The sequence below is a fragment of the Sminthopsis crassicaudata genome, chromosome 2 (assembly GCF_048593235.1).
Source record: "Sminthopsis crassicaudata isolate SCR6 chromosome 2, ASM4859323v1, whole genome shotgun sequence".
Lineage (NCBI taxonomy): Eukaryota > Metazoa > Chordata > Mammalia > Dasyuromorphia > Dasyuridae > Sminthopsis > Sminthopsis crassicaudata.
In genome coordinates, this window is record NC_133618.1 from 238,885,141 (window position 1) to 239,029,319 (window position 144,179).

The following is a 144,179-nucleotide window of genomic DNA, read 5'->3' on the forward strand; positions in this document are numbered from 1 at the left end:
AAATTTTGTAGAAATTTTACTTTTCTCTCCTTTTCCCTAATTCTGAATCCTGAAATATCCTGACAGTGGAACTTTGGCCTGGAATTAACCTTTTGTCTTAGTTTTTCTCTGTACTAGTTACCATTTCAAGTAAAAGGCACATTGAGCAGAAGCAGCAGACAAAAATTGGTTTATTAGGCTGTTGAGAAAACATTAATTAAGGGCTCTTGTTTATTCCCAGAGAATTAAGTATACGGTGGTGTTTCAGTTTACATTTCTTCCAATGCTGAAAACTTTGAGGTCTGGGGCAGCAAGTGAAGGAAATGCAGTCACAGAAAACCAAATACGTAGTGATTTCCCTCTTCCTGCGGCTCAGAGTTCAGCAAATCTACTTAAATTTGAACTGCTGTGGTCTAAAACAAGTTAAACTCTCTCAGCTGTTTGAGCAAAGATTTACTGAGTCAACGAGAAAACAATCTGCACAGGGTTGTGTCTAACTCGATTTAAGTAACTAAAACAGTTACTGCCTTTGAATCCTAAAAAGGGTGAAATGCTATCAGTGAGTCAGCTGTTATCCCTGCAGTCTAGAAACTGGCCACTATTATGACAAAGAATAGAAGAGGTATTAGGCACACAGGAAATATATAAATAAAACTTTCCCATGTTTTTCTCCTGATTAGCTTGGATAGAACCACCTAATGAATATGTATGTATCAATCTGAAATGAATATGAAATATCTCTTTGTAAGCAATGACTTATAAACATGTTCCAGAGTTAAAGGCTGGATGTGTGTGTGAGAGTGCTCATGGAGTACTCTATCTTTCTGGATCTTCCTGGTGGTTGGAATTCTATCCAATAGAATAAATACCAAGAAATAGGACCCAAATCTCAGGTTAGCTTCTTCTAACTACAAAATAATAGGATCTAAACTTTAATTCAATTCAACAACAAACATTTTTTAAAAGCCTATTAAGCATAGATCATGAAGCTAAAGCTGTGGAAATAAAGAGATAAGAACAAAACAGTCAACTTTAAGGAGCTTAGTTCTACTATACCATACTATTTGACAAACATTTATTAATACTTAGGTATTTGTAGACATTCTAATAGGCAATTGGAGTAGTGGATAGAGAGCTAATCCTAAAGTCAAGAGGTTTGAAGTTAACAAGTATTCCTTTCCATTCCATTGACCTTCATTACAAAAAAAAGAACATATTTTGAACAAATATGTTCAGTCAAGCAAAACAAACCAACCAACCAAAAAAAAAAAAAAAAAAAAAAAAAAGAAAAGAAAAGAAAAATACCACCATCTTCTTCTAATGGTCATCTCCAAAAATACATACCTCTCAATCTATATTCTAAAGTCATTATTTCTCTGTCAAGACATGAGCTTGAGTGCTCTGGTTTGGTCATTTGGTTTTTCTTTAAAACTTATCAAGGTTCTTGTTTTTTGTTTGTTTGTTTTTTTTCATTGATTTTTGCACATGAAACTGCAAATCTATGATGTGGAACTTGCAATTTCTTTAAATATATAATAAATTTATCATGTAAATTTCTTTTAGTTTTTTTTTTTTCTCCTCCCTTCTTCTCCTCCCTTTCTCATTCCATGGGAAATAGCTATCATCTTAAATAGCTCTAGGCAGTATAAAATATCTACGAATACACTTGCTAAAATAAACATAGAAACTATAGAAACAAATTTATTAAAAAAATTATTTTTATATAAATAAAACCAAATTTAAATAATTGGAGAAATATTAAGTGTTCATGGGTAGGCAGGGCTAATATAATAAAAATGACAATATTTCCTAAGTTTTTTATATATTCAATACCATCCTAATTGAATTACTAAAAATTATTTTGCTGAATTAGAAAAAAATAATAACTAAATTCATTGTAAGAATGAAAAGTTGAGAATATCAAAGGAACTAATGAAAAAAATGTAAAGGAAGGAGTTCTTAGTTTTTCAAAATTATTTCTCAGGCAGCTTCTATGACTGAGATGGAAAAAGGTTAAGATCAGCATTAGTAGAGGGAGTTTCCTCAAGGGAAGTTCCCTACACCACTGAAATCAGAGATCTGCACAAAAGTATGCAGAGATGTTAGATCTGGATAAGACTTTAAAAATCATCATTAAACCCTTTATTCTATAGATAAGCTAAATTATGCATTGAGCTGCTACAAGCCTGAACAAGGACCCAGGGCTCCTGATTTCCAGTGCTTTTGCATTTCACCCATAGGTTTGCACAGTCTTTTGCTGAAAACTAAGGGAATAGGTATATATAAAAATTTTGTGTGTATAAGTTTATGTATATATTAGGCACATACATGTATATATATGCATATTTATAGATATAGTATGAATTATACTATTATATTACATGTAAAGAGAAATGCTTGTGTATATATACATGTATCTGTTAGGTGTATATGTTTTAGTGTATTATAAACATGTGTATTTATGTGTTTCTTATATATACTTGTATGGTATATATTATATGTGCATGTATGTGTAGATATATATAAACCCACAGATCTGTGTTATGTATTAAAAATTCAAGAACATAAAATGATCATTGAGCAGGGAATGACATCATTTAGTGGCTCAAGAAGTTAATAATTCTAAGGCCCTTTGACTTCCTTGGAAATAGTATGTGTATACATATGAATATGTACATGTATGTGTGTATGCATGTGGATATGGACATATATGTTTATATGCATGCATGTATGTAAGCTCTTTAACTACAGAAACTCCTAAAAGACCAGGAGTATTTCTTTATATTCTCTTACAATACATAGCACATAGGAGATGCTCAATGAATGAATGAATGAATGAGTGAATGAATTTTCTTTGGGAGGATGTGTTACTTGTGAGGGAACAGCTAAGAGACAGGATGAATAGAGCACCAGGTTGGAGTCAGGAAGACCTGAGTTTAAATCCAGGCTCAGATACATGTTAGTCTTATGAACTGTGTGAGTCAGGCAAGTTATTTAATCCTGTTTGCCTCAGTTCTTCATCAGTAAAATGAACCAGAAAGACAAACAGCTCCAGAATCTTGGCTGAGAAAACTCCAACAGGGGTATGGACCCAAAACTTTACTTGTGAGATCTGGAGGTGGGCTGTTCTGTTCTAAGAGAGGCAGAAAGAAAGACAATGCTGACTCACTGGTCCTTTCCCCTTGAATATTGTTTTCCTTTATTGTCAGGAAGATTCCTAGCCTTATTCAGAGTGGACACTCTGAGCCTTGGAAAATCAGGTTCAGGAGCCCAAGTCATGCAGGAGGTACCATGTTGGGAAGGTTTGAGAGGAGCCTTGAAGGCAGACTTATAGTGAATGCCAGCCTAGTTAAAGAGTGAAGAGACTTATCACCTGGCTCACCACAAGGTTATGCCTTTTCAACTGCAGTCTTCATAAAGTGTCTGCCGAGGCTTGGAAGGGCTGTGATGAGTATCAGAAGAGGAGTGCTCAAAATGACAAACTCACAGATCCTTGGAGTAACAATATCACCAACCGTAAATGTCCTAGTCTCATGTGGGAAAATGAGTTTTAAAAATAATTACTAGCTGTGTGACTCTGGGCAAGTCACAATCCTGTTTGCCTCAGTTTCCTCATCTGTAAAATGATCTGGAGAGAGAAATGGTCAGCTACTTCAGTATCTTTGCCCAAAAAAAAAAAAAAATCCCTAATGGAGGTCATGAAGAGTCAAACTGACAGCAACAAAAAACATTTTTTTTTTTAAATAAATAATTTCAAGGAGGAATGGTAAAGAGACATATTATGGTAAAGTGGAAATGTCTTGTGTTTGGATGAGCTCCTGTGTGGGTGTTCCTGGGAAAATTCTTTCATCATTTTGGGTATCTGTTTTCTCATTTATGAAAATGAGGATGATCATCTCATTACCTTCAGAAGATAATAGGAATGTCATTGGAATTAGAATCTTAGGTCTAGGGTTCAGATTTTGACTCTTCAACTTAACAGTATGGCTTTGGGCAAGTCACTCTATTTCTCTGAGGTGCTGCTTGCTCACTTCTGGCTTTTTGGTGAGGAAAGTGGATTTAAGTGACTTGGCCAGGGTCACACAGCTAGTAAATGGTAAACATCTGAGACTTGAACTCATGAAGATGAATCTTCCTGATTCCAAGCCCCATGTCTATCTGCCCAATTATCAGCTAATAACTGTTGATTGATCGATGGGGAAGTTTCTTTGTAGTTAATTTCTTCAGAGTATATTCGGATTTGAGTTCTCCAAGATAGCAGAGGCCTCCTTCAAGATGGTGTCAGTTGACATAGCCTGATGTTGCTTTAAATACCCATCAAGAATCTATTTACACAGCTCTCTTGCCCCATTTCTTTGACTTTTAAAGTTAATTTTTCTAGAGAGAAGATGATGATTCTCTCTGTCTCTTTCCCTCTCTATCTTATTCTCAGTCTCTTTCCTTCTCTCTCTCTCTCTCTCTCTCTCTCTCTCTCTCTCTCTCTCTCTCTCTCTCTCTCTCTCTTTCTCTCTCTCTTCTCCCTCTCTCTCTCTCCTCCCTCTTTCTTCTCTCTCTTTTCTCTCTCTTGTTCTCTCTTTTTCCCTCCTCCCTTTCTCCTTCTCTCTCCTCTGTCTCTCTCTTTTTCTCTTCCTCTCTTTCTCTCTTCTCTCTTCTCTCCCTTTCTCTCTCTCTCTTTTTTTTTTGATGAGTCAATTGGAGTTAGGTGACATGCCCATGATCATAGAGCTAACAAGTATTAAACATCTGAGGCCAAAATTGAATTCAGATTCTCCTGACTTCCTCTTGCTCTTATCTACCCAGCCATTTAGTTCCCTCCTCCCTCTAAAATAAGAGGGTAAGATTAGATACCATCTAAGATGTTTGGTAGCTCTAATTTTCATGAAGCTCCCCTGTAAGACAAGAGAGGCAGGCTTTTTGAATTCTGGAAATTTAACCACATTTCTTCTTATTCAAGCCTGCATATCCTGTTTCCAGGGTAGTTAAGGGGACCTGGAACTATCCTGAGTCATTGAATGATAAATGCCAACCTCCTCCCTGCTCAGAGTGACAGTTTTGTGTTCTTGAATCTTGAAGACAAAACACAGATCTGTGACAAGTTCACTTCTTTCACTGGTATTAGGAAGAAATTGATGATTCTCTAGATTAACAAACTAACTTCATATGCTGAGAGCTGCATTTGGGATAAAGACTGAGCATAGAAAACCACTTACTTTGACACTTACTCACTCACCCTCCCATTTTAGTAATTCTGGGAATGGAAGTAGCTCAGACATTGCCAAATAGGCAGGACAGATGAAATTAGAGCCAGAAGAACTGGGAGATCCAAATCCCTTCCCCTATTATTTGCTGAATGACTTTGGATAAATCACCTTATTCTGAGTTTCTGTTTCCTTTGTTATAAAATGGTTATAAGAATACTTGAACTTTTTACCCAGGATTGTTGCAAAGACATGTCTATGTAAGGAGTTATTATTAGGGCTACCTCCTATCAATCTCTTTTTCTACCCACATGCTGCTAGGTCTTAGGAATAAGAATGCTTAAATTTGGACAAAAAATGCAGTCTTGGTTTTGAGACAGTTTTCAGAACTTCTGTCTATAGATTTGTTCCTGAAAGCTCTGATTCCAGAGCTATTATGAATAACCTAGATTTGGGGAAGAGAGGCTTTGAATAGTTACCTAGCTTTACATTGCTCTCACTTTTTCATATCTTACCATTAACAGGACTCATTATATAATAACTGTGCATAAATTAATAATTATGATACTAAATAGCATTTTATATGGCACTTTATGTGCTAACTAATTTAATACTCTCAACAGCCTTATAAGAGAGGTGCTATTATTATCCCTACTTTACAGATGTTGAAACTGAGGTTCAGAGAAATTAAGTTTTTGATTTGCCCAGAATTACTAAGTGCCCAAGGCAAGATTCAAACTCAGGTCATCCTGATACCAAGTCCTATATTCTATCTACTGTGCATCTAGTTTTCCAGGTAAATCATAATCTCCTAAGGGCAGAAATTGTGTCTTTTATTTATTTTTCTGTAGTTTGTCTTGTACAGAGTATGCACAGATATTCCCCGTCTACTTCCAGCAGACCATATGTGTGACTTGGCATTTAGTCTCTTTAGGGATGATAAAATTCCTACCTGTGTGCAAACAGTGTAGTGATTTATCCCTAAAAGGACTCAAAATTTTTCTGTGATACAGAAAACCTCCAAATGGCTCCATTTCTCCATGCTTCCTACAGTGATAGAGCCAGAGGAGCTGCTTCCAGCTTCATGTCCTCCTTCAAATTTCCCACATGGCAAGTAAATGTCACTAAATTGCAGGTGTTGTTGGTGGGAGTAGGAGATTAGTGGTGGTTTTTTCTCCCACCCCATGGCAGCTTCCACATGCAGCATGTAGGTTAATCAAACCTTTTCCTTGGCCCCTTGTAACCTTTTCTTATTTGTATTTTCATTCTAGAGCAGAGAAGGGAACATCTGGAGTTGCATATCCTGACTTGGAGGTGACCTCCTAAATTTAAAAGGTCTGGTGGTTCTACGTCCAAGGAGTGGAGATGATTAGCAGCTTGGAAAACATTAAGAAGACAACCTCTGATGAGAGGAAGGCCCAAGCTCTGAGTGGCTTGCCAAAACCATGAGCTTTTTGGGAGGGAAAGTGCAGAATCAAAGCCAAATATAAAATAACTCATCAGCAGGCCTACAAACCACTTCGTTTTCAGGTGAAGTTCAAGTATCGGCCTCCTAGCAGATTGTAGCAATAGTTGTAGGGTAAGTTACTCAATACTGGTTTTAGTCATTCTATCAGTGAACTCATTTTATGAGTAGTCTTATGTTCTTTATCACTTCTTTTGTGTATAGGAAATAGTCATTTGTCATACCTTATTCCTATAGAGAACATTTTTATTCTCTCTTTTTTGTGAGGGTCTATACATGAGTTACAATCTAAACTTAAAATAACTTGACTTCAGGTACCCAGGAGGAAGTCAGTAGCAGTTACCAAAGTTATATTTGTACCCAGGATTGTTCTTTCTATAGGTTTTTACTTGTAGTGGGTACTTAGTTAAACTTAATAACTGATTAACTCAAACTTTCCTTAAGGATCAGAAGCACAAGGGGAGGAACTGGACTTAGAAGAAACCCATCTTTTCCTTAGATATTAGAGCAAAGGAAAGAATGCAGATGATAGAAGGATTCTGAATGGTGGAAGAAAAGACATTGTTCATAACAGATGGCCTCTTTTTTCTCAGTAAAGTAGATCTACCAGTTAGTGCAATTATTGAGTTCTGACTATATTCCAGGCACTGCACTTAATGCTAGGAACACACACACACACACACACAAAGGTCCAAAGTTTCCCCTGTTCTAGGAGCTGATATTCCACTGGCATGTAAATAACTATGTGTATATAAGGTAGATATGGTATAGATAGAAAGTAATCTAAGAGATGTCATTTTGTGTCATGGACCCCTTTGCTAGCCTATGAACCACTTTTCAAAAAAAAAATTGTTATCTAGTCATAAATGAAGGAAATATTAAATTTCATAGTGATTAGTGAAAATGAAGATGTAATTTTGTTTTCCAATACAAATGTACAGATTCCCTAAAATTTACCTGTAAATCTTTTGGGATCCATAGACCCACCATATCAATTCACTTGGAGATCCAAGAACTTGTCTAAGAGGGATGGGATTAGCAAGGGTTTGGTGATGAGAGTCTGTACCAGGTGAGTGGAAAAAAGAGGGATTTTGAAGGGATTAAGAAAGTAGAAATGACAAGACTTGACAGCTTATTGGACAGGTGGGGTGTGTCCAAGTGAGGAATTGAGGATCACTCTAAGATAGGGTACCTAATCATCTGGAAGGATGGGGGTACCCTTGATAGCAAAAGGAAAATTGTGAAGAAGGGAGGATTTGGGAGATAGATAATGAGATCTGTTTTGGACATTTTGAGTCTGAGATACCTATAGGGCATCCAAATGTCCAAAAGACAGTTAGTAGTGTGGCATTGGACCTAAAGAGAGAGATTAAGTTTGGATGTGTGTCTGTGTGTGCATCAGGAAGTCATCTGCAAAGAGATAATAGTTGGGCACTGATGATATCACCAACTGAGATAGCACAGAGGGAGAAGAGAATGAGACCTTGGACATACCCACAGTTAGTGCTTATGACTTGACTGATGATTCAGAAAAAACAGGAGTGGCCAAACTGGTAACCCAACTAGTAGAGAACTGTGTCATGACAACTAAGAGAAAAAAAGATAATTAAGTGATCAACAGTGCCAAAGCAGAGTAGTTAGGAAGAATGAATATTTAAAAAATGCTTAACTGAAAAAAAAAAAAGATGGTAATTAAGAGATCATTGATTAATTTTAGGGACAGCAGTTTCTGCTGAATGGTGAGATAGAAGTCAGATTGATTTGGGTTTAACAGAGGAAAGAAGAAGAGGAAGTAGCACAAAGAGTTTCTCAAGAAATGTAACTGGTTAGAAAATATAGGGTAAGAGCTAGCAGATATTAATTTCGATCAAGTGAAGGCTTTTTTTTTAACTTTTTTTTCTTTTTCTTTTCCTTTTTTTTTTTTTTGAGGCAGATGTCAAGCATGTTTGTAGGAAGCAGGAAAGAAGTCAGTAGATAGAAAATAAATATTGGCGAAAGTGAGGTGGGTTGGGGATAATAGTATGGGAAGTGTGCTAGAAAAGACAGGATGAGATGGGAATAAGGGTGCATATAGAGGAGAAGACCCATCTCATCATGTAAGACCGTGAAGAAGAAGAAAATATGAGGATACTTGTGAGGGGTTCAAATGAGGAGTAAGATATAAAATAAGATGGAATGATAAAAGATTATTATCAGTTAGAAGTAGTCACAGAAGTAGAGTCTTTATGAGTCATGGCAAGATCAAATGATCTATGAACATGTCTGTGTAATTGAGGTACTTTTCTATTATGAGGGAGGGATTGGAGAAGAAAAGAAGTTTAGAAGAGCTTGGGTGGAAAATATGGTAGTCAATCAGGAAAGGAAAAAAGATAACTCTGTAGCTGTAAGATCCTCTCTGAGATTAGATCACATAATTTAGTAGGGGATCCAACCCTGTGATTGCATGACTTTCTCCAGCAATTTGTTGCAATCCTGGAATAAGAGTAAAGAAGGCAGATGGTGACTGGGATTTGGCAATGCAGAACTTGAAATAGTACAAGGGAGTAGGTGACTCAGGGGCTGAATTGTTCAATTATCTGGTCCAGGTTGGCATGAAAAAGCAAGAATAGGTGTCCAAAAATGCCTCTAACTTACAAGTGTTACATTTTTTTTCCATGCATTCAACAAACATTTATTTAGTGTCTTCTGTATGTGTTGTGTGCATGAAGGAGAATCAGAGTTTTTATAAGACAGTGCCTGCTCTCTTGGAACATATAATACTATGAGGTATAAAGCACAAACACACATAAATATATGGAGAAAGGTCATTAAGGAGAGCAGGCTGGATATCAAGGAAAGTTTTGAAAATTTGGCATTTGAATTGGGTTTTAAAGGATAACAACATAAGGTTTGCAAAGTGCTTTATAAATATGAGTTCATTTTATTCTCACAGCATAACCTGGGAGTTAGGTGCTATTATTATTCCCATTTTATAGATGAGGAAACTAAACTCTAAGCACAGAGTAGTTAAATGACTTGCCAGGGCCAAATAGTCAATACATTGATGCTGAATTTGAACTCAGGCCTTCTTGATTCCAAGTCCACTATTCTACCCACTATACTACGTAGAAATCTGGAAGAAGGTACCAAAACATATTTCAGATAAAGGAAATAACCTTATTGATTAATTGAGTGATCATTATACTGTTATTGCATTCATTTTATTGTGTCATCAATTAATCTACAAATATTTATTGAGCATGGAAAATGTATATATACAAGGTAGTAGCTCATTTTTGTAGATGTTAATAAATAAAATGAAATAACAATAGACACACTACAGGACAGCCAATGGCTTTCTGATAAAGTAGAAAGAGCAGTGTATTTGGAGTCAGAAAGCTCTGCTACTAGTTAGCTATGTGACATCATCAAATCACCAAAGTTTTCTGGGCTTCTCTGTCCCGAATAAGAGAAGGGGACTTTTTTTGTGTCATATGAGCCTGTGAGAATTGTTGACCTAACAAAACTAGCTAAGACTGGAAAAGTTGGATGAAGGGGGAGGATGGAGTCAGTGAGTCAGTCGGCACCGAGAGGGCATCGGAAGGCCTGCAGAGGTGAGGACATTATTACCTCAGCAGGATGGAACTAAGCTGGGGAAATCTCTGAGCTGCTCTCGGGACAGCCTCAAGTCTTGTAACTCCGGAGTTACACTCTCTACTTGTGGTAAAAACCTTTGCCTGGCTAAAATAGAAAATGAAAAGTTACTCAATATTTATATTACAAAGAACTCAGTGACCTCTGAACCTCCCTGTGACATGCATTGGATTCTTGATGAAATATATTTTTTTTCAACTCTGTAAACAGGTGTTCATTAAAATGTGCCCATATATAGAAATGTCATTTCTCACTTCTGGTTCTGCTCAGCCAAGCAGCATAGCTGGCATTTTGGAAAGGTGTGGGGGGCATGTGTGTGTGTGTGTGTGAGATGAAGCAATATCAGCTCAATGTGCTGTAGCATATCAGGTATGTGCTATATGTGAGTCATCCTGGAAGTGAAAATATGTTCAATTGGATATGAAACAATTACTCAGACTACTTTCAAGAATGTTTTTGGGAGTGAAATAATTTCCTGTTTTTGTCACTGTTTTAACCCACTTGCCCACTTACTGATTGCACTATTAGTTTCCACTGGAGCAAGGAAAAATAGGATTTATCACCCTTGTTAAGGTCCATATTACCTCTCACCTGGACTGTGGCAATCACTTCCTAATTGATCTCTCCAGCCCAACCTCCAGGAATTGCATTCAGTAAGTATCCTCTAAGGATTCTTTGTAAACAAACTGAAGTGAAACCTCAAAATTAGACCTTGACATTTACCTGCTCAAGAAGCTTTAGTGGGTCCCCAGTGCTTGATTTGTAAAGCCCTCCACAGTTTGGCTCCAGTCTCTTCCCAGATGGAATTCATATCAATCCCCCTTATATATTCTACATTCCAGAAAAACTGGCCTACTTGCCAACCCCCCTAATATGACATTACATCTTCAGCTTCTGTACAGGACATGTCTCCTGTGTCTGGAATGTATTCACTTCTGTCACTTAAATTTTTAGATTTATTCAAAGCTCAGGTTAAATGCCACCTTGAATGAGGCTCCAGCCATATTTACTCCCTTGCCCCCATGAGTATTTGCTTTATACATGTTTTATGTTGATTTACCTATGTGTGTAAAGTCATAGATCTAGACCTAGAAAAGATCAGAGAGGCTGCTGAGTTAGAAGTCATAGGAATATAGATGTAAGGATCTTAAAGGATACGGAGTCCAACATTCTTATATTACAGATGAGGGAACTGGGGAACCGAGAAATTAAGTCACCTGCCCAAAGGCAAACAAATAATATCAGATCTAGAATTCAAATCCAGTTCCTTAGCATCAATGCTCTCTCTACTGTGCTATACTGTCTCATGTTGGTTCCCTATAGTAGAGAATATGTTGCTTAAAAAACAAAGACTATTTCCCTTTCTCTTTTGCTTTTCCTTTCCCTTTCCTTCCCTTCTCTTCTTTCCTTCCTTTCTGTTTTTTCCCTTCCTTTTTCCTTCTTCCCTTCCTTTCTCAATCTTCCTTCCTTTTCCTTTCCTCTCCTTTTCTCTCCTTCCTTTGCCTTCTCCTCCTTTCCTTCCCTTTTACTTCTTCCCTTCCTTCCCTTCCTTTCCCATTCCTTTCTTTTTCTTTTTTCCTTCTTTCTTTCTTTTTCTTTCCTTTTCCTTTTATTGTCTTTGGGTTGCCAAAGGTAATTCAGTCCTTCGTCTCTTTAAATCTTGATCACATAGTAGGGATTTCATAAAAGCTTGTTGAGAGAGTGAATATTAGATTTCTGATCTGGCATTTGGATGACAAAAAACAAAACATGAATAAAAGTCATAGATATTTTATTTTACAGTATTTTGCAATTTACAAAGCACTTTTCTTATAACAATCTTGGGAAGTTGAGATTACAAATATTATTAACTCCATCGTATAGATGAAGAAACTAAGACCAGAGAGACTCAGAAAGGCTAGCTCAGTCACACAGCCAGTAAAGAACTAGACAAACTCAGATGTTCTGATTCCAAGTCCACCAATCTTTCTGCTCTGCAATGCTACTTCCAACATATCTCATAACATACTTCTAACCTTCTGTCAGTCAAGAGTAAATTATTTCATTCCACATATATTCATTGAACGCTTGCTAATTAATTTATTTTTTAATAAAGTAACTGGGGTTAAGTGCATTGTCTAGGGTCACATAGCTAGTAAGTGTTAAGTGTCTGAGGTTACATTTGAATTCAGATTCTCCCTCCTGACTCCAGGGCCAAAGTTCTATGCACTAAACCGTCTAGATGCCCCTTGAACACTTGTTATGTGCTAGGCATCTTAGCCTAGGGATTTATATCCCTTCCCTCAATGATAATGGGGGAACTAAGGTATAGGAGTGTTAAAATGATACTGTGCCAATTATTCAGGCACAATTATTCAGGCATTTATTAATTGCCTGCTATATGTCGGGCACTGTACTGAGTACTGGAGATACAAAAAAGGCAAAAAATAGTTTCTGCTCTCAAAGAGTTTATATGTGGATTCATCTTATTTATTGAGTTTATAGACATTCTGAGGGAAATGGTGGGAAAACAGCTATAAAAATTCCAAGTTAGCTTTTAAATCATCTGATACAGCAAAAAGTCCTGGAACCCAACTGTTCTGTATGAATCACTTCCTTTACTAATGTAATATTTTAAATACATTTCTTAAGAACTTTAAAAAATTGACTCAAAGAAGATTAGAGCTTGAAGAAACTTTAAACCATATTTTCCAGCTCCTTTTTTTTCTTTCTTTTAAAAATTTTATTAACATTTTTTACTTTTAAGAGGCACTCAATATTTAGTTTTATTATTTGTTATTTTTTCTCTTCCATTAATTCCCTCAGAAAAAAGCAAAAGCAAAAAAAAGCTTGTAACATATATATGTATTATACACACAACACATACATATATAGTATATATATTTCATTTGAATATCTCTGTTATATATATGTACATATATACATATATACATTTCTCTTGAAGTTATCTATCTTTCTCTCTCTATCTCTGTGAAACAAATTCCTACATTGGTCATGTCTAAAAATATGTCTCATTGTATATCCTGAGTCTACTACCCTCTGTTAAGGAATCATTATCATATATTAGTCCCCTGGAATTGTAGTCCATCCATCCGTTGATCAGAATTATTAAGTGTTTGTATAGTGTTGTTATTGTTTAAATTTCTTTGGTTCTGTTTACTTTACTCTGCATCAATCCATACAAGTCTTCCCACCAAGTGTACCCTGAAATTGTTTCTTTCATCATTTGTGACAGTACGATAATCTTCCATTATATTTATATATCATGAATTGTTCAACCATTTTCCAACTATTGGACACCTTCTTAGTTTCTAGTTCTTTGCCATAATAAAAAGACCTTCTATAAATATTTTTTTGAAAACATGGATCCTTTTATTTGTTCTTTAATCTTTTGGGGATATAGGCGTAATAGTAGTATTACAGGGTCAAAGTGTATACACAGTTTAGTCCAATTTTTTTTTTTTTTTTATTAAGCAAGGGAACTGAAATCCACAGAGGAGTGACTCCTGAAATAATACATTTCTTTTGTGTCATAAGTATGTGTTCAATTAAGATTAAACTTCAGAGGGCTCTTAGTTATCATTGATTGATAGATTTTTAGGTATCCTGTAAAGAAGAAAAATGACAAGCATAATTTCATAGAAAGAAAATGAACTTGTTAAGACACTTAAATAATTTGATGATCTTATTTTTATTTTGCAACCTTACTTATTACTTAAGTTCCCATCTCATTAATTTTTGTAAAAGTCTTTGCTTGGATCTCTCAATTACCTGTATAATCCTCTACAATCACCCATCGTCATTGTCTGAGGAGGAATTTGAAGTCACGTCTTCCTGACTACAAATAGCATGGATTCAAATCCTTCTTCAAACATTTAGAATGGGTGATACCCCAAGCAAGTCCCTTAACTTCTCTCAACTTCAGTTACTTCACCTATAAAATGTAGATAATAATAGTACCTACCTGCTAAAGTTAGGATAAGTATCAAATATAAAATACATGCTAAATATTTGCATACTTTAAAGTTCTGAATAAATTGTTATTGTTGTTATTCAGCCTGTGAGATATATTTGGGTTGGATGACCCAAACAGCTGCTCCATCAGTAAATATATCTTGGATGGATACTGCAAAAAGATTATGAATTGGTCCTAGAATTTACTAGGAGGAAAAATGAATGTGGAATTGCATTTGGGAAATTTCAGGATATTGTGTTGACTCTGAGATTCTCCCTTAAACAAACATGCATCTTTTTTTTTTTTCCCCCCCCTGAGGCTGGATTAAGTGACTTGCCCAGGGTCACACAGCTAGGAAGTGTTAAGTGTCTGAGACCAGATTTAAACTCGGGTTCTCCTGAATTCAAGGCTGGTGCTCTACAAACATCGCATCTTTTAAAACACCAATATTCTTCTGGTGATGCATTATGGCTGTGAAATCATGGAATGCCATCATCTTTAAGGAATCAACATTGTAGGGCATCCAAAGGGCAATGGAGAGATGCATGATGGGTGTAACAAAGCTGCAGCATATTGCTAATGTTAAATTGTGTGCAAAAAGGCAGCCTAAAAAATTACACTCAAAGAGCTGTATAAATGGAAAGTGAGACAGGCCAGTCATGTGGTAAGAATAAGGATAACAGATGGAGAGTCTAAGTTCTGTCTTGGTATCCATGGAATGTCAAGTGACCTGGAGGAAGGTTTTCCAGCATATTGATGGACACTGTGTGGAAAAATTATAGGAGGATACAGACAAGAAGGCATTAGATGGATTGGAATCTGCACCATTGAATCAAGCATTTACATTAGTGAGAATATAGACTGAAATATTTCAAGTATATGGTTATGTAGGAATAACCCCCCCCACACACACATTATACAACACTACACTAATATTAATAGAGGCAAATATCTAGTGACCTTTGGTTCCACCATTGGTAGAAGTGGAAGGAACAAAGATTTGATAAAATAAAACAAGATAATTTAATCTTGTGTCTGCTACTGTGGAGATCTTGGACAAGTCTTTTAAATTCTCTTTGCCTCAGTTTCTTCATTTGTAAAATGAATAGGATTAACTCAATTATCTTAAAGATATATCTCTTTTGTTTGGACAAAATGGTTTCTTCTGCTCAAAGATATGTCTCGATATATAAATATAACCTTCATGTCATACAAATTAGGCAAGGAAGTCACAAATTAATCCATCAGTGCATAAATTATGGACAGGTAACCACATATAGCTGACACTTATCTAGTGTGCAAAACTTAATATACATAATATCTGTAGGACTCAATTGATTTTGCCCTCACAACAACTCTGTGAGGTTAAGTCATAAAGATATTATTACCATCATTTTACAAATTAGGAAACCAAAAGATATGGTCTGAACCCATATCTTCCTGATACTAGACTAGTATTCAAGCCATTACAGCATACTGCTTCTCCAGATGAACAATGAGCTAAGAACAGAATTTAAATGAAGGGAGAACAATCAAGGCATTTAGAAAATTTTACAACACTTTTCAATGCTCACAAGAGCATCTTTTTTAGTAACACATTTTCATGGTGCTGCATGGCTATAAATTATGGGCAAACATGATTATAGAAGAATTATAATTGTGGGTGACTTAGAAGGCAATAAAAATATACATGTTCATTATTAATAGGCTTCAACAAAATACCATTGATGACTTGTTTGTGATCAGTGACATGAAGGACATTGAAAAACAAGTACAACTGGAAAAGAATGCAGGCAGCCATTGAAAGCAAGGATAGAAATTAGACAGCGGAATGTAAAAGCGTCAGGGAAAGATTTGAAACTCATTGGATAATTTTTTAGTGAAAGGTTTATGGAAGGAATAGAGTCAAGAATCATCCAGGAGGAGAGGACATATGGTACAGGTGGAGGAAATAAACAGTACCCTCATGAGAGAAATCACAGGTTCGGTGACTGTAAAGTGTGGGGATTGCCATGATAGCTACGGCAGCCCTATTTTGGAGGAGTTTGGAGTCTACTAAAATGGGTAGGGGGCTCAAGGGTAAATAATATATCACAATTACTCTGAAAATAAGGAGGACGCATAAAGGGACAAGTAAAAAATCAATGCAGTGGGCTGTGAAAAAATTGAGTGTATATGTGGAGGGAAGTAGAGTAAGATCACTTTTGCCTGGACAGGTTAAGGGGCGTGTGGAGGTGGGCCATTCTTATCTATCAGGTGAAGTCCTGTCAGCAAAGTGCTTAGTACAGAGCTTACCACATAGTAGGCCCATAATAAATAGTTGTTGATGGATTAATTGATTTATAGAATTACAAAAACAGGGCACATAATGTCTAGCATGTTTTAAAAGGAAAGATTTGAAAACCGGGCATGGTCCCTAGATAAGAGAAAATGAAGCATTCCTACCTCCTCTTATCAGAGAAGTAGGTTGTATAGAGCAGTAGGTTGTATAATTTAGGTCTTCTTAAATTTTTTCCACTCATAACCCCTTTTCACCCTAGAAATTTTTACATGACCTTGTGTATATAGGCATAAAAAACAGATATACAAATCAAACTTTAACTGATAACGGATCATAATTTTGCAACCTCCACATTTAGTTACGAGACCCCACATGGGCTAGCAACCCGCAGTTTAAGAGTCTTTGATATGTGTTGTTCACTGGTGGAATGGGCTGCTTTAGAAGGCACTGGGCTTCCCTTCCTTAGAGACTTTTAAGTAGAGTCTGGAGGACCAGCCTCTTGTTAGGAATGTTATATTGAAGATTCCTTCTATGTCTAGTTTGGACAAAATGGTTCCTTCTACTACCTTCAAATTCTTAAATTCTTTAATTCTGGCATAATCACTTTAATGCAGTAGATAGAATGTGGAGCCTGGAATCAGGAAGACCGGAGTGTCTGAGCTTTGGACACGTACTATTTGTGTGACCCTGGGCAAGTCACTTAACCTCCTTTGCCTCATTTTTCTCATCTCTAAAATGATCAGGAAAAGGAATACTGGCAAACCTCTCCAGTATTTGTGCTAAGAAAGCCCCAATGGGATCATGAAAAGTCTTACACAAATGAACAACAAGAAAAAGTTTCCTTGTTTCAAGGTCAAGGGGAGGGGAGAATAGTTATTGATATAAGAAAAGAAATCAATAACACTAATTTTAAGAAGTAATTTGTCAATTTTGATGAGTCAGATAAAGGTACTATTATTATTATTTCACACTCTCATTGAAGTAAAATTCCTGTTACAGTCTTGATTCCAATAACTTAGAAATAGTGAATTATGAAATGCAAAGTCTTTTTTTTAAATGCTTGTGTAGTAGATTTTTATCTAAATGCCATCCTAAGCATGCCAGCAACTCCTTGAAAGCTTACATACACAAGTGCAGCTGTAATATGTTGTTTACCTGCTATATTTTTCTTTGTTTGCCCTTTCTTGTCCTGTCTTTCCTGGCAGGGACTGCCTCTTCTGTTCCTCCCTAATGTTTCTTAGGACATAGGACACCTTATACAGATAAATAATGTTGGCTGACGCATTGAAATACTACTGCCTAGGAAATGTGCCCCGGTCTTTATCTAGTCTGGTGACTAAGGAGACTCTCTCACTCGGGTAGGGAGGGGGGAAGGGGTCTAAATTGGACACAAAAGGTTTTTATTGTGTTTTGGTCACTAGGGGACAACTTCTGTCTGTTGCTGTTTTGCAGATTGAGCTCAGGTACACAGGCCCAGAGCAGGAAGTCAATCTCAATGCAAAACCTGAATCTTGGAAAGTAAGAAATGTGGAAGTGGCTTTAAACAATCCTTACCCCCCACAATCTACCCACCCTGGTGTGAGGCAGTTCTAAGCAGGGGAAAGTCTAGTGAGAGTTTTGTAATTAATCAGTTTTTCAAACAAGGGTTTTTAAAGAATATCTTTTCAAGATTTCACTAATCACTCTAAAAGTATTAATTATCCCAAAATGTTTTATTCAGAAAAATTGGCTGGAGACTTCCTTGCCTCTTGTCTCTTCCTCAGCTCCCATATTTAATCAGTTGCCAAGCCATATCGAGTCTATGTTCACAACCTTCTGGCATCCTTCGTTTCCTTTCTGTTCACAGTTTTTACCTCAGTTTAGCTTTCATCAATTCTCTCTTGGACTATTTCACTCTCCTCCTGACTCATCTCCTTGCTTCTAATCTTTCTCATCTCCATTCCATCCTCCAAACAGCTGCCAGGTTGATATTCTTAAAATGCAAATCTGACCACCATTCCCCTTCTCAAAAACCTTCAATGATTTACTATGGCTTCTAGCCCAGTTTTGAAATCCCTTCCCTGTGTGGCTGTTCTGTATTTTTCAGTTCTTCTTTCATATTATTCCTTTCTTAAACTCTCCTTTCCAGTCAAACTGACCTGCTGTCTGTTTCTAGTATACAGTGTTCCGTCTGTAGCCCTATGCATTTCTCTGTCTGGAATGCATTTCCTCCTTACTTCTGTCTCTTAGGCTCCTTCCACATAGATAAGGTAACACCTCCTACCGGAAGCAATCCCTCAGGTTGTTAGAGGTCTTTCTTTCTTTCAAAAATAATATTTTTTAGAAAAAAAAAAAAAAAGTTGATTTCTACATCTATCCCTAAAATGAATAAAATGCTTTTTCTTCTCTTAAAACTACCTTCAGTTTCTTTGTTCAGTTATTCCTTCTACATTATGACTTTCCCCCATCTTGGTTTCAATATATCTTGCATCAGGATAAAAAATTCAATGGAAATTTTCGTGGAAGCTGAAGATGACACAGAAAAAGTTTAGAAATTTAGTTATGCATAAAATATGTGTATAGTATATATATGTTGATATTATGCAATACTATATATGTATATATTACATATGTAATCTATTACATAAACATAATATGCATATATTACATATGTATATAATATTAAATAATATCAACATATTTTATCTTTTAATACCATAATAGGTCAGACTTCTTCTCTGGCAAGAAGAAAGAGCCAAAATAATTTAGAATGGTTTTCCAGATTGTGGGAGTGCCAAGTCCCTAAAACTTCTTCAATGAGAAAGAAATAATTGCATATTTTGAATTTATTTATTCGGGGACATATTGTCTTTCTCCTTCCTCCCATTCTCCAATTGTATGCCCTCCCCCCTTTTCCAATAATATGGTTGACATCAATCAATGTAGTTCCTGACATTACTGGAAAATGATCAGAAGATCTTGGAATCAGAATTGTAAGGAAACTAGGAGGCCATCTAGTTATTATAGATGAGGAAACTGAAGTCCAAAGGAAGGTGTCATTTCCCCATTCCCACTCCAGAATCTGGCACTTAGCCAACTTAGAAGGCCCCTAACACTTCCCTGAAACATATATTCACCCCACACCAGGTAATCATTAGAAGACTAAAGGCAACAAAATGTTCCTTTGGATCTGTTCGTATCAATGGTAAAGAATGTCCTAGGACTGGTCATTATTCAGACAATGAGCAATTTCCCAGAGCTAGAATCCTGCACTGCTGGGGCACCAGGGATTAAAAGAAAAAAGCATTTGAATTTGTATCCAGAATTTCCTGTCTTGTTTTGCTTTGGCTCCAATGCTCTCAACCACCCCTTTCTGACCTCTTTTCTTAATGGTCAAAAAGGTTATAAGTTTTCAAAGGAAATGATTAAGCAAAAGCAGAGAATTTTGGAGAGTAGACCTGATTCTTCAAGGCCCTGCTTTTTGAAAACTGAAGAAATCTTTATAGTGAAGGATTTGAATATAAGGGCTTTTTTCTTCTTTTTTAATCGTAGTCAGGACTGGTGCATAATTTCCTGTTTTTGTGTTCTTAAAACTGCTAAGCTACTGTGAACAACTGGCAGGCAAAGATGGGGGTGGGGGGTGGAGTTAGCCAACAGAAGAGTAAGTAAGACTGCTTTATTCCTTAATCTTTGCCAGTCACATTGTGAAATGAAGTGAAAGAGGTGGGGGAGGGGGACAGGAATCGGCGACGGAGCAGAGGGGCAGGTGAGGTCTGCAGCGGGGAACCCTCACCGGAGATCCAGAGACCCAGGGGACATCAGCACCCGTGGGGTTCGAACCCCCATTTTTTTTTTTTTTTTTTTTTTAACAAATATTGGAACTGAGATGTAGAGATTTGTCCAAGATATCCAAGGTGGCATTTGATGGGACTTCTTTCAGATTCCAGATCTAGTGCCCTAGCCACTAAATTACACTATGAGACCTTTTTGGAAAATGAATATAGAAACTTTTACTTTTCTTCACTCACAAGTCAGTAGCAGACAGTGGAACTCTGCATTCAGACCTGACGCTTAGATGTCAGGTTTGGTGTTAAGTGGGGGAGAAGGGGAGATATCGATCAAGTTCTTGCTGATTATTATTGACAGGAGTGACAAGCGGGGATTCTAATGCAGGGGCCCGGCTTCACTTCTGACCCTCAGTTCCCTTAAATGCACAGGCAGTATCAGACTATCTCTCCCCAGGCTGATAACACTGGGAGATCCGGATCCCAGAAGGCAGAAAACAAACAGGCTTTTTTCTTGTTCGTTGGACTCTACTCTCTAGCAAGGGCAGGGAGGAGCTTAGTTCTCACTTATCCACAACGTTTTTCTTTTTTCCTAGATAGAGCACTCTAAACTCAAGGAAGCAAAGCAGCCTGGTACCTTGAAGAATCATCTATCTGTCTGAGAGCTGATCACTGTTTATTGATTAGTTAGGTTTATAGCTGGAGACTTAGGGACTCTTAAAGACCATCTAGTCAATTCACTTTTTTTAATGGCTGAAGGAACTGAGACCCAGGGAAGTGAACTGAGTTGCTTAAAGTAATGTGAGTGGTGAGCAACAAAAGTAGGATTTGAATTCGTGTTCTTGGACTCCAAATCCTGCATTCTTTCCATTGTGAATAGTGTAGGGGAGAGAATGCTGGACATGGAATCTGGAAGACCTGATTTGGATTTTGCCTCAGACATTTAGTTGTGTGATTTTGGGCAAGTCATTTAAATTCTCTAGGGATCAGTTTTTCTCATCTGTAAAAATGGGAATAATGTTAGCAACTCCCCACATCCCCTGACCCGTCCACCCAGAGTCGTTGTGAGGATAAAATTAGATAATCCATGTAAAGTGTTTTCTAAACCTTAAATGTCATATAATAATAATAGAATTAAGTTAGGCAATCCATGTAAAATATTTTCTACACCTTAAATGCCATATAATAATAAAAACAAATAGGATAAAGTTAGTCAATCTGTCTAAAATGTTTTCTACACCTTAAATGCCATATAATAATAAAAACAAATAGGATAAAGTTAGTCAATCTGTCTAAAATGTTTTCTAAACCTTAAATGCTCTTCAATAATAATAAATAAGATAAAATTAGTCAATCTATGTAAATTTTTTGTAAACTTTAAATACCATATAATCATAATAAATAATAATTATAAATGGGACAAAATTAGGCAACATAAGTAAAATGTTTTTTAAACCTTAAATGCCATATAATAAAAATTGCAATTATTATTATTATTGCAATGCTGTCTGTATAGGAAATTATCCTAGCTACCTTCCTGGATTATAGAGAATAATCCAGTCTCTTCTATCTGCCCTATAGGAAAATGCTCATTCAATCAACATTTATTGAATACCTAGTATTTACAAGAAGATTCATGCTTTGGATTATACATCTCTGAAGAGTTTTCCAACTCTGATCTTGTGGGATTCCGTGACTCAGACATAGCTTAAGGGAGCAACTGGAACAATTTAACACAACTGTTCCTCCTTGGCCTCCCCCCAGGCATTGTCCCTGTTTTGCTTGTGTCCCTGGCCCTCTTTGCCAGGTTGGCTCAGTGTTTGCTGAATGAATGCATGCAAGAATTGGCATGCAAGAAGAGACAAGAGGCAGCGACTGACCTCACAAAAGCTACAGCCACCAGTCAAAGAACCAGCTTGGTAGGTGGCCTGGCAGACACTGCTGGTACCAAAACAACACTTTGGCCAGCTAGCTAAACTTCAGCAACTTCACAGAGCCTATAGGAGAATAACATTTTATTGTAGCATTCACAGCCCTCTATAATATAACTATTGTCCATTATATTTTCATGTGATCCTTCTAACAGTGATAATAATAATGAAAATTTACATTTATATGTCACTTTGAGATTTGTGGTGTTCTTACAGATCCCTTCAGGTAATTTTTTTATTCCCATTTTAGAGATGAGAAACTGCAGCTGATGGAGGTTGATTCATTTATCCAAGGTCACACAGCCCATAAATGTTGAAATAGCAGGGATATGACTCCTATCCCCACTCTGAATTTTGGATAGTTATCTGGGAACACATGAGAGAGTGTCTTACTCTGTGTGACTAAACCTGTCTTCATGACCTCCCATCCTGTGAGAAATATCCTAAATTGGGGGTGGAATGGGGGAGGAGGGGAAGAGAAACTCATCCCTGTTCTGTTAGAGCTAACATTCAAAACCAAGGTTTCTGAGTTCAAATGCTGTGTTTTCTCCCCTTGACAGTCTACCATTCTGGTCTTTTTCTCTGTCTGCTAAACACGTAATCTGATCATGCTTTTTCTTTTTTTCATTTGTCTTCTTTTTTGAAATACCAGGTGCTCATATTGATAGAGAAATTCAAGATGGAGGAAATGTTTCCCTCTAGTTTTTTGGCCATCCCAACCCAAAGTTGCATCTATAAAATCAAGATAATAATGCTGGTCCTAAGAAAGGGACTTTGCAAACCTCTAAGTGGTATGTGAGTTATTGTTGTTGTTTATGGCTCTCTCCCCTGAGCTTCTTACCACACTAAATCACACACTGCTTAGTATTAAGGATTTTTTTTTTTTTTAATTTGAGTGTTGTCTCTGATTTAATGTGGTATTTGTTTGTTTGTTTTGTGGACAAGTAAGCAATGAAAAGAATATTGAATCAAAAAGTGTTCAAAATCTTAGGTTCTATCACTTTAGGCCTTTAGATAAATCATTTTATCTCACTGAGTTTGTTTCTCCATTTGTAAATTAAGGTGTTGGGAGAGGATGTTCTAGAGTAGGTCTTCTTAAACTTTTTTCACTCTAGACTTCTTTTTTGTCCAAGAAATGTTTATACGAACTTGGGTATATAGGTATATAAAATAGATATACAAATCAAATATTTACTGATAATAAATCATAACTTTGCAACCCCCATATTCAGTTTTGACTTAACCCTCAATTTAAGAAGCTAGATTCTAGATCTTTACTGGTATTCTATAATTTTATATACTCTGGCAATGTAAGGAAGGGAGAGAGAGAAAAAAAGAATTGGAATACAAAATCTTACAAAAATGAATGTTGAAAATTATCTTTACATGTATTTGAAAAAAAAAATACTATTGAGACTTTTTCAAAGTAAAATAGATAAATATATATATTCCCTAAATAGGAGTTCTTAATCTGGAGTCTGTGAATTTGTTTTTTAAGTAATGTCTCTGGGGACAGCTAGATGGGGAAGCAGATAGAGTACCAGCCCAGAAGTCAGGAAAGTCTCAGACACTTTAACACTTATTAGCTGTGTGACTCTAGGAAAGTCACTTAAACTCAATTGTCTCATGAAAAATGAAAAGTGAAAAAAAATGAAAAATGAAAATGAAAAATGAATGAAATGAAAATGAAAAAATGAAAAAAAATAAGAATTGGGGCATGATAACTATATTGTTGTTTAGTCTGGTCTAATTCTTTGTGACCCTGTTTGGGGTTTTACTGGCAGAGATACTGGAACAGTTTGCTATCTCTTCCTCCACTTCATTATGCACATGAGGAAACTGAGGCAAATAGGATTAAGTGGCTTGTCCAGAGTCACACAACTAGGAAGTGTCTGAGGGTAGTAAAATGAGTCCTTCTGATTGATTCTAGGCTTTACTGTGCCACCTAAGTGCCCAGTTATATTTATATTGACAATTATATTACCAGGCTCTTTACAATTATTATCTCATTTGATCTTCATACCAATCCTGAGCAGTAAGTGCTATTATTAATCCTATTTAACAGATGAGGAAACTGAATGATGTAGACACAGATTGTGACTTGCCTAGAATCCCACAGCTAGTGTTTGAAGCTCCTTTAGCACTCAGGTCTTTTTGACCCCAGGCCTGGTGCTCAATCCACTGCACCAGCTGCCTTTTGTGTATTTAATAGTATTGTTCTGGGATTGCATCCTTAGCTTTAATAGATTGCCAGATGCGTCCATGACCCAAAAAAGACTGCAAGTCCATGCTCTATAGAATCCAACCCTTGCTGTGTACTCCGCAGAGGGATTCAGGGGACACGGTCTTGGTATTAAATGCTCCTAGATAAATGGAAATATTATTCGTGATATCATCTCTGAGTGCTGGATTTTCAGGACTTGGATCAGAATGTCCATTCTTTACTTCCTATGTGTGTAATCTGAGACATATTTTTTCTTCTTTCTATCCCTCAGTTGGTTCATCTACAAAATATCCTATAATTGTTATAGTTTAACTGTACTTCATAAGGATGGATCACATATTATCTGAGGCTGACTCTCCTATTAGATGGAGAAAGGAGCATGAAGATTGAGGACTGGGATTTGCTGAAAGAAAAAAGACTAACTGGGATGTCTACTATCTTTGTGACCCATGATATTACTTTGGATATTTTTTTAGTAAATTCAATAGACACATCTATATTAACCTTCTCCAGGCAAGTCCCCTTGCAGCTTCAGGGTAAACTAATGGCAGACATTCCCTGCCCATCAAATATACCACCCCAGATGTTGGGGCTCCCTCCTGTGGTTGGTTGTTGAATTCTTCAAGGACAGGAAACCTATGGGAGGAACTATAAACATTACATTTTGCAAATGGAGGACTTGGGTCCATTTTGTGGAAGGGCATTTTTTTCTTCTTTAACCTCTCCAATTACAGGAAAGCCCCAATTAAAGTCTTAATTAAAAGAGATAAAGGATACAATTAAGTCCATCCAAGGTCATACAGATTCCTATTTCCATTTAATGGTACTGATGGCAACTTTTGATAAGGACTCTTAAAGGGCCCAAGTTGGGGAAGGAGGACGAGTAGATCTCCATTGAAAATAGTCAGGAAGGGCAGAAAGGGTTAACCCCTTGAGGGAAGTCAGTGTTGACCAATTTATGCAAAGGGCGGTTACCAAACCCCCCAGTAGGTTAGAGCTGATAATCTGAATTACAAAGACAAGTAGCTGGCATTGTTGTTTTTTTATTCCTAGTGGAATCACTAATTTTCTGTGGCATTTTATTTATGATTGAGGGAGAAAAATTCCAATCACTCAGAATCCCTGGTTAGCTCACAGATAGATCTGGGGGGCCGGGAGAGAGAAGGCTGCAATGAAGGGAAAGAGGGCGACACAAAGTGCTACTTGAATCATTTAACCAACCCCCTATAATTGTTGCTACAAACCACCTATTCCTCAAAGTGTTAGTGAGTTGATAAAATTCAAATCATTTCTCCCTTCCTCCCCCTACCCACAGTCTTAGTAGCAGATTTCTTTCTTTCTTTTTTATGTAAAGAATCATTTTGGGACTATTTGACACAGGAAATTACATTGTCATTTCCAGGTTATATAAATCTGTGGTGAGTCACCTTGCCCCCAATCAGAGCTGGGAAGAGATCAGATACTGGTCTCTGGTAGTTTAATGAGACCCTGGTGCATCTGGACAGTTTTCAAAGGAGAACAATTCATTTAATGTGTGTTTTCATATCTGGATAATTTGTTTAAAGTATAAGGAAGAGGTAAAAACAAAACCAAATAAAACAAAGCTCAGTATGCATCACAGAACTTGACAAGAAATTCACTTAATTTTATTTTTTTTATTTTTTTATTTTAAGGTCCAGATCCCCCTTAAAAGATGCTAACCTTGTAATGAGGAGAACACATGGCAGCGGAGCTCCAAACAACTTAACTGTTGAATGAGTTCTTTTATAGAGAGCAGTCAATAAATCACTGTCAGTTGGAAAGAGCAATTTTTAGGTCATGATGGCCATTTCAGCTCAGTCCCTGGAAAGGCTACTTCTTGCTGACATTGGAGAAGATACAATTCTTCCTTCAATGTAAAAATGATACCTTGTTCCCCCTCCCCCTTCATGCCTCTCTTCTTTCTTTGTTTTCTTACTCATACTGGGTATTCTCTGACACTTTTCTCCCCCTTTTTTTGGTATTATTATTCTTTATGTTATGTTCTTATCTCTGCATTTATCCTTCTCTTCTCACTTTCTCATCTCTCCCTTACCTTTTTTCTTTTGTCTATTATTATTCTTTATTTTCTCATTCATCTCTTTACATTGTTTATTTCTCGTCACTCTCACCTTTTTTCTTCTTTTGCATTATTCTTTGTGTTCTTATTCCTGCATTTGTCTCTCTTGTCAATTTCATCTTTTTTGCTTACCTTTTTGTGTGTGCATTACTGTTATTTTCTTATCTTTGCCACAATCTCTCCCATCTCTACCTCTCTCTTTTCCCATCTGTCTTTCTCTCTCTCCCTGTCTCTGCCTTCCCGTCTCTCACTGTCTCTATGTGTATCTCTCTGTCTATTTCATCTTTGTGGCATTTTCTGATTGTTTGCTTTTTTCCTCTCTGTATTTTTGTTTCGTCTTCTCTATATCTCAGAATCAGTCTGTTTTTCTCTATGTTTATCTCCCTTTACCTCTGTTTCCTTCTCTTGATCCCCTTATCTCTCAGTCTCTGTACACCTCCCAGATTCTTCTCCTTTTCTTTTCTCTCTTTGTCAATCTATCCACCTCTTGTTTCTCTTCTTGTATCTTTGTCTTTCTAGTCTCTCCTCCGTCTTAAAATTTTGTTCTCCTTATTCTGATCCAGGAGAATTTTTCAGGGCTGCACATTTGGGGAGAAATTCCATTGTTCTGGTGAATGTGTCCCTTGATCTGAAACCAGCTCTTAAAAGTATTCTCCTAACGTTGAATTGCCAGTTTCAAACCCAATTTTCCTACTTATTTCCAAGACCTGGGTTGCCAAACTTCAGTGAATGGGAACTGCCTCATGGGTGACGCAGTTCTTACCCTCTTCTGGTTAAGTTGAATTTAAGATCTCACTATCAAAACCAAAAATAACCTAACCCCCAAACACCCAAAACGTCCCTTTTAAAGAGAAAATAAAAATAGCCATCTAAGAAGTAAACCCGACTTTTGCTTGCCCAGAAACACACAACCACCGCCCACCTACCCACACACAACAAAGATATTTTGCAGTTCTCTCCGAGGGAAGGAGGAGCTAAGGGTCCTTCTCTAGGTAAAACGCCTTCTCTGACTAACTCTGGCTCTGGGGGCTCATGGTACTTTCCTCCCTGATTAGCCAGCAATCAAATCTAAAAAGTAGGAGATTATCTGTGTGTCAGGGCTCTGCCAACACTAACCATTATTCCATACGCATTAGTGGTTCCATGGCAGGTCACCTGCGATCACTGCTCTTCTTTTCTGATCCAAGCAACAAACCCTCTAGCTAGAGAGGTGAGACCCGCAAAAGACACCATTGCTACTCTCAATTTGCAGAATAACCCTCGCCCCTCCTCGCGCCCCCTCCCCCACCTCAGCTAAACAAAGCCTGCTTAGGGAAACCCCCTGATGTTCGGAGATAACTGGGGAGTCAGTAGCCACGGCTTCTTTGATTCTTTCAACAGACTTATGGAAGCAAAATGTACTCCCTCCCCATCCTTCTCTCTCCCTAAGAGCCTCCTGCGCCAAGACAAACATTCCGGCGGGATGTAGAAAAGTCGGATTGTGGCAGACTAGCTCTGGGGATGGTGGAGAGATCAGAAGCCCCGAGCCCCATCAGTAAGCGAAAGGATCCAGTCTCGTTTTTTTAGCCCGGACTAGGGCCAACCTATCTACACACCGGCTGAAAGCCTGGGACTTGGCCAAGCCCAGTCCGTGCCTTCTACTTGCATAGCCACAAGAACAAGAGCCCGTGCCCTTATCGACTATTCTGAGCACAGTTTTCAAATGTCATTTGCCAACTTTATAGATTCCATCTGCCTTCCAGGCAGACACTTACTTTCCTGCGTCTACGCCTGGGTTAAGAGAGGATAACCCATGTTTATTTCATAGCAGTGGCTTAGAGAGGGGGTGAGGGGAGGGAAAGGACCAAGACGGGAATTTCTGGGTGACAAAAAAGACATTTTAGACATGAGGTGAATAGAGGAAATCTGTTTTAGTTCATAATTAAAGATACTTCGGAAGGAAAAAAAAGTATTTAAAAATTAAATCAGAAGAAAAAACCATAGTATATACAATTATGTAAATATTCAACTACCTTGAATTGCATCGTATTAGACTTATGATGCTATTTGCTGTTCTGTACAGGTGTTAGAAATAACCACAGGTATTGGAATCTTCAGTAAACTTTATTAAGCTGGGTTAGGGGAAAGAATTTGGTAAAACTGACAGAATCTCGGTAATATGCAGATTTTTCATTAGGAAATTACAGACAAGACTCTGGACAAGTGTCAGACAAAACAGATGAAGGCTTCTCAGGCATCTGAAGAACATTAATAATGTAAGACTGCAGATACAGAATCTGTGTTAGTAGCACAGTGTTTGAGAATGGAGACCCTGGCTCCCCCTGGTGGTCTATGATAACTGCAGCTTAAAAAAGAAAAAAAAGTTATCTCACTAGTTCCCAAACCGTGACAAAAAAAAAAAAAAAAAAAAGAAAAGAAAAGAAAAGAAAAAAGAAAGAAAGAAAATAAAAAACAAAAAACAATGCCCTTGTTTTTTCCGAATCATTTCAGGTTCTCTCTGTTTAGTCTTTACACATTTCCTCATTTTCATTTACCTTTCAAGGACCTATTTGAAAAATAACCTTTCAATCATTCCTTCTTTAAATCTAAGAAATCTCCTGAAAACTTGGTGATACCATCACCTTCAACAGATTAGGACTGTTTAGTTTACTCTCTGAAACGCATAATGAAACAAATCTCAATTTTATACTTTCAAGTTTGAGGTCAAGCATTTGTTGACTACAAAATCTTAATCCTCTCAGTGTACATTAAGTATTATGCAATTGACTTTTTTTTTTTCCCAATGGCTGCCTTTTTTTTTTTTTTTTATCACTTCATACCTTATTTAGAATAATGCCCCTCATCCCATCCCTCCACGTTACTGGCCTCTCTTTAGTTACAATACTACATACATTTTGCTTAAGGATGACCTTTACAATTATTGATTGGCATAATAATGGACCAGATATGTAAATAATACACCTCAATGTACATCAGCTGTTGCTTTTATCCTTAGGCAAGGGTCTCAATTGATGACAACAGTGGTGGAAAGGAGGGAGGAGTTGTGGGTAGGGAAAAGTCAGCTTGACTCAGGGAGAATTTGTGAGCAGGGATTCTTCAATAGCTTTGTGGATATTTATTACTTAGATTTCCCAACTGGGCCAATAGACACAGGATCTGTTTGCACTTCTGCATCAGACATCCGTTTTGGTCCCTGGAAAACAATATGAAAAGACTGAATCATTTTGAAGAGCAATAGATTTTGATCCTCATGCTTTAGCATAAAAGTCTGTTGGTCATATTTTTTTCCTTCTCCCCAACTTGATCCTTTTCCCCTTCTCCTCCTCTAAGTATTATTCTTTGCTACAGGTGTTTCAGCATTACTAGCTAAAGGCAGCAGACATAGTCTGGGGGCAGTTGAATTGAAAAGGTATCTAATCACATCCATGAATGACATCTATAAACCTCCCTCCCCCCCTCCATTTTACAAATGAGGAAATTGAGAAACACTTGTCTAATGTTATACTTGTTGGTGGCAAAGCAGGGTCTCCTGGATTCTAATCCCTAGCTCTGTAGAGAGCTGGTTCTATAGAACTATGAAAATTTGGAACTGGAAAACACTTTTGAAATCATGTATTCCTAAGCTCTCATTTTAAGGAATATATTGAGAATCAAATGGGGTTAAGTGACTCATCCTCCTTGCTCTGATTCTCCAGGCTCTGCTTCTGACTCTCAGTAACTCCTGACTCTGAGTATTTTTTCTGTAATGCCCCACTTAGGTATATGGCTGTTCCCCCTGTTAAAATCCAAGTTCCATCAGGACAGACTCTTGGTATTGTCAGCACCTAACACAGTTCCTGGAACAGAGTGCTTATTAAGGGCTTATAGATTGGTTGATCCCACTTCTCATACTTTCTACCTATGTGATCTTGGCTGAACTTTTCTGGGTTCCATTTTCTTATTCTATAAAAGAAGAAAGTTAGATTCAAAGGGTTCCTAGGTCTCTCTAATTCTATTATGTCCAAAACCACATAGGATTCCATTCTAATGATCATTTCTCTTTTCATTGACTCAGTTTCCTCATGTGTAAAATAAAGATTTGGTCTACATAGTATCTCCTCTGGTACTGATAACTATTAGAAGAGTTAGGGAGGGGTTCCTTTCCTGTGAATGACAGAAGCAGCCATATGTTTGGGGAGATTTGGACTAGTTAGCCCCTAGTATTTAGGTGTTGGTAGCAATGTCATTTCCCCTTTACAATGCCTTCTTATCTCAGCCTTTGGAAAATGTGATAATTTTTTTTTTTTTTTTAATTCCAGCTCTCCTCTTCAGTAATTCTCCTGACAATGGGCACCTAACAGATTCTGTCAAGAATCATCCCTTGATTTCTACCTCATTATTCCCTTCCCTATAGGATCTGCCCCTGACAGGCTTCTGTTAAAATGAGTAAAACCATAATGTAAACAAATAAACCCTCCAGTCACCATTCCAATTCCTAACCCCCAATAACATCAAAAATGTAGATGCATAGAATGGAAAGAAAGAAGGAACACTAATGTTTAATTTTACGAATGAGGAAAGTGAAATAAGGAAGGGAAAAGTGCCTGGCTCATGGAAACATAGTGGGTTAATGATAGAACTGAAACTAAAGTCTAGGATTCCCAACTCTCAGTCTACTTACTCCATAGGCTTGTTCTTTAGCAAACCTAATTGATTATACCCTGGGCAAGTTAAGACATTTCCCTCTAAATGTCCTGTGGCTTACTAATGTTAACTGATTCTAAATCTCACCAACTTTGCAAAAACAAGCCGGTCACTTGAGGTTCACACAGACATCTGAACACCCCCACATCAATTAAATGACTGCAGGAGCTAGATGCTTAGCAGGCTTTCTGAATTTATGAACTTGGTGGTTTGCCCTGTACCCAGAGAAACAATTGAGAGCAATGTTGGCATAAAAGGATGAAAGTCACAAAAATATCACAGATTGGTTCTACCAAAATAATAATAATTCATATTTTATATTTGAAAAGAACTTCTTAATTTATGGGGTAATGTAATAGGTGCATTATTAGCATCTCCATTTTACAGATGAGGAAACTAAAATTCAAGTTGGGTTTACATACTAATGAATTTCAGAGTTCTCAATCAAACCCAAGCTTCCTTACTCCCAATCCAGCAAATTTTCCATTATGACATTCAGTTTCTCAGAGGCGACCTCAACTTCTCCCCCTATAAAATGGGTATATTTTTATAAGCCAAACCCAAAGTGTTGACAGACAATGGACTTTACAAAAATGGAGGCCCTAGAGGAGCAATGTATTTTTAGATTAGCAAAATAGCTGAAGCAAGTAGCCTCCCTTTCCACTAAAAATATTCTCCATTTTTCTTTCTCCCTTAGACAAGGCCAAACTAACATTTAAAGATTATCTTTTTGATAAATAAGGTATCTGTTTCCAAAAGGTCCTTGTTAAAGTGTACATTACATAGGTTTAATGATTTACACATTAGCATATTTGTAGGATGGACAGATTAGATAGTTGTCGCCTAGAAAATAGCATAGATCACAGGAAATGGGATGGACAATGATCTAGAATCAGATTAAGAGATGGGAAACCTTTGGAACTCAAGATCAGGTTCAGGTGAAATGCAACCATAAGGGGTTCCAAACATTGAATACCTTATAAAAAATTTACCAAGAAAAAAAAAAAATGGAAGGAAGAGGGAGGAGAGAATACCTAGAGACAAGTATACTGGAGAATAACAACAGAAATATGATGATCTTAATGATGATGAATATCAATCCTTTACGAAGTGTGAAAAAGTTTCCCTGATTGATTTGGAAGAATAATTTAACATTGCTAATAGATCAGTCACTTCCCTGGTGAATTTTCAAAAAAACTAAGCTCGCTATTTCTGAAATATTGAAGACTAAAAGAAGGTTTGTGGACTGTGACCCACAAAGAAAAATTTTTCTCCTTGTCTGCCATCACACCCTTCTGGCCATACCATCTTGGTATGTTCTTCATCTAGTGAGAGCCACTGCATCATGTGGGGAGCAGAAATATAAAAATTTTGGGCCAAGAATCGCTTTAATAGGTATGACCCCTGGAGGTAGAGAAGAGAATCAACTATGTTTTCATGGCAAAACATCCTTGAGATTTGAGGTAGGACAGAAGTTGACCTTGGGAATCTAGCTGAGCAACTCATGCAATGGAGATATGTCTGAAAGATCATTGGGAAAACAGCATGAGAAAGGAAAGAACATTGGGGGAAGCGAAGTAGTGCAATATAGAGAGTGCTGGGCTGGAGTGGAGAAAGCCAGAGTTCAATTCCTGCCTCAGACATTTACTATGTGACAAGTCACTTAACTTATGTTTAATTCAGTTTTTCATATATAATAAACAAGATAGTAGTACCTGCTTTCTGAGGTTGTTGTTAGGATAAAATGAAATATTTGTCAAGTGCTTTGCCAACCTTAAAGTACTATATAAATGCTAGCTTTTGAGGCAATTAGGTGATACAGTGAATAGAATGCTGGTCCTGAAGTCAGGATGATTTGAAATCAAATGTGACATCTTACTAACTAGTTGTGTGACATTAGGTAAGTCATTTAACTTCTGTCCTCAGTTTCCTCACCTGTGAAAATGGGGATGATAATCACAGTACCTATTTTCAGGATTGTGGTGAGGATCAAATAAGATAATATTTGTAAAGTGCTTAGCATAGTGCCTGGTGGATTGTTTAATGGCATTTCATAGTTTATTTCCTTCCCATTTGGACCCCACAATATAAGAATTATAAGTTGCTTTAGTCAGATGTGTTCTTTAAATGCATATCCACTACAATGTACCCATCAATTCTGTATTTGTAGGAGAGTAAGTTCTAGGTTTATGGGGGGGGGGGGAGAATGTTTTATAGCTACAGTTTTTACTATGCCATTTTAGTAAATATCTTTTTCTTTGAGCTAATCATGTCTGGCTGGCTATTAAAGTGGGTTCAGTGTTTGGGGCTTGTTAGTATCCATAGAGTTCCCTAGAAACTATAAGAGTAATTGCCTGTCTAGGATCAAATCTGTGAATGCTGAGTTGGAGAGATAACCCAGAGGGGTGACTAAATATAAATTATGCCAATTGGTCCCTACAATAACCCTGTGAAATAGTATAAATATTATCTCCATTTTAAAGAAAAAAGTCAAAGAGATTGTGCCCAAATTCACACAGCTATTAAGTGATGGAATTGGGATTCAAATCCAAAATAAATTTTACCTACTGTGAAATTTTGCTGAGGACTAGACTTTTTCTATACCTCAGGACATGAGGATGCCTGTTCAATGACAAGATACATGGAGTCTTCCATATATTTATAATTATCTCAATCTTTTGTGGTTTCTTACATTACCCTTTAGGACATCTGGCATGAAGAATTCAAGAAACACCTAAGTGAAAAATATCAATCTGCCACTTCAACAGACTTCCAGATCACTGGTATCTCCAGACACTTAGCCATTCAAAACATCATGACTAGACTTCATAGTTAGGACATGAAAATCAAGCATGTTATTAAGTCTAGATACCTGAAGCTAACATCATTAAAAAACAACCCAGAAAAGTTTAATGAGGGTTTATTTTTGCTTGTAAAATTGGGGGGTGGAGTTTGGGGTCAGGAGCCTGAATGAGATGAAGAGAATACAATTAAGTTGCCCAGTACTGTTTGATTACTTTATTGCAGAGGAAAATCACACTTTCTGGAGGATGAGCAACCATGCTTTTCCAAAAGGAAGCATGCTATTCTGCATAGGGACCTCACTCCTCATTCATTTTCCAAGGAAGATATTTCAAGAACAATATCCTAATTGCTTCCCTAGTTTCCAAGACCAACTTCTCATTCTTTCTTGCTTGGATCAGGGCAATATTATTTGCTTTCTCAACTCTACTTTCCTCAAAGAAAACAAGTCCAGATTGATGAGACATTTGTCCGGCAAAGAGAGAAATCCTTGACAAATGGAAAGTTTCTCTTAGTCTGCCATTAATCAGAAAGTTTGACTTTGAGTCCTGGTTCCACTACTTGCTCTGTGACAATGCTGAAGCTACTTTCCCTTTCTAAACTTTGAGATTTTTTTCCTTTAAAATAAAAGAATTGGACTACATGATCCCTAAAGGCCTTCTCAGCTCTAATATTTTATACCATAAAGAACTTAAAACTTTGACATTCTTTGCTCTATATTGAAAGTCTCTTACATTTTGAACATTCCATGTCCTAAGACTCCTTCCAAGTTTTAATATTCTAAAATCTAAGTTTTTTTCTAGTTTGATTATTCTATATTTTCAGGGCCTTTCCCTTCTAATATTATATGTTCCAAATTCTCTTCTAATTCTTATAGTCTATGCTCTGACATTGTTCTATGTCAATATTTTGATATTCTATGTCAAAAGATCACTTCTATCAATACCTCAATATCCTAAGGTTTATTCCAGTTCTGACATTCAGTGTTCTATGTCTTAGCATCCCTTCTATTCTATGAAGTGTCTTTAATTATTTGCCATTTCCTCTTTTCAGAGATCTCATTATTTTATGACAGGGTATGGGATCAGAAATAATCAGTTACCTGAGTCTACTGTTATTTTCTTGGTTTGGGAAAAATGAAGGACCCCTCAGTTCTGGGATTTCCAGTTAACATAACATGGAAATTCCATTAGGATGGAAGAATATTCATCTCCTGGCTTGATTACTGTTTATCAGCACACTAGAGATTTTTTTGTGCCTTATTCATCTCTAATATCATCAGATTAAAATTTTCACTCTGTGTGTGTGTGTGTGTGTGTGTGTGTGTGTGTGTGTGTGTGATATAGCAGCAACCTCAGTATTAATCCCTCACATTGACATAGTATTTTTTGAGTTTTTAAAGTACTTTTACATAATTCATTGTTATTGCTAAGATTTTTAGGATGTTGTTATGAATTCCAAGCATATTATGTTCCCTAAGAGCTCAGTATCACAGAATTTCAGTGTGAGAAATCAGTGATTATCACAACTCATGTTCTTTCAAATTTATAAAGCACTTTGCATACCATATCTCATGTGCCCTCATAATAATACTGTAAAGTACTGATGGTATTGCTTTCATTTTTCAGAGGAGGAAACGGAGACTCTCAGAGATTAAGTGGTTCGCCCATGATCACATAGATTATGAGTGGGAAGAATTGTAATTTTAAAACCAGACCTCTATTGACTCCAATTATAGCATTTTCCCCCATGCACCATGTTACCTCTCTGAGGCAGATTCTGACTGTGTCATTTTCTCTGTCCTTTGTGTCTCTACCAATTTGGAGATAAGAAGGGAAGAAGGAGTTCTGAGCAAAGGCCAGGTAGCTTTCAGTCAACCCAAAGTCATGTAATGAGTGAGTGGCCACGCTCCAATAAGAACCTGGAGTATCTAATCCCATAATCCTGACCAAACACTGAGCAATGAACCCAGTTTATTGTTAACCAAGAACAACATGCCACTGTCTCCCAATGGCTGCTTCCAAACAACACGGCACACAGATGCTCTGCTGGGTTGGGGCTAGTTCCAGCTAAATTGTGGGTGGCTGCATTTTTAAAATGAAGGCTATGGAGAGAGAACTGACTGTCCTCATTGTGCTCAACGGGAGGGGTAGTAGTCCAGGGACTGAGTAGCCAAGTGTCCAGGTCCTTTGTAACGAAAGGCAATTGAATGGTTTATTTTAGGAGGATAAAGGAAAAGTCATGTAGGGGCAGCATATAGTAGAAAGGATTTAGACCCATGGGAGAATATTCCAACTGTAGCATTTAATAACTAATGTCCATGTACAGGGCTTTTAACTTTTCTAAGCCTCAGCTTCCTAATAATAATAATAATAAATAATTATATAGCACTTTAAGACTTGCAAAGTAAATATTTTCATATTTGATCCTAACAACTCCAGGGGAAGAGTAGGTTCCATTTTATGGATGAAGGAAACTCATGTAGATAGGGGTTAAGTGACTTGTTTAGGATCACACACCTAGTAAGTATTTGAAGTTACATCTGAACTAAGGCCTTCCTAACTCCAGTTCCAGCACTCCATCCATGGTGCCTCTTAGATGCTCATCTATAAAGTGGAGATTATAAAAACCTGTACAAATGCTCTTAAAGGTTAATTGTGAAGCAAATGAATTAAAAAATAAAAGCTATCTTTTCAACAAGTTGATTTAGAACAATTCTAATAGACTTGTAATGGAGTGAGCCATTTGCATCCGTTAAGGACTATGGGGACTGAATGTGGATCATAACATAGATTCACCGTTTTTTGTTGTTTGCTTGCTTTTTTTTTTTTTTTTTCTTTCTTATTTTTTCCTTTTTTTATTTGATTTTTCTTGTGCAGTATAATAAATGTGGAAATGTTAAATTAAATTAAAATTTTTTTAAAAAATAAAAGCCACATAAATGTGATTTAATATTTTGGACAGGATATCATTCGAAGCCCATGTTCCTTCCTCTCCTACTTAAAGTTTTCACCATGAAATCATTCTTTTGGATTAAGGCCCACTGGTATACTAGAGTCAGCTCAAATTGGCTTGGAGAACCACTTGTTAAATTTTCAATATGAGCATTTTCACATTCGAAATCACAAATAAGGGCTTGATTTAATGTTTAGTTGATTGTCTAAAATAATGGAGAAAATTTTAATAATTAAACTTACAAGTTTGTGGAATATATCTTTTTTTTTGACGGTGGTAGTGGTGGGAAGCTGATTGTTAAACATTTACCAGGTTAAGGTATTATCTCAAAGATGGAGTGACACATCTGTATATTACTGTTCACCAAAATAATAACTTAGAATAGCTATCAGTAGAGAGTAGGAGTTGGTGGGGGATGGAACATAAGCTAGATCAACTGATTGGAATAGGGGTGGGAAGCAGTAGTTAGGAAAGATCATTGAGATTTGGGTAATTTCTATAAAGAGAAGAACTCTTTTTGTGGATACTATACTCTTTTTTTTTGGACACTGTAGGGACAACCTGGTATAGTTTTCTAGAGGATGTCAGAAGTGGGAGGAAGTTAGATGAGGGAGTGATTGAGAGGAAGAGTAAAAGTCATTGAATCCCTGACTGAAAAGGGTTACTAGAGGAGGGAGTGAAGAGGTCACTAAATGAATGAATGATGAGATCACTGGATGAAAGATCAAGGAGAACACCACAGAAAAAGATAAGGAGGTTTTCAGGGGGCAGGAATGAGAAGGTTAGGAGAGGAGAGAGCTTGAATGTCACTCCAGAATGGAATGTATAGGGGACAAAAAAATTCTATCCTTATTCCAGCTGATGTTCAGATAATTTTCCTAATGTAGAACAGCTTTATCAATCTAGAAGGCCTTTAGGGCTTCAAATAAACTATGACTACATGGTTTAAATAGCCATAGTATTGAGGGAGAACATTCCCACATTGCCCCTAAAAGATGACTAACAGATTTGGGGGATCATTTAGGTTTTATTTTGGCCTAGAATTTTGATTTCCTTATTGTGGGAAAATTCCCTCTATCAGTGAATGTCTCAAATGTCCTGCAAGTTTGAGTTATTCAGAGCACTGAGAAGATAAGGGTTTTGGTCAGAGACTTCCACCCAGTATGTACAAGAGGAAGAATTTGAACCCATGATTTTATGCCTCTAAGTCAATTCATTATTCCCTTGGCTGTACTTATATCTGTGTGATTTGGGGCCAGCCATTTAACTTCCTTGAACCTCAGTTTCCTCTTCTGTAAAATTATGACATAATTATGCAAAATTTATATGGCTTCTGAAGTCTCAGCCCTAGATTTATGACCTTGTGAAGAAATAAATCAGAACAAAAGGATAGAAGGGAAAAATAAATACACCTACAAGGCCTTTAAAGAAGCCTCCCAAAGACTGTCGCTTCTCCAGCCTCTTCAGTGGGCTTTCTTTGGAGTCTCCTCCATTTTGCATGGAATTCTTCTCAGCTCCTCGGCGATCAGGGGAGTTCACCTGCTCTGAGGCATCCTTTTTGTTTCCCTTCTGCTTGTTCTGATCAGCTGTGGGCTTCTTGTCCTTAGAACCTTCCTTCTTGTTCTGCCCAGGCCCTGCTGGTTCAGTTTCAGGGGGTGTGATAGCCTTTTCTGTGGAGTCTGAGGTCTAAAACAAACAAAATTTATTTTTAGCACCCATTTTGACACAGGAGAAAGTGAAAAAAAATCAGACCACCTCACACACCCCCAAACCATCTGTTAGGACATTTTTTTCCTAATTTAATTTACCTTCCCAGAATCAAAATCATTATTAAATTATTCCCATTTTCATTACAGTGTTTTTGGAGGACCTTTATCTCTTCTAAAACCCCTATATTAGAGCTATGATTTCAATCAAGAAAGAAGTATTTAAATGGAAGGAATGGGGCATAATATTGTCATAAAGAAAGCCGAGGCAGAATTGAAGCAGATGAGCAAGATACCCAGATTCCCAGCACTGGACAGCCATTGCATCCTTGCACATCCATAAACTGGAACCACAGCACTGGAGAGGCAGAGAGATCTTGGGAAGCCCAAGAGCTGCCAATTCCCTGTTGCTGAAAATCACAGGCAGATATAAGCTGCAGGGGCCCCAGTGCAAAACAGCTTTTGATCCTTAAAATAGAAGGAGTGAAACCTAATAGTTTACCATCAGATTGGCTGGGAGGAAATATAAACCAACTAAACATTTAGAACTTTTCAAGCTCAGAAAACAGAAGGAAGAGAAGAAGCAAAGTGGATTCCTCTTAGAGTGCTGATAAGAGTCAGCTTACATTTCTAGAAATCTTTAAGATTCATAAAGTTCTTTCCTTACAATAATCTGGCAGGAAAGACATAAAATTCCAGTTTTATAGATGAGAATACTAATGTCCTCAGATTGAGGGACTTAACCATAGTTCAGGATATTAAAAAAGCTGCAATTTTAAAATATTTTGGCCCCTCTAAAGATCTAAAGAACAAAAGAACAATTTATAAGGAAGTAAAGATGGATACTCATGAGTATAATTTCTTCTACTAATATATATATATATATAATTTTTTTTTCTTGAACTGGTAATATATTTTGAAGCCTCCTTGATGTTCTGTTGGGCATATGACAATGTTCTTTTGTTTTGTTTTATTTTGTTTTGTGTATCTTTTCTGTTTTTCTTTTTTTTTTATACTGTTTTTTAAATAAAATAAATTTTTAAAAATTTAAAAAGACCTCAGATCAACTATAGAGGGTAAGGCATTTTCTGTTTTGTTTTGTTTTGTTTTCTTTTTTTTCTTTTTGTATTTTATAGGTAATGTAACTGAGGCAAAGAAAGGTTAAATGACATATTTCAGCTAATAAATATCTGAAATAGTATTTGAACTCAGATCTCTGGAGGCAGACTTGAATTTCTTCCTAGTTCAAAGGCCAATTCTTTTGGAACTATGCAGTTCCATTTTTTGTTAGATTTAACTTTTTTTTTTTTTTTTTAAGAAAAATTTATTTTATTTATTTTTTTAAAAATACACATTGCTTTATGAATCACATTGGGAGAAAATTTGACTCTTAAAAAATCATTTTAAAGGAAGTCTAGTTAATTTTCAGAAATAAATTGGTTGCATCCCAATCCTTAGGACAAATATATAAGATTAAACTGGTTTGTTCACTCTTGACTAATACTTTTATCTCAGAATACATTGTAATCATGTTCCACTGTGGTGAATACACCTGAGATGACAACCTTACACAAACTAATGCTACCACTGAGTATTCCAGTGTGAGTCTGTTTCATTTCATACATTTTTCATGAGATCACCAGGCTTCAAGAAATAATCTCAAAGGGAAAGCATTCTCATGTCATTTCCTTGAAAATACCAAGTGATATTATGCCAAAAAAAGTCAACCTCTGGGCAGTTGGTAAGCTTTGGTTTTTTGCCAGAGAACAGACACTAATCGTAGTCTTCAGCTCATAGTCTTAATTCTCAAAAACCAGAATCAATGGTTAAGAAATCTAGAGATGATAATAACAATAGCTAACAATTGTATAGTGTTTATTATGTGTTAGGCACTGAGCTAAGTTCTTTATAATTATTATCCCATTTGAAATTCACAATAACCCTTGGAGGTAGGTAATATGATTATCTCCATTTTACAGATGAGGAAACTGAGGCAAATAGTACTTAAGTGATTTGTCGGGAGACAGTTAGTACATGTCAGGAGCTACATTTGAATTCAGATCTTCCTGACTCTAAGCTCAATACTCTATTCATTGAATCAACTATCTTTTTTTCCCTTAAATTGACCCATGTTTTAATTGTCATTTGTTAAGTACAAAGTCAGATGGAAAACACAACAAAGAGTTCTCTGGAAAAATGAAGACTGGCGACACTCTAAGAAAATGAACAAAGAGAATTTCACAACACTAGCAGTAAGAATAAATTGGACCAGAATAGCTAGATCTGACCCTATCACCACCACCACCTCTCACACACACCCTATTGGCCTTCTAACTTGAGAAGTCCTATAATTATTAGTGAAGCAATATCCTCCAAAAATTCTGGACCCAGGATTTCATGAAAAAGAAAAATTGTTGTTTGGAGAGATTTTCAATTTTCCATGATAGGATAATTGGGGTTATTTGTATCAAGTAATCTAGAATGATCTGGAAACAGGAAACAGACCAAAGGCAACCTATTTTGAGAAGGAAACAAACTTTCCATATTAAAATAAATCAACCATTCTAGGGAATAATTAGGAGCTATATGCCAAAAGGCAAAAACTACTCTGTACCCTTTGATTCAGCGAGACCACCCTAGGTGCATATCTCAATGAGATCAAATAAAAAAGGAAAAGGACTCATATATACAAAAACATCTATAGCAGCTCTTTTTGTGATAGCAAAGAATTGGAAATAGGGAATGCCCATCAAGTGGGTTATGTCTAAACAAGTTATGGTATATGAATGTGGAGGATTAGTATTGTGCTATAAGAAATGATGAAGGGGATGATTTCAAAAAACTTGAAAAAACGAAGTGAGCAGAATGAGAAGAATATATAATAATAGCAATGTTGTAACGATAATCAATTGTGAAAGACTTAGCAACTCTGATCAATACATTGATCCCTGACAATCCCAAAGGTCTTATGATGAAAAATGTGATCCACCTCCAGAGAGAGAATTGATGGATTCTGAGTGTAGATTGAAGTACATTTTTGTTTTTTGTGAGATATGGTTTCTTTTTTTCTTTTTAACTTTTAAAGCTTTTTATTTTCAAAAAATATGCATAGTTTTCAGCATTCACCCTTGCAAAACCTTGTGGTCCAATTTTTTTCCCCTTTCTCCCCACCCTTCCCCCTAGACAGCAAGTAATCCAATATATGTTAAAAAGTCTTGAAGCACATTTTTCCTCTATTTATGAAAAGACCATTATATTTGACCTGAGAAAGCCTGGGTTTGAAATTGAGCCATCTATGAAGTAGAAGTTGGAGCAGATAATCTCTTAAAGCTCTTTCTAACTTTAAATCTATGATCTTAGATGATTACTCACTGCTTGCCATTTTGGGGAGCAATTAAAAATCACCTAATGGACATAATTGTGCCCCCAGTTCACATGTAGAGTAATTGAGGCATTAATTGGTTAAGTGCACTTCCTGTCCAGATTACAGAGAATCAATGGCAGGTGGCCATATTCTTCTCACATTATGTCATTCCATATGGAATAATAATAATTGCTGTCATTTATAGAGTAGTTTAAGGTTTGCAAACTGGGGGATCTCAGATATTCCAAAATCAGAAACGGAATGGGTTAGGAAGAAGGAAATTTTGTTGTAGAGGTAGGCAAATAGTGTATTTGCTAGTCAATTTAAAAAGATCTGAAACCCTAAAATTCTCTCTCTCTCTCTCTCTCTCTCTCTCTCTCTCTCTCTCTCTCTCTCTCTCTCTCTCTCTCTCTCTCTCTCCCTCCTCCCTATTTCTCTCTCTTTCTCCTTCCTTCTCTCTCTCTTTGTCTCTGTCTCTCTCTGTCTCTGTCTGCTCTAACAAAAGAGGCCTTTTATTGGTCACCTTTAAAAGGACAAGAAGCAGGAAAAAAAAAAAATGTCTGTGTCATCCTGTGAAACTTATTTAGCGGCATCTTGAATTCTGTCACTTTGTTTGGCATTGCTGAAGTTTATGTTCTTTTCAATCAGCTTCATCAACATATCTCTACTGACCCTTAGACTACTATCGATAATTCTCTAAAATGGCTTAAATTAATCTCTGTTGTGAGATTTGAAGTTGACTTAGTTATTTAATGATAGAAATGACTTTGTTTTGCAAATTAATCATCTTCCTCAATCTAAGTTGGCCTTTGGGAGACAGGATATTATTGCTCAGACCTTTCAGTCTTTGTTGACCTCATTTGGAATTTTCTTGGCAGAATTACTGGAATAGTTTTGCCATTTTCTTCTTCAGATCATTTTATAGACGGAGTAACCAAGGCAAACAGGGTTAAGTGACTGATCTAAGGTCACCCAGTTAGTATCTGACACCATATTGAACTTGGGAAGATGAATCTTCCCAACTCCAGGCCTGGCACTCTGTGCACTATGGCATCATCTAGCTGCCACCATACTTTACAAATATTATCTCATTTGATTCTCACAATAACCCTGGGAGGTAAGTGATGTTATCATTACTTTACAGTTGAGGAAACTGAGGCAGAAAAAGGATCACATAGCTGATAAGTATCTAAGGCTGTATTTGAATTCAGGATTTCTTCATTCCAGACCCAGCACACTCCTAGCTGCCTCAGAAGGGAATATATTTCTCCTGCTAAAAGTCTTAAAAAATTAAAAAAAAAATCAAATAGCATTTCATTTTTCCAATTTCATGTAGAGATAGCTTTCAACATTCATTTTTGTAAAATTTTGAGTTCCAAATTTTCTTTTTTTCTCTCTTTCTCTTACCTCTTCCCTACAAGACAGCAAGCAATCTGATATAGGTTAGACATGTGCAGTAATTTTAAACATATTTCCATATTAGTCATCTTGTGAAAGAAAAATCAGAACAAAAGGGAAAAACCACAAGAAAGAAAAAGCAAACAAGTTTTTTTTTTTTTTTTAAAGATGAAAACAGTATATTTCTATTACATTCAATCTCCATAATTCTCTCTCTGGATACAGATGGCATTTTCCACCCCAAGGCTATTGGAATTGTCTTATATCAATATATTGCTGAGAAGGGCTACGTTTATCATAGTTGATCATTATGTAATTTTGCTGTTATTATATACAATGTTTTCCTGGTTCTGCTCACTTCATTCAGCATCAGTTCCTGTACGTCTTTCCAGGCTTTCTGCTCATCATTTTTTATAGAACAATAATATTCCACTACAATTATATACCATAACTAGACTATTCCCCAACTAATGATAAGCATCCACACAATTTTTAATTTCCTGCCACCACAAAAAGGGCTGCCACAAACATTTTTGCACATGTGGGGTCTTTTCCATGTTTTATGATCACTTTAGGATATGGACTCAGTAGAGAGACACTGCAGGATCAGTTTCATAGACCTTTGGGCATAGTTCCTATTTATTCTCCAAAATGGCAGGCTCAGTTCACAATTCCATGCACATCCTCCTGGAAGGCTTTAAGCAAAGACTGGATCACTACTTGTTCAGGGTCTTGTAGAACTCTTTTTTTTTTTTTCTTTTTCTTTTTTTTCTTTTCCATGAAGGGATTGAATGGATAGCCTCTGGGGTCCCTTCCAACTTTAAGATTCTACGATTCTGCTTTGAGAATGATTTCTTAACTACTTAAAAATGATTCAGTTACCCTAGTAGTTGAATGCAAATGATACTTTTGAAGTGCTCTGAAGATGATTTGTTTTTCTGTGCCTGACAATCTTCCTCTTGAGATTATATTTACAATCATAAATTGTTTAGCAATTTTTTTCCAACATTGTACAAAAGAAAATAGGAAGTCAAATTATGAATTTTGAAAAATAAAGTAACAGTGAATAAAAATTTACTTTAAAATTCTTTAATTTAATTTGTATTATTTTATATTTGCCTTATATTGGGGGAAATAAAATATAAACTAATATCTGTTTAATTTAATTTATTTTAGGGGCAGGGGAAGCTAGGATAGATTTGAACTCTCCACCTCAGATATTTACTTGCTGTGTGAACCTAAGCAAGACTGTTCACTTCAATTTCCCTTGTGTAAAATGAGCTAGAGAAGGAAATGGCAAACCACTCCAATGTCTTTGTCAAGAAAACCCCAAACAGGGTCTTTCTGAACTCAGATATTACTGAACTGGCTGAACAAAAACAGTAAAATTAGGAAGAAGGGAACAAACATTTATTAAGTGCCTATTGTGTGACAAGTACTATGCTAAGGGTTTTACAAATATCTCATTTGATCACAACAATCCTGTGAAGAGATGTTATTATTACTTTTTTAAAATACATTTTATAGGTTATTATTTTTTTATACATGAGGAAAAAGGTAGACAAGTTATCTGAGGCTAGATTTGAATACAGATCTTCCAGACTCCAGGCCTACCACTTAGTCTAATTAAGAATTGAACATGTGTAGGAGCCCTCAAAGAAAATTCTTTTTGGTCCATTCTGCTCTCTAATCTCCTGCAGCTGTATATGAAAATACTTTCTTCTCTCATTCTTTTTGACTATATAGATTTTATACACTTACCAATAGTACTTACAGTCTCCTAACCATTGCTTCTTATGAATTATGAATTTTCTATCCCTGATTAGATTATAATTCTCAATTGGGGAATGGCTGAACAAGTTGCAGGAAATGATTGTGATGTAATACTACTGGGCTATATGGAATGATGAGCAAGATGTTTTCAGAAAAAATCTGGAAATACATGAAAGGATGCAAAATGAAGTAAGCAGAACTAGAAGAATATTGTATACACTGACGGTAATATTGTAAGGATGACCAATTGTGAATTATTTAGCTACTCCCAACAATAAAAAGATTCAAGATAATTCTGAAGGATTTATGATGAAAAATTCAATATCTTCAGAGAGAGAACTGATAGAATCTGAATACAGATCAAAAATACTGTTATTTTACTTTCTTTATTTTTCTTTATGTTGTTTTTTGCCTTTTTTTTTTTTTTTTTTTACAGCTTGATTGATATGGAATGATGTTTTAATGACTGCATGTTTATATGCATTTCAATAATGGATAAGGAGAGAAAGGGTAGGAGAAAATTTGAAACTCAAAATTGTAAAAAAAATTAAAATAAATTTTTATAAGCACTTGGGAAAATTAAAATTTTAAAATATATTATAATTCTCTTAGAATGGTATACAATAGGGACACTTCTTTATTCACCATAATGTTTCATCCAGCACATAGGTATTCAGCAAATACTTGTCAGTGGGAGGCACCAGAATAGTGTGAGGAAAATGCTGGATTTGGAGCTAAAAAGAAACTTGGCTTAGAATATAGAATCTGCTACCTTAAATAAAGACCTTAGTCAAGCCCTCTGATCTTTGTCTCAGTTTTCTCATTTGTAAATAGAAGTTACGACTAGGTCAGGAGTCATTAATCTTTTTTCTGTGATGGACTCCTTCAATAGTCTGGTGAAGCTTATGAAGCCCCTTTCAGAATAATGTTTTTAAAACCATAAAACAGAAAATATAGAATTGCAAAATATATTATTTATACTGAAGTAAAAGCTATCAAAATATTTTTAAAAGAGAAATCAAACATATAGACCTCAGGTTAAGAATCCCTAGTCTAGGTAAATATTAAGTTATTTTTCCAGATCCAAAATCTTACAGTTTCTATGCCCAAGATTATACAAACTGAATTTGAAAACAATGATTGAAAACAATCTTCAGTTAAACCCACCACTTTAGTTCATTTGATTGAAAATAATCTTCTACTGAGCGCATCACCAAAACAGTTTACTTACTTACCATTAGAGTCTTTCCCATTGACTTCTTTTGAACTAGTATACTCTCCATTATCTCTCATTGAGTAAAAGAACAAATAGTTATTGACTTTTTTGGCTACCACAAGTACACCAATATTGAGAATGGGAAGGAATATCTTAAGCTAAGATCTAAGTTCCTTTGTCTGTTTTTGAGCTGAGAGAAAGCAAAAAGGGAGAAACATGTATTATTCATGAGATGTACGATATTCATGTCATCTGTAACCATAGCTTGATTAATTTCTCTAGACTATCCCTTTCTGTATACAACATGTAAGATATAAACATACCTGATTCCGATACCAGAACCTTCCCACTGACGTATATATATATATATATATATATATATTTTTTTTTTTTTTTTGGTAAGCAATAGGAATGAATAAAGGTAAATTGTTCTTTGTGAACAAAGTGTTGCTGACCCATGATCATTAGTTTTGTGGGTTTTTCCCCAGTATTATTGTACATCTTACTGCCATAACATCCCTTCTGTGCCCTATTTTCTAATCACTTTCCATTAGCCTATACTAGCACTTGAATTGATCCTCCCTGATTCCAGTATCTCTCCTAAGCATGTCTGATCATAATTACTCATGCTCAGGGTCCATGAATAGTTCCCTTAGGTATAAAATAGTCACCTTTGCCTCTCATTTAATGTTCTATATAATCTGGCATTAACTCATATTTTCAAACTTATTTCATAACACTTACAAACTATAACCAAACTGACTACTTGCTATTCTTATCTCTTTCTTCCATGCTTTCTCACAGATGGCCATCCATTTTCATAATATACTCTTTCCTCAGTATTGCTACTTAGTATTTCCTTCCTAGATAAGTTCAGGCACCAACTATCCCATTTATTAATACTCTTCTGATCCCTGTCTTTCTGCTGTTAATTTATTCTTATGTTCAAATTATCTTATGGTCTTGTATTTACCTATCTCTATCTAGATATGTTCAGCTTTTGGATCTACAACCTCAAGCTCATGAGCACCACAACCGACTAAATGAACTGACCAGAGAGACTGATAAGTGCTTTTTAAATATACTTTGTACTTGATAATCTACTTCTTTTCAGAACAGGTTTTGATTAAATGTTTAAGAAGTTTGGGAAGAAAGTATATATTTTGTTTTTTGTATTTATTTTTAGAAAGTGTATACTTTTAAATTATACAATAGATTAACATATTAGCAGACTTATATAGAATCCCTAATATGGGGATTTTTTCATGACAAATGGATGCCCCAGTAATTAATCTTCTTTCATTTCAGTGGTGAGGGATGGTAAAAGAATGTCAATTCTTGATCCAAAGGAAGATGAAGTGAGGACAAAGTAGAACTGGTGGTAAAAATTATTTCTACTGTTCCTTACCTGGGTTGCCTTTTAATTAGTTTGGAAGAATCCATTAATAATGACTTAGTTAAACTGATAGCTAACTAGCTAGGTTATCTCTAAAATTCCTTCTGTTTCTAAGCCCTTGCCAATTCCTACAATATCCATTATCAGCTATAAGGGATGCTAGTGGTCTTGGAGAGAAACTGTCCTTTTAACCTAAAATATTCCTTGATATTGAGCACATTGAAGCAGCCTGGCTCCCCTCCTACGCCATCTGCCCTGACTTAGACTGCTTTTTAATTTTTTTAAAATAGGAAACTGAATAGAACCTTACAAAGTTGTTAAATAAGTTTTAATTGATAAGAGACCAAATGATAAAGATTGATTTTCAAATAGGTGTGTGAGGGTCTCTGAAATTCTTCTTGTAAGCTTATTGACTCATGTAGTATTTGACTTTATATTCTATAAACAAGATTGTCCTATAGGAAAAATAGGAGCTGATTTAAAGGGAGGAAAAGGAACTTTTAACCAGAGTGTATTCTGAACTGTCTCCCACTGGCACAGCTTTTGTTGAGAGTTTGGAAACACAGTTGACCTCTTTCAGTATTGGCCTACACAATATAATTCTATCCATTTTGCTGATGCAGCCCATGACTTCCACAGTTCTTGCTTTTATTTAATTTCTAGTCTGTGTCTTACATTAGACTCCTCCACATTCAAATGCATTCCAAAGTTCTATTTAGATTATGATTCCACATCCTCATAAATGAAGCTATTTGGGAAATGTGGAGGGCATAGGAAGAAGGGGATTGTAACTAAACCTGCTACTTCACTGGTATAGGGAATTTCCAGACAAGGAAACTCCCTCTCCCAGTGCCAGAAGGAAACTCCTTTTAATAATGAAGGTCAGTATCTTTTTCGGCTTCCTTCAAGACTCAGATCAAATGTCATCTTCTTCAGGACATCTTCCACAGTCCCTTCCAATCTTCCACTGACACAGAACTTGACTTTTTTATACATAGTTGTATGTGTGTTATCCAACCCATTTGAATATAAACTCTTTTAGACTTTGTTTTCTGCCTTTCTTTTTATCCCCAGCATTTATTTCAGTGCCTGGCACATAATAAACCCTTAATAAATGCGTATGAATTGGCATTGTAATTTATTTACAGAGTGTGGATTTCATTACTAAAAAGCTAAGTGACTTATCTAACACCTGGACCTGGAGTTGAAAAGACCTGAATTCAAATATGGTCTTAGACATTCACCAGCTGTTTGATATTGAGCATATTACTTAATCTTTGTCTATCTCAGTTTCTTCATTTGTAAAATTGAGATAGTAATAATATTTACCTTCCGAGTTTGTTGAGAGGATAAAATGTGATATTTATAAAGCAATGATAATTTTAAAGTTTTTTTTTTTTTATAAATTCTAGAAATTATGATTAGAAGTATTTTTGTTGTTGTTATCCAGGGTTGCACAACAGTATTGCCAAGGGCAGGACTTGAATCTAAGTCTTTCTAATTTTGAGACCAGGTCTTTCTATCTGCTATGACTCACTGCCTCACTATAAAATTAATTTATTTGAAAAAAATAATTTGTAACTACTAATTCCAGTAACTGTAAAGAAATTAGTTTTCTGTTTTATAAAAAATAATATTCTTTCTTTTAAAGAGAGCTATACATATCATTTCTGCTTAACTTACATTTTGGTATTAGTTAAAAATTCAATGGTTTAAACTTTAATTTTACTTGTTTGTTTCCTGTCTTTTATAATCTCAAGGAAAAAGTAGGATTGAGGGTGTACCCATATTGACCACACACAGATCTTGACTAGGCTAGTTTAGAGAAAGCAGACATTAACTACCTGAAAAAAAGAGCTCTCCTATTTAAAAGAGAAATCTCAATTCTTGGTTATACAGAAAAATATAAAGTGTTTCACTTGTTCTTTTTTTTTTCTTTGATAACTCTATTCCCTCTATCAAACATTCAATAAATTTAAAGGTAAACTGGCTACTGAATGCAAGATCAAGTTAAGATGCCTCATTCATGAATTTATATATTCATTCATTCTGCCTTCAAAGTTTATTAAGCACTGATTGTAAAATCTCAGTACTGGAAACTGGAGAAGATATTAAGTTTAAATAAGACAAGTCTAGGTTCTCATATAGCTTGCAGTCTAATTCTAGGATAGGAGAAATGATAAAAACTACATAATACACATAACATTTTATAAGTGCATTAGATAAATGCAAAACAAGCTGACTAAGTGGGGTTTAATGGATTTATCACTCAAGGGATCAGGGAGGGCCAAGGACCTTAGATTCTGAAGAAACCCTCAGAGGTTTCATGGAAATGGCTTCTAATTTTGGTTTTAAAGGCTGTGATTCAACATTCAAAGGGAGACAGAGAATATTTTAGGAATAGAGACTATTATGAAAATAAGGCATAGAAGCCAGAATTTTTTATATATATATATATATATATATATATATATATATATATATATATATATATATATATATATATACTTAATTTTGAATAATTATCAACTCTCTGCGACCCCATTTGGGGTTTTTCTTGGCAAAGATATTAGAATAGATTGTCTTTTCCTTCTCTAATTCATTTTACAGATGAAGAAACTAAGTTAAATGACTTGCCAGGGTCACAAAGCTAATAAGTATTTGAACTTAGTTCCTCCCGACTCCAGGACTGGTGCTCTATCTACTGCACCACCTAGTCCAATTTAGTTAAAATGTGGAATAAATGATATCAAGCTAGAAAAATATGGTAGTGCCAGATCATAGAACACCTTTATTGTCAGGCAAAGGAGTTTTGGTTTTGTTTAGTACATAAGAAGGAGCCATTGAATAAAATTTGGGCAAAAGGAAGACATTTTCAAATCTAGGTCTAAGAAAAATTATTCTGACACAGGATGAAGTAAGGGAGAGAGGTGGGAAGAAAATGTGGGAAGACCTGTTTAGTAAGCTATTGCAATAGTCCAGGTAAATGGAAGAGCCCACAGGAGTGAGGAGGTAATGGGAATAAAGAGAAAGGGGGTAATAGTGAAAGATGATGCAAAATTAGAAAACCCAGATCTGGTTACTGAATGGATATGAGACGAGGAAAATGAATGTTGACTCATTTGATTCATAGATAATTCTATGATTGAGAACAAAGAAGATCACATTAATTTTATCAGGTTAAAAGAGACCTGACCAAGGAATATGAACAGAGGGGTAGTATGAGCAAATCTACTCTTCAGAGAGATTAATTTATAGTGAGGTGAAGGCTGGAATGAGGACTCAACTTGTGGTTGTCAGTGGGGGGAGATAAAAGTATACATTTGGAAAGATCAGTTAGCAGCCAGGTAATAAATCAAACAGATGCTTGTATTCAGACACACAGTTGTACTCAGCTAGTTCTTGTATGGCATCTATTCCTGATAGAGTAATAATTACTTGAATTGCTTTAAAGGATTAAAAAAAATGAATTTTGTCACCCAATTAGGAACAGAGGACAGTGATAATAAGATAGTTCCAGATTGTGGAGGACCTAGAATGTCATTCCTCACAGCTGTTTATTAGATCAATCAGAAACAGAAATTGGCAAATCAAATGTAGTTCATGTTTAGGGGGAAATTAATAAAGCTCCATTTGGGATTTATGAATTTGAGGCATCCATAGTACATCCCAGTGTAGGTATCATATACTAAATCTAGAATGTTGCCCTAGAATTAAGGAGACCTAGAACTGGGACTAGAAATCACCTATGTAGTATGACTAGGCCTATGATTATTTTCTTTTTCTATCATTCTTTTATTGGATATAGGATAGGAGAATTAGTATTGGGCTTAGGGCATAAAGGATTATGGCCAACAACAACTATTTCTTACTCTATCTTCAAATTGTTTTTCCCTATTATCAGGGCTACTTGTTAAAAAATACTAACAACTTCCAAAATTTCTAATTCATATTAATTTATTTAAAAGTAGTGGGAAGATGCAAAGGCATAGGAGAAATTCTGGTCAATTTGTATTTAATTGTAGCATTTAACCTAATCATTTGCATTCAAATGTTGGTAATAATGAGATCATTTCTACATGTCTATCACAGTGTGTTGTATTCCTATCCCTTGATACTCTGAGGAATTTAATGTAATATCTTTCATATATAGTATTCAGATATTTAATTTTCCAGTTGAAATGCCTAAAGTGGTGAGCTTATATTCTTTTAAATGAATGCAAATGTTGGTAGAAAAGGAAATTGGGTTCCATTGACTAAACTTGGAAATCAATTTGTGCCAAATTTTCTTGAAATATTAGTATTTGACTGTAGAATAAAACTGATATAAAGGTAAGCCTATTTGTTAATGAATGTTTAAAAAAACAAAAACAAAACATCAACAAACCCCACAACCTTTTGTACAGTCCATTAAGTCTCTTCAAATAGTTTTTCTCAGGATGCTGGTATTGAGTTAAGACAGAACATTTTAAAAAGTGTATTTTTTATCTGAGTTTTGATAAATAGTGGATGATAATTTGTGACATTAACCAGTTCCAGCTGCATACAGATGTTGGGAATTCCAAAAAGGAAATGGGAAAGAAATGATGCTTTATTTTATTTTATTTTTTGTTAGGTGTAACCTCCACATTAGTTTTCGGCAGTTTGGGTAATTTCCATGGAATCAATATGCCACTTGAATTTTAGAGTTATCTTTTCAATTGATTTTTTAAAAGACTTCCCCAAATGAAGATTCATATCCAATGAATATCTTTATTCAGTACTGAGGAAATGCTGGTATAAAACTTGAGGTTCTAAGAAAAAGAGATATTGTGGCCTATGACATATAATAAATCATAGTGCATTGACAGCATTACAACTCTAACTCCATCTTAATGTTTTTATCTTCACAATGCCTGGCAAATCTGGCCCCTCTTTTTCACTCCCATTGCTATAACCCTAGTTTAAACCTTTATTACCATCTGTTTGAATTATAGCCTAACTGTTAACTGATCTTTCCCAATCCCCACCACCAGACCCCAGTCCATCCTTCATCTCACTGCATAGTAAGCTCCTTTAGACTTAGATCTGCTTATACCACTTCTCTCTCAGATTCCTTACCAGGTCTCTAATACTTTTTCAATAAAGTTCAAACTCCTTAATCTGACTTTCAAGGCCATCCCCAATCTGGAATTATCTTACTTTTATTGTCCTTTGTTCCCAACTGGGCAACAAAATCCATGAAAAAAAATCCATTTAAAGCAACTCAGATATTTATTAACCTATCAAGAATAGATTCCATAGTTGAATATAACTGAAAGGATAGAAGAGAAGTTTAAACTCAAAAATACTAAGAAAATGAGGAGAAATTAAATATGACAAAAATAAAATACTTGGTATTGAGGTTTTTTCTTCCCCTAAAACCAGTTTCTAATCATATTTTGCCCAAAATATCAAACTAGTTTAAAGCATTTAGTTATTTAGCCACAAAAGAACCACAGTAAGATGCTGTTTATATGACTTCTTAGGGGAAGGAGTTGATTTCAGCTACACCCAAAGTATTCAGCAAGCAAGTTTCATATACTCTCATTTTTATCCCATGACCCAATTGCTGTTTATTTTAACATTTACCATTTTGGTTATCTTGTAGCTGTGTTATGAGATATAACAGTAGCTTATAGCCCTTGCTACTTTATTAAATTTGGCAAAGTTGAGATGTTTGCCTATTCTGTAAATATTCTTATTTTTAAAAAGAAATCTACTTAAAGATCTCTCTTTGATCTAGGAATCAGGAAAATATCACCAACAGTCTTATTTTGATACCTTTAGCAGATCCATAAGAAATCTCTAGGTTGTCCTGATCTATATCTGACTACTAGATGGGCAGAGTTCTTTCTTAAGGACCATGTCTTAAACCCACATCACTCTGGCTGTCATTGATTGGTTAACAATAGGTCCCAGACCAAATCCCCTTTGGTCTTTGTTTGGGATCTGATTGGTTCAGAGTGAATATAAATAGCAGTTGTTTCTAGTTTGGACAGAAATCCTGAGGGTCTTCTCCTCCTAGACTGATTTTCTTTAAAAAAAAAAAAAAAAAAAACCACACCGTTCTTTGTTTTATTTTTTTCTTACCTAGTCTTAATCACTAATCAAATTGGGACCTGTTAAAAGACCTTAGCTTAAAAAGGTCACAGTCTCCTACTGCATCCAGGACCATCTCCAATCATCCTTATCTATATCTTGTCGCTGGACCCAGATGGCTCTGGAAGAGAAGGTGAAACTAGTGACCTTGCACAGCCCTTCCTCACTTAAATCCAATTCACTTGCATGTCATGGTATTACCTCCCTGACATTATAGTCTTCTTTGAGAATAAAGGGCAAATAACAACAAGAAATCTCTACTTTCTTTCTCAATTTAAAGATTTCTAAACTTTGGAAAATTTTATTAATGAGATAGATATAGCTCTTTCCTTTGAGATCTAACAATATGTCCAAAACAAAACTAATTGCCTTTCCCCCTAAATCCACCCCAAAATAAATAAATTAAATAATTAAAAGTCATGCCTTCGGAATGACTTTTTAATCATTCAGACTTGAAATCTCTGTGTCATTCCCAATTCCTCTTATCTCCCCACATATCTAAACTGTTGCCAGAACTTGTAGCTATCACTTGTAGCTCACAGACTTTTATTTGTACTGTTTCAATAGCCTCCTAATCGGTCTCCCCTCCATCACCACTATTTTCCCATTTGAGTTCATGCTACACACAGCTGTCCAAGTGATGCTCCTAAGACTGGGCATCCAAGACAAAATAAAACTGTTTGCGCTTGAGCAGCTTTAGAGAGGAAGAAGACATTACTTATTCAGAGTTCTTGCTGAGAGAAATTTGAGGAGGGCTTGAGTAGATAGTCCAACTTTAAATCCTGCTACATACCCTACTTCCCTATTTTCACTCCAGACTAAATAACAAATAATTATTTTAGAAAACATGCTACCCCATGACCATCCAATAGATAGACACTTTGAATTTTTTCAGCAATGGATAATAGCCTTGTACTATAGTCATCCATATTCTTACTCAGTTCCCTTGTGACCAGATAGTATGATACAGAGAAAATCGATTAAAGTGCTGGAAATGGAGTCAGAAGAGCTGAGTTCAAATCCAGTCTCGATACTTACTAGCTGTGGGTCCCTGGGCAAGATACCTATCTTAGTTTCCTTATCTGTAAAATGAAGAGATAACCCCTAAAATTTTAAAATCTATTCTGGCTCTTGGTCTATGATCTTCTAATTTTCTAGTAGTTCATCATTCAATCAATCAATAAATATTCATTAAACTACTTACAATGAGTCAGGCACTATGCTAAGCAATAGTATAGTATAATAATATAAATATAACATATATAGTACTATAAGACAATCTCTGCTTTCAAGAAGATCACAATCCAAAAATAACAGCTTATATTTCATAGAGTTTTAATGTTTTAGAAAGTGCTTTCCTCACAATGACCTTATAAGGTAAGCAGGGTAATTATTATTAGCCCCATTTTATAGAGGAAGAAACTGTTAATAATAACTCACATTTATATAATCCTTTAAGATTTTTCAAAATTCTTTACATGTATTTTCTTATTTAATTCTCACAGGATTGCTGTGCTAACATTGGTCCATCTTAGAAATGAAGAAAATGAAGATGAGAAAAATAAAGTAAATAGTCTAATAAATATACATTGTAGAATTTAAATAGAAGGCCTAGGGCCTTCTGTCTTTACATCCACTGTTCTAGCCTCTGCCCCACTGAGCCTCCCAATAATTTCTGCATGGTCACATAACTAATCACACTTGACACAGAATGTCAAAAGTTCAAAGTGAACCAAAGTTCAAATTTGAATTTCTAAAATTCAGTTTTTTCAAGTCTCATTTAAATTCCAACTTTAACAAACTTTCTATGACATAATGCTAAAATCTATGACCATATAAATTATCTCTCAGGGCTTTAGTTTTAACATCTAAAAAGATAATAAACTCTTGCTCTATAATCCTGAGAAAAGAAGTCAGTAGGGAAATGATAGCTGTCTTCAAATATTTGAAGGGTTGTCATTTGGAAGAAGTAGTAAACTTTTTTCTTTTTGGCCACAGAGCTAAAAGCATAGGGTGGAACTTGCAGAGGCTTATTTTAAGTGTCAGGGAAAACTGCTTAACTATTTGTCTGATGCAGAAGTGCAGCATGTAAGTCCACTATTCACTTGGCTTGGATAAAGACTGATTGAAGAGGGGGTAGAAGGGAATTCTTGGACAATTATAGGTTGGCTTTGATGACCTCTCAGGTCCCTTCCAATCTGGATTCTGTGATTTGGTATTTCAGGAAGCAGGGCAAAGGATGTTTTCAGCTTGTAAATCCTTAACCCTGACCCAAATCCCTCAGTCTCAAACCACACAGGAAACTTCTAACAATGAACAGCAAGCTTTAAACATCTGAGCTAACCATCACAGACTGAAGCACACCAGGACAAAGAGCACAAAAAATCAACAGTGAAAGAAAATGATTCCTGTCCATTTTCCCAGAACTATCATTATTGACACTGCTTGACTCTTATTGGCACGTGTTTTGTCGACTAATTATTTTGTGTTTTTTCTGCATGTATTTATATAAATGCATTGTCCCCTCAATAGAGTGCAAACGTTTTGAGGATAGGAACAACTTGCCTTTTATGGATTTGTTTTTATATATTTGGTGCTAAACTTAATACCTGGCACATGGTAGGTACTTTGCCATAAATAAATATTTGTTGATTGATTAGTTAACAAGATGGGTCAATGTAATGAAAGATCTGCATTCTTAAAAAAAAAAATCCAGAAAAAAAGGAACAGTATGAAATAAGATATTTGTTTCACTATAATTAGACCAAAAATCCTTTGGCATTTACTTTATTTTTGACCCATATTGATTTACTTTGAGTGATGTTATTTAAGGCCCTTGCTGGGCAAGTAATATGTGTACCTTTTCATTCATATTAAATACATTATTTGTAATCTTGCTATTCTAGACTGATTAAACAAAGGGATTATAGCAACTACTCTGTTTTGGCCATTTCCCACATTCGAGTGATGAGTCTAAGCTCACCTTTCTCTTAGTCAGAGCTTACCAGTTGTCTGAGAAACAGCCTCAGGTTTGGTTTCCGTGGCTTGTTTTCTTCTGTGTTGGGCTTGGCCAGGGCAGGCTCAGGATTGACAGCTTCTTCTTCATTCAGCTCTATTGTTTGTAAGGATGCTTCTATGTCCTCGGACTTTATAATCTCTACTGGTGCTTCACATGCTTCCTGGGTTTGGGTTTGGGTTTGCTTTTAGAGAGGGCCAGGTGTTAAGGTGGAGAAAATAACACTCGTCCATGAATTTTTAAAAAATGGAGTCCTACACAAGGACCAAAAAACACTATCTACGAAGCAGCTCTAGGGTTGGGTCCATGATTGTTTCTACACAGGCTGCAAAAAAGATTACTGAACTGGGGTAAATTGTTGTCAGGTTGCCATCCCCTTGGCCACAAGCAAAATGAATTCAAGTGCTCACAGCTTCTGTCCTTTCCAATAAATATAATGAAGGCTAAAAAGAAGGCATCCATCTGTCCCATTTGGGACACATACCTACTTCAGTAATAACTTCAGAACTAGAAGTGATCTTAGAGATTATCTAGAAAAAAATTTTTTTTTAGAGATGAGAAAACTAAGATCCAGAGAGACAAAGTCACTTGCTTAGAGTCATATAGATAATAATTTATAATCTAATGTCTATTATTATTTTTTTTTTATTAAGTGGCAGAGAGAAGATTTGAATCCAGATTCTCCAAGTCTAGGAAGGTCCAAAGTGACTATTTCTGTCCCACTTCCGTGACAATCCCTCTTGTTTAATCTGCCACGGGGGTGACTTATACCAGCACTGTTTCGAAGCTGGTAAATGTACTGTCACACAATAGCCTAGGTTGAGGTCTGGCCGTGTCAGCTGTGATTCCCTTCCATAGCTTTCAAAGACATTGTTCAGCAGCAGCTGTGTAGAAACATTCTGAGCCATAGCAAAGAAAGAGTAGCGGAAAAGCCTCTCATTTCAATACACCTCCCATTCATTCATTCCCTGCTCCCCTTGGCTTGAAATACAATCATTTGCCCTTGTTACTTAAACAGAGCCCAAGCTTCAAGAAAAGAAATGAGTTTAAGCCAAGACAAGCGTTGCTAAATTGCTTCACCCCCCTGGTGTTTGACCTAATGAGCTGTGAGCAGATTGCTGGGAGAGAAGGCCAGCCAGGGGAGCCCATGATGGTGGGGTAATTTACCTTCAATCTGGTGTCAGGCCCAGTCCTGTGACTGCCTCCCAGTTTAATTCGTGATCATTTGCCTGACTGCCTCATTCTGCATCCTGCTCAGGATCACGCCTCAGACACCTGTTAGTTTCATTTGATCTCTGGGAAGCCATGGGTCTAGTATGACTTATAGAGAACCCAGTTTCTTCAACTGTGAGTTGCAACCCCATATGGGATCTTGTAACTGAATTTTTGGCCCACAAAATTATGATTTATTATCAGTAAATATTTGATTTATATAGCTATTTAATATACCTGTATGCATGGAGTACCATAAAATTTTTTTGAGTGAAAAGTGGAAAAAGCTTTAAAAGCCCTATATAAAGCACTTTTTTTCCCCAGGGGAAAACTTGATGATATTTCTCCTTTGCTGTTATAAGCTTGGTTTAGGGGTCAAAGCCAGATAGTGCTTCCTAAAAGATTGACATCAATAGCTGTTTATAATTCCTCAAATTAATAGCCAGAATGTCATAGTGGAGAGTCAGCTAGTTTGGGACTCAAGCAAATTCTAGGTTAAAATTCTATTTTTGATATTTACAAGCTATGTGACCACAACCAAATCATTTAACTGCTCTGAACCTAGTTTCTCCATCTCGAAAACTGGAATAACATACCAGCATGACTATAAAATTTGAATATATACAAAGTGCACAAAGCATGCTAGTTTCTGCTGTTATTAAGGGTTGGTTGGAAAAGGGAAACAATCACTTTTAAAAATAGAATCATTTTGTAGAAAATCATTTTCCATTTTTTGCCAAAATAGCTCCAAATATGTGATCTGAAAAGATCCATGATACACTTTATAGCCAGTTCTAGAACAGCATAGGTCATCTTAAAATCCAGCCTTTATTTTCCATAAGACCTAAATATTATATTTAAGAGAAAACATTTACTATATACAGTACCATTAAGGTTGAAAAAATTGTCTGTTTCTTATATTTTTACTCTTAAAAGAAATACTATTTCAAAGAAACCAAATTGTAACAGGGCCCTAATTGAAGTTTGAGATTTTCCTCAAGAATTTTAAACTATCTCCTAATCCAGTCTTATTTTAATTAAAAGTTATTCCTTTCAGAATTGATTTAAATATGCTCTCCAAGGCCCCAGAATTGAGCCCAATGTATTCTTTTTAACTCTTTATTTTTATAGGCTAAGTGGGAGTAGAGTAGAACAGACTTAGGATAAGAAGAACTGGGTATTCAAGACCTGGCTGCAAAACTAAGGACAGCACCCAGCCCTGAAGTTAGAGGGACCTGAGTTCAAATTTGAACTTAGACACTTAACACTTCTTGGCTGTGTGATGCTGGGCAAGCCACTTAACCCCAATTGCCTCGGCAAAAAACAAAACAAAAAAAGACTAAGGACAAGTCCCAAATCCCTGGGAGCCTCAGTTTTCTATTCTATAAAATGGGGGTGATAGTGTCATAGGGAGAGATATCCAAAGGGCCCAATTATGTATTGAACTTGATTCTCCCATTTATGATAATTACTTTACTTCTGAAGTCATGCTCCCAGTGACAGTGAAGGGATAACCTACCTATATATCCAGAGGACCAGATCTTTATTATGTGGTTTAATCAACAAGTCATCCAAGCATTTATTAAGAGCTTACTATGTGCTAGGTGCTTTAGGCACTGGAGAAACTGTTAAATAACCAAAACCAGACAGTTCTTGACCTCAAGGAACCTACTTTTTATCAGGAGAAACATCACATATATGTGTAAGTATGTATAAAACACACATATATTAAATACAAATTAATTTCAGAAGCATTGGTAGTTTGGGAGAAGTAGGGAAAGGTCTCTTGTAGTAAGTGGTATTTGCACTTTGCTTTGAAAGGAGCTGGGAATTCTAAGGGTGGAGATGAGGAGGCAGAACATTCCAGGCATGGGATACCATCCATACAAAATCATCAAGATGGGAGATAGAATGTTAGCTATGAATGTTTGGCTGGGAATGTTGAATGTATCAAGGGGAGTAATATGTAATAATCTTGGAAAAGTAGCCTGGAGTCAAATTATGAAAGTCTTTAAATCCCAAAAAGAAGAATTTGTTTAGGTGGAAATTGTTTTTAGTTACCTACCCACAACTTATAAGATTTTCCATTCATCTAATGTCAGCTAATATTTATATAGCACTTTTAAGGTTTGTAAAGTACTTTGTATGGATGATCTCATTTGAGCCTCAAAACTGTCTTGATAAATTGTTATTTTGTATTAGTTCTATTATTTCTTTGGTTTAGGAATTTGCTGCACAATTAAGTCCAACTTTACACGACCCCATTTGGCATTTCTTGGCAAAGATATTGGGTTTGCCTTTTCTTCTCCAGCTTATTTTACAGATGAGGAAACTGAGGCAAACAGAGTTAAATGATTTGCTCAGGGTCACCCAGCTAATAAGTGTATGAGGCTGCATTTGAACTCAGGTGTTCCTGACTTTAGACCTAGAACTCTATACAACTGAGCGATCTAGTTTGATATTAGCCTTTGATATTGGAAATTCTCTACCAATAAAAATTCTGACTTGCTTTAGAATTTATTGTTTTTTGAGTTTCTAGAAGACACTGAGGAATCAAGTGACTTACATAGCCAGGATATGTTAGAAGCCAGACCTGAACCAAGGTAAGGTAGAGAAAGCATCTATCATTCCCATTTTATAATGGGTCAACTGAGACTCCCAGGAACTCTGTAACATGTCCTTAGGCTTGTAGCCAGGTCTTGAATTTTTGATTCTTCTGATTCTAAGTCTTGTTTACCATATTCCTGGAATAAAATCCATATTGCTCTAAAATTCTGGTTTGGGTGTGACAATACAATTACTCTCTTTCACAATATACTATGATGCAGCTAAATTGTTCCTCCTCCATCCCTGCCTGGAATGCATTCCTTCTTTAATTCCACCTCTTAGAATATCTACTATCTTTTAAGTATCAGCTCAAAAGCCACTTTCTACATGAAGTCTTTTCTGACAGCTGGGGTTTTTTGCATCCCTACAAAATAAATTACTTTGTGATCATTTTGTATTTTGCACATTCTTATAAAAGTGCATGTTTTTTCCTCTGAGTAGAATGCAAGCTTCTTAAGGAAAAGCACTGGTTTTTGTTTGTTTGTTTGTTTGTTTGTTTGTTTTTTGGCCTTTGTATCTACAGGCCTTGGTACATAGTAAACTCTTAATAAATGTTTGATGATTGATTGATAAGGGCATAATTTTAGAGTTGGAAGGAACCTTACAGGCCATCTAATCCAATATTCTCATTTTACAAATGAGTAAACTGAGGCTCAGAGAAATTACTTGACTTGTTTGAGATCACACCAGTAGCAAGTGACTGGGTTGGGATTGAAGTAGGGTCCTCTGTTCAAATCATGATAAAAATGAGGCTTTTCTTATATTTTAAAATGATTTACTATTACAACATTTCATTGGGAAGAATGTAATACACACATGAAGCTGGACTGGTTATGTAGGATACCTTAAATTTACTTCATTTGCATTTTGAGAAAACATTCTATTTCTTGTCCAGAGAGTTGCATCAGACCTATGTCTAGAGGTCTGGTTCAAATAGTTTCAACCAGAAAGCAGCTTTTTAGAAATCTATTCACAGTGGAATATGGTTTGTTTTTGCTCCCTTAAAATTTTATTTAACTTTTATTATTTTATTAAAACATACTTATAACCTATATCTAAACAGATAAGGCAATTTGAGTTTCTGTAGGCAAATTAGGAGGGGGGGAGCATAGGAAGGAATGACTCATTTCTTTGAACTATTATATATTCCAATAAAGAAATTATTCATCTATTAGTTGTCATATTGGGGTTTTAACTGCAATTTGTTCCTCAGAAGTGTTTGAGGCTCAAACAAACTACTCTAATTGAGTTTGAGCTATTGTTTGAATGAAAATGCACTCATAGGCTATATGAGGAAGCAACAATTTTTAGTTTCTTTCAATAATGGGAAATAATGCACGTGCTGGAGTAAACACTAGTAGTGGATTTCTTGCAGGAAGTACCATATCTCTCTGGACTTTTAAAAAGTCAAATTTTGCTTGAAAAGTACTAGATGTTTTAACTGCTTAATTCTTTATTTCATTTAATGCAGGTAGCCTTCCCTTTAATTGATAGGTCTCCTAAAAATCACTAGAACTTGTTATCTAAAGAAATCTTAGTAAACAAAACAAAACATTAAAAAAAACTATCACCCTTTATAAAATAATCATTTATATATATATATATATATATATATATATGTATATATATATATATATATATATATATACACACACATATATATATATATTTGTTTGTTTGTTTGGATTTCTCTATATTGGGATTTGGTAAAGCAAGATATACCTGAGCATAAAATAAAGTGTTTTAGTATGAGAAATTTGATCATTCTCAGCTAATTAAAAAGGACAAGAAACATAAATATTAATGTTATGATTTTAAGTTTTATGTGCAATTATGCCTAGTTTATTTCAAGATAGTAATTTTTTCCTATGTCGAACATGTTTCATGTATTATGAATGATTCTCCTCCTTAGGGCTGTGTCTACACATTTCCTGTTTTAAATGAATTTCCATTGTCTAAGGCCTGTTTACAGAAAGCACTAATGAAACAAGGGATACTTCAGTATCTCTGTCAATTTGTCACTATGTAGATAGATTTTGGAGGATAATTTGTTGAAAAAAATCTATTTACAGAATCATCAAAGCTGAAATTCGAATGGAACTTCTTTTCCATTGTCATATTGTATATGGTCTCTTACTAGTTTAGCATCAAAGAAAGTCAGAGTTGAAGGAGAAATGATCTTATCTCTCTCTTTCTCTTGAAAGTTGGAAAACAGGTCCAAAGAGGTTAGAGGATTCTCCTGGACTCAAGCTAGTTAAACAAAAGCTAGTTAAAGATATATAGTGTTAGAAAGCAGAAAGAGTGCCAGATTTTAAGTTATAAGGCCCGAGTTCAAATCTCAAGCTCATCATTTACGGCACGCAGCTATGTCACCTGGCAAATCACTTTGTCTCTCTGGATCTTGGTTTCTTTATCTGTAATATGAAGGATTTAGACTAGATGACCCCTAAAATGTCCCTGATGACAGAGTCAGGAGGAGAAGCATATCTTCTGACTCCTAGTTGGGTGTTCCTTTGATTGTATCATGGGGCCTCCCAACAAGCAGTTGTTTCAGTGTTTTGAATACAATTTCAGTACTGGTGAATATATTAACATGGTGCCTGACACATAGTAAGCACTTGATAAATGCTTTATCTATTTTCCTTCCCTCACCTAGATCAAGAGTAGGAAAAGATAAACTTACAAAAAAGGTAAATTTTTGTTTCATGTTCCTCCTCTATACAGGAACCTTAAAGGAATTATAAAGGTATAATTCCCTTGGAAGTAGTCATAGAATTCAGGGATGGAAGGGGCCTTGTCAATAATAAAAGCTGATACACAGAGAGAATTTGGAGATTTACAAAATAACTTTTTATAATTTTCTTGCTTGATGCTTATAACAATCCTTTGGGATATATAATTACATATTATGTGTAAAATAGAAATATATTATATATGGCGTATACTTATACAAATATATAATATATACATGGTATATATACATTCATAATATAAATGGTATATGCTTATATATGGCATATATGCATATATGTAATGTATATTATGTATGTTTGTCTAAGTATATATAAAGTATAAATATGCATATGCATCTATAATTTATATGGTGTCACAGGCCATAATGTTCCTCATAGTAGAGAAAAGAAAATTGAGGGTTTCAGATTGGAATAATGACTGGTTCAAGGTAACACAGATAGCAAACAGAATTGGATTTCCTGATCCATTTTGAGATTATTGTATTTCAGGTAGGGATGTTGAACCTAGAGTCTGTGACTTTGTTTTTTCTTTTAAGGTTTGGATAGCTAGTTTCAGCATAATTTGGTTTCCTTTGTAATGCTATGCATTTTTTTTTATGTGTATTCTGAAATGGAGTACATAGTCTTCACCTGACTGCCAAAGGGACCATGACACACAAAATGGTTAAGGGCCTCTGCTCTATAGTCAGAAATTCTGGCTTCTGATTCTATCTCTCAGAAATTGGACAAATCATTTAATCTCCCTAAGCCTCAAGTTTTTGTCTGCAAAAAGGGGATAGACAAGGTAACCTCTGATGTTCTTTTTCATTTTAGATCTGTGATTTAACCCAATGGCTCCTTTTTTTCAGATTAGAAAAGCAAAAACCAAAAAGGTTAAATTAATGATTTGTCCAAGTCACATGACGAGCATGTAGTTGAGCTAAGCTTGGACCAGTTCTCCAATTCCAAGGATTCTCTCTTTTCCAGTTGTTTATGACTTTGTTGGGGAGCAGCTTTTCATAACATAGTGAAAACACATGCTTTTATAGTGGCTTCATCCAAGAGGCATGTCATTATCCTTAAGAAAAAGACATTTCAAGACTTTAAAAATAGAAATGCTATGCTCAAAGCCCAGCCAGCAGAAATCTTGTGGGATAGGGAAGAAAAGTTGCCTTTGTGTGAATCCTTTCTTTTCCTTTTAAAACCACCTTGCATCTTTCCTTACCCTTTGTAAGTTTTTGTATATCTTTTGTTATTTATACTTTGTAAGCTGCAGAGATGACTTCACATTCAATTCACACAAAAAAACCCCCACACAAAACAAAAACTTCACTCTAGAAAATGAAATGTCTTCTGTCAGAGCTCTGGAAACCAGACTTAAAAGTTATCATGAGAGCCCCAGTGGACAAAATGTTCCTTCGACAACATCCAAAAGAGATATTTTTCTTCAAGTGAGAGGTCGCTTCTGTGAGAATGTTTAAGTTGTATTGCCAACTGGAATTCTGGTTTTAATTCACAATTTAATTGAAAAGTCAAGGTCAAAAGATGCATTGGATTCCTGCTTCCAAGTGACCGAAAAAGCTAAGTTTTGAATTCCTGGAAAATATATAGGAGGATACTAAGAAACTAGGGATTGAAGAGCTCTCTTGGTTTGGTTGCATAGCCTAATGTAGTGAAAGGAGCAGGTTGAAATATTTTTCCTCTTTATACTCTTAACAATTCATAAGAAGAAACATCTGTTCTTACTTCCATTACTCTAGAAACAGCATTTCTGGAAGATGTTTAGATTCAGATCCACTAGTATTGACTAGACTTGAAACATAACAGCAGTATGTCGAGGGTTAAGGAGTCCTCAGAAAGAGCCAGAGAAAAGTGATTGGTTCACTCCAAGAACAGCTGTGAATGTCGTCAACACCAATTATAAACCATCTTGGGGGAGGCATTCTTTCAGGGGACTAGCACTGTACTAGTCACACGGCCAGTTTATTTATCTCTGTTGGTATGCTTGATTGGAATGGAAAAGGCTTCTGAGTTTTGGGACTGATCTGTTCCCCCCTGGGCATTAATTTATCCTTCTTGGAAATATTGGCCACTTCTGCCACTGACCAAAGGTCAAAGAAGTAGTGGGGTAGACATATCTGCATCAAGGTAAAATTCAAGGGCTGCCATACTAAAGCCTGAGCTCGGGACCACGGAAATCTTTTGGTGTGAGCTGTTCACAGGTGTTCTTATGCCTCATGCCCCTATTATGGCTGGTGCTGATAAATTTTAAGACATGATCTGGATTGGTACTTAATCAAGAGAGAGTGAATGAACAAGAATGAGAGGATCCCCCAGAGATAAGGATGGGTGAGGTTGTTCTATTTGGTAGATTCTTTCAGTCCCTGGATAATAATGAATTCTGGTAAGAAACAGAGACATATATCATCCTTTTTAAATTTTGTTTTTGTTTTTAGAATTGGATCTTCTTATCTTGCAAGGGTTACAAATGCAGCAGTTACTCATGGTCTGTCTTACTATTTATTTAATCTGTTCCATTTGTGATTTAGTTTGCCTCTCCTTAAATAACGTGGGGGCTTCCTGTTTTCAGGTGCTAACTATATTGGCACAGTAGTTAGTGCAAAATCCAGTGGGTTTTAGCACTATTGCAGCTGAAAACTCCAGAGCTCAAGCAATCTACCAGTATCAACCGCCTGGTAGTGGTTATTATAGGTGTGCCCTGGCAGGTATACTGGCAACATGTGGTCTTAACATAGCAATTGTAATGAGGATTACAATTTTCATCAAAGCCCCTGAATTCTCATGATTACCAATGATTATTTTGAAAGGATGAAAGAACCTACCATAATTCATACCTATTTCATGCAACTACAAAAGACCCCAGAGGTTGACAGCCAATGGATCAAGAAGGTCAAGGATGAAATCTGAATGATTCAATCATTTTATATTTAACTTACATTTTCCTCTGCACCTTTGGAAACTGTATCCTCTTTAATTGACTGAAGGGAAGATAAAAAAAAAAAAAAGATGAGAGTAGTTGGGTTGGGGTTATTATTGAATAGGAAAAGGTGAGAATAATTTCCTGGACAGAATTCTGACATATACCCAAGGAATTACTTTTTAGGCAACCCTACAATTTTAGTCCCCTATTCTTGTCAACGGCACACAACTATTCTCACTGAATTTCAAAATCAGAGAACCATGTTTAAATCCTTCTTTTCTGTTCCATATGTTCAATCTGTCACCCATGCCTATTGATATTTCTTTTAGAGTGTTTTTCCCCCATTTCTGCTCCACATTTTAATCTCTTCATACTCACTGGCTTTTTATCTAGCTCCTCCTTACCATTATTTAGTTTGTCTAAGTCCAATCCATTCTGCACAGTGTTCTTGGATGAAGCTTTCTAATTTACAGTAGCCCTCTGTTGCCTTCCAGAATAAGAAATGTCTATTTCAACATTCAAAGTCTTCCATAAAATGCCCCTTCTCTTCCCACCCAAATTTATTTATCAATGGTTGGTACATTCTTAGACATATCATCAGACACATAGAAACAAATATAATAACTAATAGGTCCATTGGTATGAGCCTTATCACCAAAGAAATTCTACTAACTCCTTCGTGAATACCTATTTAGGAGACTCATGATTTCTATATGTAAAGGTACCAGGGATCTTACTTCTGCTATAAAAGCCTCTCTTTGTCTTCCTGAATTTATGCTCCAACACATCATACATTTTAGTATGTTGGTATGTCTTATCCTGTTCTTGCTCCTTGAAAGAACATACTGCAAGATACATTTATTATGTAGGAACTCAGTAAGCAATTGCAAAATGAAATTCTATAATTCTAAGAAAATTTAATATTTTGAGAATTCATTCTCTACTATTGATCCTGTTACTTTCTGTTGACTTGAGTTTTTATTTAATGTAGCATCAGATGATGAAAAAAATATTGGGATCTGGAACTCTGGGTTTTATTCTCAGCTGTGCTACTAATTAATTAGAGAACCACAGTCACTTTTGCCTCTATAGATCTTAATTTTCTCATATGTAAGATAGGAGGGTGTATTTCATACATCTGAAGTGATATCTAAGATCTTATTCAGTTCTTAAGTCCTATGAATAGGAGCAGCTAGATGATGCAGTGGACAGAGCACTGGTCTTGAAGTCAGAAGGATCTGACATTCAAAGGACTTCTTAGCCATGTGACCTGGGCAAGTCACTTAACCCCAATTGTCTTGCCAAAGTCAAATAAATAAATGCTGCCTAAAGTCCTTTGAATGTATATGTTATCTTGGATAAGTTGCTTTATGTCTCTAGACTTGTTTCTTACTGTGGACAATGGAAGAAATGGACATCATCTTTACACTTGTTTCATACTGTGGATAATGGAGGGACTGTTCATAGTGATCCTTAAGGTCTTCTTGGACCCACTGCAATCTATGACTATGATTCTCCTGCCTGCAGCACTTAGCACTGTCCTTCCTTTGCCATAACCTTGAAGCTCCTATAGGCACAAAATATTACTGACAAGAATGAATTGCTGTGAGAAAGCCTTGATTGTCAGGAAGTTATAGTGAGTTTTAGATTAATTTGAAGGTAGCACAAGTCTTTTAAAACTTATTTTTTTTGAGGGGGCAGGAGGTTGGTAGGGAATGGTGCATCACACTTCATCTTTTGGGTTCCTGAGGGGTTTGTTGTATAAAAAAGCAAATAGAAAAACCATGCTATAAAAGTTAAACTTTTTCAACCTGACATAGCAAGTACTTGGAAGTGGACATTCTTGGCATCAAATATAAGATTCTCCTGGCTGACCAAATTCCTTACCCTGTCAATGGAATTGTAGTTTTTATGATGTTTTCCCCTGCCACTTTTGTGTTTTATGATGGAATTTTGCTGGGCATTTTTGCTTTTTTGTTGTTGTTGTTGTTGTTTTTTTTTTAATTTCCTGGGTCTGCAAAGTGACTGCACATTGAAGGTTCATTGTAGTGCATAGGAAATTGTAGTCTTAGTAGTTGGTGGAAAGGAATAAAATATACATTCTTAACAATGGCCCTTTATTTTGGTTCTTGTGCCAGTTCCAGAGAGTATTTATGGTAGAATGAGCACTAGATTTGATATTATAGAAAACCTAGGTTCACATCTCTAACATTTACTACCTGTAAACTCTGAATAAGTTTTGACACCTCTGTCCCTCAGTTTCCTTTTTTTTTTTTTTTTTGTAGAATGAGGGTGTAGACTTAAATAATTATTAAATTCTAACTGAACTAAAAAGTTCCTATGATTTAGTAAATAATAGATATTAAAATAACGAAATGCTATCATGTATTTAGGACTGCCAAGTATGAGGACCACGAAACAAATCTGGAAAGATCTCTTTTAAATAATGAAAAGCAAAGCAAAACAAACTAAACAAACAAAAAGGAAACCTAAAACCAGTAGAATGAAATAATATTGTTTAGAATTACATAAGAAAAGGGAAATGAAAATGAATAGACAATGATTCCTTATAAGGAAGTAACCAAAAATTTGTTATGCTACTTTAAATGATTAAATTAATTAATTTAAATGGAAATAGTTACTAACTAAGTAAGGTTTGAAAAATCAAAAAAACTTCTTTGATTCAGTAGTTCTGATATTTTCACCTCATTTTGGTTGCGAATGTTGCTGATTGTTCACTTTCTATTCTGTTTATTTTTCTCTTGTGGTTTTTCCCTTTTGTTTTGATTTTTCTCTCCCAACATGATTCATTAAAAAAGTTAATATACATGTATAACCATAAAAAACCATAAAAAAGCAAATGTTGCTGATTAAATGAACAAGTTTGGATTCTATTTCAACAACAAACCTTCAACAAATATCAATTAAGAACTACTGAGACAGTTATATAGCACAGTGGATAGAACACCAGTCCTGGAATTGAGGATCTGTGTTCAAATGTGGCCTCAGACATTTAACATTTAACATTTAACTAACTGTATGACCTTGGGAGTCACTTAATCCCAATTGTTAAGAAATGAAAGAAAGGAAGAAAGAAAGGAAGAAAGAAAGAAAGAAAGAAAGAAAGAAAGAAAGAAAGAAAGAAAGAAAGAAAGAAAGAAAGAAAGAAAGAAAGAAAGAAAGAAAGAAAGAAAGAAAGGAGAAAGAAAAGAAAAAAGAAAGAAAGAAAGGAAAGAAGGAAGAAAGAAAAGAAGAGAGAAAGAAAGGAAAGAAGGAAGAAAGAAGAGAGAAAGAAAGAAAGGAAAGAAGGAAGAAAGAAAAGAGAAAGAAAGAAAGGAAAGAAGGAAGAAAAAGAGGGAAAAACTACTCTGTGAAGAGTACTTTAGTAGCTACAGAAAGATATAAAGATTATCTTTGTAGGCTAAAATCTAATAGAATCTCAATGAAAATGAACTTGGATCAAATCTTCCAAAAGTGATATTTTCATTGAGGATATACTAGATTTTATGCCAACAGAGTTGACGACTGTTGAGGTCTTTCCTCATTTATTAAAGTTCATGTGTTACAACTTCCCAAACACACTGATTGAATGATTTTTCCTGCTTCTTTTTCTATACAGTCCTTACAAATTATTTGTTTAATAATATTTGGTTGGGACCCACCATCTAATACCTTAGGTAACAGCTGCCAGTCTCGGAACATTTCTTTAGTTCTCTGTTTTCCCCTTCCCAGTTAAAAGATGCTCTGAAGATTGTAGCAATGGCCTCTGTGTGTTTACAGATCCTCAAGCACTTCCACAGAGCTAACCTTAAACAATGTTTAAAATATGGGAACACTTAGATCAATAATAGCTTCCTGTTTGCAGCTTCCTGGGCAGAGAGAAAAGAATGTCCTTCATTTGCTTGGAAAATGAGATTATGAGAAATTGTGTCACATTGTAGAACAGGGGTGTAGTAAAGTTACCCATAGTCAGTGGGCCTGTAGATCCAGTCTCCCAGGACTGCCCTGACCTAGTTGTGTGACTCTGGGTAAGTCACTGTATTTTTCTGGGGCTGTTTCCTTATAGATTCCTTATCTATAAGAAAGTTTGACGATTGTTAAGGTCTCTTCATTCATTCTGTGTGCTGCTTGCTGGAAATAGAATTTTCTTTGTCCTTGGGACACATTCACTGCTCTGTTACCTTTCTTTCTCTTGCTGTCACTGAAACACATAGAGAAAATCTTTGATCCTTCTCTTAGGCATATGTGGTTCTTAGAAAATAAGCCTTTAGGGCAGAGGCTGGACTATATGTTTGTTCTCTCGTGTCCCTAACAGGTTGGGAGAGTTCAATAAGCCATAACAAATAAGATCCTGTGCTTCTGTAACTTCCTCTCTCTTCCCAGTTTGGAATCTAAGTCGTCCAGTTTGACTGCTTCTATGGATTAAATTAACCACATAATTGCCAGCTCACTTCTTTTTGCCACATAAACTTGAATAACAAAAATTGCTTTCCTGAGGTTAAAAACATCATGTTTTTTAAAAGATAAAGACTTTTAGTCTTTATTAGTACAGAGAACTCCCCAGATGAGGGAAGTTCCTGAGCAAACAGAAGTCAGCAAACTGTTTGTACCCTATAGATTTATGGTTTTTTGCTTGGCAATTGGGGTTGTTATTTGCCCAGCACCACATAACTAGTAAATGTGAAGTCTGATGCTGAATTTGAACTCAAGTCCTCTTGGCTCCAGAAGCAGTGTTCTGTACACTGCACCATCTAGCTGCCCCTTCACCCTATAATTTAAGAGAATAGCTAAACCAGGGTTTCTTAAACTTTTCCCACTTACGACCTCTTTTTGCCCAAGAAAGTTTTACATGACCCCAGATATTTAGGTACATAAATAGGTATGCAAATGAAACGTTTTCTGATAATAAATCATAATTTTGAGAGCCCCACGTAATTATGTGATCCCATTTGGGGCATGACCCACAGTATAAGAAGCTTTGAGCTAAAACACTTAAAATGAATTGACCCAGGATCACGCAGGATATTTCAGAGACAAGAATGGAACATTGGTCTTCCTGGTTTCAAAGCCAGATCTCTATCTACCATTCAACATTGTCCTGCCTCTCCTTTCTTTGTCTGTCCCTCCCATTCTTCCCAATTCCCATCTCCTTATTTTCTTTTCCTTCTCCTTCTCCTACCTCATCTCCCATGTCTGTCTGTCTCAATCTAAATCTGTCAATTTACACACATGGAAATGCTCAAAGCCTATGTATAAACAGTTCTCTAAAGAAGAAATGAAAACTGTTAACAGTTGTACGAAAGAATACTTCAAATCAATAACAATAAAAGGCAAATTATGTTTTACCTCACTGCCAGCAAATTGGAAAAAAGTGATAAAACATGGGGATAGGCAGTGCTGACTGAGTTATAGAAAGACAGGCACTCTAATGAATTGTTAGTGAAGCTATAAATTAGTACAATCCTTCTGAAAAGCAATTTGGACTTATACAAACAAAGTGGCCAAAAGGTCCACACTCTTTGACTTTGACATTCTATTGCTAAGTATGTACTTAAATGAAGTCACTAAAAAAAAAGGAGGAACCATTTACACCAAAATATTTATAGCAGCACTTTTTGTGGTAGCAAAGAACTGGAAACAAAACAGATTGTGGAATGGCTAACAAAATGAAACATTACTGTGCTAACAAAAATTATGAACATGATAAATACCTAGAGAACCATGGAAAGACTTACATACCTAAATGCAAATTGAAGTAAGCATAGCCAGAAAAATTTTATATATATATATATATATATATATATATATATATATTTATATGTGTGTGTGTGTATATATGTATATATATATATATATATATAATGTTTATATATTTTATATATGTATATATATATCTGTATTTATATGTATATATAACTGCTACAATGTAAATGTAGAGATCAACTATCACAAAACAATGAAAAGTGAATATTGCAAAAATATGAAAAAAAATTTGCTCCCAAAATAGATTTATAAAAAGATATCTCCCTTCACTCCTTTATATAGTTGAGGAAAGGTCTACTGTTATGGTAAATTGAATATAATGTTGTTGGTTTTTTATGTATGAATTGACTTTGCAGATTCCCCACCTTAACCTCCTTTTTTCTTTAAAAAAAATTCTTTATTCAAAGGGATTGTCCTCAGAGAGGGTGGGAGAGGTATATAGGAGGAAATCTATACCTTGTAAAAACAAGAGATATCAATTAAAAAAAAAATCACTTGTAAAACGTGTAAATATTTCCTAATGGTATCTCTAAGCCAATTTCTATACCTCTATCAGACTAATAATCTTTGTGATTACCATATTATGCCTTTCCTTATATCATTTACTATGGTGGGATAGTCTACTCTATCAAGTCTAAACTATTTACCTCTCTAGACTGTCCATAATAAGAGTAACCTTTACTCCAACCCTTCAATGGAGATATAATCTTATACATGTGGGAGATTCTTCCCTGGGGCAGATGGCAACTTATCTACACCTTTATATGGGGCAGATGGCAACTTATCTATACCTTTATATTCTATATGATTCTTATCCAGATTTTTCCATAAATCTTCCACAGTGGAATTACCAAGCATGTTTGGATAGCTTCAACAGATTCTATATCTTCCTGTGATTTATTTATGACAACTCCCTGTATGTACTTTTTACTTAAATCTTAATCATTTAAACCACACCTTTTCTCAAATCTAGATCCTTTACTCATAATCCTTTCCCCTCCCTTCCCCAGTCAGTGTTTCCTTTTAATCATCCCTCTGTTTATTTAAGTTCTACCAATCCTTCCAGACCTACTCAGCTGTTTGTTTTTTCTGAAGCTTACCTTGATAACTCCAGAGGTCTCCCTTCTCCAAAGTTTTATAGCCTTTAAGTCATTTATCCTCTAGATGGGTGTGTTTTATTTTCCAACAAAACTGGAAGCTCCTGGAGTGCCAGTACCAAAATTGAGGCTTTTTTGCATCCTCCATAGCATTTAGCACAGTGATTGTCATGCTGGGAAGACTCAATAGGAACTCTTGGATTTAGGAATGAAACATAGAGAAAATATTCCTTTTGCTAGTTTTATTTCAGTCCTCTTTCCCAACTATATTAGAGTGTGAAATCAGTTTTCTCAGTAGAGTTAGGAGTGATTTATTTTTTTCATGGTGACTTCTTCGGCAACAGTAAAAAAGCCCCCCCATGATTTTTAGCTTCATAAAGAGGCATCTTGAAGAATCACAGACTCATAGGTTGCTTGAACTAAAAAAGAAACTTTATGATCATCTTTATGATAGAATCATAAAATGTCTGCCCTGGAATGAGACCACGGAGATCATCCAGCCCAACTCTATAATTTTAAAGATGAAGAAATGCTCTGCTTCTTCATCTGTAAAATGAGGGGATTGACCTAAATGATCTATCTTAAGTGCCCTTCTAACTCTAAAAACCCCATGATACAGAATGGGCTAAAGAAATTGCAGTATATTAATGAAGTCAGATACTCACATGTAATTAAAACTGACAAGAATGAGACATGCAAAGCTATGTGGAGAGACCTCTATGAAATAATGCAAAGTGAGGGGAGAAGCAGACCCAGATCCATGGATTATGTTGGATAATGTACATTTATGACCATGTTAAAAAAGAAGTTAACTAAGAATGAATGGACAAAAGGATATTCCTCCTTCCTCCATCTCTGAATTTTATAGAGGAGACTTTGTTAAAGATCATACAATTTGAGAACAGTAGGAATGAAACTGGAACCTAAGTTTTTTGACTCTTTGGGTCCAGCATTCTTTCTACTATGCCATAGTCTCAATGTTGTATCTCCAGTAATTTTTAAAAAATTCACTTTTGAAACCCCAATTGAGAAAACCAGAAGGAAGAAATTTTGAGCATCATTATCAATTATAAACATTTCCCAGTCTTCTCATCATCGACCCTTAAAAATGTTCCTGAAGTTGTTTGAGATTTACTTCAAAGTTCTGATTGCTTCAAAGGAAAAAAAAAATCTCAAAAACACTACATTTATTTTCTATGTCATGTAGTTTTTTTTTTGTTTTTTTTTTTTTAATTTCCACTTAAATCTGCATTTTTGTAGTTAGTGGAAAGGATCAAAAAACAAGCTCTACAGAGGATTCTGCTTTAGCTAGAAGTTTGCCCATATTGGTAAGAAAGATGCAAGACAACAGAGACAAATCAAGGAGCAGAAAGGGAAAGGGATGATATTTTCCCCAAGGAGCATGAGTTCTCAACTTTGTGACCATCATTCTATTGCAACTCCCAGGCAGGGATGAAATTGAACAATTGCACAGAGAGGAGACCTTCAGAGAAAAAAAAAAGGTGAGAGGGATGGATGTTTGGTGAGAAAGGAATCTTCCTTATGGGAGGGAGTGGGAAGTATACTACTTTTAAGGGTGTTTGAGATCACAGATTGTAAATTGGAAAAGAATTTAAGAGATCATCTATTCCAATCCCCTCTTTTTTACTCGCTGGAACTGAGTTGCTGAGAAGTTAAATGACCGGGCCAAAGTCAAAGAGATGGTAAGTGGCAATCAGAATTTAAATTCATATTCTCTAATCCCAAATCTCTTGCACCACACAACTGCCAATAATTATTGGTGGTTGTATCAGAATACAGAGTTGGACTGATAAGATCCAAACGGTTCTAAACTGAAAAGTCATACTGAAGAGCCAATTACAAGATATTTGTCATCTTCTCTTCTTATAGAATCTAGACATTCTAGAAGTTAGAATCTGTAGAGAATTTAGAATCTGTAGAGTATCTAGTATTAAAATTTAGAATTCTTTTAGAATTCCAGACAAGAAAATGATATTGACATCGAAGTAATGTCTCCCCAAACATCAGCTCTGTTTGTATTTATCACCTGTATAAAGGGAAATCTGTACACACACCTTTCTGGGCTTACTTGCCAATTAAATATTTAAGAACTTGATTCTCCTGTCAAACTCCTTTTTGAAATCCCCAAGTACCTTCTGCACTCCATTTTTACTGCTTTCAGAAGCAGCAATTTAGAAGGCACACCAGTGGCAGCGGTTTCCTTAGCAATGGTAATTATGTGAGAGTGCTCAGAATAACTCCACCCCCTTTCCTTTCACTACTCATACCTGAGGCATTTGTTTCTGGAGGGGGAAAAAAAAATAATTCAGACAGCAACCGTTTGAACTTCCTCATAGAGCCTAAGCCAAGGGTGTATTTGCTTTGTTGGTGAGCTGGGTAAACGCCCTGAATTCCCAGTGCAAGAATAGAACCTAAATAGCTTCTAATGACTAACCACATCTGGCTGGGAAAAAGACAAGCCAAAGAGCCTCCAAGAGGCCATTCATTTATCCCAGGGCTCAGAGTTTATACATGGAAAACCAGGAGAAAGGAAAGAGCCAACAGCTATTCTAGTGAATATACCTATGCTAAAAGAAATCACAAAATGTTAAAGCTTTGCATGTTATGTGCAAAAGTGGCTCAAAAAAAAAGAGAAACCATATTTGTGCTCCTCTTTTTTTTTTTTTTTATCTCTGACAAAACACATGTTTTAACCTGACAGCTAACTCTTCTCAGCAATCAGTAAGACACCATCAAGTTAAATACAAGTTCCATCCTGTTGGGGAAACAAAGTACAACAACTCACTATTGAATGAGAATAATAATGTTAAAAGATGTACAGGAGCTCACACATACATATACTTATTTGGTTTCTAGAAATACATTCCCAATACATCAAACAACAGAATATTTTCAAACCTTTTGACTGGCAATAAAACAAGACAGACCTTTTTCCAAAACAGCTTTCCCAGAGGAAGAGAAGTGGGGGATTTCTCCTTTGTTCCATCCTTTGCAGATTCAGAAGATGCTGCTGTATGTTGCTGAGCTGAAGAGTCCAAGCCTTTAGTATTCTTCTGTGTCCCCTGAGTCTCAGGTGATGAAGAGGTGGCTTTGTCTGATTTTGTATTAGCTGAAGAAGCAGGTGACTTTTCAGCACCCTATATAAGTTAAAAACAAACAAACAAACAAATCCCAAAAAACAAATAGTTGTTCAAAATGATCAAAGGGGAAAGACTTAAAGGAATGAAGGTCCATTCTATTTATGTGTTAACAATTATTTTTCCCCTGAGGCAATTATAGTTAAGTGACTTATCTAGGGTTACATAACTAGTAAAGTGGCAAACGTTTAGTGTCTGAGACTCATGTGCATCTTGACTCCAGGGTTGGTGCTCTATCCACTGAACAATCTAGCTGCCCCAGTGCTAAAACTTCTTTAGAAGGTATGAGGAACTAATCAGGGGACCTGAAGCTAGAGAAATATGGAATTCACTTTTAGGCTATGGAATAGTCTAGACCAGGATGAAGTATATCTATGTATTTTAAATTTTATTATGATTAATAATAACACATTTCTATATGATAAGTAGATAGCACAGCAGAGCTAGGGTTGGGCCTGGAGTCAGGAAAGTAGGAGTTCAAATGTGACCTCAAACCCTTCCAACTGTGGCATCCTGAGCAATTCACTTAAACTTCCTTCACTTACATAAAATGTGGATAATAGTATCACCTAACTCTCTGGTTGTTTTGAAGATTAAATGACATGATATTTATAAAGAAAGTTCTTGACATTGTGCCTGACATGGTAGACAAATGAATACTTTTCTTTTTTTCCTTCCTCCCTCCCTCCCTCCCTCCCTCCTTTCTTCCTTCCTTCCTTCTTTCCTCCCTCCCTCCCTCCTTCCTCCCTCCCTCCCTCCCTCCTCCCTCCCTCCTCCCTCCCTCCCTCCCTCCCTCCCTCCCTCCCTCCTTCCTTCCTTCCTTCCTCACAACTGAGGCTCAGAAATTGATTTTATAACTTCTCCATAGTAACCTTGCTAGAACTGGGATTCCAAGCCAGATCTGTTGAGTTTAGGTCTATTTTTTGGGGGGAGGAGGTTATTATGACACTGATAAAGAAAGGGTGGAGGGTTGAGGGAAATATGTAATGTATAAGTTAGAAGAGATTTTAAGAATCACTCCATCCAAACCTTCAATTGTAGAGGAAGGGAGTCTCAGAGACAGGAAGTGATCAAATCACATAGCTAGTGAGTTACTATGGCAGAACTAAATGCAAACTTTTGGAATCCCAATCCATTTCTATTTCCATCATATTATGGTTGTCTCTCCAAACTGAGTTTCTTCAATCTATCCTGGTTCCTGTTTTCATTCAAGACAACTTAAACTTTTGTTCTTATTGTTTCCCACCTGTCAACCACAAGCTCTGAGTTCTCAGAGCCTTGTTGTACCATTTCCCCACTACATGACACATGGTCTCACTTTGTAGTTGTTTTGTGTGTTTGAGTCTTATTTCTTTCCTAATATTTAATTGATTGAACTAATACTTATTGAACACCTTCTGTGCAAGACAGTGGGCCTTATAAGTTAGAGAAGGAAAAGTTGCTGCTCCTATGGAGCTAGGAAACAATTAGCCACAGGCATAGATTATAATACAGAATGTGTGAATGGGCATGAGAAGGACAAAAATGTCCACAGAGAGATCAAGATTGCAAGATTTCTGAGGATGAGGGCCATTTTTGTTTCTCCCTCCAAATTTAATAAATTCTCACTGATTTGATTTAATCAAGTAATACATAATTGCTTAGGTTATAATTTCATAGGTTTTAAAGTTAGAAGGAGTCTAACCTATTTGTTTGCTAACTTCCTCATTCTAAATAGAAGAAATTGAGACCAAGAGAGGTTGTATTAATAATACTATGTGATGATCAATTCTGATGGATGTGGCTCTCTTCAACAATGAGATGAACCAAATCAGTTCCATTCGTTCAAAAATGAATAGAACCAGCTACCGGTACCCTGAGAAAAAATCTGGGAAATGAGTGTGAACCACTATATAGCATTCCCAATCCCTCTATTTTTGTCCACCTGCATTTTTTATTTCCTTCACAGGTTAAGTGTAGTTTATTTCAAAGTCCTATTCTTTTTGTGCAGCAAAATAATTGTATGGATATGTATACATATATAGTATTTAACATATACTTTAACATATTTAACATGTATTGGTCTACCTGCCATCTGGGGGAGGGCTGGGGAGAAGGAGGGAAAAAAATTAGAACAAAAGATTTTGCAATTGTCAGGGCTAAAAAATTACCCATGCATATATCTTGTAAATAAAAAGCTATAATAAAAAAAAAAGAGAGGTTGTATTTACATGGATGGTAATTAAGAGAGGTAGGATTTGAACATAGGTCTTTGGACTCCAAGTACAGTGCTCTTTTCACTAATAACCTGTTTTAAAGACCAGTGTTTGCCAGAAAAGGATGATTATGAATCAAGACAGTTTCATTTGAATTATCCCCTGGCTATGTTCATGCTGCAACAATTATTTGATTATGGTGAATATACTTACTTTGGTATTTGATGTTGATTGAGTTTCTTTTGAAGACTAAAACCAAAGAAATAGAAAACAAAATCAGTGCCTTATAAGATCTTGGCCCCTCCTTCTCACTTATTCCATTATACCTCTCTCCCAACAAGTAGGTAATTCAGGAGACAGAAGAAGCAAAGTAAGTATATATAGGGGTATGGATACAGTGTGTCCCACTCCTATTTCATTCTCCCCAAAAAAACTTATTTTAGGGAGGGTAGAACTCTTTTTTGATAAGGCTCATTTTTTTTTTTCCCTTCTCTGCTACCAAAAAAGAAAAAAAAAATTGGGCAAAAGAAAGAGACCCTTTGCCCAGAAATTTTCCAAGTCTTGTTTCACTTTCTGAAGCATTGTTAACCTGGGGTTTACTATATATAACCTGAAAGATTTGCGAGTAGTTTTCAAGAAGGTATTTGAATTTAGATTGAAAAAAAAAATCTTTATCTTTATTTTTTCTAACTTGTCACTGAAATTTAGCATTTCCTTTAATTATTTAAAAACATTATTCTGAGAAAGAATCCATAGGATTCATCAATGTGCCAAAAGGTTCAAGAAACAGAAAAGGCAAAGAACTGGTCTAAGAAGTGGGCATATATACATTTTTTTTTCTTCCATATAAGTCAATAAGTCTGTTAGCCAATTAATATTTAACTGGACAGTACTGAGGGACAACCACTCTATGGAATACTCTAATTCCCTAAAGAGAGAGGAGAATCAAAGTCTTTCTATGAGTTTTGACAAGAGCGATCAAAGTCTTGCTATGAGTTTCAAGGAGTAATCTCCGGACCCATTTTAAAATGCATAGACCTGCAGAGAACAGGAGAATTAAAGGAAAAAAAGCTTTCTGTATTTCTTAGATGGCAGGATAAGATGAGATTGCTGATGATTTTCTGCATTATGCATGTTCCAGCAAGTCTTAGACAATCTGCACAGTTTTAATTTCAACAGAGTATTCACAGAATTAAAGGGGACTGAAGGGGAAATGAATATATATGGTCCAATATTTTCTTCTAAAAACAAAACACTGAAAAAAGAAAAGATTGGGAGAAAGGATGTTGCCGGAGTTACCATTTTTAGGTGTGATGAATGCAGGTAGGAAGAGGGTAGGGTACTGAAGAACCTGCTTCTATCTGGCTCTTTTGGGGAGTTATTTCTACATCATGTGATAGGAAGGTCTGCTGGGGGATCCTTTTACTTGCTTGCTTGTTAGGGGCTGGTGTACATCAGGTACAAGAGCAGGAATTCAAGGAAACAACAGGATTCAGTACAATCTGTCCTTCTCACCATGCCATTTAGCAAAAATCATCCTGGGCCTTGCTTTGCCTGACTGCGAAGTAATACCGTTGGCAGGAGTTAAGCAAATCATTAAGTTCCCTCCTATGGTCTTGGAATATTGCCTCTCATGATCTATGCTGTACTTGAAGCATTAGGAAATGAAAAGCTATAATTATAGTGTCATAGACTTTAGAGTGAGAAGGAATCATAGATCCCAGCCCCATTTTACAGATAAGAATACTGAATGAGGCTCAGAGAGATCATTAGTGTTCATGATATCCGATTCTAAGTCCAATGTCCTACTCACTATCCATCTGCCCTATTCATGCATCTTGGAACTGAGGTAGGCATGTAATCTTACCCCAAACATATCATAGTAAATACTTGTGATCCACAAATGAAAAAAACGAGATTATATTAGATGCTGTATTTTTAAAAAAGTGCATATTCAACATGCCAAAGGAAGTGGTAAATACAGAAAAATCCCATCAATTTGATAAGACTTGATCTTTCACCCAATAATTCAAACCATAACATATGAATTTTGGTCTGAGTGACCCGATTTAGCTGCTTTTTGTCCTAAAATTAGGATGTCTTCATTGTTCAAGGTGGGTAAAAATTTGCTAAACCAATGCTTAACAATGGTGCTTGGAACATAATAGATGCTTAATAAATGTTTATTGAATTGAAACTTTCATTTAGCTTAGAAAGACAGCTTGAGAATCACTTAGTTTTAGTTCTGAATTACATTTTAATGAACTATTTTAGATGGGTCAGGTCATGGATCCCAAAGAGACCAGATAGAACCTCTTCTTTCACTTTCACTCTGCCCCACTGATTCCAGTTTCCATAATCTTTTTTCTTTTCTTTTCTTTCTTTCTTTCTTTCTTTCTTTCTTTCTTTCTTTCTTTCTTTCTTTTTTTTTTTTTTTAACTTCTCCTCTCTGATTCTATATTGGGCATAAGAAAATCCCTTGCTTTGCTCCATTCAAAGCAGTTTTTACAATGTGGCCTTATCACTGATCACTCTCTTCTATGTTTTGGCCATTGATGGAGGATCAAAAACATATTTCACTTCCACTTAGTTATGGCAATTCCCTCATGGCACCCAAATGTATTAAACCTACATACATAATACCATAGTATTGTTATCATATTTCCACATTTTGAGATGCTGTTAGTAAGGGATTACATATTATACAAAGACCTGAAAAACAATGAATGTATGAAGAAAATATCTCATAAGAAACTATTCATAGCATGTTTAGCTTTGTAAGATGAAAAGTAGCTTAATTGTATCCAATATGGAGATGGGAAACTATGTTTCTTTTAGAAAACTTGCCAAGTCAAAAATGCTGAGAGTTTAGTATCCATTTTCTGACAAGAATGCATACCCATAAAAATTATCTTCTATCCAGTTTATATATATTTCAGATGGCGTTTTTATCTGTATATGTTGTCTTCCTAGATAGAATGAAAGATCCTTGAGGGCAGAAACTTTTTCCATTTCTGTCTTCATCTTTCTAGGACTTAGCACAAAGTCTGGTATATGGCAAGCATGTAACAAATGCTTCTTGGTTGACTGATAGATCATGAGTCATGTAGCTATAAGAAAAAATGGGCTAAACCACAGTTTCTATTTGTGAAACACAAAACTCTAATTTTAATCTTTTATAATATTGACACTTCCCATATTACTTAAGAAAAATAACAATGCCTTTATTTTAAGCTGACTAAAAATAATGCCTTAGCCATCAGAGAGCTCAGAAGCATTTATTTCTATGACATTAATAAAATGTTGGCATGAATACTTTTCAGATGGGAAACAGGAGACTCCGGGAAACTGTCTATGACCTACTTAAGTACATATAGCCAAGTTGATGGTGCAGCAATAGCTAGCTCCTTGTCTTTCTTAGTCTTCCTTAGTCCTTATTAGTTGAAAACTAGAAAATAGTGTTTTAGATTTGAATCTTAGGATTGGTCTTGAGAGTATGAGTTTTTCTTCACTGCCATAATTTATAAACTTAAGAAAAAAAGGAAGATTAGAATCAGCTCTTTCTTGACCTGGTAGAAAGCTTTATGGAAAAGATCCATTTACTTGATTTTGATGGCTCTATTTCTATTTTAATGAGCCATTCCATTAGTGATGATAGAATTCTTACAAGAGGAAAATGAAAAGCTTCCAGTGGCCAGGAGAAAGGGCCTCAAGGTGCAGCTATAAGCTCCAGAAATCATGCATTAAGTTGCTGTGTGAAAAGAATTTAGAGAATTTGGAAAATGCAGTCCCAGGAGATTATGGATATCACTAAGTAAAGACTTGTCAAAATGTAATTGATAGATAACATAGAGTAGAATATTATCTACCAGTATTTGGTATTCTCTCTTCCCCCTAAAATGGCAGTTTTAAAGTAAGGACTGTTTCCCCTTATTGAAGCATATGGGTGGGTAGATAAAGGGATTGAAATAGGGTGAAACTTAAGACTGGGAACACTGAAGTGATATAGTTAATATATACAGGTATATGTATCTATTTACACACACATATAATATTATATATGTATATTATATACATATGCCTATATATGTACATATACATATAACTGAACAAAAGAAAAAATAATTTAATTATCAAAAATCCTCTGGTCACAAAAACATCCCAAGTGGGTGTTGGTCTGGAATGTTCCCATGTGATAAATGATTTCATATTTTGCCAGCAGTTAGTCATGAGATGCTGTCCAGTGTACAACTACTTTTTTGGGGGGAGGGAAGCTCTAAACTACAAATTATAGCATTAGGCTCCAGATCATCACTATCCTTTTCCAGAACTATATTTCTCTTTAAAGAAAATATATTAAAATCTCTTAAATACTCTCTCATTTCTAAGGATAAATTCACAATATTGGTAGCATGTATATTTCCACTCCACCCCAAAAGGTTTTCCAAAGAGCTCCTCCTTTTAGGCATAGCTTCCAGAATAGAACATTCAGAGAGAGGGCTTTCTGTATGTGCTCATTCCATTAAGCTGAGCTTGGGAGATATTTTTGACTCATTTCCAAATATGCTGGAATAATGCAGCTAGAGTAGGTTCTCTTGAACACTTAAGTACATCACTCTAGCAAACCAGGAAGCTGATACCTTTATACCTGCAATCTCATAGTTTTTTCTATTTTCTAGAGGTCCAGTCTCTCCTTAACCAAGAGGCTGTTTTAAGAATTGCCCTGTCTTAATCCATTGTTTTTCCTCTTCTTTGTTCATTGCAGGATGATGTAAGTTTTGTTAGTATCAGGGTCAAATCATACAGTTATATAGGTTTTCTTTCTCAGTTAGATAAGAGACATGACTTTTGGGTTAGGAGAATCATTTCAGAACCCTGCCCTACAGGTGGAAGATAACAGGGAGGGCAGGTTTGTAATCAGACAGGTTTTGGGGCTGTCATTTAAATTGGCTTCATAGATTGTAGATTTTTAGAATTGGAAGGAGTTTTAGAGGTAATCTAATGCAGGCCCTTTATATTATAGAAGTGGCAGAGAAACGATTTGATTCCAGATCTACAGTCTCCAAATCCAGTGTTCTTTCCATTACAATATGCTATCTCACACCAACTTCATTTGGTATCTGACAGTCCCAAATACCTACAGAAACCTCTCCCTTTGCCAAGGTGATTCTTGGTCAATGAATGACCAGAGTCTATATCATCCATTGCAAGCCAGGGTTCTGCTTTCTCTAGCAACAAGATACAGACCTTATGCCTAAAGAATTTTCTAAAGGCGTAGCCTATCCTGGGGCTCTCTGGATTCTTTTTCTTAGCTCCTTTGGCTTGGACTTCTCCAGATGTCTTCTGACCAGTTGGTCCATCCTGGACCTTTTCAGCTTTCGATCCCTTTCAGGTGACAGTAGTCATAGTTGAGCAGTTTCTGACTTTATTTTACATTATTCACTTTGTCTTCATTTTTAATTATATGTTAAGATAGTTACACACCTGACAATGGATGTTGTTCCTAAATGCCCATCCTAAAAATATCTGATACATGGAAATTTAGGCACACCCAAATTCTCAGCTAGGTGAGGGCCTTTGTAAATGTGAACTCATTCAGTAAAGAAAACCAAAGTGCATTTATTTAAATAGTACCCACACCCTATGAGCCATCCAGATGAAAAAAAGAAAAAATAGCTTCAAATGACATATCACACACAATGGATCCTAAAAATTAACCAAATTCTTAATTTTTATCTCAAAAATTTAACAGCCTGAAGAACATAATAACAAATAAAAAATAGCAAGTTATATCCAATCTCAGTGATTTTTAAACAATGAAATGCTCTGGAATATCCTTCCCCCCCAAAAAAAATATGCATTGTTTACACAAGGGAAAGGGAAGAATTCTGGGATCACAGGATAATAGGATAATTTCTATTTAGGGGTGAAAGGGATGGATAGGTGTCACTAGGCATGAGTGGTAATTTCATTTTGTAATGGCAAAAACCAGCTATTCAGGAGGCTAAATGTTAATGAAACTTCTTTCATGAAATGATCTACTCTGGCTAAGTTTAAGAGGATTTAGAACTGAAAGTACTCAGTCATGGTCACCTTCAGATTCAGCTTCAGTGTCAATGTTGTCCCATGCCAATTTTTTGTGTGTTTCTGGATTGAGGAATTATTGAGGAACATTATATGCATAATATTTAATGACAATTATAATAGCTGACATTTTATCATAAGACTTGCTCAGCTAATAGCTGTTTGTCAGTGTTCCATTACAGTGTCAAGTAAAGACCAAACACTTCCCAGAAGCAGGGCTGCAACTTTCAGTTAAAAAAAAGTCCTTTAAAAGACTTTGAAACAAGGTCTTAAAAAGGGTTATTATGATGGTTGTGAAACTGTGCTCATAAATGTTCCTCCTGTTAGACCACAAAGCTGCAAATGGTGCCAGAGGGAGCTATGTCCAAGTCAGTGGGGAGGAATATTGAGATATTATCATTTCTATAGATAACGCTGATATTTTAATTCTAGGACAGGAGCAGAGCCCAGAAGAGGTAGAGAGTCGTGATAGTGCATTGGATCAAAGCTTCTCATGCAAAATATGCCAACACAATACAGAGGATGGGGAAATAGAAGTATTTTGTGTGATATTGCCCTAAGCTCTTGCTTGCCATATGGCAGACATAATAGAGACAATCCACTTAGGTTTTTTTTAATAGACAAATTCAAGAATAAAAACATAGCTGTAAGTCAAAAGAACATAATTCTGAGTGCAAGAGATTATGTGAAATTTAGGGGAGGAGGATGAACATGTAGAAACCATTTATTCCTTGCTCATATCTTCAGACTTAGAAGGTAAGGATGATCAGAAAAACATAGAGGATATTTCTCTGATGGTTCTATTTTTCACTAAGGTTTCCATGAAATTTGAATCATGAATTTCCCTGGAGAGAATCTGTGATGTCAGTGGGAAAGAAGAAATTTTCTTTAGAAATCTATTATTCCAAATCATCAGTTGTTTTTTGGAGTTTGCTATATTTTCAGAGAGACTCAGTTCCCCATGGAATATGCTGTACTCTCCACACACCCTTCATTAATGTTTGGCAACTTTCCTAGGGGAAAGCTATTTAATTTTATTGAACACCTTCATTCCAAAGGGAGGAATTTTTTTTTAATCATTGGAATAACAATGGGCATATTGTGAAATATTAAAAAATCTGGCACCTCCAGTCTGCTGCCAGAAGAGTTTCACTTCTTTCAAATCTTCTTAGTGCAGTTTCTGCTGAGTTTGCTAGGCATGTTTGCACAGCCACAAAAAGAGGAAGGTCGCCACACAATGACTACAATTACTCTATTACCATTTCCATTTTAGTTGCTAATTCTCAACCTCAGATATTAAAGGATAAGAAATATCTTGTGGACAATGGAGCAATCACTTTCCCCATTATGCCTTTTAAAATGGCTTTTGGTTTGATTATAAACAAGAACTGAGTATGAGAATGTAGTGAAATATCCATCAAAAACCAGGTGAAGAGCACATGGTCTATAGCACATGGACAACTTGGCTGAAATAGCTAAGGAAACCATTCATTTCATTTTCAAAATCTAAGTATAAAGATACAGAAGAAAATAGACACACACACAATATACACACACTGAAACAATGGGAAATGGAAATATAAAGCTTTCCTCATACAAGTTTTGCTTGTAAGCTTGTGTTTACTTGGGGGTTCTAGCTAATCTTTCATCAGCAACACTAAACCTCTTGTTCCATAAATCTCCATCATTTCATTCAATAGCATACACTTATCTAAGCTAAATCTCCTTTTTCCTTCGGCTTCTCTCTCTGATTTTGGATCAATCATCTTGGCCCCATACCTACCCATTCCTTATGTCTCTGTCTAATTCTGGAACCCTATTCTATTGTGGTCAAATGAGAATTTACCCTAAAATTCTTCCTCTTACATTTCTTTCATTTGGTGATAACTGGAACCTACATCATTCCTGAAAACAGCATATCTTTTCTCTTCATCTCCTCTGGCACTGATTGCTCCTTTGCTCTGATTCACAGAAGCTAGCAACAGGAGGTCACCTGCTTCTTACTCTCCACTGAAATTCCACTGTCCTCAGCAATATTTTTTTTCTTTTGGATGTCACCTGATTTTATCACCCTCTCTTGATCCTTGTATTTGCCAATGGGGAGAAGGAATGATGAAGCTCCTCTCTCTAATCATAATCTTTGGACTCCTTTCCCTTGAACCTTTTCTTAACTCTTTTTGTATCCTTTTGTCCATTTTTTCTTCAGGACCTTTTTCTGACTTCATTTCTCTCCCTCCACAGTCTTGATTCTATAGATTGCCTTATCAATGATGTTATTGTTCTTGAATTCTTTGCTTCTTTATTCTTCTGCCTTTTCCTGCTTTCCTAGTCTCCCAACTCTGAGTAGAATTCCCTCTTTTCTTATCTATTCTTCAGACACAGAGATCTGGTAGAGGAAGTCATGAAACTGCTACAAATTTATGAGATCCAACCTCAACTGGATTCTCATTGTTGCCCAAGACTTCCTTTAGTCATTATTTATTCCTTCGTGGCTATCCCAAATCTTTCTTTAATCTCCTTAAGCCAGGACAATAGTGAATAGAACACCAGCTCTGGAGTCAGGAGGGCCTGAGTTCAAATCTAGATTCAGGTACTTGACATTAGCTGTGTGACCCTGGACAAGTTACTTGATCTTGATTGCCTTGGAACAACAATAATAATTAACAAAATTTCCCCAACCCCCCAATATCACTTTTCCTTCCCTTCTATTTGCAGACAACCTTGTCTACTATTTTAGTGAGAAGACAAAGATCATCTGTCATGTTTCTTCCTTGTTTCTCCTCCATAACTCAAAACTTCTTTATAATTTCACCCACTCTCCCTTCTTTTATTTCTCATTTCTTATATGGCTGTATTACTTTGGGACCTCCTTGATTGATTTCTCTACCATGCTCCAAGAAACTAATTCTTGGGATAATCTCTTCCTCCTCTTCATCCTACTAAATCTTGTCAGCCTGGATTTTCCACCTCATCACCAATCTCTATCTCTCTGATTAGAGAATAGGGCTTCGAAAGCCAAACCTCCATTTAAAGAGAGAGAGAGCTCAGCTCAGACATTTCATTTTTAACTTGGCTGTATTACTTTAGAAATTCTTTGATTGACTTTTCTACTTCTCTCCAGCCCTGAGCTTTTCACCTTCATTTTGTGTGTTTTCCCCTATTGGATTGTAAATTCATTAAGGGAAAGGACAGTCATTTCCTTATCTGTGCTCCCCAGCATTTAGCACAATGTCTATTATATAGTAGATGCTTAATAACTGTTTATTGATTGATTCTTTCCCCCTAATTTTAGAGTATGTGGACTATACTTGCTAAGGTTCATCCTCTCAATTTCTCCTTTGCTATCCAGGATCTTCCTCTCTGCTTATCAACTTATGTGGGGTTTCCTTATTAAAAAACAAAACAAAAAACCCTGCCTCCAATGCTGCTACCCCCTTCAAACTATCATTCTCTCTTTACTGCTGCACTTTTAGAAGGACTGGTCTTCATTTGTTGCTTACAATTCCTCACTGATAACTTAATTCCTCAACTCACTATCATCTGAGTTTAGTCCTTTTTTATTTTTGTCACAGCTGACTATCTCCTTTTAAAGATTCTTTTCTGCTTTGGCTTCCATAATTCTGCCTAATCCTGTTTCTTCTACCTCCTAGACTTAGTCAAAAATAGTCAACAAACATTTAAGCCCTTCCTATATGACCTATCCTGAGTCCTGCTTGATTTTTTTCTTAATTCCTTCTCTAGTTCTCTAATTGCCCTTCCCTTTTCCCATCCTTTGCTCTTTTCTTCTCTTTGTCATCTCTCTCTTGATATCCTCATTCATTCCCAAAGCTTTGCTCATTTCATTTATGCAAATGACTGCAAAAGTGGGCTTATATGCTTATGTGTATGTGTATACACATCTCACATGTATGCAAGCCAATCATTTCCCAAAGTTCCTTTCCCCATATTTCTATCTAGAAGACATATCTATCTGGCCATCCTGCTGGAACTTCAACATCCAGGAAGAATCATTTCTCAAATCTACTCTTTTCAGATTCCCTGTTTCTTCTTGATGGATAGATAGCACTATTCTCCTCGTCAAAACCTCTCCTTCACCCTCTAGAGTCACACAACCATAGTTTGGCACTTACCCACTGTTCCAGTTTTACTTCATACCATATCTTTTCATGAATTTAATATTCTAGGAGAATTGGACTACTAATTGATCCTAGATGTCACCCTGCATTCTCTCACCTCCATGCATTTGTATAGATGAATTTTAGAAGGATCCTCTGTCAACTTGTTACCCCATGAAATCCTTCTCTTTGAAACTTCAGTTTCCATGAAGCTTTTCCTAATTCCCACAGCTGAAAATGACCTCTTTCTCCTTAAATATGCACAAAAGATTTTGCTGGGTTCTCTTCTACCTTGTTATACATTTATATATGCACATATAGGAATTCTATACATATATACATTAAATTTTTTTCCATTAATTTATTTCTGGCAATTGATGTATGTAACCCAAACCAAGTAACAAAATTAAGCAAGAGAGAATATCAACAAAAACAAACTAAAAAACTCCACCTTGTGAATATAATTTACCATTAAAAAATCTTAGATCAATAAAGATAATTTTAGAACAGGAATTTTTAAAGGTGTTGTAGTGAAAAACTTTGTCTTTTATCAAGTAGGCATAAATAAGAATAAGGATAAGTGTTAGTTCATTCTGAAATTGACATTTATCACTGCTAAAATAATTTGAGAAAACAAGTTTTGATGTTTTTGAAATGTATACAGCTTGCACAATGAATAGTCATAGCATAGAACACTGACATTTTCCTTTAAAACTTAAATACAGAAAAGAGTGTCATTCAGCTGCTCAAATATTTGATTTTACATTAAGGTTACCATTCAGGGACTCAAGTGGGAAAATGACAACTTTGATTTCCATTCCATTATATACTCTACTTTGTAATATCTCAATGAGATAATACTTCTATAATACCCAACTACATATGCATATAACTTAAAATAAGAACCTAGAAGGAAACTTATTCACATTATTAGATATCTTTCTTTGTTATAAAGTATCTTAGGAATATATCTATATCTATAATCCTTTTGTTTCATTGCAAACTACTTGTGATCAGAGACCACAGTGCCTTGAACATAGGAAATAATCTAACAAATGTTAGTTGAATGAAAGTTATTTGAAACCTAACCACAGGCATACATATAGATGTATAAAACTACCTACCTTGTCTTCTGAATCGGTTTTCGTTTCAGCTTTATTAGAGGAAACCTTGGGAAGAGAAAAAAATAGTTGCCTTTCAGAGTTGCCTGATTTATTATAAAAAGTAAAAAAATCAGAGAAGAATCACCAGACATTATGATATTGAGATCTCTGATAAAGAGTATTATTTGAAACAAATGCACCAAAATTTATACATTCACACACAATTATAAAATGAGCTAGGGTTATAAATGTAGTAATACACATATCCTGTGTCCCTTTCAAAGTTTTTTGCTAGGAAGATGAAGAAGGTCAGGGGAATATGAGGGATGGCATTAGGAAGGGAGTAATTGCTTCCAGTAACTCAAAGGATATATCAGCTTCCCTCCCATTCTAAGGCTTCCTGTGGGTAGAAAGGGGGAAAGGAAGAATCATTTACTAGGTATCAAATATTTGTGTTAAGCACTTTAAAAATATGTCATTTGATCCTCACAATAATCCTTTGAGATAGACAATATCATTAGCCCCATTTTATAGCTGATGAAACTGAGGCAGAGAGAAAGGTTAAGAGGACTTGCCCCAGTATCTGATTTCTGAGTTTCTGATTTGAACTCAGGTCTTCTTGATTCATGGCTTATACACACACACACATACACACACACACACACACACACACACACACACACACACACACACACACCCTATAGTGTATATGCACATAAATAAACAAATAAAATAATACATATACACTCATACATATGCACATTAAATATAAGTATATAGACTTACACTATATAAATATCTGTATATACATACACACAATACACATAAGTATATAGCCTATGTATGCATGTAATATATACAAAAAATTCATATAGAAGTATTTCTGATACTTGTAATCACAAAATATGTGTAATATACTATGTCAATACACACACCTTTTCTTATATCTTATATAGATAAAATATAAGAGTCAAAGTCTCTGGACTAATGCTCAAGCTGGGTCCATTATGTGATCCCAGTAGACTATGTTTTCACAGAAGGGAGATCAAAGAAGCCAGTTCTTTATTGCAGAAAAGCATTGACATTGGGGAGTTGGGTTACCTCAACAGTTTCCCTTTGTGTCTGTATTTGTGTTCACGTGGGTTAAATATCATTTTAGAGAAAAGTCTTACCCATTGGTCTATATTACAAGCTATCTAAGGTTTCAGGCATAGAAAAAGAAAAGAATATGTATATAATGATTTTGCATCCAAGGTCAATGATGGCTGTGTCTTAGACAATATTTGTGAGCTCTTATTTGCATAAAAATAAAAAATTACAAGACCTTTGCTGCAGTAAATATAGGAGGAACAATACTTATTACAACTATAGTACCATTATTTTAAACATGTTTAAATTTTTGACTTTTGGAACACTATGGAATGAGCCTAAAGTCCATTTTGTAGAATATTTTTAATTATAGAAAATCTTTATCCTTTGAGGGTTGTTCTGATGGGAGGAAAAATAGCCAGAAATCATAGAGTGTCAAGTTTAGCAAATGAAGTGGTAGACCAAACTCATCTTACATCATTGATGTGATGAATTCCATAGCTGGAAGGCCCTTAGAATTCATTTAATTCAACCTCCTCATTTAAGAGATGAAGAAATAAGAGCCCACAAAGAGGAAGCACCTCATCTACCATCATGTCATGAGTTTGTGGTATCATTTGATTTAGAACCCAAATTTACTGATTCTCAATAAAATGCTCTTTCCATTAAGCCAAAGAACAGAATTTTAAGTAAAAATGATTTGCTACTATAAAGTAATATGATTAATTTTATTGGGGGTCTCAGAAACTGAGCTTCATTTCAAAAGAGGGACCTTGAAAATATTTTGAGTGATGCAACATTTTGGGAAGGTCAAAAGACCACAATCATTTGCATATTTAAGATTTTCTATACCTGTTAAAAACCAAGGCTTATCACCTGGCTGCTCCATAGAAAGAAAGAATCAGAGGTCCTGGGTTCAAACCATTCTTCTTTAATTTTTTTTTTTCCTGAGGCAATTGGGGTTAAGTGACTTGCCAAAATTCACAAAGCTAGGAAGTGTTAAGTGTCTGAGACCAAATTTGAACTCAGGGCTTTCTAACTTCAGGCCTGATGCTCTATCCACTGCACCACCTAGATGCCCCTCTTCTTTTACTTTTTAAATGTATCTGATCTTGGGCAAACCATATAGTTTCTCTGGGCTCAGTTTCCTCATTAGAGTAGGAGGGGGTTGGACTAGATACCAGTTAAGTGGTATAATGGTTAGAGCACAAAAGTGTTTGGTGTCAGGAAAATGTGAATTCTAATCTAACCTGAATCAGTTTCCTTGTTTATAAGAACGGGGATCATAGTAGTACCTACCTAAGATTGTTGTGAGCAGCAAATAAGATAATAATTATAAAATTATCTTATATTTTTATATAATATAAACCTATATTATATAGGCTGAGCCTATGCAGAGAGATCTAAGATAGTTCCTAGTTATGTGATCTTGGGCAAGTACGTTAACTCTACTTTAATTTCCTCATCTGTAAAATGAGTGGGCAAAGGAAATGGCAAACCATTCCAGCAACTTTGCTTAAAAAAAATCCAAATGGGGTCACAAGGAGTAGGACATGATTGAAATGACTGTGCAATAGCTCAACTTCTTATAGTCAGGGAGGGAAACTTGGGGATCTCCTGACTAAAGGTCTTTCCACTATTGGTCATATTGCTTCCAAAACCAACAAATATGGTGATAGTGGTGATGGGAGGGACAGGTAGATGTCACAGTGGATAGAGCACTGGACTTGGAGTCAGGAAGACCTGAGTTCAAATGCAACTTCAGACAATTAACATCTAACACTTACTAGCCTTGTGACCATGGGCAAGGCACTTGATCCCAATTACCTTGCAAACAAAATAAAACAAATAAAAAAAAATACTTTTTAAAAAATACAAGCTTAAGGAGAAAAAAAAAGACACTTACCAGTGTTTTAAAGAAACTCATGATGGAATTAGTATTCTCTGTTATATTTACAGTCTGAAGGTTTTCTTGCACAATTTCAGGTTTCTCTGTATCTTCAGGGTCTGAGGAATTGACACTTACTGGATTTTCCTGTCCACTCTTTTCCTTGCTGTCAACTATGTCCTAAAAGCAAGCAGAGTTTTTCACATTTGGGCTTGTTGAATGTGTACTGGAATGGCAAAATTCTATTTGTCATTTGCATCCCTTGACCCTCACAGAGCTGAATTCCAGCCATACTTATTCTGCCTACATTTATAGAACAATAAATGTCTTTACAGGATTCACTCTCCCTTCCCCCATCCTCAATTTAATATATTCAGCATTTGCTGTTGGTTGGAAGCTCATTGTTTTGAGCCACCAGAATACAACAAACACAACAGCTCAAGTTGCTTTCAAAACAAAAACTCTTTTTTGTTGATTCTGCAAAGCGGTTGTGAAGCCTGGCAGGAATAAGGTGGCAATAATCTTTGTAGCCTCTATGCCTAAATTTTTTTTGTGCCTATTCATAGACATACCTCTGATTGGCCTGCTGCAATTTCCATCCTAAGTTTTAATATTTAAAAAGGACAGAATTATATTTTTAAATGTCTCTGTGTTATAGAATCCTCAGGCTTTATCATCATTGGTAACGAAAGATGGATATGATGATGAAAACTTTTCTCTCTGACAGCTCACTTAGAAGGCTCCAGATCACATGCTTCCTTGTGTGTCAGCCCTTAGCAGAGTGCATAGTATGTTCTGGTGCCTAATAAAGGTTTGTTAAAGGAATGAATGTAGGAGAAGGATAGTTATTTATCTACCTTTCTTTGAAGTATTATCTTTCATTATAGCCTTGGGGCCACAATAAACATGACAGAAGGAATTGTAATGGGCACATAGCCAGTGTTCAGGAAATGTATTGATCAATAGGTTGGCTGGTGATTGGTGGCTTCCCAGAACCTGTGATTGCCCATGCTTTTGGTAAACTGTGGCCAGAATATGAACAAAAGGTCTAGGTTTGTCTTTTAGGAGAGGTTTGAAAGTTGAAATCCTTTCTTGAGTGTGTTTCTAGCCAGTGCAATGCATTTCATGTGGCTTATCACAAAGTAAATACCTATGGACCATTTTTATGCCATTTTCTGGCATGAAAAATATGTAGACGAATCACAGGATTAAGTGACTTGTCCAAGATCACATTACTAAAAAGTAAATGAGGCTGGATTTGAATCACAAAAAAGTCTTCCTGACTCCAGGCCCTGCATTTTATCCAGCTAATGGATGCCCTGGTTCTTATTATTATCATCCCCATTTTTATAAATAAGGAAAATGAGACTCAGAAAGGTTATATAAGTACTGAGACAGAATTCAACCCTAGGTCATTTTTTTTCCCAAGACAATTGGGGTTAAGTGACTTGCCAGGGTAGTCAGGAAGTGTTAAGTATTAGATGTCTGAAGTGTGATTTGAATTAAGATACTTCTGACTTCAATGTCAATGTTCTATTCACTGAATTATCTAGTTGCCTGCCTCTTCACTCTCTCCAGGCCATTATTTTTTTATAATAGTTTTTTACTTTCAAAATATAGGCAAAGATAGTTTTCAAAAATTCACTCTTGTAAAAGCTTGTGTTTCAATTTTTTTCTCCTTCCCTTCCCCCTACCATCTTAGAGAGTAAGTAATCCAATATATGTTAAACAAGTGCAATTCTTCTATACATATTTCAACAATTATCATGCTGCACAAGAAAAGTCAGATCAAAAAGGAAAAAAAATGAGGAAAAAAATGAGAAAAAAAGCAAGCAAACAACAAAAAAGGTGAAAATACCATGTTGTGATCCATATTCAGTCTCCACAGCCCTCTTTCTGGATACAGTTGACTCTCTCTTCATCACAAATCTACTCAGGTCATTCTTAATAACCCCAAATTCAACTTGCTAACTTTTAAGTGATGCTAGTTGTCAATGAAAGAAGACCTTCCATCCTTTTATGATGGAAACAATTCTGGATTTGGAGTCAGGAGACCTAAATTAATATTCTGGCTCTGTTTATACTTTTGTGAGGCTTTTTTCAGCTACATTTAATTCACTTTTAGTTTTTTGATTGAGTATGAAGGTCTTTGTCCAAAGCATGAGGCTCTGGGACTTTTCAACAATCTTGGATTTCTCCATTGAAAGGTGCCTTGTTTTCTAAGAAGTAATATGGTCAGCAGCCCAAGGAATAACTTATTCCAGATTTGTAGCTGCCCCTATAAGAACATTTCTGAGGTATAAAATTGTGTACTAGACAGTTTATTCATGTCACTTACAAATTCTACTCCTAAGAGACTGTTATGCACAATAATTATAATTAAAATGGTAATCTCTTGGGTGACTTCAATTATGTGGATTAGAAGGTGAGCGTTAATACAATAAATTTGCTACCTCTTTAATGCTTTTTGAGAAACAAAGGTAATTTTTGCTATAGTTTTATATCAGTGAAAAGGTAAACCTTGTTATGTATTTAGAATTTCCTAGCAGGAAGTTCTCTGACACTAAAACATTTATTATGCAACAGGAATGGTTACAAGGTAACATCTTTTCCCCAGTATTTATTTAATACATAATGCTAGAATAGACAATACAATGGTGCAATGGATAAAGCACTGGACTGGGAATCAGGAAGTTGAAGTCCAGCTTCAGACACTTATTGGTGGTGTGACCTTGGGTGAGTCACTTAACCTGTTTGCCTCAGTTTCCTCATTTGCAAAGTGAGCTGGAAAGGAAATGGCAAACCACTCCATATACACTAAATGGAATCATGAAGAGTCAGAAATGAGTAAAACGACCAAATAACAACAAATTCTAGAATCATAGGCTCATGGAGCTGGTAGAGATCTGACTTTCTATCCTCCTTTCCCCACTATCTCTTCTCTTCTCAATAAACTTCAGTGGTTCTCAGTTGATTCTAGCATCAAATATCAAATCTTCTAACTAAAACTCTTATTACCTTGTCCCCTCTTTTTTCTCTTCGTCTCCTTCATATAGGATTTGTCAACACTAGCCCTTGCTGCTACTAAAATACAACAATGCACCATCTCATCCCGTCACACTCTGTAGCTTTGAACTGGAATACTGGCGCTCCTCATCTAAACCTCCAGCCTTACTTCAAGACTCAGATCAGATTCAGTTTCTGCAAGAGTTCTTTCCTCTTCTCCCTTCCCCCAATCCCAGTGCCTTTCCTCTGAGATTATTATTCTCCTGTCTAGATCATATTTGATTCTAGTTTTTTGAGGCAAATGGGATTAAATGTCTGAGGCCAGTTTCGAACTCATAAAGATGACTTTTTCTGACTGCAGCTGGAGCTCTCTCCACTGCACCATCTTACATGTTGTCTCCCCAAACTGAACTTGAGGCAACTGAGGACAGAGACTGTATTTGTGTCTTTCTTTGTTTCCTCAAATCTTCACATAATACTTGGTATTGTCGTTTGTCCTTTGTGTTCCAGAGGACATGACATCAGGGAGATGACGCCATGACATGCAAGTGAGTTGGATTTAAGTGAAGGAGGGCTGGGCAAGGTCCCCTGTCTCACTTTCTCCTCTAGAACCATCTGAGTCTAGTGGCCAGATGGAGATCAGAACAACCGAAGATGGCCCTGGATGCAGTGGGAGACCTTGTCCTTTTTAAGCTAAAATCTTCCACAGGTCTCAATTTGACTAAGGCTGCGTTACTTGTTGACTGACTTGATGGAAAGGACTAGGGAGACTGATCATGAATCCAATCCCATATCCACTGATCCAATTCAATTAGAATAACATCTAGGTACTTATAGTGTGGTCTGCTCAGGGCTGGATACTGGGGATTAAATTATAGACAGAAAATTAGGCTCTTTCTTCCAGAAGCTTAAACAGATAAGTAAATGCAAAATAAACATGAAGTAATATGGTTGGGGATAGGGAAAAGCTAGTGACTGAGGTAACTTTAGTGTTTGCAGGATCTGTGTTTCAAGTGGTAGCATAACTTCTACCTATGGAAATTAAACCATTCCATTAATGCATTGCTGTGGCTAGAAAAAAATGAATCATTTGGCAACAACTTTCAATCCGGCTTCAGATACTTAATAGTTGTGTGACCCCTGAGTAACTTAATCTGTCTGCTTCAGTGTCCTCACATGTAAAATGGAGCTAATAATTAAATTCTAGATTAATAATAATAATAATAGATTAATTAAATAATAGAATAGCTCAAGGTTAGAGTAAGGATTTAAAAAGAGATGATGCTAATAAAATGTTTTGCAAACTTTAAACCACAATAGAAAAACTGGGTATTATTAGCTATTATTGTTCTGGGCTCTATAGCACTTAGCTAGGCTGACCTTGGGCAGCTAGGTGGCAAAGTCTGACTGGGGCCTAGAGTCAGACTTCATCTTCTTGAGTTCAAATCTTATCTTAGACACTTACTAGCTATGTGACTTGGGGAATTAAGTTAACTTTCTTTGCCTCAGTTTGTTCATCTGTAAAATGAGCTGAAGAAGGAAATGGAAAACCACTCCAATATCTTTATCAAGAAAAGTCCAAAGAGTTAGACACAACTGAACTTCATGGATACGGGCCCTTCTGTACTTAGTGAGACTGATCCTTGGATAGATCAAGTTTCATCTTGTTGCTGAAGCCTTCTTTGATTACACTCAATATTAATAATAAGAACAGGATCGGAAAGATGTCACAGTGAATAGAGCACTGACTCTGAAGTCAGGAGGACACAAGTTCAAATCAGGTCTCAGACACTTAACACTTGTTAGGTAACTCATTTAACTCCAATTGCCTCATCAAAAAAAAAAAAAAAAAAAAAGAAAGGAAAAGAAAGAAAGAAAAAAAGAAGGAAAGAAAGAAGCAATAGCTTGCAATTATATAGCACTTCCTATATTCTGAGCACTGTGATAAGTGTTTTACAATCATAATCTCATTTGATCCTTATAATAATCCTGGGAGGTAGATACTATTAATATCCTTATTTTATCGAGGCAAGTAAAAGTTATGTGACTTGATTAAGATCATGCTTCTGGGAAATGTTTGAAGATAGATTTGAACAGAGGTTTTCCTGATTCCAGGCACAGTATTTAAAAAAAAAAAAAAACAACAAACATCCATTGTACCCTTCTAATTGCCCCACAATTCCACTCTTCTTAACTGCTAAGAGAGAAATGGAAACTTGATACCTGACAAGCTACCAAAGTCTTACATGCTTAGAAATTAATATTGACTTGAACATAAGAGAAGCAGAGTAAATTATTCAGGCATATTTTGGTCAAAGATTATAAAAATGGACTGACATGGGAATAAATTGATTATATTTAAGGATTGAGATATCAGAGGGTTTATTTTTCAAATTAAAAATGAAAGAAAACTATACTTTCCACCTTCTTTTGACCAGATGAGTGATTTCATCACTATAATCTTGGTAAGGAAACTCCCTCCACTGGTGCATATCTGTAACTGCTGTGCAATTTATAATTTTCAAGAATTGCCTGGGGCCATTGAGCGGTTAAATGACTTGGCACTAGGCCAGTTTATATCAGAAATCACACTTGAATCCAAGTTTTCCTAACTCAGAGGTCAGTTTTCTATCCAGTTCTCCATGCTGCCTCTCACATTGAAAAAAAATAAATGTTATATATATATATATATATTTTTAGATATGCATAATCTTTAATGCCATTGTGATGAACAGTTCTAATAATGAATTCTATTTTAAAATAAAATCCAAGTGTTTCAAATGGAAAAAAAAAACATGGTAATTGCTTTTTAATTAATTACAATTATGAAACCTGGCTTTTTGGATCATGACGTCATTACCATAGCATCATCGGGTGGTAGTGTATCCTAATTGCACGCCAAGGGCCTAAGATTAAATAAACATCCTTTTAAATGTTCAGCATATGAACCTAAACCAACAAAGTAAAGGCTTTTACACCCCTGACACACATAGCTTTGTTAGTGGGAGTACATCCTTGCTTTTCATCCTAAGAAGAGCATGTTCTTCTTTTCATTCTATTTTTTCCTCACTTCTCATTGAACTTATTTTCTCCTTACCGATTTTATTTTTTGCTAGCCCGAGGATCTCACATGGTTTGAGCTATAGAGTCAGGGGACCTGTTGTATCTATGAAAGGAAATCTGTTTGTTTCCTTGGGCTTTTTGCTCAGTGACAGTTTTATAGCTTTCCATCTGGAAGCTGGGGAAAAGCATTCTCTAGCCTGGGAGGATTAACAATGCAAGCTTTGTAAATCCAGAGATGAATGAAGTGGGAAATTGTAATGAGTCCTCTGACATATTAAGGTAAAATATGAAGGATGACTTCAGAGGTAGGTGCATTTGTGAAACAAGCAAAAATGCCCAGATGCTATTAACACTGCCAATCATGACCCACCAAGTCAGAAGGAAAACACTTTCTCATTCTCCTAGAACTTTGAACTGTATAAATCTTTACTAAATTCCTGACATTCTTCTTTCTACATGGAGCCCTAAAGCATGTGTGTTACTATTATGCAGCTAACTGACCTTACTTATGCTTTGTGAGGTTGAAAAGTAAATATGAAAATATTCTGTTCCCTCATGCGTATTTTCATTATGTATATTCATTAGTGTACACATTAATGCGTGAATTTCAAAAATTTATATTCATTGCATGTTTAGAATATATTTCCATCTTGAAATATTTACTTTTGAGAATCTAGAACTGAAAAGAACCTCAATGATTAACATTATTTTAAAACTTCAATATTATATTAAAAACATAGCCCTCTCATTTTGTAAGGAATTGATTCCAGCAAGGCAGCACAGGTAGAAAGTAACAGAGTTGGAATTTCAGGGCAGTCAAGAAGCATGGTTTAATTGATTACTCTGTACTTGACACTATGCTAGATACTGAGGAGACAAGAATAAAACAGCTTTTGCCTTTAAAGAAGTTCTATCTTATAGAATAAAACTTAAAGTAAGTTATACTGTGTATATAATAAGTGGCACAGTGGATAGAATGCTGGGTCTAGAGGTAAGAAGAGCTGAGTTCAAAGCCTGTCTCAAATACTAATTAGCTGTATAACCTTAGAGAAGTTATTTAACCCCTATTTACCTGTTCCCTCAGTTTTCTCATCTGTAAAATGGGAATAATAATAGCATCTATGTCCCAGAGTTGTTGTGAAGATCAAAAGAAATAATAAACGTGAAGCACTTAGCACAGTGTCTGGCACAGAGTAAAGCCTAAGTAACTGTTAGATATTTATAATAGCAATTATAATTACTGTTATTTGAAACACATATACATTTGAGTAAATATAAAATAAACAGCTAGTAAATCCAAAGTAACTGGGGGGGGGATATGAACAGCTATAAATTGTATATATATATATATATATATATATATATATATATATATATATATATATGTATATATATATATATAATATTAAGAAGACCTCATGTAAAACTTGAGACTTGAGCTGGCTTCTGAAGAGAAATTTTCCAAAAAAGTGAAATTAAAAAGGAATAAATTCCATGTTTGGGGAATAAAGGCATGAGAGAGAAGATGGAATATTGCATATGAGGAGCAACAGGTATGCTAATTTGGCTGGAATGTATCATTCATGCAGGAGAGTAATTAATCATATGCTTGAAAAGGTAAAAATCCAGAAATATTTTGAATGCTAAACAGAGTTAATATATATTTTTTATATTAGAGGCAATCAGGAAGTATTAATGACTATGGACAGATCCTGTTGTTATTTTTCAGTCATGTCTGACTCTATGACCCCATTTGGGATTTTCTTGGTAGAGATAGTGGAGTCATTTGTCATTTTCTTCCTTAGCTCATTTTATAGATGAGGTAAACAGGATAAAATGACTTACAGCTAGTAAGAATTTGAGGCCAGATTTGAATTTAAGAAGATGAGTCTTCCTGACTCCAAGCTCAGCACTCTTATCAGTTGTATCATCCTACTGGTTCCCAAACAAATAGTTTGGCAGATAGTATATTATTAATACATGTTACTTCTTTCCTCTTTCCTTTCTTCCCTTTTCTTCCTTTCTCCCCTTCTTCTCCTTTTTTTCCTTCCTCTTTCCCTTTTTAATTTTTTCCCTTTTTTTCCCTCCTCTCCCTCCCTACCTCTCTTCTTTCTGTCTTATGAAATAGTTCATGCAAGAAATGATAAGATCCTGAGTGAGCACATTGAAGTACAAGTGTTTTTGATATGTTGAGTTTGAGATGGCCATCAGGGCATCCAGGTGGAAATATTTAGTAGGTGGTGATAAGGGATCAGAACTCAGGAAATGATTGAGGGTTGGATAAATAGAGTTGGAAATCAACACATTTCACCAAAAAAGTTTTTTTTTTTGTTTTGTTTTTTTTGTTTTTTGATAGGAGACCAGATATATGAAGGAATTAGATAATGAAAGAAGGCAGTATTATGATAAACCACAACATTGGGAGGATGTATGATGGCAGTGGAAAGGGAGCTGGAACTGGAATAAGAACTTGAATTTGAGTTCTAATGTTTACACTGCAATCACAAGCATGTTACTTCATTCAGAAGAATGTAAACTCCTTGAACAGTAGTCTCTCTGTCTCTTTTTTTCTTCTTCTTCCTCCTTCTCATCTTTCTCTAGAGTACAGCTCACTCTAAAGCTAAAGCAAACAAACATTCATTTAATACCTACTATGTGCCAGACATGGTGTTAAGTTCTGGGGATACAAAGAAAGGCAAAAGGTAATACTTGTTCTCAATGAATTCACAATCTCATGGCTGTGATGTGAGAATATTTGACTTTTAGTCACAAGATAAATGTTCAGAAAATAACAGAGCTTTTCATTTAAGAATCCAGGTGTTCATTCTACCAGTTTTGAGTTTTTATGTGTGAAGGAGATAACCAAGAATATTAGTTCAGAGATGACAATTTGCTACACTGAAAGGATGCTCCAATGAAATATGATTACATATAATAAGTACCATATGGTTTTTCCAATGTTTCCCTTTGTTTCCCCATAATTTACAGTTGTTATGATGGCTGCATTGCAATCTGGAGTCCAGCCTTCTTTAAGCTATATCTACACAGTTAGAGAGAAAGGGAAAACTGAGAGGATTCCTTCTTCCCTCACAAAAATGATCCGAAATGCATGAATGAGGGCAATGGACTAGATCTCAAAGGCCACTTCCATCTCTGAATCCTTTGATCTGATGTAAGTGACAGCTTTGTTCAGATTTTCTGACTGATAATAGTGTCCTGTTTCATGGGATTTCAAGCAGGAAGAGACCTAGAGATAATCATATCTAATTCAATCTCCTCATTTTACAGATGGGAAAACTGAAGTCAAGAAAGGGGAAGTGAAAAGACCACATAGTAAGTAGGAAAGACAGTATATGCACCCATATCTTCTGCCTTCAAATCTAATATTCTCTACTATATCACAGTTCCAATAATAGTAATGGAAGGTAAGGGGTCCTGTTCTCCATGTCAATTAATGTGATCACAAGATTTTAAGTGTAAGGGTAGTCTGATAAAACAATTTGAATGTGTAAAAACAGTGGACTATGTTTACCAATGGCTTTATGAGGTGTGAACCTCTTTCACTGGGTCAAGAATAAAGTCTCTTCAGGTAGGCTAGACATGCCTCTGAAATCTTGAAGAGAGTTAAAGGAATCTACAGTTGACTAGTTTAAGGATAACATTGATATAATATAGGAATGTAACCTTAGAGTTGTAAAGTCTGAGAGGTCATTTACTATTACAATGGATTTGCCAGGCAGGTAAGTAATATTCTCAATATACAGATGTGGAAACCGAGGCTCACAAAAGTTAAACAGTTTGCCCAAAACACATTGAAAGCATTCAAATGTGAGTTTGTGTTTCTTGAATGTGGTATTCTTTCCCCTAAGAAAAACAGGACTACACAAAAATACAACCTTCCTACCACTTTACATCTGTTAGACAGTTTAAAATGCAGGTCTAGAGAATGAAAGGAAAATTTCATCTCTTATCCCACGTACATATTGCAATAGGATAGGACTACCACATTGCAGAAGCCTCTAGACAATTACTCAATATTTATTTTGTTTTCCCCCCCACCATGGAAACAGGGTGATCAGCATATGGGTAAGCTTAGATCCACAAAACAAAGGAGGGGGTGGGTCAATGCTGGAAATGAAGACATTTATTTTCTAGTTTTTCCACAAAGGAAAAGTAAATTTATAAACAGAGAAAAAATACAAACTAAACAACTGTTAAAAAAAAAAAAAAAACTCCCACAAACCTGTTTATTGGTCTTGTAAGTTTTTGAAGGGTAGGGATGAAGTTTTTGTTTTGTCTACTCTGCTGTAATCCTGGGGTTTTAGAAAATATAACTAACAGTCTTAAGTGATTACTTGTCCCATTCTAACTTGGTTTTGCTCAATTCATGTCAACTTATAAATGGGCATTGTCTACTTATAGGTCATGCCAGATATTCAGATAATCTATGAATGATCTCAGCAATGTGGATTCTTCCTCTACTTATGTACACTGCAGCACTGCTTCCCCTTTCCCTCACACCTTTTCATCTTATGGGAATTTTATCCATGTCTTTCCAAAAATCCTCCATAGAAAATCTACTGCATAACAACATAAGTGTATAGATCATAGGGCATAGACAAGTTGGAAAGGACTCTAGAGGCCATTTTACTGATGAAAAAACAGGAGTCCAGAGACATCATAGAATCAGAGAGCTAGAGATGGGAAGACTTAGAGGTCATATTATCTTCTCTTTTTTGTTTTACAGATGAGGAAACTGAGGCTTAGGGTGGTTAAGTAAGTGACTTGTCCAAGTTCATCCAAGTAAATAGTGGCAGTGAAGATTCAACCCCAGATCTTATAATATCAAAGCCTTTTTCACTGTGCTTTTTATTATTTTAATAATAAACTCAGGCTTTCTATCTATGATCCACTCCACATCTGTCCTGCATTTTCCATATATACATGTTCTTTATAAAATGTCTTTTATGTCCAACTCATTTCTGGTAATATGTAGCAGCCCTTCCTACACCCACCAGATGCCCTTTCCAATACCCTGGGGTTCACCTGAATTTTTATTTTTCTGAAAATTTTTGCCATAGTGACTCACCCATGAAATAGACAAAATGTGGAAATCAGCTGTTTTCTGTTGCCTGTTATTCAGACATAAATTTTTTCAGTCAGATATTTAAAGTCTTCTACTTTAAATGTAACTCTTACCTTCTTGTCCAATCATTTAATATTATTTTCCTTTTTATAATCCCTATTCCAGTCATACTAGTCAGTAGCTAGCTTTTCTTGGTGTAGAACTCTCCAAGATTAGAATCTAGTCCCTGCCCACCTCTGCAGGTACAGAGCTTTTCATTTAAAAATCCATATTTCTTATAAAGCTAATCTAGGTGGCTGCTTCTTATAGGAATCTTTTTCTGTTCTTTTTCCCTCTTGAAATTACTTCGTGTATATTTGTACATAATTTGCTTTTACTTTCCTATGTACAAATTTCATACACTTAGGAGAATGGAAATTCCTTAAGACCGGAGGTGATTTCATTTTTGTCTTTGTATCATTAGCATTTAGCATAGATCCCCCCACACAGTCAAAATAGTGTCTATAAGAGTTGCCAGAATTTAACAGACTTTGTAAACTTTTTTATATCCAGTTGGAATGTAACATGTCTGTAATTCCTGGTGTTGGGAAGGTTGAGGCTGATGCATTGCTTGAATTCTGGAGTTCTGGGCTGCAGTATGGCTAAAGTTATTTGGATATTTACACTAAATCCAGCACCAATATGTGAGCTCTTCTGAGTAAAGGGGCACCAGGCTGTTTAAAAATCAGGCCAGACAGGAATAGGGGAGAAAGTTAAAGCTTTCTGGCCAATCAATTTTGGGATTGACCAGAAAGTGGTTACAGTACGTCCAGTTTGGGCAAGATAGAGAAATTCAGTTTCTATAACAAAAGGAACAAGCAGGATAAAATTAAATTTGCCTATTCTAGAATGATCATTAGAATCATAGCTCTAAATTAGGAAGAGCATCTCTAGATTAGAGAGCATCTAGTCTAAATTCCTCATTTTACAGCCAAGGAAACTGTTATATAGGGAGAGGGGAGAAGAAGGGGAATACATATATATTAAGTACCTACTGTGCACCAGACACTATGTTAAATGCTTTATAAATATTATCTCTTGTGATCATCATATCAACCACAATAAATAGGCACTATTATTTCCTACTTTACTGTTGAGGAAATTGAGTTAAGTGAATTGCCCAAGGTCACACAGCCAAGAGTCTTATGCCAAATTTGAACTCAGGCCTTCCTAAGTCCAGGCACACATAAAATAAAAATCTTCCTTTGCAAGCACACACACACATACACACACACACATACACATACACACACACATATACACACACAGAGTACAGAGATCATTACCTTGGTTTTTTTTTGGAATAGAAAATAAAGTGAAGTATGTAGGATTTAAGACTTGCCATATCTAAATCAGCCCTATGTTTGCAAACTGAGTAAATAATTAATAGTCATTTAAACTAAATAATTGTATTTATTCCTATTATTTAGATCTTTCAGTCACAACTTTCAGAAGATGATAATATACCCACAAGAGCATTTTGGATGGCCCTTTACCCTCTTTAATGAGGTTCCTAGTCTTTGGAAACTTTCGCACTTTATAATACAGATCTTTGATTCACTGTTGTGATCTTACTCCTTACTTTTCAGGAGTCTGGAAACTTAAGCCTAAGAGTTTGTGGGAAGAGGATTGGGGTTTCCATGAGGAGAAATTTTTGATGGTATAGTTGTATTTTGTACAATATGCTGATTGATGTTAATTGGTTAAATAGAACTGAGATATATTAGCACTGGTGGGTTAACAATTAGGGGACAATATACCAGAATGGGGAGTCTGAGCTGAAAGCATCAGGGAAGAATCACTCCAGTTTAGTATATATATATATATATATATATATATGTTATATAGTTTAAGGCAGAGGTGAAGGACTTTTTTTTTCTGTCAAGGGCCATTTGGATATTAATAATATCATTCAAGAGTCATACAAAGTTATGAACTTGTAAGTTGTTGTACTTAGCTTTCAGCTCATTGTCTCCTGTGATTACCTTAACAAAGGATTTCATAGACCTTGTACAGTTCACAAGCTGGACTTTCCATACTCTTGTGTATGCTGAGTATGCTGAGATTCTTTAGTAGGAAAATAGAAAGCAATCATGGCAGAAAAAATGGTAAAAGAGTAGTCAGCACAAAAAGGCTCCTCTCAACCAAGTAGTAAACCAACAAGGATCATTTATATAATGTGCACATGTTCTTCAGTCTCCCAGAAGCAGCTCCTGAGGATCCTCCACATGGATGTTGCCATGTTAGCAAATGTATTGGGTCTAACCAATGGTGTCGTCAAAAGGGATCGAGTCCACACCAAAACATGACTTTCTTTTTGTTTTTGTGATTGGGAAAATGAGATAATTCTTTCACTTATTGCTGTTAAGAGCCTTCAATAAAGAAACCTAACCCTCCCTTGAATAATTAGATCTTCTTGGCCTTTTTATCCATTCTTTTCTATTCTAGATGCATTGAGTAGAATTTTAAAGACTGGGAAAATAAGCCACAGAAATTTCAGAGTCAAAAAATCTGGGCTAGGTATGATAGCCAGCCATCACTGAGACTTCATATGGAACAGAGGGATCATCTGAAGTGACCTTCAGGATTCTAGGCCAGTAGAAGACTGCTATAATACTGGTTTTGGACATGAACTTTATGGGATTAGTTCTGGGAGGGAGCTGAGCCATCTCCCTCTTTGCTCAGACCAAGATGATATATGGGGGATATAATACCTGGGGAAAATGTATGCTTGTTCTGTGAAATAAATGTAAAAACAACCTAGTATTAAGTGGTTAAATAAAATTGTAGTGGTAGTAGCTGGCTCTTAAGAAATCTCCCAAACAAACTCAAGGGGACAAAGATAATAGGGGGATTGGGTTTATGACAAAGAAAAGAGTCATCCTCAAACCCCTCCGAGTACTTGAGAACCCTGAGGCACAATTGTAACAACCCTAGCCCTGAGAGAATGGTGCCAGAGCATCTGTTACACTTATATCCCCTGAGCTTGGCATATGTTGTTGTTCAGTTGTTTTTCATTCATTTCTGACTCTTCATGATCCCATTTGGGGTTTTCTTGGCAAAGATAATTGGAGTAGTTTGCCATTTCTTTGTCTACCTCATTTTACAGATGAGGAAACTGAGGCAAATAGGGTCACACAGTTAGTGAGGATCTGAGAGGCCAAATTTGAACTCAGAGAAGTGAGTCCCTGTACTTTTTCCTCTGGACCACCTAGATGTCCCAAGTTTGGCACATAGTAAGCACTTAATGAATTATTCTTGGGTGACTTGAATGCCTATGATGTATTTTCATCTATTAAAGTCCTATGCATTACATTTCAAATATCGACATCTTCATAGTGATTTAAGCTTCTCAAAGGATTTGTTATGTATTACCTTATTCTCAATATATATCTATCTCTAGAATGTTTATAGAGATGTTATTAACCCTATTTGATAGATTAGGAGAAGTTAAATGGTTTGCCCATGTTTGGACAATTTAGTAAGTTTTCAAAGTAATATTTGAATCTATTTCCTTCCTGATTTTAAGTACAACATCCATTACCACATATACTATCCTTTCCCCCTGTCTACCCTATCATACCTGGAGAGATCTCGACTAGTATTGAATTTGTACTTTTTTTGTGTGTTTTTTAATCATAGTTAAGTGTATATGATGTACTCTGAATAGATTATAAATCCTACAACAGCTTGGATTGTAATTTATCTCATTGCTATGGCTTTCATATTACCTATTATAGTGCTCTGCATTTAGTAGGCTTTTTATTATTGTAAGTTGAAGATATTGGATTTCTCTTAATGCTGAGTTTTCTACACTGGTATATGGACCTCAGTTTATTTCTTTACAAATGAGTGGGATGAAGTAGATGATCTCTAAGCCCTTTGAGGATCTGAGATTTTATTACTCTAGGAAATCAGTCTATTGTCTTATTATTTTGAGCATTGTAGAGAGACAAATAGGGCAGGTAGGTGGTATAAGGGATAGAGTACTGGATTTGGAGTTAGGAAGACAGCCTCAGATAATTACTAGCTGTGTAACCTTGGGCAAGTCACTTAACCCTGTTTATCTCATATTATCTCATCTGTAAAACGAGCTGCAGAAAGGAATGACAAATCATTACTTCAGTATCTCTGCCAAGAAAACCTCAAATAGGATCATGAAGAATCAAAAATGAGCGAATAACATCAAAAGAGAGAAATAAGACAATGAAGAACTCTAAGAGCTTCACCTCTAAGCAGTGTTATTTTGGAACATTCTGGTTCTTGATTGTATTTTCATCTCTGGTTATTATTTTTCATTTTAATTATTTTTAGGATCAAATTAATTGGTTGAAAAAACCAGCTGCAAATCTGAATTCAGTGTATAAAATTGACTCAGTCTCCTTTCCTTAGAAAAATTAAATTGCTGTAAGAGTCAGTACAATGAAGAAATCAAAAGAGCCTAAAAATGGCCATAGCCAGCAAGCAGCCTCCTTAGAAGCATACATGAAATATCAGAGATCATTCATTTCCAATGCATTGATTTTGTTGATGAGAACCCTGAAGTCTTAGAGGCTAAATAATTGACGCATCCTAAATCATGTAGCTAGGAAGAACAACTATGATTTGAATAGATATTTGATTCTAATGAATTGATAGGATTAATTAACTTTTTCAAACTCCTTGCCCATTTTATGTAGATTCAGAATTTTATCATTTAAAGTCAATCTGTTTTGTTGGACATCAGAGCCAACACTCAAATAGAGTCATGATTAGGGATGGTCTGTCCTGAAGCCAAAACCTGTTGGGACGGTGATGGTGAGGAGCTGAATGCAGTAGTGTGGTGAGCAGTTTGACTGATATCCAGGAGAGGGCATGATCTTTCCCTTAACCCTAAGAGACAAGTAGGGAGGAAATAGCCAGGAGTACAAAGCTGATGGAGGACAGTTGGAATATATATAGCCAGGTGGTAAAGGGACAGGCAGGTGGCACTGTGAATAGAGTGCTAGGAGTTAGGGAAACATGAGTTCAAATCCTGACTCAGATCCTTACTAGCTGTGTGATCTTGGGCAAGGCACTTAATAAAATTATCTGGAGAAATAAATGGTAAACCACTCTAGTATCTTTGCCAAGAATACCCCAAAGAGAGTCATGAAGAGTTGGACATGATTAAAAAAATGACTGAACACCAACAGGGATGAGGAAAGAATAAATCTTTTGCTACCCAGATGTTTGTTTCCTGTGAGAAATCCTTGTTTGCACATTCTAGTTATTACTCTGCATGGAAAATTTGTCAATTTATCAGAAGTCAATAAAAAGCTATAATCAAATAAGCAGACTAAACTCTTTGGCTTTGCCATAAGGTCAATGAGTAGATTAACAGTAAATGTAAAGACAGTAACATGCTCACATTTAGTATAAATGGCAGCTGGCCTCTTTCTAAGCATTTTCTGCCCTCAAGATTTTAGAGAATCTAGAAACTTGTTTCTAACGAGCAAATACAATATGAATGGAGGAAGAGTGAGAACCAATCCTTTAAGTAATAAACATTCCCTTGCTAGCCATTCCAAACAACTTTCTTTTACAGGTTATTAATAATAAATAATGCATGTTATTAGATGGAAATACATTTACTGAAGATAAAGTGGGAGTTTTGAGAGATGTGGGGTAAGACGGATTATCCACCTGGTGAATCTGGAGACTTTGGCGCTAGGATTAATTCAAAGCTTCCTCTCAGAATGACACTATCAATTCTATACTGTATCATTCAGAGGTGAATTTTTTGTGTAATATACATTATCTAATATATAACTTGGAGTATCTTCAACAATTCACCTTAATAATCATTTTTCTAGGTTCTTAAGTTTCTTAATACCTGTATGATGTCACTAATATCTCTAAACTCCAGTTTCCTCATTTAAAAATGATTGAGTTGGACCAGATAATTGCTAATGCACCTTTCACCTCTAACTCCTCTGATTGTATATTTAACCTTATTTATCTTTGGAATACTACCTAGGACATACCTGCTGGGCACTGTACACAGTAGATGTTTACTAACTGTCTATTGATTGAATCAGTTATGGCCTGTATAAAATATTGCAAAAGATTCATGATTTCATTGCTGTGAGTACTCCCAGAATGTCCATGTTTATCCATAAATTCCCCATGAAGTAACTTCTCAATATGTTGAAGACTTTCTTCTTATTCTTTTTATATCTCAAGAAAATATGTTTGCCACTGGCCCATCTATTATTTTTATTTTTTTCCAAAGAAGCTCACCTATTTCCATTTTTTCATTTATGTCCTTAAAATTAATATCTTTTATATTGTTTCTTGTATACGCGTCATCACTAGTGACATGGTGAAGTCTAACTAGGAGTATCTCCTAAAGCTTTGTGCTGAGCCATACTCTCTTTTTGCTTTACATTATCTTACTTGGTAACAGCATCAGATATTGTAGTTTCAATTATCATCAGATATAATCAGATGGAGGAAGGGGGAGAACCAATCCCTTAGGTAATAAACATCCCCTTTCTTGTCTACATACCAGTGTTATACTTACTCCTGAGCCATACTGACATATTATCAACTGGATTTTGGAAAATTTGAACTGGATATCTCATAGATATCTCAAACATATCCAAAGAAATAGAACTTATCACCTCTCTTCTTGTTCTACTCCTTTCCCCTCTGAAATTTCCTATTACTGTCAAGGGCATTATCATCTCAACCCAACTAGGCTTTTACAATATTGATTTGATCTCTGCTGCCTTTTTCTTACTCAATCCATTGTCAAATCTTGCCATTTCTACCTTGCCTACAGTTCTTAAATATGTCCCCATGTGTCCCCTTCTCTCTACTCATACAGCCACTATCCTATTTCAGGCACTTATAATTCCTCACTTGATCTATTACAATAATCTACTAATTGGTCTCTCTGCATTAAATCTTTTCCTATCCAAGTCCACCCCACAACATAGCTGCCAAAGTGATTTTCCTAAATCTTATGTTTGACTATGCCATCCTCATAACTCAAATAGTAGTTATTTCTGTTTTGACCAGAAACCCCTGGGAGTCTGACCTGTTTCCTGATTGATTTATTTTGGACTAGTTAAAAGGGACCATTCTTGGCTTCAATTCTTATTTAACCTTAATCATTAAATGGGCATAGCCTTAGTTACAGAGACTTGTTAAAGATCTTAGCTTAAAAAGGCCAAAGTCTTCCACTGCATCCAGGGCCATCTGCCTACTGTACCAGATGGCTCTGGAGGAGAAAGTGAGGCTGGTGACTTTGCAAAGCCCTCCCTCACTTAAGTCCAGTTCATTTGCTTATCATGGCATCACCTCCCTAATGTCATGGTCTTTGAAAACGAAGGACAAACAACAGTTTTTTTCCCATACTCTGCAAATATTCTCCTTGTAGTATTAACATATTGCATGCTTTCTCTCATATCTGTATTTTTTAATTAGCTGGTCCCCATGGCTAGAATGCTTTCCTTCTTCGACTCTGCCTCTAAGCTTCACTTCAAGGTTTAGCTCAAATACCCACTTTTTCAGGAGACCTTTCTTAATGTCCCCCCATTCCCACTGTTATTTTTCCTCTGAGACAACTTTTCATTTATATTTCATAAATAACTAAATATCTTACATATACAGTTATTTGCATGTTGTCTCCCCTATTACAGTATAAGCTCCATGAGACAGGGAATATGTTTTTGACTTTTTTTTTTTTTTTTGGTGGTGATGGCAATGGTAAGAAGGTTGTAGGTCCAGTGCCTGTGTGCAAGAAAACACTTAAAAATGTCTATTGATTCACTGGCTGGCCATACATTGCACAAATCTTTATATGATTTGTAATTAAACACTTCTGGAATTATCTCATTCCTCAATTCACAACCACACTAGCATCAGGGGAAACTATTTGCATTAAAGCAACAGACCTTGCAGCTATGAACATTCTGAGACTATTGAAAGCGCTGTATAGTTTATCAATATAGCAAATCTTTCCCTTCTCAGTACCATTATCTGTCAACAGGACTTGCTTATAATGCCCATAGTGATGTATTAATTCAACAAGAATGTCTAGCTACAAATTTTAATCTAGGCAATACATTTTGTCCATTTTATTCCAATGTGGATGATTAGGCTAATCTCTTTCACCTAACAAGAGATACATTTAAGGGGTTTGATGCAAGTAATGCATCAAGTGAAATACTTAGAGTTCCTTGCCATCAACAGAAATTATTTAAGATGCAGTTAGGTAATTTCCATGTTACTGTAGGTGACATCTGTAATTATGAAGATGTAGTCTTCTATAGAAAACTGCCTATGAAAACTTGCAAGTTCTCTTCTCACATTTAAATTGAAGATACCTTCAATGCCCTAACAAACCTTTTTCATAAAGATTTTATCTTCTTGGATGCTTTTTATTTTGTTTTTGTAAAATCATCACCTGTGATTCTCTCCTCTGACATCTTGAGATGTCAGTGTTTTGAAAATTGTGTTATCTACAGGACAAATGTCTTCTGTATTAATTTTGTGAATTCCAACTACTCATCGGGGCACCATTGGCTTAAGTACTATTGCTACTTTTTTGCAAAATGCATCAGGTTCTGAGATATCTGGATGTAACATTTCTATTACTGTTGCCAATGAATGTAGATTAGTATAAAAGTACTAGTGGTTTTCTTATTCTGTGTATCAATTTTTTGTCCTTCCAAATTAATCTACAAAGCCTTTTTAAATTACTTGGTTTAGGGGAGATTTCTTGTCAAGCTGTTATTTTTTTTCTTCTTCTCTAGTTTTTCTTTCCTTCCTTCCTTCCTTCCTTCCTTCCTTCCTTCCTTCCTTCCTTCCTTCCTTCCTTCCTTCCTTCCTTCCTTCCTTCCTTCCTTCCTTCCTTCCTTCCTTCCTTCCTTCCTTCCTTCCTTCCTTCCTTCCTTCCTTCCTTCCTTCCTTCCTTCCTTCCTTCCTTCCTCTCCCTTCCATTCCTTTCCTTTCCTTCCTCCTTTCTTCCCTCCTTTCTTTCTTTTACTATTATTCTCCTCTACAATATTTTGTAAACAACATCTTGGTTGCTAGTTTTTCTATTTCTATTCAATTATTTGGTCTATAGGAAGGTTCAGTGGCTTTGGAATCAGAGGATAGTCATTGGAATTCTAGATGACCTTCTTACTAGTTATGTAATTAACATATGGACCTCAGTTTTCTTATTAATAATACAAGGATGTTAGCTGTGATGATCTCTGTTGGTCCTAGTAGTTCTAAGTTTATTATTGATGGAAAGAGATTACTTGCTGACCATAGTATTTTCCAGATTCTTTAGCTCCTTCATTTTGGTGGCTCTTATATCAATTAAACTCTTCTAGGCAATAGTAATATACAGTATCTTTACTTTTATACATTTTATCCAGTTTTTTTTGTAATCATATGAAATACAAAATTATGTTCCGGCTTAGTATAGAATTCTAACCATAAGAAGTTAAGATTCACAAAGTAAGCTTTTAATTTTCTAAGGCAAAATATTTAAGTAATTTTGATCTTGCCAAGCTCAGACTGAAAAACCACAAACCCACTTGTTGTTTGATCATTTCAGTTATATCCAACTCCTCAAGATTTCATTTGGGTTTTTTCTTGGCATTGATATTAAAGTAGTTTGCCATCTACTTCTCCAGTTATTTTTATAGATGAGGAAACTGAGGCAAATAGGGTTAATAACTTATCCAGGGTCACATTGCTAGTAAATGTCTGATATCAGATTTGAACTCAGGAAGATGAATCTTCTTGATTTCGGGCCTGACACTCTATCCACTATTCCCTGAAACTTCCCAGAAATCTTGGTGTACAAACAATGTTTTTAAATATCTTCATACTATCCTTCTTTAGAAAAGAAAGAGAATGGGTCATAATATATGAATTTACTGATTGCTCTTTCATTACTATGGGGGTTTGGAATTTAAAAACATGCACATTCAATGTCAGCTTAAATAAGTCTTTCCCAAAAGTACTCCCACTAAAGCTATGGGAGGAATGAGAAATAAAGCAGTCAATACTTTAATTATGGGAGGAAATGCCAATTGATCTAGCAACAAGTGAAGTTAGTAGAAGACAATAAGCAACAGACAAGAAAATAATATAGCCCTCAAGGATAATGGCTATTTTAATCTTCATGAAACAAGGCCATAGGATTTAGAGCTGGTAGGAGATCTTGGGAGATCATCTAGTTTTATTTTACAGATAAGGAAACTTGTCTCAGACAGGTTAAGTGACTTTCTCAGTATGTATTGGAAATATATAGAAGCCTTAATGCATGACCTAGAAAATGAGAACAGAAAGGGAAGTCAGAGAACATAGAATGTCAGAACTGAGTTGAGAGGGATATTAGAGCATACAATACTCTTGTTGGAAAGGGAGCTTAGATACATTTGGACTAATTTCTCACTTCAACTATGAGGGAAATGAGACGTTTTGTTGTGTCACTTGCCTTAGACTACAGAGATCATCACTGATAGAACTGGGACTAGAACTCAGGCTTTGTGAATCCTAATATAATGTTCTTTCCATTGTGTCAGATACTCCTTTAGAATAACACCCAGAGTTCTGAAGAAAAAGATACACATTAAAAAGATTCTGAAATTTTGATTTTTCCTTTTCTCTTAAAAATGTTTTAATTAATGTGATGTCATTGGATTTCAGAGAATCATGAGATGATGAGATAGAAGAGGTATTTTAATATCCTTCAGTCTGTTTTACAGATGAATCAATAATCAATAAATATTTGTTAACCATATGCTGTGTGTCAAGCACTGTGCTAAGTACAAAGAAGAAGAACCTGAGGCCAAGAGAATTGAAATGACTTAACTATGATCACATAGGTATATAATTGGTAGAACTTAGAATTAAACCTGTGTCTTTTGAATGTACATTGTTATTTAGTTGTTTCAGTCGTGTCTGAGTTTTTGTGATCTCATTTGGAGTTTTTTTGGAGTAGATCCTAGAATATTTTCTCTTTACTTTACAGATGAGGAAACTGTAGCAGAGGGTAAAAGGACTTGCCCAAGGTCACACAGCTAGTAAGTATCTGAGGCTGGATTTGAACTTAGGAAAATGTATCTTCCTAACTTTAGGCTCAAAGCTCTACCCATAGTGTCATTTGGTTGCCCTATATAGCTGCATAACTCATTGCAATATTTCAGTCCATACATCTCACTTCTGGTTTGAATATTCTCTGAAGGGATTATTTAAAGTTAGGATCTTGCTGTTTTTCTTGAAAATGTATTTAAAATATAGACTACTAGATTTTGTAGCTAAATTGCAATAGCAAGTATGCTAATTGCTTTTCACCAGTATTCCATGTCAAAGAAATGATGTGAACATAATGAATCTAAGCAACATTACTGGACTGGAGGCCAAAATAAGATCTAGATAGCATCAAATGGATCCACTAGTAAAGATGTATTAGTGCCTCATACACACAGCTCTTAGTAGGTATCACATATCAAACACTTATATTATGTTTAAGCATTTGAAAGCCACATGAGAATAAAAAAATGGAAGTTACGTGAGAAAGATATTTCACAATGCCAATCATCTTTGTTATCATGGGATGTGGGTAAAGGTTTTTGTTTTTGTTAGTTTGTTTTTGCTGAGATAATTGGGGTTACAGGATTTGTCCAGAGTCAAGCAGCTGGTAAATATTAAATGTCTGAGGCCAGATTTGAACTCAGATTCTCTTGACTCCAGGGCCAGTGCTCTATCCATTATGCCATCTAGCTGCTCCAAGTTGTTTTAATAACTGGTTGGAGTTTACTTGAATGGATTAAAATATCTGCAGATGAGCATCATGCAAGAGAACGGGTGCTGGATTTGATGTCAGAAAAGATAGGCCCTACTTATTTACTGCATGACCATGGCCAAGAGGTCTCAGTTTCCTTATCTATAAAATCAGGATGATAAATCTGCTGATCCCTTAGATCCCTAACTAATATTTATGAATTGATTGCAAGAAGATACCCTTACTATGCAAGCTATGAAGTCAGGCCTAATTTATCCAACATACTTGCTCCTTGTTTTAGTCCTCTCTCATAGCTGACTAGAAAAGGAAGAAATAGAACTTACCCATACCTTTGGGTCTGCAAATCAGGAAACTGGAAGGAAGTGATAGGAAATTTCCCTAAAGAAGTTCTCCTTCAAGTCCGTTAAACTCTTCCTATGAACTCACTTATTAGATTACATACATCTGTACCTTTTGCAATATTTCAGTCCATACATCTCACTTCTGGTTTGAATTCTAAGAGAAAAATTCTAACACCCAATTTTAACCCAAATGTGCTTGGTAAAATTTCAAATTAAAAAAAATTACAGTGAAAAAAAGAAACATATTCATATTAGAAATCAAAGTTTTATGCTTACAAAAGCTAATTATATTTCTTTGATGAGCTCAGGTTTGGGGGATAAATATTTTAAATGCTTATCATATAGTACTGGTTCACTTGTTAGGGGGGAAAAAAAATCAAAAGAACCCATTCCTGCCAACACTTTTGTTTGCATGAATCACTGCTCAGTGAAACATTCCAGGCATATAATTTATCTGTTCTTTGGCCATGTAGTAAATGCTTCATTAGTGCATGAATTCTTGCCTTGTTTTAATTATGCTATGCTCTGAATGTAGTTTTATAGTGCACAAAAATGAGATTGTCATTCATGAAACACAGAAGGTTTGTGTGTTACTCCTAGAATGAAATGGGGGCATCTATCTTCTGATTCACAGTCCTATCTGTTAGCTGGAATTGATATTCCAATTCAAGAAGGGTGTTATGCTGAACTGCAAGGACATTTGACAGTCCTGTGCCCGAGTTCTAATTTACCCTAAGGATATTGGGTCAATTCATTGACTATCATCCATGTAGAATATTGGGCTCCAACCTTGGAAGCAGATGCATGAGGAGGTTTTTGTTGTTGCTATTTGAGGACTTGGTCTTACAATATCACACAAAGAATAGCTAATTTATAAAGAACTGGCAAGCCATGGATCAGACAACTATTCCATGTAATCAGAAGTCTCCTTGAAATGATTTACAAACACATCTATTGAAATTTACATAAAACTTTGTGCTCATTGAACTGTTTTCATGAAGTTAGATTTTAAACTAGGTAGCATTTGTAACTTTGCTTATGAGGTGGTGGTTGTTTATATGAAGAAAACATCCTATCTCACCAAAAAGTCTTTGTAAAATTTTAAGCAAAAAGAACAAACCAAGACAAGTACAGGAAGCTAATCCCATGGAATAAGTAGTAAAAGTAGCATTGTCCCCATTTTACAGGCAAAAAGACAGGCTGGGAAAGTGTAAATGACTTCTTCATGGTCACACAGCTAATAGGTAGCAGAGCTAGAACTCAAAAGTCAAAATTCATTTGATTCTAAGCCAAGACCATTTCTGTGTGTGTTTCTGTGTGTTTCAATTTCTGGTAATTTAGAAGAACTGCTCTCTTGGTGAGAGGGATAAGATAGGGCAATGCAACATAATGGACATGAGTAAATATTTATTATGCCCATGGACATTTATGTAATGCTTTATTTGCAAAATATTTTATTTATTATTCTCATTTGTGCCTTAAAACAACTGTGTAATAAAGGAAATATAAGTATTAAACTCATTTTACAGATGAAGAAAATGAATGTTAAAATGACTTGTCCTTAGGAAGACAACTAATGAAATTTGAACATTTGAACCCAGATTCTGACTCCAAATCTAGCACTGTTTCCAGTGTCATTTTGCCTAAATGAATGAAATGACTATTCCATGTCTTCTCTGTGCATTGCATAGAACATACATATGTGACAAAATAGTAGATATTGCACAATTCAGCTTTAATGATAACTATTATCCAGTCATGATTTTGAATTGTGTCAACTTCAAACAACTAAAAACACATGAATATGCAGGTATCACATATGAATATTGAAAACGCCGGCCCATTTTCCAGACTGGAAGACAGATTACAAGTTTTAGTTCTCTTAAATGGTCATTATATAGCTTTACTTCCTAGCTTGGCAATAGTTATATATCTGTCATAGCATCATAGACTTAAATTTGGAAAAGACTTTTGGAGAAATCAATCATTTTGTAGTTAAGGTAACTGAGGTCAGAGAGATTAACCTCACCACAGTCATAACAGGTAGTAAATGTCAGAGCTAAGCTTCAAACCTGGATCTTTTGACTAAATCCAGTAACCTGTCTACTGTACCATGCTTCTTTCCATAGTGTATCTAATATATCTTCTCAACTTCAGATTCAAATTCTTTTTTAAAAATACACTTAAGGTGGAATGTTTACCCCAAATTTCTCTTGCAAGAGTTGGGTTGGATAAAATACCAAATATATGATATCCACTTCTTAGCATCAAGGGGATTGAAACCTTGGTTCACCTAAACTGCTGCCCTTTGGTCATAAAGTGATATTTTTTCTTTTTTTTTTTCCCACCTTTTAAAAGTATTTTTGAGAATGTTGTAGAATAGTGAACAAAATAGTAAGTTGTGAAATTTCCCTCTCTGGATATCTTTGGAGGTAACACAGGTATTCATTTGTATGACATTTGTAGGGGTGGACCTGTCTGGAGTTTAGGAGATTGAATTAAGTGCTTTTTCAAGCTACCTTTCAGTCTTATGATTTTGTTTCAGTGAATAACAGTTTAATTTTCTCAACTCAGTTTAATAGGTTCACAATATCTTTTGATTTCCTGGCATCTGATTATTTCCCCAAGTGATCCTGGCTTTAGAATTCTGAACATGAGAATTCATGCTCATAAATGTTATTTCATATAATAGCTGACTTCTTCATTAACACCTTCTTCCCTTTCTCCACTCCCCTCATGTAACAGACAACAATAGGAACATCCGACTTTAAAAGCAGGAAGGTATAATGGAGATCATCTAATATAATACTCTCATTTTGTAGGTGAGGAAATTAAGATTCAGGGAAGAGAAGTTCTTTGTCTATGGACACTAAGCTAACTAGTTCTAAAGCCAAGAATCAAATCCAGGTTATCTGACTCCAGAACTAATGTTTTTTCTATTCAGCTTTATTGCCTCCCGTAAGTGGTAGAGATTCTTACAAATTTACTATATTGCTGAGGGACACAAATCCTCAAAATAAACTCAGGTAAGTTGAGGCATAACATTTCCTTCATTCACTATAAGTTCAAGTCTATAAGCACCTTCACCACTGAAAGTTTTGAGTCCTCATCTACTAACACTTCCCCCATATTCTACTCCACCTCTGGTTTGAATATTCAAAACTCAATGTGTGAATTGCTCAAATAGAAAAAACTGTCTAGCTGGTACATTTTGAACTGATCATTGCAAAATTTCTAAAAATACACTTTTCCTAATCAAATATACAGAAAAATTCACCAACCACATAGCATTTCCTCCCCTCAGTCCAACTCTACCAGAGGGACTTAATCTCATTTTTTGTAGTTAGAAAAAATGATATAAAATCTATTAATAGTAGCTTAGTGACACAGAGGGGGAGGGAGAAGAATGGAGGGAAGGAAGAAGAGAGTAGGGGGAGGAAGAGAGAGAGAAAGAGAGAATGCAAACTCCCATTTCCTTTTCTACTATACTGGTTCAGACCTGAATAAAAAAACTCTAAATAAATAGACAAATACTGATTTACTTAAACATTAAAAAGAGTTTGTCTTAGTTTGATGAGGAGCAGAAATGATGGGATAGCTGTCTCTGAAAAGACAAACTTTTATCAAGACATAGTAATCAAGATGCTGTTCATAGCACACCTTGATCTACTCTTATTACATGGTTCAAATGAGGATTTACAGAAAGGAAAAATATCCCTCAACTTACCCACACAATACCTATTGTTGGTAAAACAACAGGATTTTAACAAGAAGCAAATTATGGCCTTTCTAAGACCAAGAATAATTGTTAATTTTGATTCTTTTGCACCTTGGTATATTGAGCACATATACATCTCCCACCTTAAACTTTGGTAAATAGGATGAACTCATCTTTGTGGCAGTCACCTCCCTTTTTTTTTTTTTTTTTTTTTTTTTTTTTTTACACAAAACAGATGAAACAGCTGTTAGTGCTCTTCAAACAGATGTTCCCTGTCAGCTAAAACATCAGGGAGACACTATACTACAATGTCCTATTTGTTTTATAGGGTCAATGACTTGATACCTTTGTCAAGGCCCCTGCTGTCTGTTGTTTAACATATGTGAAGCTGTCTTACCCCATTAATGCTCTTATGAGATTTCATTAAGAATGAAATGGATATTTCTGTTTAAACACTTGCCTTCTCCTCTGGGACATTGTTCGACTGGCTTGATAATCCAGGAGTCTCTCTGTCCAGGTGTTGTAGGTTCTCTGTATTCTCAGTTCCCTCTTGGATTCCAATGGGAACTGGTATATTTTCTTTTTTCTTGTCCAGTTTGAAGAATTTGTCAAAAAAGCTGAGTTCCTTGGGTTTGGCAGGGGCTGCACCCTCTGCCTCAGGTAGAGGCGATGTTGGTGGCTCAGTAGCACTAAGGGATGCTTCAGCTGGGACCTGATTTTGGGTTTTATCTGAATCTTCTTCCAGTGCAGCTGTTGCCGGAAGTTTCATGTTCTCACTTGATGCTTTGTTCGCTGGGGGGTTTTCAGAGCTGACATCCAGGCTCACTGATCCAACTGATGAATCTATGCCTTGGTCTCCAGTACGTCCTGGTACAGGCCGCGAGAGTGTCAAGAAAAAACGAGATTTAGCAGCTGGTGTTGGGGCTTTGGCCCCCTTCCCAAGATTCTTTCCGTTGGCCTCAGAAACAGTGCTTATCTCCATTGTTTCATGGAAAGAAATGGCCATATTACCCTGGTTAACACTTGTCTCTGCACTGGCTGCAAACACAAACACAAAACATCGATTATTCAACAAAACAAGGAAACTCAAGTATTAATCATGGACTTCAAATGTTCTATACTCTTGTGTTTTTATGTGACAAAGACAAAGCAGACTTGTGGCATGTTAATAAACCCCTTGTTCCTTGACTTGCCTGCCATGTATATGTTGGTTTACCTAGAAACCCTTCATGTCTTTTGGGGGAAAATTCACACACTAGGAATAAGTACAGGCTGAGTTATCAAGGATCAGCTCATGGGATGTGTCAGAACTGGGTTCAGAAAACAGTCTTAAAGAAAAAGTATGGTACCAGATGTTTGCCATCTATTGTCCCGAGAGTTTTGGGGATCTTTAACATTTTTTTTTTCAAATTAAAAAATGGAGATCATGGGGCACCTAGGTGGCACAGTGCATAGAGCACTAGCCCTGAAGTCAGGAGACCTGAGTTCAAATTTGACCTCAGACACTTAATACTTCCTAGCTGTGTGACCCTGGGCAAGTCACTTAACCCCAATTGTCTCAGGGGGGAAAAAGGAGATCAAATTAGAAAGCATGAATTATTTAGGATACTGGTATGCCAACAAGGGGTGTGTGTGTGTGTATGTGTGTGTGTGTGTGTGTGTGTGTGTGTGTGTGTGTGTGTATGTGTGTGTATGAGAGAGAGAGAGAGGAAACATAATAATAACTGAAACATAATATGGTGGTTTAAGCTTTCCAGAACACCTTAGATACTTCATATGATAAGTAGTACATTAAACAGAACAGAATGTAAGATTAGAGTCAAAAATTGATATCTTGCCATAGACCCTTACTAGCTCTTTGACCCTAGTCATTTCACTTATCCTCTTAATCTCAGTTTCCTTACTTATAAATGGATCTAATAATAGTACCTACCTCACAAGACTGTTGTCAAGTCATATGGAGACAATAAATGGAAAGCATTTTGCAAACTTTTAAATGATATATAAATGTTAGTTCTTATTATATCACTTGGTCCTAAGTTCTTCCAAGAACGTTTAGGAGTGTATAGGGTTCAGGGTTTTTTTTTTTCTTTTTTTTTCTTTTTTTAAAATAATACTCATTTAGTAGATGAAATAACAAATGATCCCATCCAGATTTGAGAGTCTTTCAAGCTAAATCTGTCATTCAGCCAAGTCATCTCACCACAAGAAATTTGGTCATTACTTGAGATTTTTTTTTCTCCTGCCTCAGTAAGTAATGAAGATTGTCTCTTAAGGCATAGAAAAATTCTGATCTGGACTGTTAAAGGGAATAGTGTTATGATTTAATCCTGAAATATTAGAGATATCTACATGGAAGAAACAAGAAATATAGTATATTAAAAAAAAACAACAAAACAGGATTTGTGGTCTCTGTCTCTTTTTGTCTCTTTGTTTCTGTCTGTCCTAGACAAAGTTCTTTTAACATGTGCTTTATCTTTCTCACCTCTATTTAAATGTACATTTGCATATGTCCTAAAATTTTGGTTTATATATCTCCATTCTCATTTTGGAAATTTCTGTTTATTTTTTCCTTGCCCCATGTGCTCATACATACTAATGTTAAAGTAAGGTGTGTGTGTATGGGGGGGTATGATTGCACACACCCATTGGTACTTGTGGAACTGTAAATATGAAGCAGATCTAAAAGCATCCAGGAAAAAAGAGGCTTAGAATCTTTGCTGCAGTCCTGTTTCTCTAGACTATTCTTCAGAGCATAGAAACTTGTACTTTTGAAAGGGTCCACCTCCAGACTAGATCCCAAACCAATCACCTTAACTGTATCTCAGCTAAAACACTGACTGATTAACTCATCCATTTCTTCTTGCTGCTTTCCCTGTGAGAGAGACCCTCAATGGAGGGAGAAGGAGGGGTTTCTATAAACAGGGGAACTGACAAAAGACCAAAAGAAAAAGACAGAAAGAGAGAGCAGTGTCAGGTCCCTGAGTGAATAAGTGAGCCAGCTGATGTGCCCAGTGAATGTAAATTAAATTTACTGATGGACCTTGCCAGAAGAAGAGGAAACAGCTGAAGAAAAGTGAGAGGCAAAAATTCCCAACAAAGCAATGCTTTTCAAGATGCCAAGAGTTTCAGCTATTTCTTTCAGCATCTTTCCTCTTGCCCTAATATTCTGGTAGGGAAGGGAGGGAGTATGGAGAAGGAAAAGTCTACAGTCAGGCAATGCCCTTTCCCAGACTTTAAAATTTGTTGACACATGTTAATACCTTTGAATGGGTCCTTTACTCTGTCAGAGTAAGGTTTCAATGCATAGATGGATAGTGTTAAATATGGAATATTCTCCTAAGATAAATACCAGTCATTTGTTTCAATACTAATTAGTATTTGGCTCTTTTAGAAAATAAGCTCCTTGAAGAAGTATACTACCTGCTATTAATTTTGTTTTCTTTCTAACCAACATGAATAAGATTGAAACTCATTTATTTGAGTATGATGGGATGCAGAGAGTATGATAAGCAATTGATTAGGACCTAGTCTATTGTCAATAAAGCCATACCAATCATCTCTATAGGCACTTAGCTTCTTATTTCTGAAGAGAACATCTCCATATCTGCAAAACAGGTCTTTATAGTAAATGGAATGATGTACTGAAGATAAAATCAGGAATCAGAGCAAGTCAGAGGAAATTCTGATGTCTCTGATCAGAGGTAGCTCTGTGGTTGTTCTAATGTAGGTGATACCTAACTTTAAAATAGACTCAGCAGGAAGCATTGAATATACATGTGTATATGATTGAAATGGTGATAAGAGAGATGGTGATACACTGCCTCTAGTGCCTGAGTGATCTTTTTATATGCAGCTGAGTTGGGCAGTAAAATGCTGTTTGAAGTTAGAGCTGGACATGTCTTCATTATTTCAAAGCCATATTGATTCAATTGGTCTCATTCAAAATAAGCTATAGCCCTTTGCAGAGGAAATAATGGCAGCAGCTGCTAGAAGCAATGAGGACAGAGTGTAGTGATAACAGAGTGATAGAGCTTCTAAGCTTTAATAGGGATGGAAAGACAAAATAATATCAAGCTATATGTATAGGAATTGGTGAAGTAGTAAACCCCAGATTAAAGTATCAGAGTAGGATTTGGGACAGATCAATGACATATAGAATTATAGTAAATAGAAGTAAACTCAGATCTTGTCTTTTACTACTACTGTGGATCATGTGGATTGTGCAGGTCTGGGAGAAAGAGAGCTGATTCTCTGGCAATCCCAATTTCTTGAATCCAACTTTAAGATGTCAATGCATGGGAAGATTCTATAGGTCCTTGGAGTAGATTGGGATCCATCAGAGAGTAGAGTTTCCTTGGATAATTTGTGGATTCGGATGTGAGTCCCTTCTGTGCATTTTGTTATGTGTGCCTAACTTGATCTACTTTTCATGTCTTATCCTCTTGCAAGAGAATTTATTACATTTAAATGAGAGAGAATGAGCCAGCTTCAGACATCCTCAGAAAGGAGAACCTTGGACCATATAGAATATTAATTATTACAAAGTCCTCAAGAGAAGACCACTGATTGAGGAATGGTGATAAATTGTGATGCATAAATATAAAGATGATGCAGTATTTTTTGAAATTTTATGAAATAATGAATATAAAGAATTCATAGGAACTTGGGAAGACTTGTATAAACTGAGACAGAACAAAGTAAGCAGAGCCAGCAGAATAATGTACATAACTACAATCACATAAAGAAAAATGGCGCTGAAAGATTCAGAACTTGTCAGTGTAGTGACCCATTAAGATTTTAAAGGACTGATAGTGAAGCAAGCTCTTGTCAATTAGCACAGGGGTAGTAGATAATAAGAGAAGAATGAGGCATCTATTTTTAGACATAGGTAATATGCTCATTTGTTTTGTTTAAATGTACTTAACTTTTACAAGTTAGAATTCTAGGGTTTTTGGAGTCAGGAAAGTTATGACATGTATGTAGGTATGTATGTGTGTATATATATATATATGCATTGTTTTATATATATATATATACATACATACACACACATATATACACTAGGCAAGGATCCAATTTTGTCAAATGAACAAAAAATAAAACATTAATAAAACTTTTTTTAAATGGAAAGCTTAAGCTTATAGACATAACTTCTATTCTGAGCCTGGTTTTATAGACATGAAAGCTCTGAACAAAATAATGGTTTGATTTTTGAAGATATCAAAAAAGTATCTCGAGATACAAAGAGAAATTCCATTCCAAACAAATGTTGAGAGTATAAAGTATTTGGGAATCCATCTTCCAAAGAATAGTCAGGAATTATATGAGAAAAATTACAAAACACTTGCCACAAAAATAAAGTCAGATTTAAATAATTGGAAAGACATTCAGTGCTCTTGGATAAGCCGAGCGAATATAATAAAGATGACAATACTCCCCAAACTAATCTACTTATTTAGTGCTATACCAATCAGACTCCCAAGAAACTATTTTAATGACCTAGAAAAAATAACAACAAAATTCATATGGAAGAATAAAAGGTCGAGAATTGCAAGGGATCTAATGAAAAAAAAGTCAGAGGAAGGTGGTCTAAGTGTACCTGATCTAAAGCTATATTATATAGCAGCAGTCACCAAAACCATTTGGTACTGGCTAAGAAATAGAACGGTAGATCAGTGGAACAGATTAGATACAAAGGACAAAAAAGGGTACATCTATAGCAACCTAATCTTTGACAAACTCAAAGATACCAACATTAGGGACAAAAATTCATTATTCGGAAGAAACTGTTGGGAAAACTGGAAATTAGTATGGCAGAAATTAGATATGGACCCACACTTAACACCATATACCAAGATAAGATCAAAATGGGTCCATGATTTAGGCATAAAGAATGAGATAATAAATAGATTAGAGGAACAGAGGATAGTTTACCTCTCAGACCTGTGGAGGAGGAAAGAATTTATGACCAGAGGAGAATTAGAGATCATTATTGATCACAAAATAGAAGATTTTGATTACATCAAACTAAAAAGTTTCTGTACAAACAAGACTAATACAAACAAGATTAGAAGGGAAGTAACAAATTGGGAAAATATTTTTACAGTTAAAGGTTCTGATAAAGGCCTCATTTCCAAAATTTATAGAGAACTGACCCTGATTTATAGGAAACCAAACCATTCTCCAATTGATAAATGGTCAAAGGATATGAACAGACAATTCTCAGATGATGAAATTGAAACTATTTCCACTCATATGAAAGAGTGTTCCAAATCACTACTGATCAGATAAATGCAAATTAAGACAACTCTGAGATACCACTACACACCTGTCAGATTGGCTAAGATGACAGGAACAAATAATGATGAATGTTGGAGGGGATGTGGGAAAACTGGGACACTGATACATTGTTGGTGGAGTTGTGAAAGAATCCAGCCATTCTGGAGAGCAATTTGGAACTATGTCCCAAAAGTTGTCAAACTGTGCATACCCTTTGACCCAGCATTGCTGTTATTGGGATTATATCCCAAAGAAATACTAAAGAGCGGAAAGAGACATATATGTGCCAAAATGTTTGTGGCAGCTCTTTTTGTTGTAGGTAGAAACTGGAAGATGAATGGATGTCCATCAGTTGGAGAATGGTTGGGTAAATTGTGGTATATGAAGGTTATGGAATATTATTGCTCTGTAAGAAATGACCAGCAGGAGGAATACAGAGAGGGTTGGAGAGACTTAAATCAACTGTTGCTGAGTGAAATGAGCAGAACCAGAAGATCACTATACACTTCAACAACAATACTGTATGAGGATGTATTCTGATGGAAGTGGAAATCTTCAACATAAAGAAGATCCAACTCACTTCCAGTTGATCAATGATGGACAGAGGTAGCTACACCCAGAGAAGCAACACTGGGAAGTGAATGTAAATTGTTAGCACTACTGTCTATCTATCCAGGTTACTTACACCTTCAGAATCTAATACTTAATGTGCAACAAGAAAATGGGATTTACACACATATATTCTATCTAGACTATATTGTAACACATGTAAAATGTATGGGATTGCCTGCCATTGGGGGGAGGGAGTGGAGGGAGGGAGGAGATAATTTGGAAAAATGAATAAAAAAATTAAAAAAAAAGTATCTCCATTTTTGGGGAAGTTTTTATTTGATCTAGATTCTTGAATTTCTTAGTAGAATATTCATCATTTTCTTAGCACAAACTGTTCCTGATGGAAACAAACTTTCTAATTATGTTTTTCCCTCCCTCTCTCTGGAAAAATTTTGAATGACAAAACTCAGAATCTTGGAAGTGCTGTTTGACAAAACTGCAGTGTTTTCTGGTAAGATGCTTCTCTATGGTGTGGATTAAAATGCTGCTCAGCTAAATTTTTTTTCCCCCTGTGAACAAGATATTTAACTTCTCTGGGTCTCAGTTTTAATTTTTGTAAATCTGAGAAAATTTGTGTAGGTGAATTTCATTCTTAAGTTTATAGGAAATTAAGTGGTGAAGTGGATGGATGAAGTCAAGAAGATCTGAGTTCAAATCTAGCCTTTCAAATCTAGCCTCAGATATTTATTAGCTGAGTGATCCTGGTTAAATTATTTAATTTTGATCTGCCTCACTTTCCTTACACCTTAATAGGGATAATAATAGTATGTACTTTTTAGGGTTGTTGTAAGATCAAATTGAGATACTATTTATAGTGATTTATAAAGCTCAAAGTGCTAACTCTTCTAGAATTTAAGCTTATGCTACCTCTGATGATGAAGTGAATCCTAAAATATCAGACCTTGAAGAGACATTAGAAATCTAGTTCAATCTAATCATTTTGCTGAGAAAGAAACTAAACCCCAAAGAAGGAAAGTGACTTCACAGAATTTCAATCAGAAAGGATTTCAGAGGTCTTCTGGTCCAACTTGTATTTGCTCTCAGCAAAACATCAGCCTTGAATTTGGGATCCTAAAATTTCCAGTCCTTGAAAAGGAAGTGGTAAAATAAGATAGGAAAAAAATTAAATTAATGAGTTCTTTTAATGAAACTGGTGGCTTTTCTTTGCTTACTTAAAAAATTATTGAAAAATAATTTCTATCACATTAATTTCTAAATATATTCTTCTTCCTTATATCTCCAGAGAGGTTTCCATTGTAAAAACATGAGAAAAAAGAAAAAGAAAAAAATAAAGGAAGGAAGAAAGAAAAGAGAAAAAATTCAGTTCAGCAAAACTGACCAACATATCACCTAAATATAACAGTAAATGCAATGTTCCATGCCCATAGTCTCTCACTTATACAAAATTAGAAGGGTGGTGAATTTTCTCATCTCTTCTTCAGGTCCAAGCATAGTCATTATAGTTAGTTTCATAGCATTCAGAACTGGGGCATTTTCAAGGTGAATCTGCATATATGGAATATCTCAGATCTGGCAATATGTTTAAAAAGAAACAAAAAGCCCCAAATCAAATTCATAGCACTAACTTTCATTCCCTCTATCTGCCTGACAGCAGGGCTAGTTCCTCATCTCCCACCCTGAATTTTATGTTAATGTTAATCCCACCCTCTGGCATTTAAATCTGAGCAAAATCTTAGCAAATCCTTGTTTCATACTATTTTCCCCTCATCATCTCTAATCTCTCCAATTTGAACTAAGGACTTTCTACAGAGTCCTTCCTATGGAAACCCAATAATCCATTTCTCTGTTATTGTCCATGCCCCCGGCACATTTTAATTTTCCTAAGAATACTTCTCTGAGTGAACAATTCATCATAATTGCTCAGTGCTTTGCAATTGATCTCTTAATAACCTGCAGACCCAACAGACTGATTAATATTCTATGACAGAGCACCTCCAATACATTCTGCAAGTACTTAACAGAAAGGCACTCCCAAGATTTCTATTTGCCTTACTTCTTTTCATCATACCCAAAGAAAGATAAAAGGAATAGTGACAATGGTTAAGATTCCTTCCTTGACAGGTAGGTATGTGTTAGAAAGTGCAGATGGTTTTCTTTGAAACTTCATTTTCAATTTTTAAAAAAAATAGTTCTCTGAAAATATATAATATAGAATATGCATATATGTGTGTATATACACACATATATAATACAGAATAGAATATAGAAGATACAATCTGGGTGGCCTAGTGGTCTTGTACCTAGAGGATGAGTGTGAGTCAGAAAAGACCTGTATTCAATTTTGGAAGCAATTGGGGTTAAGCGATTGCCCAGGTTCACAGAGTTAGGAAGTATTGAGTATCTGAGGTCACATTTGACTTTTGATCTAGTGTTCTATCCACTGCACCATTTAGCTGCTTCTCAGTTTCTATTTCTGATGCATAATAGTCTGGTGATTTTCAGTTAAGTCACTTGATTTTAGGACTTTAAACAATTCTTAAGATTGTAAATCATGGAGAAGTTAGTTACATTTGCAACTGAATTAGGATTTCTTCACTGGGAGCTCTCCATAGCAAGGAGATCACAGATTTTTTATTAAAAAAGAAAAAAATTGTTATATCTAAAGTTACATACAGTGATTTTGAGAGACAGGATAGGGAAAGGGATAGAGAATGGGAATCAGTAAGACCTAAGATGCTCAATTGTAGCCTAGAAGAGGATAACTCACTGGCTTTCCATATATAGGTGAAATCACAGATTTGGACCAAAAAGAATATGCTTTTAACATTAATTAAAGAATCGATGACTTGCCAGAACTGGAAGAGACCTCAGAAGTCATCTAGTTCAAAATCTTAATTTTCTGGGGAAATTTTCTGAGTAAGAAAAGTGACTTATCCCAACTCACACAGCAGGGATAATAAGTCAGTTCTTTTATATTAAGGGCTTTCCAATACTCAACACATTGTCTTTCTAAAGGTAAGATGCATTCTAAAAAATGCTAAAGTTTGAAAGGATTAAATAGAACAATTCTTTTCACAAAGGATCACAGTGAGATTCAGAGAGGAAATGTCTGTGAAAAATGAATGATCTGGATTTGGAGTTAGGAGGTCTAGGTTTAAATTCTTCCAAGTGTTATCTATATGACCTCAGAATACTTATCTATAACCTGAGGGGGTAGGACCAGATGGTTTCTAGTTGCCTTTTAGCTCTACAGGAATAATTTTATAATTCTGAATCTGTGAATCTCATAATCTCCATTAGAGACAACTTCAGAGGCCTCTCACTGATTGACAATCCTTCCTAGAACATTGCCAGCCAGAGGGGCCTCTACTTGAAGAGCTCCAGGGAGAAAAAAAACTACTACTTTCTGAGGAATCACAGAATATTTTAGGGAGGTTCCACTTATGAGGATATTTTTCCTCTCATCAAGCTTCAATCTACCTTTCTTTTATTTTCTTCCTTCCTTCCTTCCTTCCTTCCTTCCTTCCTTCCTTCCTTCCTTCCTTCCTTCCTTCCTTCCTTCCTTCCTTCCTTCCTTCCTTCCTTCCTTCCTTCCTTCCTTCCTTCCTTCCTTCCTTGATAATTGGGGTTAAGTGACTTGCCCAGTATCACACAGCTAGTAAGTGTTCAATGTCTGAGTCTATATTTGAATTCAGTTCTCCTGATTCTAGGGCTCTATCCACTGGGCCATCTAATTGTTCCACAATCTACCTTTCTTAAACTTGAATACATTATATCTAGTTCTGCTTCCAAGACAAATAGAATACACCAAGCCCTCTTATAAACCTCTCTTCAAATAATTGAAGGCAGCTATCATGTGTCTTCACTTCTCTCTCTGTTAAACATCCCTCTTCCTTAAACTGATTCTCATATAGGGTAGTTTCCAATCTTTTCAACAAGTAATTGTCCTTCTCTGGACAAATTTCTACTTGTCAAAATTTTTCTTAAAAAAGGTGGTGCTCAGAACGGAACACAATCTTACAAATGTATGTGATTGGAGAGGATTTTGGTTCTCAGTAGCTCTGTGAGATACCCAAGCACACACAGCTTTTGAGGAACCAAAGAGAGAATTTAATTCTGCTGCCACCCAATCCAAGCACAATGGAAAATTAGAGCTTTGTAGTCAAAGGATCGAGTGATTTTGGGCGAATTACCTCATATTTTGGGACCTTCATTCTTCTCCATGATTCCATAATCCTAATGAAATGGGTATATGGCATGCCCACATGCCCAGGGTGTTTTGTACATATATAAACCAACTAAAATGCATGTGCCTACATGAGAGACACCAGGAAACTTTATTCTGTGAGACAGGAGACTTGGCATATATACAGATAGCTTTGGGTACGAAGCCAATGGTAAGAAGCTACTGCCGACTACATGGTAGGCAAATGCAAAATGTACACATGTATACCTGGTGTCCTGCTTCAGGTCCTTGCCATCTCCCATGTGGGTACATCCAATTTAATTGGTCTAGGCATGTACAAAACACCTATTATCCTAGGATCCCAGGGTTTAGAGCTAGAAGGGATCTTATCCATCATCTAAAAAAATACACCTTCCTTGCTTTATAAAAGATGTCCAAAGAAGTAAAATGATTTATACTAGGTAATATAAGAGCTGGATTTTATACTCTAGTCCTTTAACATTCCATTCTCTCTCTCTCTCTCTCTCTCTCTCTCTCTCTCTCTCTCTCTCTCTCTCTCTCTCTCTTTCTCTCTCTCTCTGTCTCTCTTATTTCTCCCTCTTCCTCTCTTTCCCTGGTTGCATCTTTGTCTGAGTGTCTGTCTGTCTGTTTCTGTCTCGGTCTCTTGTCTTTTTTTCACTAGAGCAGTCCTTAAATTGAAATAAAATGAGTATGTCTTTCCATAGCAAGGTAGCCAAAGGAACAATCAACAGAAAGTTTAAAATGACTCACTTCTGAGTACTCAGCATCTCCCTTCAAAGCCTCCAGTGTTTAATTAAAGCAGAGAATTGTCTATTCTAGCCTTTTCCTCCAGGAATAAATTAAATCTGGGACTACAGGCACATAGTTGTATCACTGTGATAAGATAGGGTCACACTCTCTTTCCATCAGCTCCTGCTAGGACATGGCATTTGTGAGTCTTTGGCAAGGTTTCAAGAATCTCTCTTCCCATCTTTTCCTTCTTCCATTACAAAAGACATTTTTTCTTTTACCTTTGAAAAGAGATGTTTATTACTTTCAGGATCTGTAAACAGCAGTTGTGGCAAGAAGAACTATTTATATAAAGACACTTGTAAATAAAAGTGTTTGGCTGGCATTTGATAGGCTGCACCATATCAGTACCAATAAATGTGTCCTTAAAAGGAACAAGATGTGGTGGAAACAGCAAGGAATTTAGAATCAGAAGACTTGTATTAACTCCCTGGCTTTGCCACTTACCAGGTGTAAGACCCTTAGGAAAATCACCTTCCCTCTCTGAGCCTCAATTTTCTTATCTGTAAAATCAGTCAAATATTTAGTAAGCACTTACTGTGTGCCAGACACAGTGCTAAGCATTGGGGATAAAAAGGAAGGAAAAAGACAGTCCTTTCCTGGAGAAGCTCACAATTTAATGGGGGAGACAATATTCAAACAAATCTGTACAAACAAGCTATCAATGTCCAAAATAAACAGGAAATATTTAACATAAGGAAGACACCAAATTTAAGTGGGTTTGGGAAAGGCTTCCTGTAGAAAGGGGTTCTCAAAACTATTGCCAGATGCGGCCCTCTGAGGACGTTTATGCAGCCTGCCGAGTTATGCCAAATGGGCTGAGGGGAGGAGACAGAGTGTGAGTTTTTGTTTTTACTAAAATTCGGCCCTCCAACAGTCTGAGGGACAGTGAACTGGCCCCGTATTTAAAAAGTTTGAGGACCACTGCTGTAGAAGTTTAGGATTTGGCTAGAAAGCCAGTGGTAAGAAGCTGATCCCAGTCACATGGTGGACCATTATAGAAGGTCCACACAAATTTCCCGTGTCACATAAGCAAGTCCCTGCTGTCACTCAAGTGTATACATTCATTTTAGATAGTTTAGGCATGTGCAAAATACTCATTGCACCAGGATCATAACAACATCATCTAGTGAACTTCATCCTCCTCACTTTACAGAAAAGGAAACTGAGACCCAGAGAAGTCAAATGATATGTTAAAGGTAGGTAATAGAAGAGTTAGATTTGACAGTTAGGACTTGAAGGAAAGCAAGCATTTAGGGGGTGAAGATGAGGAGGTAGAGCATTCCAGGCATGAGAAACAGAAAAATACTCACAGTAGAGATATGGAAGGTCTTGTTCATAGAACAGCAAGAAGGCCAGTGGGTTATTTAAGTTCACACACGCAATCAGTAGCAGAACAAAGATCTAATTAATGTTAGATGCTTGTCCACTACAGCATATTTATTCCAGTGCTTATTCATGATGTCTTTTCTACTTCCTCTCTTTTTCCCCCCACTGAAAATGATTTCCTTGAGCTAGAGCCACAAGAGAATTCCATTTTATTTACAGGAGATGGCAACAATTGAGTAATAAATAGATCTCCCAGAGAAACCCATAGTTGTGGCAGAAATGTGTACATCCACTTGGCCCAAGTGGGTAATTTGTGGACAATATTTATGAGGTCAAACTTCTGTGTAGAGAAAGACTTTGAATTCTCAAGAATCTGAATGCTCAAGTTTAGCCTTAAATTTTAGCAAACAGTAAGACAGAAAAGAGAGATGCCTAGGCAGTGCCAGTCTTGGTGATTGCCTTGTGGGTAATCCTAAATTCAAGAACTTCCAAGTTTAAAAGTCAGGGGAGTGGCCTTTATAGAGAAAAAAAAGAAGGGGATCTTCTGATACAACTTGTTTGTTGAAAAAGAGGTGTGGCCATGTCATTCTTCAGTAGAATTCTACATAGAGAGCAAAGTTCATTATGCATTTGATTTTGAATTAATTTTTGGTTGTTGTACCCAGGAACCTTTTACTATTGTCAAATTTTTCATAACCCCTATATTCAATGATGTGACTTCATATGGAGTCATAACATGTATAAACAGCTTTGATCTATAATAGGTGCTTAATGATTGATTGAGGAGAAGTGATGAGTGCAAGGGCTTTATGTTTCTATTCTGTTGTTAAATTTCTGTTCTGTAACTCCCTTGTGTTTGCTGTATATTCCATGGAGTGAAGTAAACACATACATTATTACTCCCTTGAATGCCTGTACCTAAATTTTGGGCTCTGACTCTGACATCTTTATTTCTGAGAGATGAGCTTTCATTCTGTTTTGCCTGCTGCATTTAAGCATTTATATAATTTCCCAGCTATGTCAAGGCTATGCTGCCTGTACCCCATCATTCTCTTCATCTTCCTCTTCTCAAAAGAACTTGGATTCTGACCCTATTACCCAGGGCTAGTGCTACTGCATTATCTTACTTGGAATCATTTCCAAATTATGCGTACTCTCTAGTCCTTCTAATAACCCTCTGACTCACCTGCTCCTCCCCAACCTCAATGTATGTTCTACTTCCCCTCTATGTATTGTCTTTCCCTAATATCCACATAAGCTCTTCAAGAATAAAGACTGTCTTGCTTGCATCTGAATTCCCAATCTTAGTATGATGACAAGCACATAATAAATCATGTAATAAATAAGGAGCTGACTTCAAAGCCAGGAAGCACTGGGTTCAAGTTCCATCTCTGACACCTATTTGGTTATGTGATACTGGCCAAATACTTAATCTTAAAGAGAAACAACTCTATAAATCAGATGAATTGCAGAAGTGCTGTCTGTTTTGTAAAGGGAGCTTTCTTACCTGGAAATTTGAATTCTCATACTAATTAAAATGCAAGTCTGGTTTCTATCCTTTTTCCTATCATTCATTGATTCTTTTATTTAACATATGAGTACACACACATAGGAGCCAAACGTAAGTTTTATTTAGAAGGTTTCCTAGAATAACTTTGGGAGCAATGAGCCAAAAGACGAAATGACCCTTGTTGAATCCTAGTACCAGAACCTATCAGCACATGTGAATTCAGAATTAGTGTCTGTGGGAACCTTGGGTGAAGGAAGTTCCTGGATCAGTTGATTTATTTTAATCCTCAATTTGTTCCTTTGAATTTTTTATCCATTGTTTCTAGTTTTGCTCTCTGGGGCCAAGAAGAAATTTAAAACACTTTTCGCCTGATAGCCCTTCAAATAATTAAAGATAGTTCATGAGTCCTCCTCTGTTCCTTTTGTTTTCTAGGCTTGGTATTTCCAGTTACTACAAGCATTCCTGTTAGGGTATAATTCAGAGGCTTTAAACCACCTTAACCACCCTAAGTGGTGCTATTGATTTTCTCACTGTCCTTCTGATGAGGTCCTGAGTAAGTGGGTGGGGTTGGCAGAGAAAGACTGAAATACTGATAAAAGTACTCCCTGAGATGAGCAGGGAAGAGCACCGCTAGGGATCAGGTCAACCTCTGTGGAGGTCGTGGGTAGCCCCACCTGGTTGTGTTCAGTCAGAAATTCAAGTTGTATCAAACCCTTGAGGTTAAATTTCCTCTATAAATCTGCCTATAGCTCACACCCTCTTTGCCGAATTCCTCTTGGGTTAAGCCTGTAACCACATTCTAGTTCATGTTATCTTTTCCTTCACTCTTCCCCTATGCCATGTGGGGTCTTTCCTCTCCTCTCCCCCCCCCCCATGCCTCATGGTATCTTTCTCTTTCTTATAGCTAACTAATTAAAGTCTGCTATAGATTTAGGCGGACAGTATACTCCCACCTCATGGAGATTTCTACTAGGGAAACTTGTCTTTTCCATTGTTAATTGTTTAAAAACCCTTTTCTTGCTAACTATATGCTCTCCTAAATCCATTTCATATTTGCCATTTCTGGTGTCAACCATATCTCTTCATTTTATCTACAATCTCTTCTAAATAAATCTATCCCTTGGCAAAGAGAATGGCCATTGTGAATTCTTCACATGACTGAACCCCAACATTTGGTGGCTACTTCAATATTATCATTTGGTGATGTACCTCAAACAGAACACAGTACTGCAGGGTTGGCTCACCAGGAGAAAATACAATGGGACTATATAACATTATTTATTCTAAATATCATGTTTCTCTAAAGCTCATGGTATGGTGTTTTTGTTTTTATTTTGGTCACAATTTTAACTGTTTATTAGATTCTATCTAATGCTACAGCTGATCAAAATTCTTTTTAAATCCTAATGGTCAGGCCTTCTAGTCTTGAATAATCATCTGCTCATTTGAAGAGTATACTATATATGAATTCTTCCAATTCATTGATAAAAAGTGTTGAATGCACAGGAGTCAAGGAAAAATCCTTGGATACTGCTTTGAAAAATTTCCTACCAAGTCAACATTGTTGCAGTAATTACTACTCTGTGGCTATGGTTACTCAACAAGTTCTAGATCCATTTTGCTATGGTTTAGGTCATATCTCTTTGTACAAAAAATAACAAGAGATACTGCCCTCCAATAATTGCCTTTGCTTTGCCTCTATGAAGTTTGAGCTTCTATTATGATCGTACTTGAACTTATTGCTCACACAAAAATCCTGTGGGGTCGTAGAGAAGAGAATCCTCTAGAATGAACACTTGGACATTTATTAGACAGAAAATTGCTCCTCCTTACTTTAAGCACCTTGCCTCTGCCTACCCAGCTCAGATTTTGACTCTAACAACGCTTCTAATCTTTAGATTCACTTTTGTTTTTTCATGGGCTATAGATTTACAAGTGTTAGAACAACCCTTATGAAGTTAAGCAAATGCCATTGTTGTAACTACAGCCTGGGGCAGCCACTTTCCCCACTTATCAGCACTTGAGGTTCTATTCTCCAATGAGGGCAGAATCAGTTAGCAGATATGTTAAAGCATGTAGAGAGAGATCTTTGTCTCTATCTATATTTGTAGATACAGATATAAATTCTTATCTCATTATAATAATAATGGTTAGCATTTATATAGCAGTGTCAGATACTATGTATCAGCTAAATGATCTGCCCAGGCCCTCTACAGATGTTTCAGTAACCAATATATCTGCTTTTATTTGCTTTCTTTTCAGCTCTGGACAAGTTTTCCTTTTCAGAGGGTGTGGCTTCTCAACTGTGTGTTAGCCTTTCCTCGGACTGGGAAGGACAGCTTTTAATAAATAGTTTATTATATAGAATTAGGGCAAAAACAAACCAACTGCTTTTCAAGGGATAACATTTGAAGTTTACATAGTCTTGCTCAGTTTCTGGTGACTTCTATCTTGGAGGGTAAAATAATTCTAATCATATTGGCTCTTCTGCTTCCTTAATGAAACATGACTGATTAAATATCATAGCTTCTGCTGGGAAAACTTTAAGACAGATTTGGGTTAAGTTTGTCTTCCCAATTAGAGCTGGGAGTAACTGTATTATCTTGAGAACTTGTAGAATAATGAAGTAATATTACGCCAGGTACTTCCTGGACTGCTTCCTAGAAAAAAAAAAAAGGACATTGTCTAAATGTGCCACTAGTTAGCTATGAGATCTTGGGTAAGTCACTTCTCTGCAAGTCTCAGTTTATTTTATCTGTGAATGAGCTGCTGTTTGGCTTAAGTATGGCTCTAACATTCAATATTTTATGGTCTCTTCCAACTGTTACATTGTCTGTTCCCTGTCTTCTTCCACATCACCACAGTCTATATTCTAAGGTCCCTGTTAACTATATCGTTCTGTTTTCTACAGTTCCTCCCAGTTTTAACATTCTATGTCCCAAGCTTCCTTTTAGCTGTAACAAGCTGTAACATTCTGTATTCTAAGGTTCCTCTCAATAATCCATGACTACCACTGTTTGGGGAAAACTTGCATGCAGAAGAGAACCTCCATTTACTTTCATGTTCTCCATTCCCTTAAATCCTGGATTAATTTGGCTCAGCAACCAGACAATCCTACAAACCCTTAAGCAAAGTGCTTAATAAAGACCAGATACACATTGAAATTTCTCTTTTAGGCCAAAGAAAACTTCATTATTTTTAATTCCGATCCTCAATATAATACAGTATTCACTTTCAGAAGACAATGATTCTATTCATTCTTTCAACAGATGAGCTTACTAGGCTTTTCATCACCTGATAAGCTTTGAGTAGGGAATGTTTCTCACTGAATGCTATAGGCTTGGCTATGTGAACTGAGGTAAAGGCAGATTGAACTACAATGCCAGAACAAATAGGAAAGGAAGCTCAACAATTATGTGATTGTTATATGAGTGTCTAACTATGGTAATTTGAACATTATCACAGTTGTGGAAATAACATCTCAGATGAGTGTTCGGTAGTTAAATGGATGAGGTTTTCCTTGAAAAACAAGACATCTTAGCATTTAGTTACAAGGAAAAGAATTACTGGGTCATTCAAGATGGATATATGGACAATGTATATATCTTACTTAGAGTCATAGAATTACAGATTACTACAGCACTAAAATAATTTACATCAGCTTAGCCTGCATTGAGAGACATCCTCTCAACCCTGTCCCCAAAACACAATCAGTTTATCTATAAACATTTATTAAGAATCCACTATGAATAAGACAGATAGGGATAGCTAGGTGACACAGTAGACAGAGTATCAATCCTGGAGTCAGGAAGATCTGAATTCAAATGCTGCCTCAAACACTTAGTTACTGTGTGACCCTCGCCAAATCACTTGTGAGCTTGCCTCAGTTTTCTCATCTATAAAATAAGCTGGAGAAGGAAATGGTAAACCATTCCAGTATCTCTGCCACATATTTGCCATTTTTCCCAAATGGGGCCATAAAGAGTTGAACATGGCTGAAATAACTGGACAGCAATTGTGTAAGACACAAGAGGTGATAATATTGTTTTTTTCTCTGTCCTATTAAGACCACACTTAGAGTATTGTATTCTGAGAAGACATTGATAAGTCTATAGAATGATGAACAAGATGCCGAGGGACTCTGTATTCTTTTTCATCTCTGAGATTCTGGGATCATGCAAGGGACTTTTTTTTTTTTTTTTTTTTTCCCTGAGGCTGGGGTTAAGTGACTTGCCCAGGGTCACACAGCTAGGAAGTGTTAAGTGTCTGAGACCAGATTTGAACTCGGGTCCTCCTGAATTCAGGGCTGGTGCTCTATCCACTGCGCCACCTACCTGCCCCTCATGCAAGGGACTTTAGATATTATCTAGTAGAACTCTATTATTTCAGAGATAGGAAAGTGAGAACCAGAGAGCTAATGTGGCTTGCCTATGGTTCTATAACTAGCCTAGTGACAGAGTTAGGATTGAAATTTAGGTTCCAAGATTTCTAATCCAGGATTGTCTTCACTGACTTCTCTGTTTATTTTTGGATATGGGTAGCTTCTTTTGCCAATCAATACTGTCACTTGATTCATTAATTCAACAAATATATTGAATGACTTATGTGGTAGGATACTGGACAATAATGATATAAAGCAACTAATTATATTTTGATACTTCAGTGGTTTGGCTATATTATTGATATGAATATTCCTCTGAAACAAAGATTAAGCTGCCAATATTGTAAAAATAAGTAAATCTTCCAGGATTCTAAATGGACATTTGAAACAAAATGTCTCCCTCATTCTGTCAATATTCTTCTTAAAACAATGCAAACACAATTTTCAAGCCCAGCCTAAAGACTCCTCCTCTCTGAGGCCTTGATTAACTAATATCCTTAGCTAGAAGCAATCTTCATAGCACTGTTTGACTTCTCCCATATATACTTTATCACATTACAATTTTCTTTGTAATGCTATAGATTTTATTTCTTTGTATTTAAAAACACTATTTTAAAATGGCATTTATGGATTTAAATACTACTCAAAGGATCTAGGCCAGAAAAAAATTATTTCAAACTTCTGATTTAATTCAATGCTCTTATTTTACAGATGAAGTAATTGAAGTCCAGAGAAGGGGATTATCTTATTCAGAGCACTCATAAAGTAAATCATAGCTAGAATTTGAATTTAGCTCTGATAACTCAAAATTCAGGGATCTTTCCATTACATCACAAAATTCTCCCTTACTGAATTGAGTTGAAAGTCTAATTTTGGCAGTGTTGGTGCACTTGGAATTCATTTATATATTTGTGATCACAAGTATTAATGGTCTAGCAAAGAGTTATGTAGTCCTGTGGAATTACTTTGTCACTGAACATGGAGCAACTCATTTATTTCTCCCAGCTACAAATGAGTCATTTCAACAGAAATATGAAATATATGCTTATGTATAATCACATTAGAATATACACTGATATCCTAGACCTCATCTTTTATATTAGGTTTTTTTTTTTTTTATTTTTCTAAATAATTAGGCTGAGGGGACTCCCATTCTGTAGCTTTCACATGTTGTGGTCATTTCAATTCTTTTGTGGCTTTTTTGTGTTTAAAGATGCTCACAGGTTTTAAGGTGCTCAAATACACATCTATGTGGCAAATACAGTAATAGCTCGGGGCAATAATTATAAGTCATTTGGGTTTTTAAGATATTTGAGAGATTAATTTTTATGCTTTTCTTTTTACTAAAAGCAAAACATCAAGAAATTTTTACATAGGAACTCCAGGAACAAATAGTTTCATGGGATATTTTTTAGGGTGGTAGGTGGTAAATTCTCATTCAGCCACATGTTAAAACAAGCCCAAACCCCAAATGACAATAAATGTATGTAGTAGAAATCTGGCTGAACTGCAGCAGCTAACTCTCAACTTCTACCAAAATATTCTCTTAAGCCTTTAATGATTACCAGTTGTCAGGGTTTAGAATTAGAGTTTAAAATAGTGGAAAGAACATCCACAGAAGAGCTAGCTTTAAGTTGTGGACTAATCATTTACTGACCGTGGGATCTTGGGCAAATAATTTTCTTCTTTGAGTTTCATTCCCCATCTATAAATGGAGATAATAATGCCAGCACTCTCTATTATACAGGGATATGTAAAGGAAGGGCCTTGTAAATTTTAATGACCAGGAAAATGAGTTATTAAATGACATTATTTGAGGTTTTTTTTCCCTTCCTTCCTTCCTTCCTTCCTTCCTTCCTTCCTTCCTTCCTTCCTTCCTTCCTTCCTTCCTTCCTTCCTTCCCTCCCTCCCTCCCTCCCTCCCTCCCTCCCTCCCTCCCTCCTTTCTTTCTTTCTTTCTTTCTTTCTTTCTTTCTTTCTTTCTTTCTTTCTTTCTTTCTTTCTTTCTTTCTTTCTTTCTTTCTTTCTTTCTTTCTTTCTTTCTTTCTTCTTCTTTTCTTTTCTTTCCTTCCTTCTTTCCTTAATTTCTCTCTCTCTCTCTCTCTCTCTCTCTCTCTCTCTCTCTCTCTCTCTATATATATATATATATATATATATATATAAAGTAAAGAAACATTTCATGTTCTCACAAATTCTTTCCAGGACAATGCAAGAATTAGAATATCAGGTTCAGAAAAAAATGGGTTTCCAAATTGTCCAGTAAACAAAGTTTAGAATTTTGTGTATAAGTTTAGACGCTTAGTCTATTTCAGGCAGAAAATCTGGTTGGAATTGACCTCAGGGATGAGAAATGAGAGAAGAGGAAATGGTCAGCTGATTGTTATGTTCTTTCTTATACAGATGTGTGAGTTCTCTCTGTTTTTCTCTCCCACCCACGATGCCTCTCTCACAGACACAGACAGTTAATACCATGATGTTTCTGAGACCATGTCGGCATTTCCATATTTTTACTGGAATATGATTTCTGGAGTTATTTCCATCTCAGATAGGCAAAAAGCAGGTTATATATTAAGTACCAGCTATGTAGAAGTCTAATTAAGTCAGGCAGTGTTAATTATGAAATAAAAATTATTTGCCAAGAGAATCAGTTAATGGAAATGGGAGAGTAGGAAAGAGTCTCTAAGGAACTTAAACAGAAGTAGCAACATGCTTAAATGTCATAAAGGAAATTTTTCTCTCTGACCACTTGAGGCTTTTACTTAAGTTCCTAAGCTGGTCTGTTGGACATCATCACTAATCTCATTACAGGACTTCACAATAACTTGCATTCATAACAATCTATATATATACTACGCCCATAAATTTCCATATTGAAAATAAAATATTTTTATTTTCTAAGTGCAAAGAAATGTGCATACAAACCATGTAGGGTCCTATGTAAAGAATAACCACCTAAACATAGGGCATTATAAGTACCCCTTTTTGCTTATGTATATATGTATGCATATGTATATACCAAAAACTAGGGTTTAGAACCATAATTTAGAGGTTGATCTTAGAAGTCTGGTCAATTCTTTCTTCCTCTTCCTCTCTCCCTCCCTCTCTCTCTTCTTCCCTCCTTCCCTCTCTCCCTTCCTTTCTCCCTCCCTCTGTCTCTCTCTGGTGAGAAAGTTGAGGACCAGAAAGTGACATGCCTGGGGTCACAGAAGTAGTAGAAATCAAAATTACAAAATAAACACAGCTCTTCCTCAAATTTCTGTACCCTGCTTCTTTTCTCCATGTCATGTTTAGAAATTTGATATTGCCTGGACTTTTAGGAGGAGAGGAAGGAAGGATAACTGAGAGAAAAAGGAAAGGGACCTTGTGATCCCATAATCTTTTCCTCAATGTTGCTTCCAAAATGTGTGACCCAGAGCAATTCATTCAATTCTTGTGAACCCCAATTTCCTCATCTACAAATGTGTATGATGATAATCACACTTTCATCACTTACCTCAGGTAGTTGATATGAAGAAACTGACAGAATGGGAACTAGTATTAGGATAAAGGCTAGCTCAAGAGATTCTGGATATGGAACCCAGGAAGGTTAGAGAAATCTCCTTGTGCTTTGTGGGAGTACAGTTCTGGGTAGAACTTCATTGGGCTCTCTTTTAGTACTTGATATATGCTATTTTGAATTATAATAGAAATTATAATCTTCTTGATAGGAGATGTCATATTTTAATCAATCAGTTAGCTAAAAAGCATTTATAAAATGCCTTCTATGTGCCAGGCATTGGGTAGGGATTTGGTGATACGAAGATAAAGAAGAATAGCCTCTGCTCTTGTTTATGTTCTGGTGGGGAAACCACAGGTACATATATAAATATAAACATATACATATGTACACATATATATATGGTATGTATTCACACATTTATATATATACATAAACTATCATAAGTATGTATATATGCATTATAGGTATATGCATATACATGTATAATATACAAAATAAAAACAAGGTAACACTTCACAGCATTTAGTATTTTATACCTAATAAGTATTTTCAAATGAACAAATGAATGAAACTTTTTTCCTTTTGTCCTGGGAAAGTAGCATCTGATAGAGAAGAACTGTATTGAACAATATCTAGGCATGTGTGATATGAAAGATCATAGTCATAGTCATAGCATCATAGGATTCCCAAGTGGGCAAAATCTCAGGGGACCATCTAGTCTATCCAGATCATCTTACAGAGGAGGAAACCATCTTCTAAGAAGTGAAGTGATTTGCCCAATGCTGAAGTAAGAGGAAGAGACAATAATGCTTGCTAATAAGAAAAATTAATAAAATTAAATTTAAAATATTTTAAATATTGAAATTATTTCTCTGCTCTAATCTCCTTATTTTGCATATGGTAGAATAAAAACTGAGAGTGGTGAAGAGACCTGATTAAAAGCACACAGCTAGTTGGTGGCAAGGCTGAGGCTAGAAGACAAGTCTTCCATTTCTTAATAGCATTTTTTCATTCACATATTTCCTTTAGTGATTTGGAATCTATTTGACAGTAGAGAGGGTAGTTGTGGCCTTCCTATTTCAGTTGTTTTGACTGTTTCTCTGGTTATGATCCACTACTCTGTCTTTTAGGAAAGCATCCCATATATATCATGGAGTTTCTATGACTGTCTGCTTTTCTTTTAAGTCCCCTGAGGTTTACTGAGGTACAGACAATCTCAGTGGCAGTAGGGGGAAGCAGTTTAGAGAACTGGATTTTTGTAGTATTGTCATTGGCCCATTAACTTATGTTTGAAAAGGTTTTGATGTTTATTTGTTATCAATGGGAGAAATCTTCACGAAAATCCCTATTCTATATTTACATATTCCTATATCCTCCTCTTGATGTGGAAATAACTTTCAATTCTATTATTATTATTAGCTTAAATATGAAATAAAAGGAACATTTCCATATAGCTAGTATAATGGAGAAAGAGGTTTGTACATGGAACTATAGATCTCTATGTATGGTTTGCTATAATACATTTAGTATATAAATTCAATCTGTAGCTTTGAAAACTGCTGCTATGTTTCTGATTTTCCTTCTGTACTCTTTTCTACATAAAAGGTTCACTGAATCCTTCCTTCCATTCCTTCCTTCCT

General features: G+C 35.8%; 1 protein-coding gene and 1 long non-coding RNA gene across 14 annotated transcripts; one reads left to right on the plus strand and one right to left on the minus strand.

Moving 5' to 3' along the window:
- Positions 1-20,202: 20,202 nt before the first annotated feature.
- Positions 20,203-26,617, plus strand: LOC141553372 (uncharacterized). 2 transcript variants are annotated; one of them, XR_012485431.1, is made up of 4 exons: positions 20,203-20,256; positions 21,857-22,194; positions 22,859-22,997; positions 26,104-26,617. It is a non-coding gene; the product is annotated as an uncharacterized LOC141553372 (long non-coding RNA). The 2 variants fall into 2 exon arrangements; XR_012485430.1 differs by lacking the exon at positions 26,104-26,617 and adding an exon at positions 24,702-26,053.
- A 1,995-nt stretch (positions 26,618-28,612) lies between these two features.
- On the minus strand, positions 28,613-121,004 carry BCAS1 (brain enriched myelin associated protein 1). 12 transcript variants are annotated; one of them, XM_074288632.1, is made up of 10 exons: positions 120,431-121,004; positions 92,960-93,121; positions 89,986-90,030; positions 83,910-84,047; positions 78,876-78,911; positions 76,258-76,467; positions 66,466-66,507; positions 56,947-57,120; positions 38,385-38,654; positions 28,613-29,721 (listed from the first exon to the last, which is right to left on the minus strand). In XM_074288632.1, the coding sequence occupies exons 1-10, from the start codon at positions 120,974-120,976 to the stop codon at positions 29,647-29,649; spliced, it is 1,698 nt and encodes a 565-aa protein (XP_074144733.1). In that variant the 5' UTR covers positions 120,977-121,004; the 3' UTR covers positions 28,613-29,646. The 12 variants fall into 12 exon arrangements, with proteins under 12 accessions (XP_074144733.1, XP_074144732.1, XP_074144737.1 ...); XM_074288631.1 differs by having other exon boundaries at positions 56,947-57,141; XM_074288636.1 differs by lacking the exon at positions 83,910-84,047.
- Between the last annotated feature and the right edge of the window lie 23,175 nt (positions 121,005-144,179).

Coding starts and splice junctions, on each gene's coding strand:
- BCAS1 (XM_074288631.1), bottom strand. CDS start 120,976: ATGGCCATTTCTTTCCATGAAACAATGGAGATAAGCACTGTTTCTGAG. Junction 76,468..78,875: donor AATCAACATCAAATACCAAA/GTAAGTATATTC, acceptor TAACTTATATAG/GGTGCTGAAAAGTCACCTGC. Junction 29,722..38,384: donor GAGGCTTCTTTAAAGGCCTT/GTAGGTGTATTT, acceptor ATTGTTTTCCAG/GGACCAAAACGGATGTCTGA.